General features: G+C 32.0%; 13 protein-coding genes, 1 long non-coding RNA gene and 1 pseudogene across 22 annotated transcripts in view; 6 read left to right on the top strand and 9 right to left on the bottom strand.

Annotated features, from left to right (window-relative positions):
- The first annotated feature begins 15,873 nt into the window (after window positions 1-15,873).
- On the top strand, window positions 15,874-19,851 carry LOC137829928 (protein WVD2-like 3). Of its 4 annotated transcripts, none has more exons than XM_068636953.2 (8): window positions 15,874-16,118; window positions 16,784-16,923; window positions 17,279-17,750; window positions 18,314-18,399; window positions 18,613-18,703; window positions 18,790-18,861; window positions 19,060-19,170; window positions 19,316-19,851. In XM_068636953.2, the coding sequence occupies exons 3-8, from the start codon at window positions 17,283-17,285 to the stop codon at window positions 19,610-19,612; spliced, it is 1,125 nt and encodes a 374-aa protein (XP_068493054.1). In that variant the 5' UTR covers window positions 15,874-16,118; window positions 16,784-16,923; window positions 17,279-17,282; the 3' UTR covers window positions 19,613-19,851. The 4 variants fall into 4 exon arrangements, with proteins under 4 accessions (XP_068493054.1, XP_068493052.1, XP_068493056.1 ...); XM_068636955.2 differs by having other exon boundaries at window positions 16,108-16,388; XM_068636951.2 differs by lacking the exon at window positions 16,784-16,923.
- Window positions 19,852-20,790: 939 nt separating this feature from the next.
- Window positions 20,791-21,707, bottom strand: LOC137829927 (histone H1.2). The gene is made up of 2 exons (XM_068636950.2): window positions 21,540-21,707; window positions 20,791-21,449 (listed from the first exon to the last, which is right to left on the bottom strand). Exons 1-2 carry the CDS (start codon window positions 21,615-21,617, stop codon window positions 20,955-20,957), a joined length of 573 nt encoding a protein of 190 aa, XP_068493051.1. The 5' UTR covers window positions 21,618-21,707; the 3' UTR covers window positions 20,791-20,954.
- A 7,378-nt stretch (window positions 21,708-29,085) lies between these two features.
- On the bottom strand, window positions 29,086-32,361 carry LOC137828151 (receptor-like protein kinase ANXUR2). Its single transcript, XM_068634603.1, has one exon. The coding sequence runs from the start codon at window positions 32,035-32,037 to the stop codon at window positions 29,449-29,451; it is 2,589 nt and encodes an 862-aa protein (XP_068490704.1). The 5' UTR covers window positions 32,038-32,361; the 3' UTR covers window positions 29,086-29,448.
- A 6,790-nt stretch (window positions 32,362-39,151) lies between these two features.
- Window positions 39,152-40,698, top strand: LOC137828526 (1-phosphatidylinositol-4,5-bisphosphate phosphodiesterase epsilon-1, putative (DUF1685)). The gene is made up of 2 exons (XM_068635143.2): window positions 39,152-39,928; window positions 40,111-40,698. The coding sequence occupies exons 1-2, from the start codon at window positions 39,214-39,216 to the stop codon at window positions 40,188-40,190; spliced, it is 795 nt and encodes a 264-aa protein (XP_068491244.2). The 5' UTR covers window positions 39,152-39,213; the 3' UTR covers window positions 40,191-40,698.
- A 3,420-nt stretch (window positions 40,699-44,118) lies between these two features.
- PRA1.E (prenylated RAB acceptor 1.E) lies at window positions 44,119-45,271 on the top strand. Its single transcript, XM_068636949.2, has one exon. It carries the CDS (start codon window positions 44,204-44,206, stop codon window positions 44,759-44,761), a length of 558 nt encoding a protein of 185 aa, XP_068493050.1. The 5' UTR covers window positions 44,119-44,203; the 3' UTR covers window positions 44,762-45,271.
- Window positions 45,272-49,300: 4,029 nt separating this feature from the next.
- Window positions 49,301-50,901, bottom strand: AIP3 (ABI3-interacting protein 3). 2 transcript variants are annotated; one of them, XM_068636948.1, is made up of 3 exons: window positions 50,762-50,901; window positions 50,554-50,664; window positions 49,301-49,689 (listed from the first exon to the last, which is right to left on the bottom strand). In XM_068636948.1, the coding sequence occupies exons 1-3, from the start codon at window positions 50,768-50,770 to the stop codon at window positions 49,429-49,431; spliced, it is 381 nt and encodes a 126-aa protein (XP_068493049.1). In that variant the 5' UTR covers window positions 50,771-50,901; the 3' UTR covers window positions 49,301-49,428. The 2 variants fall into 2 exon arrangements, with proteins under 2 accessions (XP_068493049.1, XP_090161384.1); XM_090305258.1 differs by having other exon boundaries at window positions 50,817-50,901.
- Window positions 50,902-52,530: 1,629 nt separating this feature from the next.
- On the bottom strand, window positions 52,531-57,975 carry LOC137829923 (E3 ubiquitin protein ligase DRIP2). Of its 2 annotated transcripts, none has more exons than XM_068636947.2 (7): window positions 57,298-57,975; window positions 56,542-56,641; window positions 55,505-55,784; window positions 54,747-55,249; window positions 54,612-54,662; window positions 53,701-53,773; window positions 52,531-52,974 (listed from the first exon to the last, which is right to left on the bottom strand). In XM_068636947.2, the coding sequence occupies exons 1-7, from the start codon at window positions 57,413-57,415 to the stop codon at window positions 52,801-52,803; spliced, it is 1,299 nt and encodes a 432-aa protein (XP_068493048.2). In that variant the 5' UTR covers window positions 57,416-57,975; the 3' UTR covers window positions 52,531-52,800. The 2 variants fall into 2 exon arrangements, with proteins under 2 accessions (XP_068493048.2, XP_090161127.1); XM_090305001.1 differs by lacking the exon at window positions 57,298-57,975 and adding an exon at window positions 56,791-57,043 and having other exon boundaries at window positions 56,542-56,658.
- A 9,648-nt stretch (window positions 57,976-67,623) lies between these two features.
- On the bottom strand, window positions 67,624-68,466 carry LOC137828539 (pathogenesis-related protein PR-4). Its single transcript, XM_068635156.2, has 2 exons — window positions 68,158-68,466; window positions 67,624-68,003 (listed from the first exon to the last, which is right to left on the bottom strand). The coding sequence occupies exons 1-2, from the start codon at window positions 68,434-68,436 to the stop codon at window positions 67,833-67,835; spliced, it is 450 nt and encodes a 149-aa protein (XP_068491257.2). The 5' UTR covers window positions 68,437-68,466; the 3' UTR covers window positions 67,624-67,832.
- An 8,565-nt stretch (window positions 68,467-77,031) lies between these two features.
- On the top strand, window positions 77,032-78,865 carry PNM1 (Pentatricopeptide repeat (PPR) superfamily protein). Its single transcript, XM_068636946.2, has one exon. It carries the CDS (start codon window positions 77,176-77,178, stop codon window positions 78,691-78,693), a length of 1,518 nt encoding a protein of 505 aa, XP_068493047.1. The 5' UTR covers window positions 77,032-77,175; the 3' UTR covers window positions 78,694-78,865.
- A 5,771-nt stretch (window positions 78,866-84,636) lies between these two features.
- LOC137830783 (small nucleolar RNA R71) lies at window positions 84,637-84,742 on the bottom strand (annotated as a pseudogene).
- A 10,899-nt stretch (window positions 84,743-95,641) lies between these two features.
- Window positions 95,642-100,305, bottom strand: LOC137829929 (uncharacterized). 2 transcript variants are annotated; one of them, XR_016523271.1, is made up of 7 exons: window positions 99,517-100,257; window positions 99,246-99,392; window positions 97,802-97,927; window positions 97,551-97,616; window positions 97,237-97,302; window positions 96,519-96,787; window positions 95,642-96,423 (listed from the first exon to the last, which is right to left on the bottom strand). XR_016523271.1 is itself a non-coding variant. In XM_068636956.2 (7 exons), the coding sequence occupies exons 1-7, from the start codon at window positions 99,874-99,876 to the stop codon at window positions 96,193-96,195; spliced, it is 1,074 nt and encodes a 357-aa protein (XP_068493057.1). In that variant the 5' UTR covers window positions 99,877-100,305; the 3' UTR covers window positions 95,642-96,192. The 2 variants fall into 2 exon arrangements, 1 of the variants encoding a protein (XP_068493057.1); XM_068636956.2 differs by having other exon boundaries at window positions 96,710-96,787; window positions 99,517-100,305.
- Window positions 100,306-107,194: 6,889 nt separating this feature from the next.
- LOC137829920 (light-inducible protein CPRF2) lies at window positions 107,195-114,386 on the bottom strand. 3 transcript variants are annotated; one of them, XM_068636945.1, is made up of 6 exons: window positions 113,819-114,386; window positions 111,966-112,062; window positions 111,476-111,692; window positions 108,258-108,333; window positions 108,016-108,141; window positions 107,195-107,801 (listed from the first exon to the last, which is right to left on the bottom strand). In XM_068636945.1, exons 1-6 carry the CDS (start codon window positions 114,266-114,268, stop codon window positions 107,406-107,408), a joined length of 1,362 nt encoding a protein of 453 aa, XP_068493046.1. In that variant the 5' UTR covers window positions 114,269-114,386; the 3' UTR covers window positions 107,195-107,405. The 3 variants fall into 3 exon arrangements, with proteins under 3 accessions (XP_068493046.1, XP_090160865.1, XP_090160864.1); XM_090304739.1 differs by lacking the exon at window positions 113,819-114,386 and adding an exon at window positions 112,159-112,254 and having other exon boundaries at window positions 111,956-112,062; XM_090304738.1 differs by lacking the exon at window positions 113,819-114,386 and adding an exon at window positions 112,159-112,254.
- A 9,982-nt stretch (window positions 114,387-124,368) lies between these two features.
- On the top strand, window positions 124,369-128,029 carry LOC137829918 (GDP-mannose 3,5-epimerase 2). Its single transcript, XM_068636943.2, has 7 exons — window positions 124,369-124,855; window positions 125,445-125,855; window positions 125,972-126,065; window positions 126,160-126,289; window positions 126,424-126,556; window positions 127,104-127,311; window positions 127,601-128,029. Exons 2-7 carry the CDS (start codon window positions 125,446-125,448, stop codon window positions 127,754-127,756), a joined length of 1,131 nt encoding a protein of 376 aa, XP_068493044.1. The 5' UTR covers window positions 124,369-124,855; window position 125,445; the 3' UTR covers window positions 127,757-128,029.
- A 5,075-nt stretch (window positions 128,030-133,104) lies between these two features.
- Window positions 133,105-134,267, top strand: LOC137829919 (calmodulin). Its single transcript, XM_068636944.2, has 4 exons — window positions 133,105-133,284; window positions 133,500-133,660; window positions 133,765-133,845; window positions 133,956-134,267. The coding sequence occupies exons 1-4, from the start codon at window positions 133,209-133,211 to the stop codon at window positions 134,085-134,087; spliced, it is 450 nt and encodes a 149-aa protein (XP_068493045.1). The 5' UTR covers window positions 133,105-133,208; the 3' UTR covers window positions 134,088-134,267.
- A 9,872-nt stretch (window positions 134,268-144,139) lies between these two features.
- The window catches only part of LOC137829913 (uncharacterized), a 2,611-nt gene continuing 2,571 nt past the window's right edge, over window positions 144,140-144,179 (bottom strand). Inside the window, exon 2 of the long non-coding RNA XR_011084110.1 lies at window positions 144,140-144,179. This exon is cut by the window's right edge and continues 242 nt beyond it. This is a non-coding gene — a long non-coding RNA (uncharacterized LOC137829913).

Genomic DNA, 144,179 nt, shown 5'->3' with positions numbered 1-144,179 from the left:
GGATGCCCCTATTCCCAACTTGCTGGTCGGGATTCTGAAACTATGGCTAAGAACTACTTCCATAATTTTTTTTTTCCTTTTTAAAAGTTGTGTTTTCAATACACAATTTTCTTTTTTTATATTATTTATTTTTAATAAAGTTGTACTTTATATACGGTTTATATTTTTCTAAACTTTTTTATTTTATTTTTTAAATTTATTTTCTTAGAATTTTTTTGTTTCAAAATGTTTCTACTAGGGAGATGAGACCTAAAGAACTATTGAAGTCTTCTTCTCCTTCCTTCGGTTGGGCAGATCGCTAGGTGATGAATTGGGGCTCCTCTCGTCCTCCTGCTTCTCCTTCGACACTCAGTCTCGGGTGAACACTGGATGGTGGGGTACCTGCAAAGGCACTCTGACGCTCAAGTCAGTAAAGTGGGTGGTCAACTCTCAGGTAGGTGAACAATAATAAATGACATACCTTACTCCTTGGGATGCGTGCTATTTATATTATTCTAATGGGCCTACCTTGTTGGGTCCGTTTATCGAAGTGGATACTGCTTAGGGTTGTATTACCTAATTCTTAATGATGGATTAACTTCACTGATCTTGGTTTGAGCGTTAACGGTAATAGGGGTCGGTCGTCGGCCAAGTTCCCCTAGTATGGGTCGGCCATCGGCCAAATTCCCATGGTCTCGGTCGTCTCGGCCAAGTGGGTCATCGATCTCGTCATCTAGGCCAAATCTCTCAAGTCTCCGCCAGGTTCCTCTGATCTCGGTCAGGTAGACTCGACCTCGGGCAGCCAGGTGGGTCTCGGCCTCGCCCATACCGGTACACAAAATATAATTTTAGAAACTGAATAATCAATTAAAAAATTTCAATATTAAAATATTATATTATTTTTAAAATATTTACATAGATATTTAAAAAAGTAAAATTTACATATATAATTCTAGTAATCAAATTATCAAAAAAATATTAAAATATAAATGATTTTTAATTCATTAGTCAAATTCTTAAAAAACATATCAAAATAAAAAATACATGATCATATTAAAATTAAAAAAACATAATTTTTTTTTAAAGAAAATCCCTTAATCAAATTATTAAACAATAATTTAAAATAAAAATATGTTTAAAAACATAAAAAATATGAAAAATAAAGAGGTAGTGAAGTATAACTTTTGAAAAAAAGAAGTAGTGTATCAAGAGAAGAACTTCTAAAAAAATAAAACCTAAAAGAAAGCATAAAAATTGAAAAAAAAAACTCGTTGATAAGTACAACTTCTATAAAAATAAAATAAAATTAAAGTTGTGTATTTAAAATATGACTTTTCTAAAAAGAATTAAAAATCATTATTTCAAAATATGATTTCATCTTATCTAGTCTAAAATCGTGTTTGGAAAATAAAACTTTTTCATTTTGAAGTCATTATTTTAAAATACGACATGTAATTTTTTAAAATTATATTTATATTGGTAAATCGCATTACAAAAATCTATTAAAAAAAATCCCTTCTAAACACATAAATACTTGCAAATTTGGGAAATAAGACATTCATGAGTATTGAAAGTGTTATTAAAATTACTCCTCCTTAATTTTGTAACATATGACCACATCAATTAAGAATGCCACATGTATCTTCCTTAATTATTTACTTAATTTTTGTTTTAGTCTCTTGTGTTACTCCAAATATGTAATTTTAGTAGAATAGTTGTTTTTTAGGTCATAATTATTACACTTAGGTTATAAATATTCTTCACTAAGAGAATGACATGGGAACATTCATGTGGTCACTATATGCTTTCTATTTGCACTTTAAACATTTATTTATGTACCTTATATGGTTTAGAGTTGTATTGGATTCAAGAAGATATAATTATAACTTTAATTAGACTTCTTTTCCTGTTTACACCATATCTTACTTGACCCAATACACGACTTATGAAAATTAACAAAAAATAAAATAAAATTAAACTTACGTTGTTCTTTACAAATGATAGAAAAATTTGTAGTGACTAGATGATTCTCCTTCACCATGTTTTATTTTATATTATCATTTTTTTTTATAAAAGTTCTCATGTTAGGCATCACAATGCAACTTGTCATCTCAGCAAGGCTGACACCTTAAGTAACAACAATCATCTGTCATCACATGAAAAAAAGTATTATTAAAAAAAAGAAAAAGAAAGAAAATACAAAAATATGGGGGGACTAGACCAAAACCCACATGTTAACAAAAACGATACATAGGTAGACTATACCTATTCATAAAGAATTCTAAAAACAGACTAGATGGAAGTCTATTATACCAATGAAATGATTCTCTATGAATGAACCCTAAATTAGCCAACTTATCAGCACATGCATTCCCCTCCCGAAAAATATGAGTAACCCTAAACCTGATTGTCCCACAGTAATTAAGACAAGAATTCCATCGATTACGAAGCATCCACGGAACATTAGTCCTAGCAGTAAACGCAACACAAACCAAGACCGAATCACATTCAAGCCAAACATTTGTAAGTCCCATCGTTTGAGCTTCCTCCATAGCATGTATAACTCCATAAAACTCAGCAACCAAAGCAGTCTGAACTTCAAGAAACCCTGAAAAAGCACCAATAAATTCTCCCATACTCCCACGAAAAATACCTCCACAAGAAGCAAGACCAGGATACCCCCTAGCAGCCCCATCCGTGTTAATTTTAACCCAACCTGGTGAAGGAAATTCCCATCTAACAGGAAGAGGACGAAGAACTTTCCCACTACGAGTCTTAATACCAAAAAACTTAATCACGTTGAAATCCAACATATCATTCTTCATTGAAGCTTTAGACGAATTTCCCACTAGACAAGTTAAATCTTTAATTACCGAAATAGCCTTAGAAACTTCAATCTTTTCCTGAAATCTAGCATAATTCCTCATACGCCATATCATCCATATAGAAAAGGTTGTCACAGCAAGCTTAATCAATTTAACCAAAGGACTACCATCACTCTTAATAAAAGAAAGAAGATCATCCTTATTAGAGAAATGAGAAGTAAGAAAAATCTGTCGAACCCAACTCCAAATATGTAATGCAGTAGAACATTCAAAAAATAGATGTTGAATAGATTCTTCATGCTTTTCACAAAGCGTACACATAGAACATATATACAGACCCTTATTCTGAATATGCTTATCCGTAGGAAGTCGCCCATGAAAAGTTTTCCAGAGTACTAGAGTTTTGGAAGGCGGAATAGATGAAGACCAAATGAACTTACCCCAATCACATGGAACTCCTGGTTCCAAGAAAAAAGTCCTAGCTATTTTATATTATCATTTAAAAAAATATTTTATGCTTAAATTTGGACATTATTTTAGTGATTATGATTCAAGCTATCTTAAAATCGTATAATTATTTATTTGATGAAATCAAGCACTAAATGAATTTAAATAACACTATATTTTTAATAAGCGAGAAATTATATAAATCAAAGTTTTTTTTTTATATTTTTTATATTTTAAAAATATTGTGTGTTTGAAGAACATAATATTTAAAATAGAATAAAAAATATAAAATTTTAAAAAATACTGTTTTTATTAATTTGTAAATTATTCTTATAATATATCTATTTTTTTCATTTTGATTTCTATAATTTTTTTTTTATTTAGTTATTATAATGTAAAATTTTATTAAGGTTCTCACATAACAATGTGTGTTTCGTGTGATTTATTATTCACGCATATAGAAAAGAAGCGAAAGTACGAAAAATAAAATAAAAAACAAAAAAAAAACAAAAAAAAAATGTTTATGAATAAACTTTCTGCCGTATATAACCATTAAACATAATAGACGCAAATATGTTTTCAACCTAATAGATTATATTCAAAAATATTTTATTATTATTTACGTTAACATATGAACTTTTATAATAATTATATTATTAATATTTTATCAACATATTATAATATTATATATTAAATATAAAAATATAAACCTTTTTTAATATAAAAAATAAAAATAAAAATAAAAATATTAAAATAAGAAATAAAATAAAATAAAATAATTTAAATTTTGATATTTTGTAATGTAATCTATTTTAGTATATCATTATTGCTTTAAAATAAAACTTTTTAAAATTTGGTAATAATTTTTTATTTTAATTTAAAATTTATTTTATCTATAATTTTTATTTTAAAAAGTAGTTTTATATGAAACTATTTAAAAAAATATATATTTTACAAATTACTTTTTAAATATATAAAAAAATGTATTTTATTACATCAAGTTAATTACAAGATTCTCACTTTTCACTTTTTTTTTATCATCCAAACAACCTTAATTCTAATTTTCAATTTTTTTTTAATCCAAACAAAGTGTAACAACTAAAACAATAAAGTATAACATTATAAGAGTTAAAATAAGAAAACAATTAAAAACAAAGTCAACAAAGCGAGGTTTATTCAAGCAAAAAGACAACAATAAAATTTTATCTCCTACATCTTCTTTCTGCTTTTAACTTTTTTTACTGTCGAAAAATAAAAAAAAAGTACTGTTTGATTGCTTTTTAATTATCCACGGTGCAAAGGCTAAACCTTGTCCTTATTATAAAGATTAACAAATTTATCAAACATTACAATAATATACTTTCACTATTTCAGATATTAACTCCTTTTCTTTTGAGTAAGGTTTTCCTTGATTTTTTGTGTTTAATTATCAGACGAAAATGTATTTATAATTTTTTTTACAATGTTTAAGTAAATACTTAATAGTCTAATGTTATTATAATTTTGTATTTTTATCTTAATTATAGTGTATATTTATAAGATTTTGTTGAACTTTTATTACTGCTGAATCATGGTTGATATGTATCATAAATAATATTGACATTACTAATTTTTTATACGATTTAACTTATGTTCATTTATATTTATCTTTTTTTTATAGTAGATGATGGTCGGTTTTAAGTTCCAATAAGTGGTACAATATACAACCAATTTTCTCTTTATTAAAATGTAAAAATAAAAAGATTTAATACTTTTGTTAGGTTGAAATAATAGGTAGAAAAAATTTAAAAATAAAGTCCAAGAGAATGGGTGTCTTAATAAGTTGGTTAATTTATGATTTACTCATAGAATTTTTTTTTCTTGGTATAATAAGTTATCATCTAGTCTATTCTTAATTTTTTTTTAAAATATGTATAGTCTGTTTATTATTTATGTATCGTTTTTGTTAACATATGAGTTTTGATCTAGTTTTTTCATATTTTTGTATTTATTTATTTTTTAATAATATTTTTTTTTATGTGATGACAAATGATTGTTGTTACTTGAGATGTCAAGTTGCATAATGATGTCTAACAACTTTTATTTTTAAAAAAATTAAAAATAAAGAAAAAATGATAATTGTGTTAGTAGAAAGAAGTGTAGGGATAGAGAGGGGGTCTATTTCCAAACGTGCACAAGTTATTCGATATGGGACCAATTAATTTGGTGGAAACTAAAAATCAAGGGAGCCCACACCCCCTTTTTGCACTTCTAGATCTGCTTTAGTCCTTTTCTTTATGAAAATACATCTCTCTAACAAACCATACTACACCACCATTGCCATGCCAACTACTATTTTCACCATACCATAATTAAACACAACAAACAACATATGAACCACAAAAGTCAAATGAAAATTTTGGCTGTGAACGATTACCAAATGTAGCTGTACAAATGCCTCTTGATTTCATTATACGAAATGATTCATATATCATCTTTATATATGAACTAAAACAAACCTATAGCCTTCCAACATACACCTAATTTATTATAGCCTTTACAATATATCACAATATTTTTAAATAATACATCAATTTAGAAAAACTACACCTGATGTTAATTTAAGTTTTTCTAATAAGTTAGTTAGAAACTATTTCTCTATGGCTCTCTATGGGATGTTTGATCGATCGGCTGAGACATCAGTGTTCATGATTGCTTCCATCTTACCATAAAACATATATATATATATATATATATATATATAATTATTTCCTGTGAATTATTTTTGTATAATTTTTCTCAACTGTATAATCATTCATCGGTTAAGCTTTCATGTCTCGAAATATGCATGTTTGGGGACATGAAGTGTATAATACATGTATCCTAAGTGTAATAGAAAAATACTATTTCTTGATTTCAAAATGTGTTATGACGAGGATTGATGATCCTCCAGAATAATGCTTACTATTTGCGTTTTTGTTTGTTTATTTGGAACATAAAAGGTCAACACAGCACAAAGGCAATGTGTACATAAAATATTGAGGTTTTTTATATGTAAAAGGAGACTTTAACCATCTAGAGAATATAAATTGGTTTAATTGAAATGATTAATCTATAACAAAAACAGTCTCTAATCTGAAACTAACATTATTTGGTGGAGGGTTAGGATACTGCACTAGCCTCTTAAGGCATACGAAATTGATTGAAAATTACACGTGTTGGGTGACACTTAAATGTCATTAATTATTAAATATATACAATCAAAACATAAACGCGTTCCGTATGTAATTAATGAATAATGATGCGTTTGTATGCACTTAATTATACTCAAAATAGTGAAAGAAGTCGGTTGCCTAAGAAATTCATTTTGGAAAGTGTTGTTGGTATATATTCAGTTCAATACTGAATGTTAATTAGGATTCTAGTTATATATAAAGGAAAAAAAAATGCTATTTAAAAATTAAAAAATGCCCATAAGTGGTTATTTAAAATTTAGTGATTATATTTTAGAAATTAAGAAAATGTGGAAGCTAATTTTTGTGTATTTAGGGTAAAGAAGTAACTAAGTTGAAGTTGTTTTAAATAACTTTAGCTCATAATAAACTTTATAGTTTGTTTTAATTTTAAATTACTTTTACAAGTTCTGAATGTTGAGACTCTTAGATTATCTCGGCATGTATGTTGGTCCATCATCATTTATACTGGGTGAGTTTTCTTTTTGAATCTGTTAATTTGTATTGGTTTGGTCGTCTAACTTGTCAATCCGGTAGAGAGTCCGTCTTTTTTATTTTTGACACTTTTATAGATGGATATCATGTTTTTGGAATAAAAATTGATGGGGATCAATGTTTTATAAAGAACTTTATTTACATTAATTTCTTTATACATCATTTGATTCATTAAAGTATTATTGATATTTACTTTATTTTGTTAAGTATTAAACATTCTTTCATTAGAATATTTAAAATTTGATTTAATTTTATTGTTCTTTCTTGTATTTTTATTGTCAAAAAAGTGATATCAACGGTTATAAACAAGTAAATAATTACAAAATAAAATAAAATTGAAAATTGGTAGGCCAACTCGCCCTATGACGGGCGGATTACTATTTTCAGCCCACACAACCTTGACGGGCCAGCCCATTGTTTTTTACGGATCAACAATGTGTCGGGTCCGACAAACTTGTTTTGTTAGTCCTAATTCACACAGTTATATGTTTTAAATGTCACGTATCTCGACACATGTGTGTTAATCACCACAAAACATTGTTCCAAGATTAGAACATTATTAACAAATATTGTATAGTTAAACATCGACAAATTACAATTAATTAACAACTAGCTTCCATTGAACCTAGATTAATCATATATATGAGACCAAGGTTCAACACAATCACTAGAAATAGGTGAAAACACTGATAGCAAAAGGTAATGGAACTCTAAATCCAAACTTTTACTCCTAATTTGAACTAATACTAATTTGAACGTCCGAGTATAATCGTAGATACTCTGTTGAGACCCTAAAAATACTTACAGTCTAAATACTTGAAAATCAAAAATTGAAAGACGTAAATTCTATCTCAGAAAGTCAAGAGTTAAAAAAAGACCGGTGAAAAATATTCTCCGTAAGAATACAATTATAACAAATACATTAAAAATAAAATATATTATTTTCTAAGAAAAAAAAGTATTCTTTCATAATAGACTCTTATAATATTGTTTTACTAATCTTTAATTACTATTTATAATAAAGGTATTAAATAAAATTAACATAACTTATAATAAAAAAATATAAAACATTTCGGTTATTTAAGTAAATCAGATATGTGCTTGAGTAAAATACATGTAGGTATTGGCCATGATATCTAAATGCATTAGATATTGGAATTGTCGTACGCAGATTTCAGATCTTAATTACTGATGTTTCAATTAAAACGATTACACAATTCAATTAAAATCAGTCCTTGTACCTCGGACACAACAAGTGGCTTTCAGCCTTCAGTTTATTAATAAAACAATTTAAAATGTGTTTATGCCTCACTTTTTGGAGCTGAGAGAATAAAGTGGTCATTTTTACTACACGTGATATAAATGGAAATATATTTAATAACATTATGATATTTACATAAAATTCGAATAAAGTGGATTGATTGACATAATTTGGATAGATAATTGATATTCAAATATTAAATAACTGACGGTATCTTTTTGTCACCAAAACTTAATTTCTAAAGATAAAAAATTGAGTAAATACTAATTGATTTATAAAAATTATTTGTTCAATTGTCTCATTCAATCTTATAAATTTTTTATATTTTATATTTTATAATTTTTAATTTTTATTGACTTAAATTCAAAGACTTTTCTGTAAATTTTTCTTAGTTTTCATTAGTTTTTTTTTATTTTATCGGCAATAAAAAATAATTGAATATGAACCACTTGAGAGATGATTTAACCATTATATCTAAACACAACCTTTAACCTCCCTTACTAGACAAACTCCTAAATATGCAGAATACTCCTAACTGAGCCCAGAGAGAATCACTTAAGGCGCTCAAGCCTACATCTAAAAAGAGTATATCATGATCATACAAACCAGAAGATCAAGACACCAATCAGAAAAGGAAAAAAGCGCAGAATGTGACTTGGATGCGACCCACGTCCAAGCCTTTAATTGAACCAAAACAAAAACTTTCACTACATCCCCTTTAAATATTACATTGTTTCTATGCTTCCAAACCTCGTTGACTACTGCCATCCAAATCACTCTCCAAACCTTATTTACCGAAGCAGACACATTACACATCCTAAACTGAGAGAAGTTTAGCAGTAGAACATTGTGAAATGCACTCTGCACCTCCAACCATACGTAGTAATGGTTCCACAACAACCATGCAAATCTACACTCGAAAAACAAATGAGTACTAGTCTCCTCCTTAACCTCGCAAAGACTACACATAGAGTTTACTATCGTTATCCCATGCTTTTTCAGATTAGTCTTAGTGGCTAACTTATCTTCCAACACCCTCCAAGTCGTAACTAGTGCATAAGATACATCTTTAACTTTCCAAAACTTCTTAAACATCGTAACATTCTTCCCTGCGTTGTCCCCCCTTAGATGGAGGGTTTTCATTAGTAGTTCGGTAATCAATTCTCAGATCTTCAAGCTCGACTTATAGAAATATCTCTTTTTTTTTCATTTTGGGAGAACCACACTCCTTATTGAGAAGAACATTTGTCACCCACTATGAGGTTTGTGTAAATTTATTTTCAGACACAAATTTTAGGGTACTTATTAGAAGTAGAATTTTCGAATCATCATCACCAAACTCTGAGATGGACTCCTGATGACTTTTTACGGCAAGTGCACCGCGTTTGTCAGAAGTAATAATTGTCCGTAAGGACGAATATCGATCCCACAAAGAACAGTGAATCATCGAGTACAATATTCGCTAAATATAACAACAGAACAATAAAAAAGAGTGTGAAGTGATTATGTTGGCACTGATCAATAAGAAAACAAACAAAGAATTAGTTGCTTCAATTGGAAAAATTGGGATTAAGTTTCATCTCTCTCACTCTCATGTATTTTGATTAGCATGTTAATATTAAGTTCTTTAATTGAAATTGATGCCCGTATAAAAATCATTTATATCGATTCCTCGCATATAAAATCCTTAAGAATGTTCCCTAACTATCGATCCCTCACATACTTATAAGAACAACTTAGAACGAAGCTCAGATGTTTAATAGCAATTAACATTTCAAGTCTATTCCTAGCACTCAAATATGTTAAGTATTGTTGTTTAGGTCCGAACCCTAAAAATACCTCCCGGTCAGATTTAAGATTCTCAATTTGTCACGGAGAATTAAAAGTAAAACAACAATACCAATAATCAATCAAGAACTGAATATTAATATATAAAATATCACCTCAATACATAAGAGTTTGAGCAGATTACTCCCAATCCCAAAGGGTAGAATTAGCCACGCATACTTCTATCACCTTCCATTCTCCCAATTGGGTTACAATTCACTCTATGGTGTTTTCCTCTCAATCTGGCACCCTAAGGTTGAGCCTCTAGCCCTCTATTTATCCTAGTTTTCTAGGGTTAGGTTGTTTATTGTGTCGCGCTAATGGGCTAAATGATAAAACATAAAAAAGGCCCAATCTTTCTTTGCATCTTTTCCATTCTGGGACCTTCTATCTTTATCTTTTTAGCTCAATTCATTCATCTTTAATCCAAATCTCCAATCTTCCTTAGAAATCTGCAATTAACACCAAATTTGGGAATAAAATACTCTTATTCAAATAAAGATCATAAAAAATGTAAAAAGGTATAAATTCATAAATTAGGGATTATTTTATATGTAAATTAGCAATAAATCCTCATAAGTGTCTATATTTTAATATGAAATATTACTGAAATTAGACACTTATCAACTCCTCAATTGTCGGTGTCCTAAAAGCACATATGGAGAGTTTCTTTCAAAAGAATGAAGATAGCATCCAAAACACAATAGCTGGCACATAGGGCAAATTTGACAAGGACTTGGAACTCATGTGAAACCAACATCGTGTTGAGTTTCAATGTCTCCATGAGCAACTCACAATACTCAACCAAGACCAGAATACATATTGATCCAAGCAGAACATGTAGGCCAACAACCAACACACTGAGCAAGTAGTTGAGTCTGGCCCAACACCAGTAGAAAAATGACTTGCTAAGGACATGAGACGACCAATGTGCGGTACCATGTCTTAGAGGGTAACGACAAGGATACGAGCATACCGACTTCAAATTGTCAACCAATTCCAAGTTGTAAACCAAACCAATGACGTATCGTGACTTCTAAATTGGGCTTAAGGATCCCATTGCGAAAGGAATATCAAGAATATAATCAGCAAAAGCCTTTTAAGGTTGTTCCAACGCCCTTGCTAAATGAGGCAAACCTCAGTGGTTTCCATCCTTTCACTCTAAAAGTTATGAAGACTCTACTTCCTAAAAATGGAAGTCACCATTGGAAAGTATGAAGGATTGTCAAATCCAGATGCACACCTCAAATCCTTTTCCCAATTACTCCCTCCATACATAATTTCGTACAAGAAGATACCAAATCACTTTGGCGATGCATGACTCAATATGGTAAAACATCCATCAATATTCTCGAACTACATTCGATGCGGTCATGCACATGTTTTTAGTGGGACTCTGTTCGTGAAATTCCTCGACATGCTATATGTAAACCCACTTACCAACATGAGGAAGATTCACACTCGAGCAATGCGATATATCAATATAGAGAAAAACTCGAACATAAGGAAAAAGAGTGCTGAAAGCTTTTGCTCATCCTTCCTTTGTCTTTGTCGGAATACCACACAGGTCTTTAAGAGAAGATATGTAAGTAAGTATGAAAATTGCACACTTCTAAATGCTAGTCGAGACACCATCATTTAGGAAACATTCAATCTTAAACTAGTGTGAGTCCCGCGACCCACATCATCCTCTTTACTTGCTTATCTAACCAAGATGTGTATTTGTCATCAAAACTAAAGTCACACTACCAAATAATACTATAAAATATGTAACATAGTAGAAGATTCATCCGGTCAAGAGCATTGAGACGTTTTATTAGGTTGGATGAGGTCGAAGACGTGAATGTTGAAAAGAAGATAAGAATTGAGGATTTCATGATGAATTCTAAGGTCAATGAAGAAAAAATTACTAAAAAGACCAGTGGACACCATAACTCGAATAATAACAAAAACAGAATCCTCAGCAAAATCTTAATGATATAAGAGAGAGCTCCGCGTCGATAACTTCTTTAGCCAAATTAAAGTGACCCACGTCAATTGAAAGAGTAAACAAGACACCTTAGAACATAGCCTTCTTCTTGAAACCTCATTTTAATTACATAGGTTCACCTTTTTTCAGGTTGTGGAAATATTAAAGGAGGAAAAAAATGGAATATTCAAGTGAGGCCCAAAAGTTGCCCACGATTGAAAATAGAGATTAAATATGGTCAATTCTTGTAAACTAGTTTAAAATATAGAACGATACTGCTTACTTTATTACATTAAGATATGTTGAGAAAGGATTTTAATTCAGAATTTAATTATTGAAATGTAATAGTATCAAACATTAAAATAATCGAGGAAACACAAAAGTAACATGACAAAGCATCTTTTTGAAGTCTTTCTTTTCCCCGTCGGTGCAAAACCAAAGAATAAGCAGCAAGATAAAGCAAAAATCTTGGCAAATCATAGTGTAGTAACAGTAGCATACTTTATGTTCAAAGGTCAAAGGTTGTACATTGCTGAAGACTTGGGAATTAGGAGGAGAATAGATTCCCGTAACTGATAGACAATAAAACACAAGTCTCCATAAATAGTGTTCACAAACCACAACAAAATGTAGCAATGCCAGAACGTACAAATGCAAAACCATATCATATATCAATAAAGAATGTCTAGAGACAAGTGACTGCGAAGAGTGTCTCATTGCCTCTTCCTACAGCCATTTCTGACAGAAAGTTATTCGGTCTTCACCACTAATTTTGACCCCTCTTGTTCAAAGATAATACACACATATACAATAACAAAGAAGCTACATATATATTGGTTTCAAATTTTTTGGTATACAACAATGTCAAAGTAGGCACGAAGTAAAAGCTCTCAGAACATAGGTGATGAATAATTTGGCCAATTAATTTAAGCCAGTGCAAGATACTATCTGTGATTAATAATATTTTCTACCAACATATGCCATTATTAAAACAAACAATTAATATATCGGATTCTCTTATTCTCCACTGCCAATAAAGAACCTCTTTTTTAAAGGCTTTTCTATCTACCTTCAAGTGTCGCAGTACTTTATTTAGTTACTAATCAACACGATCCATAAATTGATAATGAAGTTATTGCTAGTTTCTACTTACCAAACTACACCTTTTTTAATAGGGGAATTTGAAATGGAAGAGTTTCAGATTGAAACAGTTAGCTCCTTTGCACCTTCAAATTCAAAAGGAGAATGGCCGCCATAGAAGATGAGCAAAACGAGAAAAAAGAGAAAAGGTGTCCCTGCTACTGTACCTCGACTATATAAAGAAGGTGTGGGAACATGTTATGATGAAAAAAAGGAGTTAGTGAGTTACCTATCGAGTTAGCTCGTATTAAAAAATAAATATATATATATATATATATATATATATATATATAGCTTGCAACATAAGCTTCTTGGTTGGCATTTTTGTTACCCTATCTACTGATAGTGTATTAAAATAAAAAAACTCTTGGCAAGTAACATTCGTCTTGATGATGCTTTGTGAACAATCATGATACAAAAGAAAATGTTAGGAACTTCTGTTTACATGAATTTGGTAAAGATCTCTGAACGTTTAATCATCCGGAAGAAAACAAAATGGTGTGCATTTATCATTGATTGATTATACACCTACCTAACAAGAAAAAATACACTTTCAAGATGTTACTTTTTATCTTAAGAAAGAAGCTCGGGGTTTGTGACGAGAACAATTAATCAACCATATGCATACCTGCATATAATGGAATGAAGGTTAAACGTGCAGTTTTCTATCAAAAACAGAACTTTCACAATTTGTGTCACGATTCTATGCATAGCTTCTAAGTCTGGTACGTACGCATTTTTCAAGTGATAGCACTAAAATGAGAGCATGTTAATGACATGGAATTTATCTTGAGCATGATGGTTGCAAGTGGGTAGTATGTGTCAGACAAATTTGTGAAGCCTGAACCTTGTCCACACCCAGAGAAACATATGGGAAGAGATTTGATGCCATAATGATAATATTCACGAGTTAGAAATGAAAGTTACATTTAATCTGTAACGTGATTTTACGATGTGGTTCCACGGTAGCATCGAGGGGAAATATTGAGAGTGAATTGAGTGAAGATGGTTGTAGCGGTTGGGGTGATGAGTATGCATCATTCTTACTCACTAACTAGTAGTAGTTATTGGGTGACAGACCTAACCTTTATGTCTGGTCAAATGGCAGGCACGGTTATTAAATAAAGATGGAGAATAGAAATTTGGAAAGAGTGAAGAGGGAAGAAGAAGATCAAACAAAACCCCACAAAAGAGAGGGGAAAAGTGAAAAGAAGGATTTTTTTGTGGTGTTACTGTGCCCACTAGCTTCCGTTTTTTATCCCTTCCTAATCTTACTCCTCTAATTCCACTCAGATATTCTTGCTTAAACCTGTCCTTCATTGTGCTCACTTTTAATCATTACCATTGTACTATCAAATTGTCGCTTTACTTTCAAGAAAGAGGTAGAATACCCAATTTCATAAATGGAAACAAAAACATAAAAGTTAATAAAATAGAAAAACTATTCCGACTTATCGATATGTTCAATTATCACATCAAGTATTTCACATATTGTTCGTTTTAATCTCGAAATTTTTACGTTTTTGTTCTTAGAAGTACATATTTTTACAAGTTTATCTTTAGAATATCTTTTTGTCTGATGGATGGTGATTAAATTTATTGAAAATAGTATTGTTAACATCAATCACTATATTCGATATTGTTAGCTTTAGAGTTCAAAGTTTTTTCACAATTTTAATTTTAAAAATATCTCGATAAATTAAAAAAAATGTGTATATAAATTGTCATTATTCATCTACCTCTAAACGACTATTGAACTAATAAAATAAATAAAAAATCTAATAAATATGATTTAGGATAATTGATTATAGTTTATTATTACATGGGAGATTAACACGTCTAAATAGTTTTGTTACTTTTGGGACGAATAGAAGAACTAATTAACATTACCCGAATGAGATCTTTATTTAAGTTTCTTAACAAGGTTGGATTATGATCGAAATCATGTAAAGTAACTTCACACTTTAATGAATGATATATGATATAAAACTGGATTGAAGTTGATGTAAATTAAATGCTTTATTCTGATGAAAACAAACAATTCTCTCATATATTAAAGTGCAGTACGTATACTTGTTTTTTTAAAAAACACATTCTAGATTAGTTATTCAACAACTTTATAACAGAAAATGCATTTCTTCTTTTCCACTACTTTTTTCTTTGCTTACAATTAATATCCTATAATCACGCTCATTCCTCCTGATGTTGATACAACATCATTATTAACACTGTGTAAAAACACAAACAACTAATGTTAATCAAATGTAAAATTGTGATTGTGTACCTTTTTCACTAATAAACACAATGTCTAATGATAAAGTGGACAGTAACCATATAAGTAATTAGGTGTTTGTTCCCAAGTAAAAAAAAATGATGAAGGTGATTAAGTGTGGAAAAATGCATTTTTGATGTAGGAAAAAAAAGGAAAGGGTTGTGTATTATTTGTGTGGAGAAATTGGTGTAGTAGTCTATAATTGTTTGGCTATATTTAGGCATATCTATAAGACCAAAGCATATACCTTATCTGTTGGATGACTGAATCATTCGTCTTCCTTTTACTCTACATTTTCATTTTCATTTGACTTTAACCACACTCTCACTTAAACGCCGTTAATGCTCGGTTCCTACAAGCAACGGAGAAAAGTGCCACGGTGAAAAATCGGCGTTAAAAACCAGAAAAGATCATCTATAAATAATCTTAAACCATGGAAGGAACATAAACACAAACAGGAGGAGAGTGAGAATAAAAAAGAGAAAGGAGGTTTTTGATAAAGCAAAAGAATATTATTGAAACATAAATTTTGGACTTTCTTTGTATTTGGCACCCACCCACAACGAAATAAAACAAAACAAGCACACAACCAGAGACACACACGCAAAGAGAGAGAGAGAAGAGAGAGAGGAAAGAAGGAAGAAAGAGGAAGAAGAAGTAGAAGGAGATCTCGTGAGATCAGGCCACAACTGTAAGCTACATTTCTCTCATTCTTTGCTGACTCTGTTCCCGTTCTACGGTTTTTTTTTGCTTTACAATGTGGGTGTCGATCTCTGTTGCACCTAACTCTGCTTCGCGCTACTGTGGACAGATTTATCTGCCATTTCCACTCTCCTCTGCTTGTTTTTTTGATTTGTGATGTGGGCTTTTCCTTTCTTTGATCTTTCGTCTGATTCGTTGATTTTGATACTCCCCAGTGCTAGCTAGCTCCTGAGAACCTCATCTTCTTTCACCGCCAACTGTGAGCCTTTTCCTTTTCAAAATGGGGATGTGAATATTGGGTCAAAAGTGGAATTAGATTTCCTTTTTTCCTTTTCTATTTATTTCTTTATTTTAACTGTTGTTATTTCTTCGGTTGATTCCTTCACTTGCTGGGTTTATGTAATTTCTTTTTCTTTTCCAAAAGCTTTAATTTTCTGGTTTCTCTACTGACTCATCACACATGTTACTGGTGAATTTACTTGTTCGAATTAGTCCTTTTGCGACTTTGTTTCTGTTCTTCCAGACAAAGGGAAACGTTGTTTTTTTTTTTATCTTTCATTCACTTTATTTTGAAGATCATATTGGAGTAGCTTTCTAATTTTCATTTTAGCTTCTTATATGAAATTTTAGTGCGTACTTCTGAAAACTATGCAGTTATGCCGGAGAATCATACCTTGAAAAGGCTCCTCTTGCCGTTTTCTCTCGTTCTACGTCAAAGCGCGTTGAGGATGAGAAGTTTTTTTCTTTTCTAAAATGGAAAATAATTAGCTCAGAATTTGGAGGTTACAGAGCGGGTGATGAAATTTTCAAAATTGCTAATTCTAATGAATCTATTCATGTGAACCTTTTATTTTTGAACTGGGTGCTCTACTGGATCTGTTTATAACAGAAGAAGTAGCTTTTGTTTACTATTTCTTTAATCTGTATAAGGATATTTAACTAATCCCTTAATCTTTTAACTTCATTTACAGGACAGTGTTCTAAACTCACCTTAAACATATGAAGTAACTTTTTGTTTGGTTTATGGGGTGGCTTAACTCTGTTTTCATTGTGTAGTATTTCTTCAATTTTTAGTGCTGATAGATGAAATTTCTACATTAATCTTTGTCTGAGTCTTGTGTTACTCATCCTGTAAATTATATCCTGCAGCACCATGGGGAGAGAAGTTACAGGAATGCAAGTTGTGGACAAGAAGCCAAATGGTGTACTACCAGCTTCCTATGGTAGTTCTAATGATAATGTATGCATTTCTCCTAAAATGGCAGCAGCTAAGGCTCAGGCAAAGGACCATGAGGTAAAGGATACCAAAGGTAATTCTTTTGTGGAGAAAGGCAATGAGAAGATGGCTGTTTTGAGTGCCAAAACAACGAACTGTAATACTGACTTGCCAGAGGAGGAGATTGAGAATTCTGAAGTGCTCAAAATGGGTGACAGTATTGAGTTTAGCCCGCCTGCTGGAAAAGAGCATACTAGTCACTTTGTTACACATCCAACTGATCTGGTTACTGAAAAGCATGAATCTCACACACAGAATGTTGATACTGAACCTGATGCAACTAGTCTGAATTTGTCACCGAACACTGATAACATGCACTCACCTATCTCATCAAAGAATTCACAGGTAATTGATGGTCCTTGTTGTTATGCCATCACACGTTGATGTTGAAGCATGAACCACTTCAATTCATACGTACTCATATAACTTAACCAAGGACGTGTGATAAACCTAGTGAATGTTATGCATATATGTTATTAATAGGTTGTTTCCAGTTTTACTTAGAATTACAGAACTAGGATCTTCATTTTGTTTTTAAGGCATGCTTTGTTTGTGCGAGTATGTTTCTTAGACAGGTTTAGTTTCTCAACCCTCTGTCATTTAAACAAGAAAGCTTGCCAAAGGAATTTTTAAAGCATGAAATGAAGATAATTTATGGGATTAAAAATTTGAGACATACAAAAGTATCAGATCAATTTCAAATCTGTTCGATCTTGGAAGCTCAAAATACCATGGCAAAGAAATACATGAATGGTTTATTCTGTAAGCATTGCTAATTTGTTAAGGTTTTTTGTTAATAGTCTTCCTATCTATATGTTTTGACGTTGGCCGCGATGCTTTGCAGTTGCACATGTGTATTCGTTTGTTTCTTTGTTTGAGTAACTAACAAAAAAAATCCATTTTTTCAGCCAAACTCACCTTTTTCATCAAGCAAGCCGTTGCAACGTGATAAGAAGAACTTTGATGATGAGGACAATTGGTCTGTTGCTTCCTCGTATCCTCTAAACATGGAATTTTTTATGGTTTATTGTTAACAGAGCAAGTTTTACCTACAGTAGAAGAATCTTTTGGCTTGTCACACTTCATACTTGTAGAGTCTAAAACATTTATAACATTATGGATTTTAGTGAGATTATTTTCTTATTTTGAAACCATCCAAACAATACTGGTGTTACTTTATCAAATGTTCCTTGACCAAAAATACTAGTGCTATGTCTATGCGCACAGCCAGATCTAAGGTAACTCTCGGTTCAGCCCCTACATTTAGATGCTCCGAACGTGCAGAGAAACGGAGGGAGGTATTGATTTACTGACAAGTTGACTCTTGTATATATTTTAAAACACAGGATTGTTCCATGCTGATATTGTTATTTTATGCATCCAGTTTTATATGAAGTTGGAGGAGAAGCATCGAGCTCTCCGAGAAGAGAAAAACGAGTATGAGGCAAGGATAAAGGTACTGCTTTTATCTTGTAGTTGCATGACACACTGTTATTTAAACATTCTTATCTTTCTGTTCCTCTTCGGACTAGAAACATCACCCTCATACCTTTTACCAAAGCTTGTTTTATAAGCTTGTTTTATGTTTATCCTCCCATGTTGCGTTTTGCGAATTGAATTGGTAAAATAACTTGTCATTAATTATTAATGATAGGAAGAGCAAGAAGCAGCCATCAAGCAGTTGAGAAGGAATTTGGTAATCAAAGCAAATCCAGTACCAAGTTTCTACTATGAAGGGCCTCCCCCTAAGACTGAATTAAAGAAGGTAATTTGACCTCTAATCTATTAATTTTAAACTAGAATAAGAATTTCTGAAATAAAGGGATGGATAACAGTATTTTTGTTTCTTTGAATTTGGAGCCTTTTTGTTGGAAAAATGTTTGAATTGGGTTTGGTTTGGTGAGTTACAGCTGCCACTGACTCGACCAAAATCACCAAAACTAAGTCGGAGAAGGAGCTTTGGGGATACTGTGAACGCATCTCCTGAAGCTTGTAGTCGTGCGCGTCACAGCACAGGAGGTGGAGGTCACATCAAGAGTGGTTCCAATGCCCCTTTCCCTCACAAAAACAACATTCGACGCAATAGCAACAGCAACAACAACGGCGTTTGCAAACCCAAAGAACGATCCAAAGTGGATAAGGAAACAAAAACGGCTCCTCCCAACATCACAGATCGCGCAAATCCAGACATTTCAGTTCAATCATGACCGCTGAGACCAAAAAAGGCTTAATTTTCTTTTCACCCGGACTGACTCTTGTGACTTGCGGTGTATATGTTTTGTAACTTATATTGCTACACCTTATTATGTCTTCCTATATACTGATGAGAGTTATTGATGTAATATGTTTTGTACCAATGTATGAATTTTCCCCACAGACTGGTCCACCCGTTTTAAATATAATTAGCTTTCTCAAGGACTACCATCAGGGGTGCCTCAGTGTTTCACATTTTGTTTTCTTCTTCTTCACTTCTTATGTGTTCTACTCTGTTACTTTTGTAGTTTCAAACAGAGACTACGTACTATTTGGAAGAAAAATTAAACAAAAATACGTGTTTGAATTTAGATAAGTATTACTATTCCAAGTTATTAGAGAGAATATCCTTAAAAAAGGTGAATAACTAATAACTTCACTCTTTTTTATTTGCACAAATTTAAGCTTTCATGATACTACATATTGTAAATTTGTCACACTTAAATTAATATAGGATCATTGCTTATTCTATAAAATTATGGCTCTGATTAGAATTCTTTTGTGAACACATCAAGTTTCAAATTAGAAATCGATATTAGACTATTAAAAAAAGTAGTTAATATGGATTATAGATAAAAAAAACATTAAAACAAATAAGTTTACAGAAAAAACATACTTCCAGACAGTGATACATTAAGAATTAAAAAAACTAAGTAACTTGTATTCTTTATCAAAATTATAAAGATTTGATTTTCAAAACTGCTAAGTAAACAGGATAGGCTACAAATTCAATAGCCCACTTGTCTGTAAATCATACTATTGCTCAGTCCTTGCACTCAGAAGGTCATGCGTCTCTCACCAGATTAATCAATTTAGCCACTTTCAATAGAAACCACAGAAGCTCATGCACTTCTCACCAGATTAATTTCCTACCACAACAAAACACCTTAAATCAAAGGTGATCACATTTAATAATAAAAATAACAACTGCAGCAAATTGCTATAGATATAGTAGAGTTTTCAAACTACTCTTTCAATTGATGTTCACAGTATAAGATGAATTGAGAGAATTCTTTCAATTCACAAACATTTTCTTATCACAACACAATTTACCTCTAGAAACTCTATAAGGAGCAACGGCAATGACAATAAAATGAAAATTTGAATCCAATTTATAAAAGAAACTAAGAAGTGAATAATCAAGAACTGTATTCAATGCAAACAAGAACTCTTTCTAACAAAGGAATTTACATCAAATACTCTTTCTTCCTAACAATATATCCACCTATACTAGGAATCCATCTGAAATAGATAACACTATAACATCAAATCAAAATCCACCCCACTCTGCTTCCTTCACTTCTTGGCCTTCTTGGCCGGAGATTTCACACTCTTGGGTTTCTTTACCACACTCTTGGCCTTCTTCACGGCTTTTACAGGAGTCTTCTTGGCAGACTTGGCAACAACCTTCTTGGCTGCTGCCTTAGCAGGCTTGGCAGCTGCGGCAGCAGTCTTAGATTTGGGCTTAGCAACAGCCTTCTTCTTAGGAGCAGCCTTGGACTTGGTGGCGGCCTTGGCGGTGGGTTTGGCAACAGACTTAGGCTTTTTAGGAACAGCAATAGTAGCCTTAACCGGGGCAGGTTTGGTGGGTGCAGATTTGGTGGGTGCAAGTTTGAAGGAGTTTTTGACCTTGACAAGCTTGCCAGCAGCAACAGACTTCTTGAGATGAAGGAGAACAAGTTTCTTGTAGGTAGGAGGCAACTCCTTGTGCTTTCCTTCAATGAATTTCGTTATCGCATATTGGCTGGACCCAGTTCTCTCCTTCAGACTCGCAATGGCCTCCGTTATCATCTTCAACACACAAATGCAAACAAACAATTAAGAAAACTAGAATAGAACAAGAGCGCAATGAATTGAATTGAAAAAGTCATCGGAAAATACCACGGCAAAGGTAGGATGGGAGAGGGGCTTCTTGGTGGCCGCTGTTTTCTTGACTCTGGTTTGCGCGGCGGTGGACATGGCTGCACTGATTCTAGAAGTAGCAAATAACGGTTGTGAAAAGAGATAGCTAGAATATGGATGAGGGAAGATTGGGTGTGGAAAGACATTTATATAGAGTGGTGAGAGAGGAAAATCGTAAACTCTGATTGGTGGAAAGGAGGTTCACACGGATCCCCTCTGTTTTGCTTTGTTTAAATCTACACCTTTGGATTCGTTACTATTCTACGGTTATTATTTTAAGTCAGCGGAGGCACATGGATCCGCAGCGCTTAACCTATTGGCTTTTAGTTTTTGGGGAGTGCGTGTGTTTTTCTGTGATTTTCATTGTCAAATAACATGTGATTTTTACATGGATTTTAGTAACATTTTTTCATTTTTTGTTTTCTCCTACCCTTAGCTTTGCAACTATCACCTATTTCTGATTCTTAATTCAATTTCTTAATTCAAAACAGTGTTATTATTTAGCAACCCGTTTAATTGTGCACACACATTTTTAAGATTCAACTTCATTGGTTCGGTGAAATCCCTATTTTGGATTACAATGGGTTAGAGGTACAGGTTTTCTGTAAAAAATACTTTAATTTCTTTTTGTATTTTTGAGTATATATATTCATATCAATAGATATTTTCTATATTTCTTTTTAAAAAGTTTCATAGCTATTTAAAAATAATTTTTAAATTATAAAATTAAGTAAAAATTTCATCTTATCCTTAAATTTAAATAAAACTACATAATGAAATATTAATACAAATAATTTTAGTTTTAAAAAAAAAATTTAAATTAATTGCAATGAGAAATATAAGTTTTTTAAAAAATAACTTTAATTTCACTAATTTAAATAAAAACATATTAAAAAAAGGAAAAAGTCCAAGGACTCCTTGCATAAAAATTTGATGTTCCAAATAATATACATGTGTCTTTCCGAAACTACATTTCTTTTTATTCAAAAATAAAACATGATTGTGTAATATGGTCAAAGTTATGTCAATGCATGTAATATAGTTTGTCCAAGTCTTAGTATAAATTAATATATCATCAAAGAAAATCAATATGAATTTCCTTAAATAAGGTCGAAAATATCATTCATAAGATTTTGAAATATAGCAGGGGCGTTACTAAGCCCAAAAGGCAAAATTACCCACTCATACAAACCACTATGAGTCCTAAAAGTTATTTTATAAATATCTGATGGATGCATTCTAACCCGATTGTATCCACTTCTTACGTCTAACTTTGAAAAATAAGTAGCCCCATACAATTCATCCAAGAGATCATCAATCAAGGGTGTAGGAAACTTATTTTTAATAGTCATAGCATTCAGTTTTCTGAAATAAGTCCAACAACACCAAGAACCATCTTTCTTTTTAACCAAAATCAAGGGAGAAACATAACAACGAGAACTCTCTCTAATAAATCCAGTTGATAACAATTGTTTTATTTGTCTTTCAAATTCATTTTTTCTGGTTATGAGGATTCCTATAAGGTTTCAAAGAAATAGGAACTATAAGAAAATGATAAAAAAAAAAAAAAAGATGTTTCTTACTTTCCAAATTACAATCTAATTAGGTAGGAATACTAATCATGAGATTCTATCATTATTAAATTAATTGCATATAATTGGGTACAATATCGTACAATATTGCATACAATAATTGCATATAATTTGATAATTGATAATTATTATTTCCTTAATACTTCCCCTCAAGTTGGTAGGTGAAGATCGTGAACCCCCAACTTGTGTCGTAGCGTCAAAAACCGTTCCTTGCCCAATGCCTTTGTAAAAATATATTTGCGAGCTGATACTGTGTCGGTACACATGAAGGACTGATTATCTCAGCTTGTAATTTTTCTCGCAGAAGGTGACAGTCTATCTCAATGTGTTTTGTGCGTTCATGAAATACTGGGTTTGCTACTATATGTAATGTCGCTTGATTATCACATAAAAGTTGAGTTGGCAAGTTACATGACACCTTTAAATCCTGCAAGAGATATTGCAACCAAACTATCTCCAAACAAATATTGGTCATCACGCGGTATTCTGCTTCCGCTGATGATCTTGATACGTTTGTTTGTTTTTTTGACTTCCATGAGATAATAGAAGAACCAAGAAAAATGCAATACCCAGATACTGATCTCCGAGTTGTCTGACAACCTCCCCAGTCTGAGTCGCAATAAGCTGTCAATGTCAGATTGTTTTCGGATGGCAATAACAATCCTTGTCCTGATGATCCTTTGATGTACTTTAGAACTCGAATTGCGGCATGGATCCTCCTGTATATATTGACTTAGGGTCCGAACCGAAAATGTTATGTCAGGCCAAGTAACTGTGAGGTATATCAGGCGACTCACTCTCCATCGTCTGGTGTGAGTTTTAGGTATTGTTCCATTGGAAATTTGTAGGGGTGGCAAAACGGGGCGGGCCGCGCGGGCCGGCCCGCAGCCCGCACCAAAAAACGCGGGGTGGGTTCCCTTTTCTGACCCGCCAACCCACTTAAGCCCGCCCCGCATAACCCGCGGCCCGTGCGGGCTTACGACGGGGCGGGGCGGGCTGACCTGCCAACCCGCTTACGAAGTTCTGTGTGCATTAGGGGTCCGCATGTGTTGAGTTGATGCTGCTGTGCTGGTGCCTTTTTTTCCCCCAAATCACATTCAATTGAAACCCTAAAATACCAACAACATATGCGACTACCACGAGCGGCACCTGCGATCGACTACCACTGCGAAGCAAACGACACCGTTTCCGCCGTCCTCCACCGCCAACCGCTGTCATTCTTCCTCTCGATTCCTTCTCTCCATCGCAAACACCACCATACTGCGACCATCGTCGTCCACCGCCAACACCACCATCTGCGACCGTCGCCCTCCACCGCCGTCTTCCTCCAGATTTAATCCCTTCCTCCTTAAACTTCCACCATTCTCATATTACATCTATATATAATTTTTATTTTTTTTTATTTGTAAAAGTTATGCGGGTCAGCCCGCACGCGGGGCGAGTCACGAAAACTGGCCCGCATTATTTTTGCGGGGCGGGCCAACCCGGCCCGCATTTTGCGGCCAAAGCGGGGCGGGTCAAAGCGGGGCGGGCCAACCCGCTTTGCCACCCCTAGAAATTTGTCTGGACGAGCATCTGTGAGTCCCGTATCCTGCAAAATATCAAACGCATATTTTCTTTCGGACATGTAAATACCAGTTTTGGAACCGGAAAATTCAATCCCTAGAAAATATTTTAGGTCTCCAAGATCTTTAATGTGAAATTGTTGTAATAGACAATCTTTAACACGCTAAATTTCTGTCAAATCATTTCCTTTCAAAAGAATATCATCCACATAAATCAAAAGGGCAATAAATGATGAGTTATTCTCTCTTGTGAATAGAGAGTAATCTGTCTTGGACGGTTGAAATCCTACAGATTTAATCACATGAGAAAATGTTGAAAACCATGTTCGAGATGCTTGTTTGAGACCATAAAGGGATTTGTTGAGTCGACATACAATGTTCTCCCCTGTCGATGATGCCCGGGTGGCAAGTCCATGTAAATAATTTCATGCATTGTGTCATGTAAGAAGGCATTTTTCACATCTAGCTCATGAATAAACCAATTTCTGACGGCTGCAATGGTGAGGAGACACCTCAAAGTTGTTAATTTTGCTGTTGGTGAAAAAGTTTCAGAATAGTCGACACCTTCAATCTAAGTGTACCCCTTTGCGACAAGGCGTGCCTTATATCTGTCGACGCTACTATCTGAGTTGTACTTTATTTTATAGACCCATTTGCATCCGATGGGTTTCTGCCCAGTGGGTTTCTCTCTTCGTCCATTGCTTTTTGCTAATTTGGATAAAGGATAGCTTGAGCATAAGTGTCAGGTTCTTTGGTGGCTCTGATGTTAGCAAGATATGCACTATGTGCAGAAGAAAACCGTGAATTAGAAAGAAAATGATGCATAGGATACCTGGTTCCATTCGGTCGGTCTTGGGCAGTGGTCGAATGATTGGCTTGGGATCCCGTTACGTAGTCTTGAAGCCAAGAAGGTGGGGTTGATGTGCGACTGGATCGTCGAACAGGAAGGTCGGTTGGAGAAGGTTTGGTAATGGGTGCATTGTGATGAGTAAGAGAAGAAGGTTGATCGAGTGAATGTTGGACAGGAGTGGGTAAGTCAATGTCAATAGTGGGCAAAATACCTTGTAATGGAGGTGAGGATTCTGTCTGAGACTGTTGGCAGAATGGGAAAACACTTTCATGGAAGATGACATCCCGACTTGTAAAAAAAGTGTCTGCATCTATATCAAATAATTTGTATGCTTTTTGACTGTGAGGATAACCAACGAAGATGCATTGTCGGGCGCGCGGATCAAATTTTTGCTTAGGTGAAACAACAGTTGCGTAACAGAGGCAACCAAAAGTTTTTAGGTGAGAAAGTGAAGGTGGTTGATTATATAGTAGCTCAAAAGGTGATTTATTTTTCAGTAAAGGTGAGGGCAAGCGATTAATGATATATGTGACGGTTAAAACGCATTCTCCCCAAAATTCTAATGGTAAATTGGACTGAAATATGAGGGCTCGTGCTGTGTTTAAAACATGTCTATGTTTGTGTTCTACTACTCCATTTTGTTGAGGAGTGTAGACGCAAGTGCGTTGACATTCAATACCTTTTTTGAGAAAAAAATCATACATTGAAATAAATTTCAGTCCGTTGTCAACGCGTATGGTATGGTTTTAATAGATGCCAAAAATTGATTTTGTGCAAATGTAATGAATGACTCTAAGAGGTGTTGGGTTTCAGATTTGTGATTCATAAGAAATAGCCAAGTACATCTAGTATAGTCATCGACTATAGTGAGAAAAAAACGTTTTCCAAAATGAGTTGGGGTTTTATGAGGACCCCAAATGTCACAATGCAATAGATTAAATGGAGAATGAGATTTTATTGTACTTAAAGGAAAGGGTAGCCTTGTCTGTTTAGCTTTGGGACAAATACTACAATTATTATGAATGAGAATGAGATTTTTACTGATAGGGATAGGTAGTAAGGAAGATACAAGTTGTAGACACGCCGGAGAAGGATGTCCGAGGCGCTTGTGCCATAAATCAGGGTCGGTCGATATTTGACATGCGTGAGTTTGGTTTGGAAGAGGTGTAGTATAAGCTTGCGTGTTGGAAATCCCACATCGACTAGAGATTAGAGTCTTTCATAGTATATAAGTGGGTGCAAACCCACCTCATTGAGCCGGTTTTATGAGGTTGAGTTAGGCATAAAGCGCACTTCTTAACATGGTATCTGAGCCATTTCGAGCCTATCCTAGCGAGTATTTGTTGGGTTTATCAGGCCACCCGCCATCGGGTCGTTATCGAACCACCCATAACATATATCTCCACGCATGAGTTGGTAGGCTCGGCGTGAGGGGGTGTGTTGGAAATCCCACATCGACTAGAAATTAGAGCCTTTCATAGTATATAAGTGGGTGCAAACCTCATCTCATTGAGCCAGTTTTATGAGGTTGAGTTAGGCTTAAAGCCCACTTCTTAACAGGAAATCAAAAGTCTTAATGTAATGACGTTGTCATGCAAAAGCCTTGCCCTCCATGGAAAGCAACAATAATCTTGCTCTTTACTGTAGTGGGGTGTTCTACAATTTGAAAAATTGCTCCACTTTGGCCCTCTAATATCGAAAATCGGATCCATCAAATGATGGAAAATGGAATTGGGTTCTATCAAACATCGAAAAAGAATTCTTGACAAGTTCTTAATTTGTACAAGAAGAAGACGGAAGTTGCTGTAAAATGCCCTAGCAGACATGGAAGAAATTAAACCTTAAACAACCTGTTGTAAACATTGTAAAGATTTTTGGATTGCTTCTTGGGAATCTGCCACCAGTTTCTCCAAAGAGTCCACCCTTGATTCTTATTCTTTATTGGTCACCATCTCACCTAGCAAAAATAATAACACTGTTAAGGTTGATTCCAATAATAATCCCATTTTTCCTCTAGATCACTCTAACTCACACTGTTTTCACTTTGGTGTTCACTCTCTCACACAAATGTATGTTTTCACAACACAAATATTGGTAGAATAGAAGTAAAACTATTATGTTTTATTCAAACACCCTTGAAGGCTTATCCACTTTTTGTTACAACACATCTGTTTTGTTTTGAAAATAGAACCAAAACTAACTACTAAATTTGTTTTAAAAGAGTTATATAACAAATTTTCACATGTTGATCCTTGTCGGTAGGAGAATCACTTTACAATCATCTGGAGAAAATTATGTTAAGTAGTCGATAAGAACATTAGTGCTCCTCGTGGAGCCTAGTAAAACTTGATCCTACTATTATGTTTATGCGATGTCTTGTTTCTTTCACAAGAGATATTGAGACCATGAACAATACAAAACAAACATCGCAACTTGAGGATGAAGGCGACGTGCCTTTGCTACAACAAATTATGCAAAACATGCGGGAGCCTCAACGAGATAAATACACTAATAATACATTTTTTGATAAACATTTTAAATTCTCTTACTAACTTGAGCGTCATAGTATCTCCGGTAAGTGGATTCTCACTCAAACGATTTTCACACCTTTTCTTGTTAGAAGAGAAATTACTTTACATCTTGGGAGAATTCGGTGAGATAGCCTATAGGAACAATTACTAATTATATTTTGCTTATTTAATTTAAAAAATATTTAAATAAAAACCACTCATATATTTGAGAATTGGATACCATCATATTCCTATTCACCTCTTTAATAAGTTGATCATACTTATTATTGGCTTGTATTTATTAAAAATAGAAATTTAGTTTCTGTGAACTTTACCCGCAAATAATCAGTTTAGATTTTTTTGGTCATCTTTATGAAACTTTTGGATTAGGCCGCATTACCTTAGCCTTCACAGGGCCTATATGGTTACTGTCACGAGTTGCTGTTTGCTGTTTGCAACTCTTTCACCCGATTTTAAATTAAATCAAAAATATATGTGAATTAAAAATTTAAACCTTAAAATTGCATTCCATTCTTGATTATGATTTAAACAAATCAAAATATGAGTAAATCAGTTCACTGCTTCTAGAGAAAATTCAGACAAAATAAGTCATCTCATCTAGTCTATCAATAGTGTACGATTTAATTGAGCATGTTATTAAGGAATAAATTATTTTGTCAAAAAAACATTAGATCGTTAACATCCTTAAAATATATGTTATTACTGCACAAAAGTAAATAAAAAATGTGTATCAAGAAACCAGAGCATGAGAAACAGGATTTCTTTATTATGATCTTTGTGGAAAAATATAAAAATCAAGCATTCATAGCACAATCAGAGTCTTATGTATCCTCATCTCTACATTTACATAGCACATTAAATATTAAATTATACAATTCAGAGAAACAATGCTGCATGAACCATGTTGAACTTAGGCAAAGCAAAATAGAATAAATGAAAACGTAACGTTACCTATGATCCTACCACAATTTACAGCATGGAGTGATATAGATAAAGAAGGAATTCCAAGTTCTTTCTATGCAGAATCATACTTCACATTACATAGTCTAAATCCTGACACTGCTGACTTCGCAGACACAATACTGATTCAGATGAACTATAAACAATATTATACATATTCAGCTATATATTACACCTAACAAGCAGGGTGACCTTGCTTTTTCTGTCTTTTTATACAACAACGGGTTGCTATTGGGCTATAGACAATCAGACTTAGTGAGCTATTTAACGTGACAACTGTAGAAGAAACGAAAGAAGTAGAAAATCCAAGGAATGGAAGAAGAAATGAAACTGTGTACTCTAAAACTTGGTTATGTAATCTTGACCCTGGCTTCCATTTGTGGTTTATGTTCATCGTCCTGTTGGATTGCCAATTTGCGAGAAGACGACAGCAGGATTATCATTAATGGAGTCTTGTCTAAGCCCTTTCTCATTTTCAATGCTAAGGTTTTTGTAATGAGCTGCCATGCCATTGTTTTCCAAGGTTACTTCTGAGAACTCACTTTCGTCCTGACTTGGCGCAGTTGAACTATCGGACTTTAGTTCCAAGTTGAGAGCGAATTCGAGATTCCACAAGAGGTCATTCATGGAGGGTCGTTCGAATCCAAGATCAGATACACACTTCTCAGCCGCATCAGCAAACTTGGTCAAGCTTCCAGGGTTGATCTTCCCTTTGATGCTGGGGTCAATGATGTCCTCAAGTGTTCCTCTTCTTTTGTTGTACATTGCCCATTCCGCAAGGCTTACCTGTTCCTTCGGAAGGGTAGGATTGAGAGCAGGCCTTGCACAAAGGGCCTCAAACAGCACAACTCCAAACGAGTACACATCAGATTTCTCAGTCAACTGTTGCCTCCTGAAGTATTCGGGATCCAAGTACCCAAAGCTACCCTTCACCACAGTACTAACATGACCTTGATTCATGTTTGGACCTGTTTTGGACAGTCCAAAATCTGAAACCTTGGCAACCCAGTTTTCATCAAGGAGAATGTTGGTTGTTTTGACATCTCTATGAATGATGGTGTATTTTGCTCCCGTGTGAAGGTAGTGAAGGCCTCTTGCGGCTCCTATGCAGATCTCCAATCTTTGCTTCCATGTTAGCATGTCCAATGGCTTGCTTCCCTTGTAAAGATGTTCCCTCATGGTGCCAAGAGCCATGTAGTCATAAACCAGACACATCTCATTCTCCTCCTCGCAAAAGCCAATCAAGGACACCAAATGCTTGTGTCTCAACTTGGACAGCATCTCAATCTCGGTCTGAAACTCGTTCACTCCTTGTTCTGATTGCGGGTTCGATCTTTTAACTGCCACTTTGAACCCATTATCAATAACACCCTTATAAACCTTTCCGAACCCTCCCACCCCTATCACGTTAGACTCGTCGAAACTCTTAGTTGCGTGCTTCATCTCTTGTAAGGAGAAATAGCGGCACAGTCCTTGAGCCATGGCAGATAGGTTGGAAGTGCCCACACTCTTCCCTGATCTTGAGGATTTGGTGCCTGCTGTGTGGGAATGGCCATAAAGAGGCAGCCAGCTGGACGAGGGGGTGTATGATCCCGGAACTCTCTTTCTGTTATGGTGAGCAACACCAATTATTGCAGCCACCAAGGCAAAACCTGCAGCACCCCCAGCAGCACTGCTAATAAAAAAAGTCCTACTAATCCCATGTTTGCTTTGGAAAGCCTTTTCCTTGCGCTCATGATTAACCAGCATGTCAGAAGGCTGAGGATTAGCACCAGAGAGATCTGTGTCATTGACCTTGAACACCTCCACCCCATTGAGTAACGCATCATAAAATTCTGGCTTTGTTTCAGGTGCAGGGTGCAAAGCAAGCCAGAGTTTATCATCACCTGGCTCATCTTTCACATATATTACATAATCCTTGTAAGTTGGCACTCCTTTACCTCCTGACCACCCAAGCACATCAGCACTAGTCTCCGCTGTGAGGTTGTTGATGTAGATTTTGAAAGCAATCTGATTCAATCTGGAATAGTGATATTCGCAGAAATGCAACCGGGCAAGATACATAGAATCCGGATCAACTTGGAATATCCACGTAAGATTATAGCCCATGTTGACATTCTTATCGCCTCCCATGGATCGAGAACTGGAGTAGACATTGAGAGGAGCAATGGACTTTGGCAGGGTTTTGTAGTCAATTTTTTCTTCCTTGGTAGCTTGGTTGGTGACACCAGTGGCAGAACCATAAATATAAGGCCTGTCATCGTACCACATTCTGGTCAGACCAGAATCTTCATTTGGAGGTATGTATTGTCCTCCAACGTTTAACCTGAACATGGTCTGAAAATGCATAGTCTTGGTATCCATGGTTTGGTCATCGAAACCCACCAAGGGAGCCTCGTCAAAGAAGTCAGGCATTTGGATGAGCTGAATCCCATTAAGAAAAGCAAAAGCTCCATCGTGCTTGTCAGAGGGCGTGAAGGTGACGGTGAGAGTGTCGGAATCCAAAGGCGCAAGGGAATACTCGCGGTCGAGATAGGCTTGTGAGAGAGCTTGGCACGTGATGGAGGCGCTGAAGTTGGAGAGAAGCTTGAGGCCGTTTGCCGTGACGGAGAAGTAAGAGTTAACGGGGTCGTAGGTGTTGTAAACGGAGGGGTAGAAATGGAGCCTGAGCCAGTAACGTTTGTCGCCTTGAATGGGGAACTTGTAGGATGCTTCGGCTGTGAAAATTCGTGCTGTCATGTATGGAACCTCGGACAAAAGCGAAGGGTCTTGGAAAGAGGCTTTGAACGTGAGGGAATTGGTCTCTGAGAGGTACTTATCGTCGGGGGTCCATTGTCTTCCGTCGCTGTCTTTGCCACCTTCTTTGGCCAACCCACATCCCAGCAAGAAGGAGTCGCCGGCAGCATTGTCGGAGGAGGGTGCGGCGTTTAACAAAACGGGGAAACAAAAGAGCAGCAAGAGACTGGCACGGGTGTGCATGGTTGAAGCAGGGAATCGAATGAGAAGTGGAAGATAACAGGATGGGGCGTACAGGAAAAGATTTTGAGTTGTGGTGTGATGATCGAGGAGCCAAAAAGGTGAATAAAAGGTTTGCTTTCTTCCGTTTTCCTGTACGCCAGAAACTAACAACAAACGGTTTTGGATTGGTGTTTGTGCTATGTGATGGAAACGATGGTTGCAACTCTATTCCATCATCGGCGTGGATCGTTCATGCAGGTGTAAACGTTAAACCTGGATTGGTGGAACCGGACCAAACCAGGCAAGAAACACGACACCACCCTGAATTTTATTTTTATGAGGAGTTAGTTTAGTTTGGTTTGGTTTGCTCCCCAATTCGGATTTCGGATTTTTTTTTTGTTGCCCTCTTAGGAACTGACGATAGAGAGCGAGAATCGTAATTGAGCTTTTAGGGGTTGCCACATTAACATCAGCTATTTTTACTCTTAAAGTGCTTACTTTTATATAATTTAATTATATACAAATGTTTTGTTTAGAAAAGTGTTGTAAGAAATTTAAAAGATGTAAATAATGTAATTTACTAAGAGCTAGTAGTGTAATTTTTTATACAATGGGACTCCTACATGTTGTGAGAGTTTTTTTAATACAAAACTGGAAGACACGTCACGTTAAGAAAAAACTCTCACCAAGTTTGATATTTATTGGATAATCAATTTAGGATAATAACTAATTACTTTTTTTTCCTTTCTGAAAAGTGTTTAAATATGAAAAATCATAACCATTACTAGCTAAAATCATGCACAATGAAATCTAAGAGTGTTTAAATCCAAATTGATCTGAAAAAAAATCTAAATAAATGATTTTTTTTTGTAAAACAATATATATATATAGTAATTAATATGGTTTATTTATTAATTCCATTATATTTTCAAGTAAGACTTGTTTTTACTAACCTACTTGCATTGTCATAAATAAAATGAATGGATATTTCGTGACGGTCAAATCTTTTAAGCCATATTTGTAAAAACATACATATTTTAATAGACTAAAATAAATTATGCATTTGATCTTGTTACACAATCATATGCTGATTAAAAAAACAATTATAATATGAAGCAAAATTTTCCAAGCAAGATAATACATGTACGCAAAGTATGAATCTAAAACCTTTTGAGAGTTTAAAAAGATAATTTTTCTTGTGGTTGTTCTTGTTTATATTAAACTTTTTTTAACAAAATAAATTCAAACTTTTAGTTAAATTCATTGAATAATAAGTCAATCTTGAACCATCAACTTATTTGTAAGTTAATTACAAGTTACAGGACCCTCATCAACTTAGTTCCACTGCTTATGTAAGGTTTGAAAACTTATTTCAGTATTTATTGCATCAATAGAAAAATTAAATAAAAAACGTGTCGATAAAATTCGAATCATTCAATCAGAGCAATAATGAGTTACATCAGATTTTTTAGGCATCCAATGATAAGTTCTTTTGATATTTAAATTGCATAAAATTTTAACTAAAAAATCGATGGCAAAGTACTCATCCTGAAATCCCCCAAGTGATTGTTAAAAACAAAGTGTTGGTTCAAATTAATTTAAGGGCATTCGCGACGAACAGTGTAAATTTTTTTGGGTGTATAAGCTAACAGGCATAAATAAATAATTTTTTTATCCTTTATTCATTCTAGTTTTCTTTTACTTATTGATAGGCCTAGGTTTCATTTCGATCTTTATTTTTTTTTTTTAATGAAAATTTTCATGTTAGGCATCACTATGCAACTTGACATCTCAGCTAGGCTGACATCTCAAGTAACAACAATCATCTGCCATCACATGAAAAAAGTATTATTAAAAAAAGGAAAAAGAAAGAAAATACAAAAATATGGGGGGACTAGACCAAAACCCACATGTTAACAAAAACGATACATAGGTAGACTATACCTATTCATAAAGAATTCTAAGAACAGACTAGATGGAAGTCTATTATACCAATGAAATGATTGTCTATGAATGAACCCTAAATTAGCCAACTTATCAGCACATGCATTTCCCTCACGAAAAATATGAGTAACCCTAAACCTGATTGTCCTACAGAAATTAAGACAAGTATTCCATCGATTACGAAGCATCCACGGAACAGTAGTCCTAGCAGTAAACGCAGCACAAACCAAGACAGAATCACATTCAAGCCAAACATTAGTAAGTCCCATCTTTTGAGCTTCCTCCATAGCATGTATAACTCCATAAAACTCAGCAACCAAAGCAGTTTGAACTTCAAGAAACCCTGAAAAAGCACCAATAAATTCTCCCATACTCCCACGAAAAATACCTCCACAAGTAGCAAGACCAGGATACCCCCTAGCAGCCCCATCAGTGTTAATTTTAACCCAGCCTGGTGAAGGAAATTCCCATCTAACTGGAAGAGGATGAAGAACTTTCCCACTACGAGTCTTAATACCAAAAAACTTAATCACGTTGAAATCCAACATATCATTCTTCATTGAAGCTTTAGACGAATTTCCCACTAGACGAGTTAAATCTTTAATTACCGAAATAGCCTTAGAAACCTCAATCTTATCCTGAAATCTAGCATAATTCCTCATACGCCATATCATCCATATAGAAAAGGTTGTCACAGCAAGCTTAATCAATTTAACCAAAGGACTACCATCACTCTTAATAAAAGAAAGAAGATCATCCTTATTAGAGAAATGAGAAGTAAGAAAAATCTGTCGAACCCAACTCCAAATATGTAATGCATTAGAAAATTCAAAAAATAGATGTTGAATAGATTCTTCATGCTTTTCACAAAGCGTACACATAGAACATATATGCAAACCCTTATTCTGAATATGCAGATCTGTAGGAAGTCTCCCATGAAAAATTTTCCAGAGTACTAAAGTTTTGGAAGGTGGAATAGATGAAGACCAAATGAACTTACCCCAACCACCTGGAACTCCTGGTTCCAAGAAAAAAGTCCTAGCCGATTTAAGAGTGAAACGACCAGACTCATCTAGAATCCAATTAGGAATATCTTGTTCCTCTATAACCATGATATGATTAAAAAAATGCGGCATCTGCTGTAAAGATAAAGGAATATTCCAATCATAACCTGACCAAAATTGAGAGACTGTATCCGGAATGTTAGCCCCATCAGATAACCCTGCAATATTTGCTAAAGAAGTAGTAGAACACCATTTATCATTCCAGAAATTAATAAAAGAACCTGTACCAACAGTCCAAGAAGTATAATCAAGTATGATAGAATAAAATTGTTTAATTCCAAGCCAAAGAGAGGAGGATCTATAAACCATTCTAAACTCGTATTTTGATTTAAGAACTCTGGCTTTCAAGAGTAAAGACCAAGGTTTGTTGCTATAAGCGAAGTTCCAAGCAAGCTTAAGAAGATATGAATTATTTTCATGATGAAGATTAATAATATTCAAGCCTCCATCCTCAAGAGGTGAACAAATTTTCGCCCAATTAACAGTAGCGATACCTTTTTTCATAATATCACCAGTCCAAATAAAATTCCGGCACCAACTTGCTTAATAAGAGAAACTGGCCATTTATACATATTAAAACTATAAGCTAGAAATCCAGTAATCACTGTATTGACCAGCTGGATCCGACCCATCATGCTAAGAGATTTACCTTTCCAAGATGCTAGCTTCAATTTGACTTTATCAGCCAAAGGTTGAAGAAATCGACACTTTGGAGCACCAACAAAGATAGGCACTCCTAAATAATTGAAAGGCAAACAACCATGACTACAAGAAAGATTATTTTGAATTTTGGTGACAAATCTTGGAGAATTATCCATGGTGAAGAAACTAATTTTAGAGTTATTAATATATTGACCAGAAAAATCACCATATGTTTTAAGAAAAGTACTCAAATTTCGAAGAGACTTAATATCCCCCCTACAGAAAATAAAAATGTCATCAGCATACAAAATATGAGAGGGAGTGAGATAACCTTTCGGACTAGCCATATTTAAAATCTTCTTATCATTCACAAGTTTAGAAATACCTCTACTAAGAACTTCCTCTGCAAGACAAAAAAGTAAAGGAGACAATGGATCACCTTGTCTTACACCTCGACTGCAGGGAAAAAAACCCACCAAACTACCACTTATTCTGATAGAAAGCATAGCTGAACGGAGAATTGTACTAATCCAACTGACAAACGAGGGGTGAAAACCAAAGCGTTTCAAAACTAATAATAAGAACTTCCAACTCAGAGTGTCAAAAGTTTTATGAATATCAACTTTGTAAGCCACATTACCTCCTCTAACCTTTTTAGAAAGCATATTAATAGCCTCAGAAGCAATACCAATGCAATCCTGAATCTGTCTACCCTGCACAAACCCATATTGATTAGGAGAAATGATTCTAGCAGCCACAAGAGCAAGCCTATCCGCCAGTATCTTGGAAATAATTTTAAATTTGAAATTAGCAACAGCAATTGGCCTGTAATCTTTAATGGAATCAGCACCCTGAATCTTAGGAATAAGAGATACCACATTACTGTTCATTCCAGGGACATCTTTATTTATTTATTATGATTTTGTTGTAATTATACGCCTAGGTTTTTCTGATTTTCACACTGGGATTGGTCTCCCCTTAGCTTCAGTCAGAGTCAGAATGACACAGAAAGTAACGTTGAAATTAGAAAATAAATTAAAATTTATTTTTAAATTATAATTCTTCGTGGTAATACATTGATGTATCTGTATGTTTAAGGTAGTTGGATATAAAATTGCATTTTTTTGTCCGAGTATGTGAAATAAATAAAATTATACATATTCATTCTCATCGTAATGTTCAATTTAAAATGTTCAATATTAGTCAATTCAATCTCTAGATATGGATTCAAATAATATGCATGTTTATGATTCCTGTTCACATAATTCAATCTTTATTCAAGTTGAATCTAAGCGGAGATAATTACTATTGTGTATACTATAATTTTTTTAGAGTGGTCACTTCTATCATAGAGCAAGCAAGAAAACAAAGAATTATGCAAACTAAATAATAGAGTTGTAAACCCTGATAAAACTCAATGTTTTTGTTTTAATTGCTATCTTAAAAACAATCTTGAAGCTAAAACGTGCGTAGCAAAATGGGTAAGAAAATTCGTATGTAGCAAAAGGTTGTACAACAAACAACAGAGATAGCTTTCAAATTCCTATGGGTGACTATCACCAAAGCTTATTCTGGCTGATGGTGTATTGTAGTAAGTCTTCATCTCTATGCTATTTTTGCCTTAAACCTTGTCTTTGCTTTAGATGGTTGGGAAAGGTATGTTTAGTGCTTGCAGGGAACATGAAAACGAGTAAAGGAAAGCATAAAATCAGAAGAGGTTGCAACAGTTTTGGAGGTCCTTGACGCTTGAGGATGTGTAACAGCAGACACCAATGTGCTCAAAGTGGAGGGCATCACAACAGAGTCTCAACACTCAGGTGGTATGCAGAAGAAGGATAGATAGCAAAACATGCATATGCTTTGTTTCTGCATCAAATGCTTATAATGACAGAGATAGAATGGCAACAGAACCATAAAAGGAATAACTTCGGCTTTTGAAGTTAAGAAGAAGCAATATAATTGCTGGTAAGGAAAGTTGAACCATGGGATCTTTGCTGGAGCACTCTCAATCATCGTACACATAAGACTTTTTTCTGATACATAATTGTAGTGATGTTTTTGAATTGCTAACACTCTCTTCTTCTAGGACAACACTTCAAGAGTAGGAAGTTGCATTTGTGTATTTGGTTATCACTGTAATTACAGGTTCTATGTATAAGGTTATAAATGAGTTAGGTGGTAGTGATTTGTAAGGTCTTTTTTTTATGATGATTTAGATAAGCCTTTAACCTTTCTATATATGCGTTGGAGTATGCTCAATATATTTTTATTTTTCAAAATCAATTCCACGTACATTCTTACGTATATAACTTTCATCACTTTGACTTGCCATTGATGAATAGCCTTTATGCTCAATCCAATTTTTGATTAATTTATTCAATAAAAAAGTAATGGAAATGAAAGTTAAAATAAATTGTTATTTATCAAAAATATGTATTCAATTTTGCTTCTTCTCTGCTTTCCAACCAAATATATAATCATTTACATTTTCTGTTCATTTACTTTCTCATTTAACTTCGATCAAACGATTTCATTTTTCCCTCATTTTTTACGCATTCATTTTCTCTTCCACCTTTTCAATTTCTTTCATTGTGACCAACAAAGGCTAAGGGCTATGTTATAAAATTCTTTTCATTTAATGATGATTTTTTCAAATCATAAATATTTTAGAAATATTTATATACATTACTTAGAAATTAAATAATGTTACAATTAGTTTGAATATAATTTAATGATTTTTTTTTAATTATTTATCATACTAAATAAATCAAACGATATAATATTATATATTTTTTCATTATCTCATGAGATAAATACAATACTCTTACAATATTAAAACTTTTTTTCTAGTTAAAAAAACATTTTTTTTTTTACTTTTACCAGAGTAAAATGTCGTTAATAATGAATCATTATTGGAATGGCCTTTTAAATAATTATTCTAAAATTTTAAAAAATTATGTCTTAAATTTTGTAATTAGCTGATAAAATAAAATTAATTTACTCAAATTCTTTTAATAAAAAATAAATATTCTAAAAAATTCAGATTGATGGAAAACTAAAATACTTTTATATATCAAACACTCAACTTAATCTCTAATGTATAGAACTATTATAGTGGTTTATTTTGTGGTTGATTTTGTAATATAATTCTACACACCAGGCCTAACAGAGAATTTGAAAACAGTGAGGTGCATTCGAATTCTGAAACCTAAGCAATAACTAGAAACAAGATTACTTCATTTGATGCGTGAAATGGGGTATATGTTCCTTTATTTTCGAGGCTTAACGAGGAATTTTTTGCATGAATTTAGGTAGTGATGGTTTAAAATGCAGAAGTGAAAAGAAGATTGAAGTGGACACGTCACAGGGAAGTGAATGAGTTGTGATGGCAATATTAAGCAAAGCAAAACCTTCTTAGTTGAATTATTGTTACGTATGATCCCAAAGATTTCACCAGAATGTAGCAACGCCCTTGAATAAAGGCGAAGATGCAACATATTGTACTAAATATTGCTCCTAAAATGTTGGTGCTGACAGTTACAAATGGATGGTGGAATCTCAAAGCCCCACCCAAAACCTGCCAATATTAGAACACTCTATCCTCTCCCTTTTCCCTATCGCACTCCACCAACAATTCATTAATTTATCCGCCATAATCCGTTTTCCCTTCACGGCGAGGACACGCAGGGTGCTTCCCCCTTGCTGCCTCCGCCGTCACAACATCAATTTTAAGTCCTTCATAACCACCCTTTGCCTTCCAACTATGCGCGAGGCAAAGCAGAAGGAGCATTATCATCATCATGATATGACGGCCTTTTCCTCCTCTTCTTCTTCTTCTTCTTCTTCATCGCCCAGCGAGTCAGACGAGGAGTTGCAACACATGTTGTTGGCACCGCCGTTGTGGTCGAACAATAAGAAGTTGTCGAAGCAGTTATCTATGTGCGAGAAGCCAAGAGACATTGCATGGGAAAGAAGGCGAATGCAGGAGCGGAGGAGAAGTTCGACGGTATGTGATGATTTGACGGACGAGGATCTGCATGAGCTTAAAGGGTGTATAGAACTAGGGTTCGGATTCAACGAGGAAGATGGCCAGAGACTGTGTAACACCTTGCCTGCACTCGACCTTTATTTCGCTGTCAACCGCAGGTTGTCTCCCAGCCCTGTCTCCACCCCTCAGAGCCGTGCCTCTTCCCTCGGAGGTCGTTCTTCGTCGTTTGGAAGCCCTAGAAGTGACGCTGACTCTTGGAAGATTTGTAGCCCAGGTCTCTTTATCTTCTTCATTCAATCCTCTTATAAACTTTTTCTTATATCAAATATGCATGTAGTTTCTCAGTTACTTTTCATTCTTATACTCTTTCTTAACTTACATGTTCTGCAATGTTAATTGGCATAATAATGATTTGGTAATTTGAAGGCATGGTAAAAGTAAAAGTATTTTTTGCAGGGGATGACCCTGAACACGTGAAGACCAAGTTAAGGCATTGGGCTCAAGCCGTAGCCTGTTCTGTGATGCAATCTTCTTGAGAAAATAATTTGTGGGATGTTCTATATACAGTGAGGGGACGAAAGAAAAGCAGAAAACATAGAAAAAAGGAAGAAACTGGGAGAAAAGAAAGAGTATGCTTAAAGTTTGATATGATTAATCTTTGAGAAGGGATTTTTTGTTGCAGACTAAGAAATTGAGTTTGTTGGATTGAATTTGGAAGTTGGTTAGAGCAGAAAATTGTCTTGACGTATTCTCTTCTTGCTGTTCTAATCCCAAACTGTCTCTGGCAGGGCGTATAAGAATTGGTATAGCTACTTTTGGGTGGCAATGGTAAAAAATACAATAACAATAGCAAACTGGGTTTAGGATAAGACCTCTCCTTAACATGCACTGTCAAGACACTCAAGAGATTTCACACCAATCATGAGTATATATGTATTAAGTAGATTATCAGTTATGCCCTTCCTTAGCTTAGGACATCCTTTGATTTGTTGTGACTTGATTGTAAAACATACACTTGCAAAATGTAATTGTTGATTATGCCATATTGCTTTTCTTTCCCTTCTCACTATCCTTTTCTTTTATTTTCTGGATTCTTGCTAGTAAAAACAAAAATTGCCCTATTATTTTTTATTTGAAATACAAATATATTCATACATGACTAATTCTTTTACAAAGAAGGAAAGAAATGTTTATTATTTACCTGTCAAAATATTTATTAAATGTAAAAATCAAAACAAAGAAATTTTTTCTCTTGAAACTTTTAATGTAAAAATATTCATATATTTTCTTCTCTACTACTAATAACATAGAAGAAATTATAATTTTATAAATTTTTAAATAAAATATAAATAAACTAAGAGTGTTTTAATAATTTAAAGCATAGATAAACAAGTATATATATCAACATGATAAATATCTTTATGCCCATTCATGTATTTTATTTGAGAAGTTAGGTACTTATATCATACACAATAAATTTAGGTATTTCATGCTAACATCAAGACAAAATTTAGGTATTTTTGAATATGAAATTTTTGGATTGTACTATCATAATACATATATTATAATAAGTGGGTGTTACGAATTTTATAATTCGGTATGCACGAAAAAAAGGGAAAAAAATTAGTAACAGGAAATTCCAACATATTCATAAGGGTAAGGTTGAAATTAAAAAAATATATGAAGGTGTAAGGAGAGGTATGGAGGTGTAAGAAGAATTTATCCTTCCTCAACTTTAGAAGTAATAGCCCAAAAGATATCTCCACTATGAAAGTAGGATCACAATCTTTTGTTTCTCTCACTCTATGAGGATAACAATGAATCTCACCCAACTAAGATGAAATACAATGTCTTTCTAGCCATTCACTAGACTTTCTAATCTCACACTATGCTGAATATCAATTCTCTCATTTACTCACTATGTTGTTCTTCTCACGTGCTTGTCTTTGTCTTCCTCACAAATACTCTTTTATATAGATAAGAACAAAAATATTTATTCATAAAGAGATAATGCACAATTAATGTTTGTCACATTTTCAAGATACTTTGAAAAAACTATCTTCAACTATTTAGACCGAACTTCATAGTCTTCAAGAGTTAAGATATAATTTCAAGATTTTGGAATGGTCATCACTGAATATATTCAGTGGATTATTTATCAAGATTCCTAACAAACATCCTCTTTCCTGATTTAATTAAGGGATATCATTAATCCAAGTCCTAAAAAATAGTCGATTAACTTTTTAACTAAAATTGTCTTGGTCAACATGTCAGACCAGTTGTCCTTTATATGAATATTCTCTAGCTACAACTTAACATATTCAATGATAACAATAATCAATGTACTTTGTCCAAAAATGAAATGTAGGATTCTTAATTAAGTGGATTGCACTTTGGTTTTCATGGTGAAGAACATTTGAGCATGACCCAATTAATGGTTTTTTAGATATTTTACCTCTTTCCTAGCTTCAAATGTGGCAATGTGCTCTGCTTTAGTTATTGATAAAGCAACACACCTTTGGAGTTTGGATTTCCAAGAGTAGTTAGATACCCTGATGTGGATTTTCTAAAATCTACATTTCCAACCATGTTTGCATTTGTATATCCTACCAACACAAGATCTTTATTACCAAAACATAAACATATTTTGGTAGTTCTCCTAAAATATCTCAATATCCACTTCACTACATTTCAGTACTCTTTGACAAGATTGGACAAGAACCAACTCAGAACAACAACTACATGGACAATATCTCGTCTTGTGCAAATCATGACTTACATTAGAGTTCATATCACAAAAGAATAAGACACTATGCTCATTTCTTTCTTTTCTTCTTCATTGTTGGACATTGCATTGTGCTTAGCTTGAAATGTTCAAAAAGTGGAACACTAACACATTTTGCCTTATCCATGTTGAATCTCTTGAGAAATTTCTCAATGCACTTCTCTAGTGATATCCATATCAACTTCTTGAAATGATCACTGGTCACCTACTCTTTTTCAGGACCTAAGTCTTTGATGGCAAAAGATTTGCTTAAAAAGTTATTCAAACCAACAATTTTGATTTTATTTTGTCCAATGATCAACACATCATCGACATATAATAGTAGGATAATAAAGTTCTCATGTTCATACATATTGATGAACACACAATGGTCACCAATTATCTTCTTGAAATTGTGCTTAGTCATGAAGGATTCAAACTTCTTATACCAATGTATGAGTGTTTGCTTTATACCATACAAACTTTTTTTCATACGACACATTAAGTGTTCCTTGCCTAGTTCTTCATAGCCTATTGACTACTCCATATAAATTTCTTCTTTTATGCCTCCATGTAAGAAAGTTGTTTTAACACCAAGTTGTTCAACTTTTAAGTCTAAATTAGCTGCTAGACCTATTTAAGAGAACCAACATGTTAAAGAGACTAACTCAATTAACAAGTGTCGACTAACTTAATTGTAATTTATCTATGAATTTTCTTAACAATAAAAAATCAACGTACATAAAATAATTTTTAAAACAAGTTTTATCGAAGTCATTCTCTTTCGATTTTAATGTAGTTATTTGAATTTAATATCCATAATTAGACGCGTAAAATAAGTAAATTTTAGTTATTCATAATAAAACCAATGAATGATATTTAAAAAATGACACGTGTATATTATTTTTTTATTATGATTTGATCAGTAGCAAGTTTAGTAACTTCAAAAAATTGAATCTATGATATCTACGGCTCTTACATGAATAAATTAAACTGATGTTTGATATGTCGCATTAAATTAACTTTTAATGCTCATTTTCAACTTAAGTTTTAGCAAAAAGAGTTTATAATCTGAGTTTTAACACTACTTTTTGAAATTTAATAGATATGCAGTAAAAGATGGTGGAAATGTCATCCTAAGGTGTTAGTTTTTAATAGGATTCTTCAAAATTTCTTTGGAGGAGCATTACCTTTCAAGTACCACGATATTGGAACTTGTGTTGTGTACATGAGGCCAGAGTTTATTATTAGTTCCAGAAAGAAATGTAAAACTTTTATTTTAAAATCAGTTATACCACAAAATAAAACTTCGGCACAAAGAAATTTTAAAAAATTGCGTTAATACTAATAAATAACGTATATATATATATATAAAAATTGGAGGGTGTCATAGTTTTGTTAATTAATATTATCATTATTAATAAAAATAAGTAATGATGAAATACTATTTATTATTATTTTACTTTATTTTTGTTGCATTTCTTTCACTCTATATTTTTCATTATTTTTATTTTCATTCTGTAAAAAAAATTAAAATGTGTGCTTTGTGCTGGTGGGCGTTAATTTTTATTCTGCATTTTTTTAATTTATTTTGCTCAAATAATATAGTAATAAAGTGGAAAATAAGATATTATTTTGTGGAAAGTGAAATGGGGAGAAAGCAAAAGAAAAGGAAATCAAAGGGCTTAAAGAGAGGGAAAAGGAAATAAAAAAAACTCAAATCAATTCCCAATTAAATCGTATATACAGACATGCCACACTTCCAGATCTAATCTACACTCACAAATGTCCAACATTTCCACCGCCGGCTACGGCACCCTCGCCGGCGCCACCGCTACCACTCCACCGACCACCACCTCCCTCGTCACACCCCCGCCATGGCGCGAGTTCCTGGACTTCTCAGCCCTCTCTCGCCCCTCCTCCTACGACGATGCCATGATCCGACTCCGAAGAAACCTCAGCTACTTCCGCTACAACTACGCCGCCGTAACACTTCTCATCGTGTTCCTCAGCCTGCTCTGGCATCCCATCTCCATGATCGTCTTCCTCCTCGTCCTTGTTGCCTGGTTCTACTTCTACTTCTCTCGCCACGGCCCCATCGTCGTGTTCAACCAAACCCTCGACGACCGAACCGTGCTCTGCGTTTTGGCCGTTATCACTGTAATCGCGCTCGTCTCCACTCACGTTGGCCTCAACGTCTTGCTGTCGTTGATCGTCGCCGTGGTGTTCGTTGGCCTGCACGCTGCGTTTAGGGTTACTGAAGATTTGTTTCTTGACGAGGAAAGTAGATTGCTTTCCGTAGTGGGAACTCAGCCTCTCAGAACTAATTATACCCCCATTTGATTAAATCCAATTCCGCCACCACCATCGGTTTTTTGAGTTTTTTTTTTCTTTCAAAGTTTGAGAAGCATAAATGTGCAATTGAGAAGGCAGGGCTCAAATTTCGAAACCAGGTCCTTGGTTTTGAAGACTGCTCCGAATTGCATGTATGTTGATTTCCAGAGAGGGGATGGGTTTGTTACTGTGTTTGTGGGGAGGCATTGATCAGCATTGAGTATTGGAATTAGGTGTTGTTTTTATCGATTTCTGTCATAGAGGCACGAGGATTTTCCGAGGAACAAGATTCGATCACCGTGGAGCTATTTTGCTTATTTATCAGTGTTCCTTGTTTAGATTCTATTTGATAAGTTTGGGTCTATTTCTGCATAACCCCATTTTTTTTCCATCGCAAATCTGTAGTCTAGTTAAGGCGTCTTACTGATGACGGTTCTGTTTCTGTTGGCTGCTGTGTTACTCGTGGTAATTTTGACCATTTGCTCAACCTTAAACTGAATGTTGTGTATTTTGTTTGTAGTCTTCGAATTGTTCGTTTTCTCAAGTCTTTTACAGGGGCCCTATCATATTTTATTTTGGCTTGCTCTTTATTTTGTCAATTTTCTGTAACAATTTTTTGGGGGGTTTCTCTTGATTCTTTAAGCTAAAAGAAAGAAGAAGTCTAGTTCTGAATGTTGGTGGGAATAAGGTAAAGCACACTGAAATGGTGAAAGAGGGGATTTTGGGAAGAAAGGTATTGCAAGATTGTAGTGAAGCGTGGGTGAATATTATATGCAATGATGAGCAGCCCCCATGTCTGGCTTGAATTAGTAACCAGCTTTTGCTCCCTCTGGTTTTTATAATGTTTATGTGTGGAGAGAGGATGAATGCAATCATGAATGCTGGTGTGACAATGTCATTTGTCTTGAATATTTTAATTTTTGGTGATTTCCAAATATGATTCTTGATTTGTATGCCACTATTATTAAAATGAGAGTAATTTTATTGTTGATGTTTAGTTGTTTTGGAGGATGCTAGTCATGAAGCTTATTCTTTGGACGACATGCAAGATGTCTCCCCATTGTTTATGGCCCTGTCCATTTTGATGGTTATTAACGTGTACAGGAACTAAGAAGCCATAAGGTATGAAATATTGGAGGTGTGTTTTGAAAGTTGCATCAATAATTTTCAAGAAAAAAACCCAAATATTTTAACTTTTTTCTATTGCAAAGTACAAGTCGATTTCTAAAGAATGTATTAATTGTATTTAATCTAGAATTGAAAAACATAAATTAAATAAAAAAAATCAATTTACAAATTCAATACCCAAATAATTCTCTTATAAGTTTTGACAATTAAGCAATTTCAATTCAATTAATCAATTAAATGAGTTATAAGAACCAAAGTAACATCCAATATAATTTGTAGCTAATTATTCTAAATTCTAAACTCTAAATTCAATCTGATTTGTTTTGATTGTCAAGATTAGTTCTCCATTAATGAAAAAATTGAAAACGAAGTTGAGAGAAGAAGACAAAAAGTCAAAGCAAAAATTGAAAAGAAGAAGAAGAAGAAAGGACACGAAGATATAATTTCTAAAATTGAAAATTACACAAAATAAGTTTAGTATATATATGTGATTAAATTTCAAAAATCATAGAAAATAATAAAAAAATCCAAATATAATAAATTATATATTCATTTGAAGTCCTAAAAATATAAAATCCAAAAACAATAGCTACATAGACATTGACAATGAACTGAGGTGAGATGAACCGAAAATAAAAAAAATTAAAACAAATATATTGAACTTAATTTATTATTATTAAAAGAAAATGAACTAAAACTTAAAAAATTAAAACAGAGAATAATTTTAATGTATAAAAAATTATAAATGTGTGTAAAAAATCTGTGATGAATAACTTATTTTATGTCATTTAAAGTTTTTTGTCTGCTAGATCTACTCTTAATTTAAAATGTAGGGCTTCCCTTTTCAAATTCTCATATATTTGGAGAATACATTTCATGGTGTGGCATTAATGGTGACTTTGTAATTCATGTAAACTTTGTGAATTGTGGACGACTGCTTTTCTATACCTCATGACATATTAGAAGTCACAATTTGAGACGGTAACGAACATTGTTAGTTTAAATGAAAATACTATATTTACAAAAAATATTTGCATTAATATTCACTATTTGGATCAAGTAGTTTGGGTGGAAGTGTGGGAAAGTATATTTACATGAACAATGAAAATCATGTTTTTCCTGTATACAAAGATTATCGTGAAAAGATATGTCAACATTGATGATTTTCTCAATTTATCCTAGGTTTTGTTTTGACATGCCGAAAACAAAAAAAAAATAAACAGGACAAAGAAAAATAAAATAAAAATAAATATAAAATCGTATTACAAAACAAAAATATTAAGTATATTTATAATAAAAATAAAATTATTATATATAATTATAATAAAATATATAATCGATTATGTATATAAATTTTATAACATAATCGATTATATTAAATATTTGATACATTCCCAAAATACTGTGTCTACTAGAATCATTTCTCCAAATTAATATGAGTTTGTGTCGGGTAGACAAATTCGTGATTGTATTGGTATTACTTCTGAAGTTATTAACATGTTTTCTAAAAATGTTAGAGGAGGTAATGTGGCTTACAGATTATATATTCATAAAGCATTTGACACTTTGAGTTGGAAGTTCTTATTGTTAGTTTTGACACACTTTGGTTTTCATTCCTTTTTTGTCAATTGGATTAGTACAATCCTTCGTTCAACTATGTTTTGTATCAGGATAAATGACAGTATGGTGAAATTTTTTTTTCCTTGTAGTAGAGGTGTGAGACAAGGTAATCATTTATCTCCCTTGCTTTTTTGCCTCGCATAGGAGGTTCTAAGTAGAGACATCTCTAAGCTTGTGAATGATAAGAAGATTCCGCATATGGCTAGTCCTATCGGTTACATCACTCCCTCTCATATTTTATACACTAATGACATCTTTGTTTTCTAAGGGCAGATAATAAGTCTCTTAGAAATTTGAGTATCTTTCTTAAAACATATGGTGATTTTTCTGATCAATGTGTTAATAATTCTAAAAGTAATTTTTTCACCATGGATACTTCTGTAAGATTTGTTACCAAAGTTCAACGTCTTCTTTTTTGCAGTCATGGGGCATTACCTTTTAATTATTTAGGGGTGCCTATCTTTGTTGGTGCTCCAAAGTGTCAAGTAAAGTCAAATTGAAGCTAGCATCTTGGAAAGAGAAATCTCTTAGCATGATGGGTTAAATCCAGTTGGTTAATACGGTCATTACTGGCTTTCTAGCTTATACTTTTAACATATATAAATGGTCGGTTTCTATTCTTAAGCACGTTGAGCAGTGGAACATAAATTTTATTTGTACGGGTGATATTATGAAAAAAAAGACAATTATAGTTAATTGGGTTAAGATTTGTTTTCCTCTTGAAAATAGAGGATTAAAGATTATTAATCTCCATCATAAAAATAATGTGTATCTTCTTAAGCTTACTTGAAATTTTGCTTATAGTAACAAGTCTTGGTCTCTATCAAAGTACCAAGTTAGAATGGTTTGTAGATCCTCCTTTATTTGGACTCTAAAATCGGATATACTTTCTCAATTTAGACTAATAGTGATTGGAGTATTCCCTTCATTATGGAAAATGGTTCATTTTTTTGAAATCTTATAATTAGACAGGGATGAGATATTCCTAATTGGATATTAAAACTCTTTCTTTTTTGAAATTATATATTATTATTTTTATTTGATAACCATCTGTAAATAAACATGTTCAATTACCTTGGCGAATTTCAATCCAAACTAAAACTAATAGATATTTAAAACCTGTAAGTTTTTTTTATTGTACTAAAAATTAAAAAGGAATAATAAAATAAAATAACAAATATTTTTATGCAAAATCAGAAACTTAACGAAAAACATTTTGAAATTTGCAAAGATAAAAGGGTCGAGTTATGTAATTGCAACGACAACTGTAACCATAACTGCAACAACAACTGTAACCAGTAAACGATGCAGTTTGAAATAACATTTTTTTTCTGTTAATACTCCTCCCTAGAGGAAATTTGTTCAGTAAAATGTTTTCGATATCTTAGAAATTTTAAAGATAAGTTTTGGTCTCTCTTAATATTGTATTCCTTCCAAGTCTTTCTAATTTTAAAATGCACCACTTTTAGTTGACAAAATATTTTAGATAACCCTTTAGAAAAGAAATAAAAGTATTTGAAATAATGGTTTAGAATACTAAAAGCACTGTTTTTCAAAAACAGTTTAGAGAAACTAAAATCAAACTTCAATTTTTCTTAAAGAGATTAAAAATTTACTTCATCTTTGATTACTCGAGCTTGACTACAAAAACTTAATACAACTATACTTAGAACTTAATCTCAAAACTATTAGTTAAACTAAGACAACCTTGGACAATAAGAGGCACACCCCACCCTGAGGATAAATTAAGGGAACATGAAATGCAAGAAGCCAAAGAAAGCAGAAACCTAGGGCCAACGATTGAAAGAAGTTCAAGCAAGACAACAAACATTCTAAAATTGAAAGAGACAAAATGAGTCAAATTCCAGAGGTCCAACAGGTCATATTAACAAAAAAGTAACAAGTACATATCTATCAACAAGAACTCACTAATCCTCCTCAAGATTGATTGAGTCATTGAACTTTGCATACAAGATTTTCTTCAGTTCAGCCATCTGAGCAACTATAGATGCTTTCTCCTCTTCAAGTTTTTCTAATTTTTGAGTTGTCACCTCTTTCACCTGTTCAATCCTGTTCTCAACTTCATCCTTTGGCACATGAGCAAACACTTCCCCTATTTGAAACCGAACCACCTCTTCATCTGTGAGAATCAACTCATTGCTTGCATCCTCCAAATTATCATTTGTTTCCTGTAAAAAATACCTTGTTGTATTTGCATCATATGAAAAACAAAAGCCATAATAAATTTACCAAGGCAAAATGCTTGGATGGCAGTGTAATTAAATCCATAGCAGGACAAGCAGAACAGACACTTCACCAACAAGACAACAACTAAATTTCATTATTTCTTTGTGCGTTTGTCTAAATATATTGAAACAGAGTAAAGCAGATGAATTAATAAAACCAAAATCTAAACCTTTTGTGCCTGTGTTGAGGATATTACTTGAGAAGGTTACTCAATCAAAATTAGAACTAGTTAGTCCACATACATAATTTAGGAGGATATAATCATGTAATTGTCTTCTCTCTTTCCTCTGATTTAGTTTAGAATTGAAACACAATTTTCTTAACTTCGCACAGTATGTATGTGTTCTTCTTAGTTCGCTGCTAAAGAGTGTAGGCAAGATTTTTTACATGAATATCCTGATCCAATTCACAGGGATCCAGGAAAACTTTTGATATTGATGCAAAGAAATTATTCACTTACATCCAGTCTCTACAAAAGACATCCACCACGGATAGATAGATATATTGATATTGTTCTTGACCAATGAAAACCTAAAAAATATCAGGATTTACATACAGTAATTCAAGACTACTTTTGGATTACCCTTTTTCCACTTTCAATTTACATGAATCCCAGTAAACTCAATCTGGTGATGTTCTCAGTTTGCAAAATGAAATTCATTACATTAACTCTTGGAGCTCGTCCTAAATTCTTAATCTTAAGCATAGATGGATTTCGAGAAATATAAAAATGTGCTGCACATACACTAAACAGAAGGGCAGATAGTGTAGAAATTGACTGCGAATTAAGCAGTTGCACAAAATACCTTGGCGATTTTGATCTCATCTTCAAGTTCATGAAAGCGATTATTCAACCTTCCAAATTTGTTGATGTTCTGTTGGTCCTCCCATGTCACTTCCGTCTCAGATCCTCCCCCCTTTTCGGATTAAAAAAAAGTGATAAGCTTTTACATGAAATCGGAAGAAATAACACAGGGCAGTGCAATCTCAAGAGCTATCAGGGTTTTACATTACCTGCTGCATCTTGTGATTCGAATTCAAATTAGGGTTTCGATGACAACAACTATACCTGGTTTACTAATGACTCTCTCCTTGTTAGGTAATAGGATTTGGTAGACTTAGAATGAAGAGACATGCAAAACGATTCGTTTTCATATTTTATTTTGTTTTAAAATATACTTCATTATACATGAAACAGTACAAAATAATATTTTTATAATTTTCTTTAAAAATAAAGTAAAAAATCAGAAAACACTTTAAGACTAAATTAATTTCGCAGTTTTATAATAAATATTTTAAAACAAACATTTATATTTAAATAAATTATTAATTAAATCATAAATATTTTAATAATACTAGAAAGAACATATGTATTCACATTTTTATTATATTATAATATAAATAATTTTATAATTTTTATAATTTTATAAATTTAATATTTATAATTTTTATGAATAATCAATTAAAAATAATACAATTTTAAATATATATAATTTTATAAAAATAATATTAACAAAATTACATAGCTATGTATTTCATAATTGATCGATTTAAAAACAATAACTAATCAAATTAAAAAAAAGTAATTTATTATAATATATTTTTTTATAACAATAAAAATAATTATAAAAAAAATAATTTGACCTACCAATCCATTCAAGACAACACCACCTATAGTCGAGGTACCAACCCACCTGACTATAAACTTGACACATTCAATTTCTACTTTCACAAACTCATTCGAGTTCAAGAGTGTGAAAACATTTTTTTTAAGGATTTAAAGATTGAGAATAGGAAAGGATTATAAATTACTTTTCTTATTTTTAAAATCATTTTTATGAAATGTCAACAAATTTGTAATATCTTATAATCACACCAAATGCTTTGATATTATAACATTTAGTCATATGATTGCCAAATTAAATTAAATTTAAGAAATAAAAAAATGACATGCAATTAGTTAAGGACAAAGATTGATAAGAAAAATTGTTGACAGACTAAAATTAATTAACAAAATTTTGAGCAATTAAGATATAAATCAAGTTTACAGTTCACCTGAGAAGCCAGATTACACTCAACACAAAAATATCCAGTTATTGTTTAACAAAAAAAAAAACTAAAAACACTAACTGATAAAATTTTAAAATTTCTAAAATTCAAGAAACTAAAAACATATTTTGCTAAACATAAAATAAGTGTTCATGAAATAAATAATTTTTAAAATATCACTTGAGTAAATAAAACGTATGGGAATTGTTTCTTAAAATAAGAGAAAAATAATTTATATTTGTATTTTACTAATTTGTTTTCTTACTATTATTCAGTGTCTCCTAACTAAATCCTTGCTTTCCCATTCCAGAGATAACTTAAATGCATAATATTAAAAACAGTACTACCTTTAAAAAAAACATGGAACTTCAACTCTTTTTTTAAAAATTTATTTTGGTATCAAACAACACTATTTTTTTTCCAATCAAACAACACTACTTTGATTTCATAAATAATCTCATAATAATACTAGGTACGTGGTCGGATAAGACAGGTAAACACTAGCTCTGGTTCCACCATCCAACTTATGATAACCATTTTATGTTGAAAACGTTGAATCTTGGGTTAGAGAATTTTGGAAGAGTACTGGTGAACATTGGAAACATCCACATCCACAATTCATTAAAAAAAAAAGCGTTTTCCAGAGAGCTGGACGGAAAATCTACTGAACTAACAGTGTGAAGAAAGTTGGCATTCAAACAAAAGTATAAAAAATGCAACTAACACAGTTGAAGTGGGCGTAACATTGTTTCTGACTTATAAGTTATAACCACTCTCATTTGATGCTTACAAAGGGGGAAACATGATTTGACAAAAGGGAAATATTAAATGTTAGATGATGGAAAGAATAACAGTAAATGAAACAGAAATAATAAAAATGGTGGCTGCACATACTCAGTCACTAGCAAAACAAAATGGTACAGATTCCTCGCCAAAATGAACAAATCTCTAGGCAGTAATATGTTATCGAAACAGTTGAATAAGGAGGAAAATAATATACATAGTCAAGAGGACAAGGCCTTTCGACAATACGATAAAACCATCACAAAATCTTTGGCTGAGGACCCTACTGATGCTGGTATCCTCTTTGAGGTTGAGGCTGTCCGGAACCATAGATCTACTAAATTATGCAGTTGTAATGATGGGAGCACTGTCTGACCCCGACACATTATTTCCACCTGTGCAAATTACAAACACTAACAATATATAGCACCCAGATTTTGCTTACGTAAAACTTCAATTATTTCTTTTGCTCTGAAAACTAAATTTGTTAATAAGTTCAATCTTATGACAACTGAAGGTTCAATAACATGCAAATCATAAGGCTATTAAAATTCACATAGATCTTCCCATTATAATGTGGTGGTTTATCTATAGCTATATCTGATGCAACTGGACCTTAGGAACAGAGATGCATAGGAGACAACAAAACTTGAGATCAATATATGCGAATTTCAGGTATTGTCCTATTTTCAGTATCTTCAATGTTAATTCAGTTCTTAGTGCCTACTTGGTAACTTTAACCCAAGAAATTTGTTTCCAATAGTTTCACTCTCTCTACATGTGGGTGCATGGACTCGTGTCAGCAGTTGTGTGCATTTGTAATATTTACTGTCTTTTACTATCTAGAAGCATACAAAGCTTAGTAAAATTCTCAGACAGCCCATAAATTCTAGGCTTCATAGTTGTACTCTACTCTTGTAATAGCCTCAGCCAATGCCAACAAGGACAGCGCTGTGCTCTTGGTTTCCTATAATTTCTCTAGACAACCTTATTCAGCAAATAATTTAGGACCACAAACTTTCTGTATAATTACATCCTTAAACCAAAATTAATTAGAAAAAAAGAGAGGAGAGAGAACGTGCGGGAAATTCCTTTTTAGATAGTGATTATAATTTACTAACCTCTGCTTCACTGGAAAGATTAAGTTTCTTCACAAGGTACTTTTGAATAAATGAGACGGGCACAGTACCATCCCTGTGATGAGCTCAGAAACAAAGAATTACATAATCATCACTAATAAATTCTTATCATAAAAAAGGGAATATATTTAAGAAAACTAGGAAAGAAAAAGAAAGGGATAAAACAACAATACAATGAAAGCCAGAAAAGTCAAAGCATTTCAAATTATTCAAAATGGAAGTTAAGTTTTCCTTCCCTAAAACTGTGATTCAGACAATAATCACCAATCTGTGCATCTGCTACCTAGAATAGCACAGCAAAATGAAATTGACATATGACTTATAGCTTGTTTGATTTTGCGTCACAAAAGTGTCACGTTTGATTCCCACAAAAAGCCACAAAAAGGGAGAAGCTAAACAGATTAGCTTTGGATTTCCGAGTCCCTTATGTGTTCCTGTGCGGAGTGAAACCAAACAAGCTGTAAAACAATTATCACTAATTTGCTTATTTTTGAATCTATGGTTGTTCTGAGGAAATGAGTAAGTCTAAAACTAAGTTATAAAATTTGAAACATTAATTTTTTACTATTTGCATCCTGAACTTTCATAGAATACAAGATGGGAGTGTTTGCCTGAACATCTGTCAGTCATATCTTTGATTGCAGTAACATATTTTTTTCTTGGGTTCCAATATAATCCTTAAAGCTTGTGAACTCATGATAGAGCGTATAAAACGCACTTTTTATATCTTATTATTCTCTGTTAGCTTAATTTTGACACCAAAATGAGAAGAAGTTATATTCTATTCAATTCACAGGCCAAAGTCATAGTCCTAGCCAAAGAAAAACTTTAAATTCAAAATAAATAAATAAAATAATTAGACAAACAAAATGGCATGAGATCAGAAGAATTACTTTATTCTTAAATAACATGCTGAGATCTGTGGCAAGGGAACATCTCCTTTCCTGAACAATAAAATCAATTCTTTAATGACCACAGAAGCTCAACATTGTGTAAGTAATATGATTGTTGTATATAAAAAGACTTACTGGTCCTCTGAAGCAACCAATGAAAACCAAATAGGACTGTTTTTTCTATTGCTTTTGCTCCCTGTTGCATTTAGTGGAGCTGGGGATGAGGCAGACATCTCAGATGCTGCAACTCTTTTCTGACCAGCAGGACGCAACCTTCTTCTCTTCACTGGTCCTGAAGGCAAGCTGTTTGCATCCTTGTCGTCCCCAAATAATGTTTTATGTCCAGTATCCTTATTTTTGGATTTTGGAATGTTTAGTTCACTCTGGACAGAAGCAGGTAGGTCTGTTTTGGTTGTAATTTCAGGTATATTTTGTCCACCATGAGGAGTAACTAGGGACTCTAATTTGGCAACAGCAGTTGCTTGTGAATTTGACCTGGAGGACTTTGTTCTGTTGGCAGCTTCAACAAGACAGTTCAGTGGTGTCCAGAGATCAACCTTCCCTTCTGCATGTTCCACACTGTTCTCTTTATCTTCATTAGGCTTATGCTTTTTAGAAGGCTCAGCCATGAAAGAATCCTACAACCATATAAGGAACCAATGATTATACATGACCATGATCACATTGTGCATGACTTACATAACCATGATCACATTGTGCATGACTTACATAACCATTATCACTTAAAACTGAGACTTAATTAATGCCACATAAAAACCAGAAGAAGTCCAAAACACAAATAGAAAACTTAACACCAGTTCCTGTTGCCCCAACAGCCCGCATCTTACTTACATTTTAAAAAAGGTTCACGAATCCAGTAAAATTGAGCTTACCGTATTATCTTCACCATTTGTTTCTTCCTTCTTTATGGATTCTTCAAGAAGAAAACTGCATCCACGTAAAGCAGCAGCCTTTCTTGTACTGGTTTTAGTTCTCTTTCCTGTAAAGCCGGGTTGCATTGAAACTTTGGGGGCACTGACTACCAATGATGAAAGTGATCTTTCCTTCCTTTTAGTTGGCAATGATATTGAAGACAAAGGTTCCTGGGCCTTGATCTTTTTTCTTCTAAACGGGAAAATTTTTGCCCTTATATCTTGCAAATTATGGTCTGACCTGTATATAATCAATAGGAATCCATGATTATTTTGCAAACTTCCAACAAATTTACTAAACTGCGTTTTTATATAAATCTACAGAAATAATTTATTCATGCAGCCTCTAAGAATAACTCATTCAAATCTAAAATGCTTGAAGATGTGGGAAGACGTCAATCTGAGTTTCATATTGAAGATCTATTATATTAAAATATCAGTCTTCACCAAATGTCACGAGCTGCAAATGAAATTCACATATAAGATTCAATCTCAGTTGAAAATGTTAAGCTATTGGCAGTCTTTAGACTTTAGGATGAAGGGTGTCTTCTACAATATAATAGATACTATTTTTATTATACAGAATTCTGTATCTGAATTCTTTAGGTCAACAGTTAAACAATTATCTGTGACAAAATTCAAGACAGGTGCAACTTATATATATATGTGATTAACATATCTTAAAGTAGGGAAGAGAAAAGTATAGATCCTACTTAAAGAAAGAGAATAAGTTCAGTGATGACAATTTGCAAGACACAGTGAGAGATATTCCAGACCACAACCTTCATTCGCTCACACCAGATAAATAGGTTTTATAATAAGAAAGAAAAAGGTAGAGATTGATCACGAGGAGAAGACGAAACAGAATAGACAAAGTTAACAGATATTAATGCATCCCCAACGAGAAATTCCAGCAGAATGTTAGTTCAGTCCAGTTCAAAAGAAATCATAAATTGCACAAAATGCAATATTAAGTTGCCAAATAAAGACCAACCGACCTGAGCTTTTCCACCGGAAGGCAGCCTAAATCAATGTTGCACACAGGACAGCAATCCATCTCCTCATCCGATAGTTTATCATATATGCACTTCCTGCAAACTGGTGTTCGAGTGATACTTCAGTGAATTGCACAGAAGATCCTTGCAAGAGTCCACAAATGAACTCAAAACATGTGCAAGCAAGAAGACGTAAGTGTGTGATTCAGGAATGTCATAAACATCACACGGTGCTCGAATTACCAAACAAACATATCATGAAAGTCCATCGTATCCTCAAAAAACTTCACAACAGTACGCCACCTCAAAACACAATTAGGACGATTCCATTCCTTACCCGTGAAATCACAGAAATCCAAACAACCAATAAACCACATACAGAAAAGTTAGCCGTGTAAGCCCAGCTATCATGTCAATCTTATTGCTCTACCAAAGCCACAAAACAATTATTTAACGTTCTCTTCACGCTACAGCAGTAATCTAAGACGAAGGTTTCGTAGGAAACCAGATCATCGAAATCACCAATCACAAGTATCAAACAAGCGCATTGAAAACCCAAATCATGAAAATCCAGGCAATTGGATATAAATTAGAGAACAAGAACAAGGATGAGCAAGAACCCAGAGGGATTAAAGAAAGAGCAATGCATTGCAGATTGCGGGGTAGGTAAACTTGAGCAACGTCAAAATCCGGAAAAAAAAATCATGAGCAGCATAGAAATCAAAAGAGCACAGAAATCGAAGGGTAAGAGAGACGAACAGGTGTGAAGGCAGAGAGAGATGGTGGTGGCATCTTTGTATAAGTTATGGCAGAGAGGGCATGTCATGCATGGTCGTAGCGTATTTCTCTTCACTTTCACTACCTGGCTCGACACCATCGCTACGATAACGAATAAATTAATTAACTTTGCATTCCAATCCTGCCAAGTAAATCACAGCACACCACGGTGGTTTTGTCCCTGTTGGATTCGACGTGGAACCGATATGGATCTGGGCAGGGAATTCAAGTGGCGGCTTTTGGGGGCCAAATCCCCAGATGGGGTTCGATTGTTGGCACAAAAACTACGTAAAGATGAACCGGGCACCGTCCAATGTTGTTGTCGTTGTTGGTTTTGGGTGTTGTTGGTGTTAGAGCGAGACAAGGAAAAGAGAGCATGAAGAGAAAGAGAAGGAGAAGCAAAGCAATACACACGCCATACACACACTACTAACAAACCAACGCTTCTTGTGCCGTGTGTGTGCTTGTGTGTCATTCACATATTTGACTTCAAGTCTCCCAGATTATTACTGTTTACTTTGGTAATAACATGTATCACTATTCCTTAACTGTTTATTCCAACCTCCTCCTTTTTTCATTCTATCTTCTCCCCTTCTAGTTACCATTTCCCCCAAAATAGCAAAATATTCTGTTACTAACACCACCCAAACACACATACACAACTTCTTATGTTTTCCCAACTTCTCATATAGCATGTGACTTTCCTCCTCCTATTAAATTACGTAAACAAAATTAAATCTTATGGCTGAATACGAATTAATTAACATTGTAACTAATTTTGTTTTTTCACTCTTGCATTTATCATATGTAGTTCGTATAAATTTGGACGTGTGTAATTAAGGTGTCCTTGATATCTGTGGCAAATAGTGTGTAACTCTACTTAATGGACAGAAGCAGGAATATTAAATATATAGGTTGCCATTTGATAAAAGAAAATATACAGGTTGGGAGGCTTCAGATTTGGTAGAAACATTGATATTTAAGAATCTCTTATGAGAGCTAGATCCTATCTAGGTTTTTGCATCAAATGGTGCAACTTTTCCCAGAATTTATCACAATGGGCAAAACAAATTTTAATTACGTATAATGGGCAAATCAAATTTTACTTAGGGTAAGTTGTGTTTGAGTTGAACAACTTCAAACAAAGAAGTTATGTTTAATTTCCACAATTTCTAATCTTGAATTTTTTTTAAGTGAAATTAAGGTTTAACAACACGACTTTGGTATAGTATGTATCAATGAGAAATTCATACCTCTAAGCATGAGTTTAATTAAGAAAAAAGTTGTCAGTGACGGTTACATATTTACTGTAAAGTGCGAGCACACATAAATCGTGTTCTGCATGAACACGCAAAATCTAAGTACACATAAGTCATGTTCTGCATGAGCACGCAAAATCAAAGTACACATAAGTCGTGTTCTGCATGAACACAAATAAGTCGTGTTCTGCATGAACACAAAATGGAAGTACACATAAGTCGTATTTTGCATGTACAATTTATTTGTAAGTATTTTTGGTTTTCAATTATTTAATAATTTTGATTTAATAAAAATAATAATTAATATATGTGGTGAATGAATTTTTTAATAAGATTTATATAGAAAACTATATAATTTTAAAAATTGATTTTATATAATTAACAAAATTTGTAAGGAATAATTATTTGATTAATTTAATAATTAATAAAAAAAAGTAATTAAAAATAAATTTGGTACAAAAATTATTTAGCAAATTATTTAATTGAGTAATGTATTTTTTTTAAATTGTAATAATTTTTTTTGACAAATTATATAATACGTACTAAATTATTATTTTTAATTATTTAATTAATTTATTATTAATATATATGTGAATGAATTTTTAAGATTTGTTGGTTTTATAAATTATTTAATACTAAAATAGTTTTTTTTATTAAATGTTAATATGTGTTATGGTTAAGTTTGAGTACGTCTAATTTGATTTATATTAATGTGTCGTATATGTATTTTATTTAATTGTGTAAAAAAAGTATTAGTAAATAAAAGAAATAAGACTATTAGATTAAGTAAAGGAATTCAACATGAAATTATTTTATTTTTTTTTGTCTTGAATGTCATCTTGTGGGTCTTGCTCGATAGATGTATTAGGACATGAGGGAGGTGGGTTATCATGTAGTGTAAAAATTATACAACTAAAGTCTTCACCTCCATACATGACTTCACTTGTATAATTTTTAACTAAAGTTGTGATCTTCATGCATAATTGTTGTGTACTTACACTTTGTACTGAACTTGTTATTCTCATTGAATACTTTCTTCTTAATCAAATCCGTTCTTAGGATGCACGACTTTTCTTAAAATGTGAATTTTAAATATAAATCAACCTTATAAAATTAGTTTGTAAGATGAGGTTTGTGTCCACTTGTATAGTATGAATCAACCTTATTATCTCTAATCAATAAGGGATCTCCAACACACCCTATCACGTCGAGGCTGTCAAGTCGTGCATGAAATTAGATATTTACAAATGGTCTGATAGCAGGTGACACAATAGTCCCAACATAAATTCTCGCTAAGATAAACTTTAAATAAATCTAATAACATTTTAAAAAGTTGACTTTAAGTCTAACTCAATTTTATAAAATTGGCTTGTAAAGTGAGGTTTGCACCCACTTGTCTATTATGAATCAATCTTATCTCTATATCTCTAGTTGATATAGGATAATTGATAAGATATATGTTTTTTTTTTATATTTCATATGGGTTTAGTTTAAAACTATTTTTGCTTTGTACATGGGTTGATGTTTAAGACCCATTTTTTTTTGCACCTTCCTTTTCATTTTATCAACTTTTATATTGTAAACTCTCTTTCTCGAGATTGTGACATAGTGTAATGATATGCAATTACTTTTCTTATTCTTTATCGCTCACTTTGTTATGTGATGTACTAAGGTTTATTTTGCCCCCTCTGCGTTTTAACTAGCGGTTTTGTGTTCGTGGTTCTTTGTTTTCACACAGGAAGCATTATGTACCTTTATCTTCTTTCCAATATGGTATCAAAGCTCTTCATCTGAAGAGCTCTACTGTGTACTCTGATATATTTTATCTTCCTTTTTTATTGTTTTAGGTCTTTTGTATTGATCTAACTTTTTATTTGGGGCTTTCTTTCTTTTTCAAGTATGGAAAGTAACAATATGATCAAACCTATCTTTCCTTACACCCTAACGAAAATTCAGCAACATCGTTGGTCTCACCGATTCCTGACCCATCCAACTACCACCCATGGAGGAGATCAGTGATGATATCTCTAAGAGCGAAAAAATAAAATAAAGTTTATTCTTGACACACATTCTTGTTGAGCCAAGAATCATCCTACTTTTTTTTTGCGTGAAATCGTTGCAAAAACATGATTGTATCTTGGGTTGTACACTTTGTCTTTGTCTCCAATAGGGAGAGTATTATATAGATGGATTTAGGTTGCATGAAAAATTGTTGTGTTTTAGTTTCAAGAGCCACCCATCATGTTTGTGTTTTCTTAACTAATTTGGTCTCTCATAAAGGCATTAAACATGTACTTATAAATCTTCCCAATGATCATCATGTGTTTGCAATGCGTAACTGTTGTCTTGAATTATAACTTCTATTTCATTAAAGTTCTTCATGTCCCACAATTTTCTTTCAATTTAATTTCTATTTAAAAAATTTCTTCCAATTTTGGTTGCAGGTTAATCTTTTCTTCAAATAAATGTCTCTGTTCTTGTTTTGTACACGAGTAAGTGTTTAAGGCTCATTTATTTTTGTACCTTCCTTTTTTTTCTTTTATCAGCTTTTATATTGTAAACTCTCTTTCACGATATTGTGATACAGTATGCACTGATATGCAATTACTTTTATTCTTCTTTCTCGTTCACTCTGTTCTTCTTTCTCACTCACTCTGTTCTGTGTTGTGTTAGGGTTTAATTTTTCCTCTTTTACTTTGCGTTTCAATTGACAATTTCGTGCTCGCAATTTTTCTTTTTCACACAGGAAACATTTTCTACCTTTATCTTCTTTCCAATAATAACAACTTCCTCGTTAATGCATCATACACCAAAATCGTACTGCTCAAACAAGATTTTAACTAAAATTTTCTTAAAATTAAAAGTTGCTCAAACAAGATTTTAGGTCTGATTCAACTAAGTGGGTCAGATTGAGAAAATGAATACTTAATTTGTGTTATCTAAAGTATTTGAAGGTGAATTTGTTAAAAACGTGGATATGAAAAGCCAATCCAAATACAATGTTAATTTATTAACATAAGTTATTTCATATTTATCTTTTGGGATAGATTGTTGTGTCTCCAAATAAAACAATATACTAATAAGTTAATGAAAACAGTGTTAAATAGATTATAGAATATTTTATGCTGTGTGTGTATATATAGATAAATAGATTACGTTTATACTTGTTAAATACAACTTATTTTATATATTAACATGTTTTAAAAATTAAACCTAATTGCCATGGTTTTATTCAAAAGTTCATTTATTTTACTATAAGTCTTTCACTTAAGACACCGATTTATCATTTAATAAGTTTATAATATTAGCATAATTAATCTACGTGTAGGTTAATCTGTCTATAAAAAAGTCTTACATAGTTTGGCTCGATGTATGTTAATTAGGTGGTTGTCGAGAAACCTAAACCTATTTCAATCCATAAAGTTAACGAATTAAATTATTTACTTAACTATATTTTAGTTTATTTAAATTAAATTATTGAATTTTCTCGTTTCAAAATATTATCATCCAATTATATATCTTTATTTTGAAAATTAAATAAGTTTGATTGTATCATTTAATAAATCATTCATTTGGTTCTTATGGTTAAAAAATATCTTTTAATTTATATTCTTTAACATATTATTCTAGTCCTCACATATATCGATTTTATTTTCTTTTTGTCCTCGTTCTATTGATTAAAAAAATATTAATATCATATGTATAATAACTAAAGTGATTAAATGTGTAGGATTTCTTAAAAAAGTTTAAAGATCAAATGAGCAATTAAATTTACTGCATTTGACTCAAAACACTTAAATAATTAATTTCATCCAAATTTTTCCAGGTTTACGATGAACTTGAATTATGAATTAGTTTAGGTGAGAGTATAATCTGTAGAATTATGAATTAGTTGAATTATGAAAATATAAAAATTTATAACTAAAGTTTATATTGATTAAAAAAATATTAATATCATATGTATAATAACTAAAGTGATTAAATGTGTAGGATTTCTTAAAAAAATTTAAAGGTCAAATGAGCAATTAAATTTACTGCATTTGACTCAAAACACTTAAATAATTAATTTCATCCAAATTTTTCCAGGTTTACGATGAACTTGAATTATGAATTAGTTTAGGTGAGAGCATAATCTGTAGAATTATGAATTAGTTGAATTATGAAAATATAAAAAATTATGGGATTAGGTAAACTAAGGTGGTAAGATTCAAGAGACTTTCTTGTAGTGAATAATAATATTTTCCAAAACTATTTTTAAATAATTAATGTACGGAAATAATAAAACCAGACTTTTAATTAAAAGTAAAATCTTGGGCATTCTAATCTTTTAAAAATCATATCATTCATTATTTATAGAGAAAACAATAAAATAAATGTTTATAAAAAAACATTTTGGTAGAAGGTGTTATAAGATGAGAAGAGGAAGTATTATGAGCATGTGTGAGAATATGTGGAAAATGAGGGTTTGGTCCTTGGCAGGTAGCAAATAGTAAAGAAGAACACGTGCAAGAACCCCTGTTTCACTCCTCAACTAATCTATTTATTCTTGTTTTATCCAACCACGTTGTTTAGGAGCTGTGTGGCTGAAATGGGGACTAATAAAAAAAGACCAATTTGGTCTGTTGTCTGTTTGTAAATGGTTTTATCTTTTCTTACTATAAATCGTTTGAGGCAACACCAGAAATTGATTACAAAAAAACAAAGTAAGCCTCTTAATGATAAGATGAGAATCATAGCGATAGAAGATGGGTCAGAATCATCATGCATCATTGTTCTGTCTATATATATATATATACTGACAAAATAAAATGGTTGGGACTTCCAACGAATAAGCCCATTTTTAAGTTCTGGCCGCCTCACCTCAATTTTGTTATTGGTGGACTGTGTATGAAACTCGAACACTTCTATTAAATAGTGTGTCGGTGTTAGATACTTATATCGGATATCGATACTCGTAGGATACGTATTCGTAAAATATCTAATTTAAAAAGTATTTATTAGATTTCTGATAATTCTAGTACGATTATAACATAATTTTTTTTAAAAAAATACATTAATTTTCTAAAAACTTAAACTTATTGTATAAATTTATATTATGATTATAAAAATAAGAAACAAATCATTTTGAACCAGTTATGAAAAACATCTTTATGCTCCAAAAAATAATCTGGAACATACTTGTGCACATAAATCTTTATTATTAATTTATATAATTCATAATTATATAATATATATATTCGTATCCCCATGTCCTACATTTTAGAGATTATATGTATCTTCGTGTCTGTGTCTGTGTCGTATCAGTGTCTGTATCAATGTCAGTGCTACATAGTCAAGTAACTCATAAATATGCACTTATTTTTTATTATTTAATAAAAAGTTATTGTTAGAATAAATTTTTACATATTGTGGTAATACTTGTTAATATTTCCAGTATTGTTTTAAGACTTAAAGAAATCCATGTCCGACTTTTATTTATCATGAAAACTGAAACCAAATAAAGCAACAAATCGCAACTTATACAATTTCATACATTTGTAACTACTTAGAATAAAAATAAAGAAAACCATTTGATACGGTATCAAGGGAACGTTCCCATATATATCCACAAAAACCAGTTCTGTTGGTTTGGTATAGATAATAGAAGAAACATATATAAAACGGTAACTGATGCCATTTAGCAACAGCAAATGTCACAGAAAGAAGATTGTTTACTGCAAGCAACATTATATAACATACATATTTGCATAATAAGATGAACAATTTTAGCATAAACCAGCCCAAACCGTGCATGCCACAATTCAAAGGGAAAGAGGTTTCAATGTAGTATTATAAGCAGAAGAGTTACTTTGTTGAAAATATGGAAAAATATAGATACCATCTTTAAGTTTTCTTGAAGAATTATCTGCTTGATATCCTGAGATTTTTAACAAAATAATGGTTAGCATTGAATTCAAAAAATACATAGTTATCTAAATTTGTAAACTTTGAAAACACTTATCATATTTTTGGTTATTTTTGAAAAAATACACAGTTATCATAGTTATCTAAATTTGGCATACTTAATTCACTACTTTTGACAACATCATTTTCATGATTTACAAATGTTTTTTATATTTATATCGTTGTTAACATTAAAAAAATCATAATGATAAAAAAATACTACAAGAAAATCATTAATAAAAACAAATTTAATAAACTAAAAAAAATTAGTTACTATATTGACTAGATTATATACTATTTTATAGACTAATTTTTCTTTTGTATCTAAAATAGTTTTTGTTATTAATAAAATTTATAAACTAGTTTTTAAGTTGATATCTAATTAGCTATCAAGGTTTTAACTACCAACTTTAGAATCTAAATTAATTGGTAGCTAAAACATTGATAGTTAATTAAATACTAATTTAGAGCCTAATTTATAAACAAAAACTATTTTTTATACCAATAATTTTTTAATCTTTAAAATAATATTTAATTTATTTAATATAGCAACTAATAAATTTTGGTCTCTTAAATTAGTTTAACCTTTTTTTTATAGTGTAATATGATGAAAAAACTGGTTATGGGATACTATAGAGGATTAGGATTAGAAAGAGTGGATGGTGTTTTGAGCAAAGATGGCTCGTTGCAAACAAGGCTAGTTGCCTTCATTTGTTGAAGAAAAAAACTAAGATGCATGATCAGTAATATTAGAATTGGTCGTGACTGGTAAAAAAGGTTAAAAACAACGACTATTTTCACTACAACAGCGACGGAGCGAATAGGGCATAGTGAAAACCCAAACACCAACGTTGAAGACAATAAAACAGTAGTGACTTTCGAGCAATGACAGAAAAGAAACAAATAAGAGAAACCAAAAAAATACAAAAACCAATGGTAAAGAAGAAGTACAGAACTCGAAACGAACTTACCAATAGCACGAAGAAGACAATGCAAGCTCGAGGAAGATGAAGAAGAAGCATTAGAACAGAAGAGAAAACAAAGCGCTAGAGAAAGGAAGTATGAAAACGTAAGTGACACGCTCTGAATTGGGATAAAAAATAGTATAAGAGGATGACTATTTGTTATAGTCGCCTTCTTAAACAAAGTGTTTTGTTTTAGGAAGACAGTTATACCAAATAGTCATCCTCTTATAGAAAGTTAATTTAAAAAAGTCACCGCATTTTGAATGACAACGTCTAAACTGGAAAAACGTCTCAAATATAATGTTGAAATAAGTATTTTTTGCACTGAAGTACCAACAATCAATAGTTGTTACATATTTAACATTGAATATGGTGATTTTGGAAAGAAAAGGAAGGCGCAAAAATCTAGGGAGTTTTGTTAGAAATCTTGGAGCCGAAAGACCGCTTTTGAAAATCATTATTTTGAAAATGACCACAACCACCTCTGTTATTATTGCCAGAAAATCCATTTCCATTTCTTGTTTGATTGTTTGATTGCACGGTCCATATCCGAGGTTGGCTTGAAGGATATGTTGGTTTAGAGGATCAATAAAATGTTCTTCTTAAGCTAACATAATCTCAATATCTTCAACATTATAAGGATCAATTCGTAACACACGATGTAAAACTGTCATATTGATTAGACAGTCCATATAAAATAACTTCAATATGTTCATCCGATGTTAAAGGTGAACAAATGGCAGCAGAGTGTCAACAATTTTCTTTATTTCAAGAAGATATGTTGTAGTTTGACCTATTTTTCTTTTGTAGTACATAGTATGTGTGGAGCTTTATCTAAATTTGAAAAGAAAAATCAAAACCCACCATCATGGTGAGAGCTAGAAGTTATGCAACAAGAAATTGATCTTGTTGTTCATATTCAGAAACACAAGACTAATGGTATTGGTGGCAACATCTTCAGTAGTGATGAACTTCGGTGGTATTGAAGAATCCTCCAAGAAATGCATGAGATTAAGCCCTTTAACCGTGGCAATGCCTGTTATCAAATGAGAAAATTGTCATCATCATTTTAAGGCTAATGAGGGTGTTGAATGTATGAACGGTGAAGGAAAAGATCTTCTTGAGGTAAGAAAGTAGTGATAGACATGATAATAGAGAAAAAGAAAACTCTAAATACTATGTGATAATAGCATAGAAGATGAGAAAGAGAAGGAGAATATTACTTATTGGAAAAAATACATAAAGGATTCTCTCACCTAAAGAGAGGAACCACGGGAAATAGGAAATATATAACAAGCACAAATATCCCATGCATGATACAGAGAGATGCATGACGTATGTTCAATGCAATCTGCGACTTCATCTAAACATTCACTGGTTCCACTTGCTGTTTATAATTATACACGTTACACAGTCTTTAACGCAATTAATTTCGTGCCTCACATCTTAATCATCTTAATTGCATGATAACATAATAAATTTAACTAAAATCGATTTGTTAAACGTATCCCTGATTAGTTATCTTAGCTGAGATTCGATAACATCATAAAAGTTTTACTCAACGAATAAAAATAAATTAAAAAAATACTGCTAGATCGCAATGATAAAATTGACAAACATTAGTATTAGTATTTTGACTGTATTTCTTAATTCTGATCATTTTAATATTAAGTGCTGTTCAAGTAAGATTTTTTACACTATTGGTTGAGTTTGTTTCTATTTTATTTATATACCTAGAGTTTGTTTTACACTATTATGTCACTGATAAATTCATAGTCTTGATTTAAGGTCAATCCCTTTCTCTCCCGTTTTTACCTTGCAATAATCTTCAACATCATTAACATTTACAAAGCCATGCTGACTTTTTTTGTTTAATGAGCAAACTACATAACTATTTTAGTCACACAAAAATCTGTAGAAGTTAAAACCCAGTCCTAAGTACATTACATCTATACGTTTTCTAAAACAAAAACGTTTGAATTTTGCATGTTAAACTTAATTTAATATATAATATTAATTATTTTTAACTAACGATATCAAACCAAATCCATGAACTCGCGAATCAATGTTAACAACATACACTTTATATATATGCATACTGCAACTTTGATATTAAACTCAAAAAGGAAAAATAAAAGAAAACACTTCATCAAAATCCACTAAGACTTTTATTGTGAAAAAATGAAACTGAATAAAACAACAAATACACAATATTTTTGCTTCCAACATGCATTGCAATAGGTAACTAACAATAACTTGTTTATTATCTTGAACTTCTGTAATTGAATATAATAAGAATGAGTAATCCTCTTGGATCTGCTAGCCCTTCTGCTGAATTACAAAGACATGTTTAGTCACCACAGTCCACAAATTCATAGTGGACGATAAGATGGCCTTGAGCATTCCCATTTCCGTCCGAGTCAAGTCTTTGGAACACACTAACGTCCAAGTCCAGACCCCCGTTTTGGCATTGATCCACAATTCTAGCCATTTGCTCATCTCCTGTTCGAGTGTTTGTCACCTACAGCACAACCCATCAACAATAAACTATTACTGTCATCAATCAAAAGCGAAAGTATGCATATATGTGCATGTTAAGGAGGTTGCTTGATTAATTTGTTTTGCAAGAATATCGAGGGAGTGGTGCAAAGCATAACATAAGCATGCATACGTACCCTCAAGCACTTGCCACAAGAAGCTTCGCCTTGAGGCCCTTCAGGTCCACAGAAGGCTGTCCATCCATATTTGCTCCGCCATGAGAAGGGCTGGTTTGCATCCCAAGTGGCGCAATACGCACTCACTGCGAGCAAATCCCAGTTATGCTGCTCAGGTTGGTATAAATGATACGTAGACTCCACAACTGCACTTTGCGCAGAGGCCAGGCCCAGTACACAAACCATCGACAACACGAATAGGGTAAGCTTTGCCATTATTGTTATGATCTTAAGCTTCATTAATTCTCTGGTTAGCTAGTTTGCGTTGCAGTTTATTGAATTAGATGTGCTGGATTTATAGATTCTTTGGGCCGGCACAGCTATGATATATAGTGAAAATCAAAGCTCTTGCAAACTCATTGTGTTCCCTCGTGTTAAGTTGGAGTTGCATTACAATGCTTTACATAGTCTTTAACGTAGTTCGTCACTCACATATTCTTACTTTTACAACGAATATCCATTTTTCGGATAGAAAATGAATGGTTTTTTTTATCAAATGATGGCGTTATTTTTTTTTTTTTTACTAAAACAGGGTCTGATTAAAAAAAAATTACAAATTTAGGCAAGTCGTGTCAATTCGGTACGACTTCATATGCAGAAGTCATCCCAATTAGGTACGACTTCGGTCCCGTCATATAGAAGTCGTGCCAACTTGGCACGACTCTTCTGCCCTGTCATACAGAAGTCGTGCCAACTTGGCACGACTTCTGCCACATCATAATTTTTTTTTTAATTTTATTGTTTATATATTGGGTAGTAAGTTATGTAATGTTAAAAATTAATTTGATACATAATTCTAAGAGTGTTAGTTTTAAGGAACAAAAAAATTGGATAATCGTGTATGAATCATGTTTGACGGTAATGTAATACAATAACTTGATTATTTTATTAACTAAAAAATGAAGAAAATTGTTATTGAATTTGGAAATAAATACATAAATGAAAATTTATTGTATTTGGAAAATAAATAGAGAATTATTGTTGTGAATTTGCAAAATAAATAGCTTGAGAAGTAATGATTTTACAGAACACGTAATAATGAGAAAAGATTAATTAGAACTAAACAAATTAGTAAGATTCATTACAAGATATAAAATAAAACTATAAAGTTGAACTAGAAGTAAATTATTTATGGGAAGACGTGACACAATGTGGTCTTTGTATTTGTCGTCGAGGTCTTCATGGAAGAGGATCATCAACGACATGTTCATCATCGTTGTTATTGGCTTCATTATGAGATGCTGGTGAGGGCATTGTGGGTCGATAGTGCATGGATGATGTTGGATTATATGCAGAAAGAGGGGAGAATGCCGAAATTCCATATATATTTGGTGGAGTGAAAAAAGCACCTGAAGGAGAAGATAAAAAGTTATACGTGTAAGGAATCTGATGGTGTGGAGAATGAAGTGACAGGGCAGAAATCGTGCCAGTATGACATGACAGAAGTCGTGCCTAATTGGGACGACTTCTGCATATGAAGTCGTGCCGAATTGGTACGACTTGTCTAAATTTATAATTTTTTTTAAACGGATCCCATTTTGGTAAAAAAAAAAAAAAATAATCCCATCATAGTAAAAAAACCAAATGAATGCGGTAATTGATCATTCTAGACAAAGTATATAGAAGAAAGAAAAACTAAGAGTAAGAAATATTTCTAATATGAAAAATGAATTAAATTCATATCAAAGATTACAACTTTAATCTGCTTGAAATAACGAGTTTATAAGCTTTTATGTATGTTTTTTTTAATTAATATAAGATTTAAGCTCATATTCTTAATAATATTCTACCAAAAATGTTTAATACTCCCACATTCCAATAAATATTAATATTTTAATAATTTTTAATTTTTATCACCCATATTCTATACTCCTTCAATAATTGACATCCTTCTTCCTTTTCACTCCGTTACATATTTTATTATTATTATTTTAATAATTTTTTATAATATTTAATTACAAATCTACGTTTTGTTATATTTTTTATTGTTAAAATTAAATAGTCAAAATCAAGAATTAGAGTTGTATAGAACTCTTTTAGATGTCAAAGTATATTTTTGCTATATATATTACGAGGCTAAACTATTATAACACTAAATTATGATATAAAATATTGGCATTATATCTCTCGTTCTGATATATAATAAAATTTCTAATCTTGATATTTTTACACTCTTCATATTCCATATACAACTATTACTATATAACCCATATATAACTGTTTTTGATAATATTTTATTTCTTATCAGATTATTCATTTAAATATAATATTTTTATTGTATTATGGTTATTTTAAAAAATGGTTGTGAAAAGATTTTTTATTTTTTTCCTAATTTAGCTTCACTCTAGATTTAGATAGGACAAAAGGTTCGGAGACAAAAAATTGAGGTGGCCGCAAATTGCGCCTTTCTTGTCATTAAAACGAAAAAAGGAATTGACAGAAAGAGACATTGTCTTGTCCGGACATGTTCACGGGATCTCTTAATACCCCTAACATTAAAAACATATACTTAACATCTTAATAAATTAATTTTTTATTATTTTTATTTTATTTTTTAATTTAAAAATATTATTATATTATTATAAAGAGTTATGTATGTTATTCACTATTCAAAGTGTTAACAAAAATTTTCTCAGAAAATAATATAATGTTGTTTAGATTTGTTACGTTAGAAAGGGAATGTGTGAGAAAAATTGATGGGAGTTTGTGAGTGATGTGATAACTGTGAGGGAAATTTGAATTTTTATTAAATGTGTAAGTATTACTTTACAATTTATTCTTATTTATTAAAAAAAATTATAATGAAATGAGTTTTTTTTTAAACATTCATAAATTTAAAAATTATAATTAAAAACTATAAATATGTATTAATTGTAAATAGGTATAATTTAAAAAATATAATTAAAAAAATATGTATTTAACAAATTAAATAATTTCTCTAAATCTAAACGAAAAACAAAATTTGAGTAGAAAAAATAGAAAATAAAAGTATTTATGAAATAAAATTTGAAACAAAAATTTTCTGACACAAAGTTCGATAAACTTGAAACAAATATGAAAATTCTAAAAAGTTAGAAACTGAGAAAATGTAAACAAAATTTGAACTATAATATTTTTCTTAAATCTTTGGATAAGAAAAGCATATAAAAATATAGAAGTTTTAAAGAAAAATATCAGTTTCAGAACTTATATAATGCGTTCGAAAATCAAAGTATCATAGATCTTCTTAGTTTTTATTGTTTTTTCTTTTGGGATAATTTTATTGTATTTTCACAATAAATTCTAGAATTCTGCAATTAAAGTATGTTCTTCGATATCTTATACTCAAAATAAATATGATATTTTCTAAGTTCAAATGTTGTATTAAGAATTGTTCTTTAACACACGTGGATAATTCAATTTTATTTTTAATTAAAGTCTTGTTTAATTTTCTTAACAATATCTAAGTATGGTATAAAATAAAAAATCTTATAAGTAAAAATATGAATAGACACTAAATAAATTAATGGATATATGTTTTTTTTCATTAATAAAATTGAATTGTTTTTTATGATACAAATTTGGTCATTGTTTAGATGATTGAAATATATTTATTAAATGATGAAAAATTTATTACTTGTCAGTATTATTATTTGTATATAGTGTTCAATAGTGTCTTAACTAGTTTTACTATTATATTTGTTAGACGAATTATTCAACCACAAATGTACTATACTATAATTTATCTGGTGGTAGAACATTACACTAAAATTATTTTAATTTAACTTTTGACATTATCAATTATATATGTTATATATTTTTACTGATCAAGGTGTTAAAATGTATTACAAACGACTTTTTGTTTTTTACTTTGGATTATAAATATCTCCTCAACACTTTTAGTAAAGACAAAATATTTATGAACCATTTAATGCTACAAAGATAATATTTGTAACCACTCGTTTCGTTTTTTTCAAACAACATTTTTTGCTTATTGTTTTTATTTCTTTTTCTTTTCTTTTCCTTCTACCTGTAGCAGTAAGATCTCATTATTAGCAGTTTTACAAACAAATTTAAGCAATAATTTAAAATTCCTGTTTATTGTCTAATATATTTAATTTTTAAAGAAATATCTTGTATACTATATACATGTTAATATTTGTATTTTGACATTAGTAGACGTGTGTCTCTTCTCTTGTTATGTTACATCATATTCATTAATCCTTAAGTACAGTTAACAGAAGTTCTATATAAAAAAAATAGTGAGGCGTACCAAACTAATTTAATTTTCATCTACCATATTTATTTCGCCCATTAAACATTAAATATCACAAAGAACATAAAATTCTTGTCATTTCATTTTCGAACAGTTATGATGGCCCCAAAGTGTGAAACATACATAGACGTGCGTGGTCATTTATTGGGATTTTTTGTTCGTAATTTCTGCAGTAGGTTGAATATATATTAAGTCATGTAAAATATATAATTTTTTATGTGAGTTCTAAAATAATAGATATAATAAATAATAAATTGGAAAATGTTACAGTGTAATATTAAAATTGGTCGATCTCTTAAGTAGGATCCACATTTTAATTAAAAATTACTTATCTTATGGATTGTAATGTGGTGTAGGAATTTCAATATATTGGAATCTAACAAAAAAAATTGATGTCCTTATTTTACTAATTAACATTAACACTTATTTGGACAAATCCTGCAAATTTGACTTATTTGGACAAATCCTGCAAATTTGGCACGACTTCATATCTGTACGACTTCATATCTAGAAGTCGTGCCAAGTTGACACGATTTTGTCACGTCAGTCTGAAGTCATGCCAAGTTGACACAACTTCTACCACGTCAATCCTGACACGACTTTGTCCACGTCATATATATATATATATATATTAATTTTCTTGTAAAATTTTCTTATTTAGATATTAAGTAGTAAGTTATGTAATATTTAAAATTAATTTGATACATAATTTTCTAAGGGTGTTAATTTTAAGCAATAAAAAAAATGAATAATTGTGTATGGATCATGTTTGAGGGTAATGTAATATATTAATTTGGTTATTAGATTAATAAAAAATGTTCATATTGCAGAACCGAAGGTTACAATAGAAGCAATTGTCCGCATAAACAAGTTTGATAATAAAATTCAATTTCAAGTTTGATTATTAATTTCCTCATTTTCTTTACCTAAGTATTTATTCCTTCATAAAAAATTATTTATCAAATTAATTTCAAATATTACCTAACTTATAATTTTAATTATAATTAAATAATTATAATATATTTATTTATTTAAAAACAATAAAATTTTAAAAAAATGATGTGGACAGACACGACTTCAGGTTGACGTGACAGAAGTCGTGTTAAATTGACACAACTTCAGGTGGCAAAGTCATGCCAACTTGGCACGACTTATCCCAGATTTGTAATTTTTTTATAATGACCCCATTTTCATAAAAAAAAAAAAAAAAAGTAATCATGATGGTCAAGAAAACCTCCTCAGTCTCGTAGTCACCATCCACAGCGGCATGTTCAAATTCTCACTCAGTCTGTTCTACACAAGTGAAGGTGGTGGTGCTCCCGTTGCATTGACACTTGATACAGGGTGGTTCATGTCGCGTGGTCAATATGGTGGCGAGGTCAACCTAGTCGCAGCATTTGCATGGTTATGACAAAGAAGAAGGAGGTGTGGTGGCAGAGAAGGAAGAGATACGGTATCGGATAAAAGAAGATAAAAAAAAAAAAGCGATATCGTGATTAAACATGGATAAAAAAATTATTATTCCTCACCTCAACCACTAACAGTATATGCCAACATTAAATCACGTCTATTAATGTGTTTGGTATGCTAATGAAAATTAAGCAATATATCTAGTAGCTTGACTCTCTTAGTTTAGACTTGTTGAAGAAAACTGAGTGTGATGCAACATGTTGAAGAAGATAATTTATCGACTGAATTTCGGAAGTGATGCCAGAGCATGTACTCAGCCTCCAAGGATGAACGCGAAACAATGCCATGTCTCTTGGTCTTCCATGAAATAAGGGAAGCTCCAAGGAAAACACAAAATGTGGTGATGGATCACCGAGTATTTGGAAATGAAGTTCAATCAAAATCACTGAAGGCTTCAATTTTAATGAGTATCAGCAAGAAAAGAAAATACATTGTCACGGAGAACCTTTAATGTAACAAAAAATTTCTGTGAACAACTTGATAATGTAGTTTGGTTGGAGACTCTAAAGATTGATTGGGGAACTAGACAACGAAACATATATCCAGTATGGTATTGGTTAAGTAAAGAAGACATGCTATGATCCTTTGATAACCTTGTAAATCATGGACATGGTTATTTTGTTCAAACAGACTTTTGTATCCCTTTCAATGGGTGTAGATGATGGCCTTATACCACACATCCCAGTATCTGAAGGAATAGCAAAACAATATTTTATTTGCCACACGTGTATACCTTTGCAAGATCTTTGATATTTCAAGAACTAAGAAGTAATTCAACTATTCAATGTCGTTAAATCTAAAGAATTTGTTTCGTACGGAGTTGGATCCAAAGAACTATTGAAACTGCTCATCTATTTTTTTGTCTTAGTCGGTCAGTTTACTCTTACATTTCTCTTTAAACAAACTCTTTCCTCTCTACTTGCTCCACTCTTCGACCTTCACGTAGTCCTGACCCGGATGGTACCTGCAGAAGGCACTCTGATGCTCAAGTCAGATTTAGTATTCGACACTCGGTATTTTGAGTGTTGTGTAAGAACGTACCTGATTCTTGGAATCTGTGTTATTTATATTATTTTGGTGGACCTTTCTTATTGGGCCATAAGGGAGTTGAGTCATGTTTAGAAGTGTATTACCTAGCTCTTGATTGCTGATTAGCCTCACTAACTCTGCTTAAGCGTATTTGGATTTGTGGTGTCGGTCGGCGTAACGAGCGAGTTCGAGACATGATCTCGATCGTGCAGACTCTATCAGGACACTTGCCCCTAGGCTCAAGGATGATTAATCCGAAGAGTCTTTGTCCAAGACCGATGTGACGATTGGGCTTCCCGAGGTCTGAAGTGACATTGGGCGGCACCTGGTCGAGTGATGTGATGTGCATTAATGAGGGATTTTTTGGCGCCATTTGATGAGGGTCATTGGATCAAGGGAAATCTAACAATTGAGATGGATGTGACGCTTCATCTCCCGATTCTCTCTAAGGTTATAAATATAGTGGTACCGTACAGTGTTGAGACACTGCTCTTGCTTACTTAGACATCCGAAACCCTCACTCATTCTAGCACTTTGCTTACCGTACGACCCAAAAGATTACTCATGTCTTCCTCGTTGTCCTCCTGTTCTTCTTCACCTTCACCTTCGTCTTCTTCTTCTCCCAATTCCTCTATGACTGAGCCCTTGTCGGTCGAGGCAATTCAGACATTGTCCCCTTTGGAGGATGTTGTCCGGGGGAACTATCCGGAAGGTGTTGCCGACTAGTCGGATTCCCCCGAACAGTCGTCTCCTGTCTTAGAGCTTGACTGGGTAGACCCCAAGGTGATTGGGTTTACTTCCACCTTTTTTTACGAGTCCTTCGTTTCTTCTTTTTTGGGGAGGGTCCTGATTTTGAAGTCAGATGTCAACGGTGGTATTTTGACCGTTAAACCCTGTCAACCGACCGATACCATATGTATGGGTCGGTCTCCTTCCGAGGGTCCCTTTTTCTTTTTTGTACTCTTGTTTTTTTTTTCTGATTTATACGTTTCCTTTCCGTTTGATGATTTCACGATGGGCGTCCTTCAGGCGCTCAACGTGGCTCCTTCCCAAATCCACCCGAATACATGGGCATCTCTTCAAACCTTTCGTTTGATATGTGATGTTTACCGTTTGTCCCCCACTCCTGCCACCTTTCTCAGTTATTATACCTCCCACCCGGTCGAACCTGCTATCTCACATTCAAATCTTCTGTGAATATCCAACCGGAATGGAACATGCACGACCCGATCCCGTTCTCCACGTTCTCTAAGCTCTCCTTCACCGTTCCCGAGCCTGAAAACCTTCTCCTCTGCGATGCTCTCGAATACTACGATCGTTCATGTGATCGCATCACCCCCAAAAATGAATGCCGCCTCAAATGTCTCAAGAATTAGAACTTCTTCAAAGTCACCATCACCGACAACCCTGTTATATGCAGACTCACGAACGAGGACAAAGCCACGTTGAAGGAGAAGTGGATCCGGCTGCTAGTGGCAGAACGAGCTTGAAGGCAAGGTTGAAAGAGAAAGAGAAACTCACATCTCTCTGTCTCTCTGCCACATAAGCCCCTCTCTCTGCCACATAAGCAACACTTAACACCATAAACGGAGACTTAATGGAAAGAACAATTTTGGATACATTTTAAAAAATATAGGGAACAAATTGATTTTTTTTAAAATCATTATACTAAATTGAATATTGGTCATAAATATAAAGACGAATAAGTTAATTAATTTTTTTTATCATGTATAGTTTGGACAAAAATAGTGAATGTTTGAAATATTTTTTTTTAATTTTTTTAAGAAACTAATAAAGAATATTTTTATTTAAAATAAATTTGAATCAAATACCATTAAATATCTATTTTGTTCTAATATGTGATAAAGGAGAAACTGCCCTGGAACAAATACATAACTACAAAAACTACTGTAACTCCCAAAATTAGGGTAAGAGAAAAGAGAAAATGAAGATTATAATCAGTACTGAAATTTTATTTATTTATTTATTTTAAAGAGAAATATATTTATATAAATAAAAAGTATAATTTGTAATATACATTAATATATTAATTAATACTATCCCATATTTTAGATGACTTAATTTTGTTTTGGGCTAAAATCTTATACGAAAATCCAAAGTTGAAGTGGGCTAACTTCTTCTTGCCAGGTTTACCTTGTATGTTGTGGTTGCTCCTCCTTCCTCACGGTGTTCTCTTCTCTTCTCACACATTCTAAACCCTAAACATGTCTCTGCAATTTCGGAGGCTCTTACTCCGTTCTGGTTCCTTTTCTTTGAGATCTCTCTCTCCGATTCATCCGCCTCCTCCTCTCATTCCCGGAGATTCCACTACCCATTTCCATTCCAGAACTCTCTTCTCTCCTTCGCTCTTCTTAAACAGACATTTCTCGTCGGAAACCCAAACAGATCCAATTGCGAATTCTCTCTCCTCGGAGCTTCTCAAAGAACTAGACTCCGATCCTCTCTCAGTGTCGCAGCGCCTGCACCTAAGTTTCTCCCACATTACTCCAACCCCCAATTTGATTCTCCAAACCCTAAACCTCTCCCCTCAAGCTGGCCGCACTGTATTAGGCTTCCACCAATGGCTCTCTTCCAATCCCCAATTCACACACACTGACCACACACTCTCCTATTTCGTCGACTACTTTGGTCGCCGCAAGGACTTCAAAGCCACGCATGACCTCCTCTCCGCTGCTGCTGCCGCTTCCGGACCTAAGACGCTGGAGTCAGCAATCGACCGCCTCGTCCGCGCGGGCCGGCCCAGCCAGGCGGTTCAGTTCTTCGAGCGAATGGAGAGAGATTACGGGTTGAAGCGCGATCGCTGTTCGCTGAAGGTAGTCGTGGAGAAGCTGTGTTCTAAGGGCTTCGCGAGTTACGCGGAGAAGATGGTGAAGGAATTGGCGAGGGAGTTTTTCCCCGATGAAGCTACGTGTGATTTATTGATCAGAGGCTGGTGCGTTGATGGGAAGCTAGAGGAAGCTCAGAGGCTCGCCGGTGAGATGTATCGTGGAGGATTTGAGCTTGGTGTAGGGGCTTACAATGCCATGCTTGATTGCGTGTGTAAGCTTTGTCGCGAGAAGGATCTGTTTCGGCTTGATTCGGAGGCAGAGAAGGTGCTGGTGGAGATGGAGTACCGTGGGGTTCCCAGGAATGTGGAGACTTTCAATGTGTTGATAACGAATTTGTGTAAGATTAGGAAGACTGAGGATGCGTTGAACTTGTTTAGTAGTATGGGAGAGTGGGGGTGTTCTCCTAATGAGTCTACTTTTCTTGTTCTGATTAGGAGTTTGTATCAGGCTGCTAGGTTGGAGGAGGGGGATGAAATGATTGATAGGATGAGATCTGCTGGGTATGGTGAGTTTCTTGACAAGAAGGCTTACTATCAGTTCCTCAAGATTTTGTGTGGCATTGAGAGGATTGATCATGCTCTGAGTGTGTTTGCTATGATGAAGGCTGATGGGTGTGTACCCGGGGTACAAACTTATGATTTATTGATGGGGAAATTGGGTGCCCACAATCGTATTGATAGGGCTAATGCTTTGTTCAATGAAGCAAAGACTAGAGGATTGCCTGTGATTCTTAAAGATTATGCTGTTGACCCAAGGTACCAGAAGAAGAAGAGGGTTGTCAAGGCTGTGAAGAAGAGGGAAACCTTGCCTGAGAAAATGGCTAGGAAGAGAAGACGTCTGAACCAGATTCGATTGAGCTTTGTGAAGAAGCCCCAACGTGCAATGGGTCGTTAATGATCATATTTTTTGTACTTCAAAGATTTTGGAATAGATTTCCCTATTTAACCATCGTTTTCTTTGTCTCCTGGTTAGCGTTGCCTATTCAGAGGTAAGTTTTTGTATGGAAATGGTTCCTTTGTAGGAGTATGCGACATATTTAGAAATAATTTTTTTTGTACTGGTTTTACGTTGGTTCATCTGCGGGGGATGCATGCAGAATCAGTATAACGGGTTTATAATCAGTTATTGATATGGACACATGAACGTAACAATAATGTGACTACTGAACTTTAGAAGGTCCTAGATTCACAGAAGGGCAACACGTTAATTGAATGATAAAATGTTGTCAATTTAATTTTGTTTTATTTAGTTGTCTCTTTTCATTATTTATCCCATTCATAAGCCAATATCCAATGCTTCTGTTGAAGGTTTATTGCCGAATTTTCAGTTTTGGAAACTAGAAAGGCTAGCATAAAGTTTGAGCACCAATCAGATTGTAATAGCTAACTCTGTAGTTTATGGAGCAGGAAAAGAAGTTCGATTATACCTAGAATTATTCAGCACCAAATGTTCAAAGAAGAATCTAGCTGTAGAATTGGCTGCTGGAGCTCAGGCCACTGGCTGGCATCATTGTTGTTGTCATCTAAATCTCTTGCGAAGAACTATCGGATTGTGCTGCTACAATATTTTTCAGTTCTGAGCCAACTAGATCCCTTTGATTGGACAGAGAAGAGAGTATTGTTGTGCATTAAGTGAAAGGCATAATTGAGAATCGGAGGGGGGAAAACCAAACCTAGTAAAGATACACCGGAAAACATTATCATTAGCTTCCAATAAACAAAGTCAAAATTTTCTAACAAAAATGGGATCATATAAACATCTATAGTATTTCTTCTCCCTATCCAATTTCCAACTATCTTCTCCATATAATAATACACATAACAAATTTATAAAGATGACAAAGACATAATAATAATAATAATAATAATAATAATAATAATAATAATAATAATAATAATAATAATCTTATTATTCATATATTAGACTCAATCTTGCTGGAGTCAATTTGGTTCCTTGTGCGTTGTGACTGATGCCGATGAACAACCAAGTCGATTGTTGTTGCTGATTCCTAAAATGAGTTCAGATTCTGTTCTTGCACTTCTCCACGGCTCTTGGCGCTGTGAAGTTGGAATAAACAATGTATGTAAGATAATATTTTGAATGTTGTTTTTATTTGTACTCTAAAGTTGTTAGGATATGAATTGTGAGGAAGATGATGATGACTAACCAAGGCCAATTGCCTCATAACCTTTCATTATGCAGAGGCGCTTGCATGATTGAACGAACATTCTGTGAAATTTGTCAGAAATAGTAAGATGGAAGTAATTAACGTAAAAGAAAGAAAGGGAAGTGAATGAATGAATGACACTGACTCCCAGGGAACATCACCGGCGAGCATCCAGTCTCCGTCCTTGTCTCCATATGTGGGCACATAATCGGAGCCATTCAAAAGATTTATCAATACCTTGTATGTAGTCTATATGATAACAAACAAAAATGGATGGAATGATGTGAACAATAAATTATCAAAAAAAATTGAATGACTGATAATTTGGACCCATATGGGATTTGGTAAGGTGATTTTTGTTGATTAAAAAAGTTTTAATCGTTTGAAAAAAAAAATTATAGTGTTAGCATTCTTAGAATTGTGAGTAAAAAATATCAAAGTAAAAACCAATGTAAGAAAAAAAAATGTTTGATCTCAGGAGTAAGCTTACCATAGGGTCCCAAATGTCATAATGTTGAGTGAATTCGTGAATAATATTCTAAACTAAGCAAGATGACAAGTTTAGCAATTAGAATAAGTAAAATTATTTGGAATATAAAAAAGAGTTTTGTTCCTAAAAAATTAAAGACTTTCCTAGATACCCATGACCAAATCTAAACGACAAACAGATGTATTCTTAAATGAAAAAACAGGTTTACAATTATTCTTTCTTTGGGCGAAGAGATAACATTATAATCCTTCAATAAGATTAATCGTGCTAAACTTCTTGGAATGAAGTCTTTCCTGAATAAAAAATTATTTTTTAAAAATGTGATGGAAAAATCACTATGATCCAATAAAATATTGAGAGACAACAAATTAAAATTGAATTGAGGAAATAAAAACACTATTAAGTATTAATGTAAAAGAAAGTTGAACAATGTAAATAGTTACTACAATAATAACAAATGGATTTGGTAATAGAAAGATTTTATTATTAACAAATATGTAAGATTAAAATTATAACAAGGAATTAGTTACATGAGTACTCATACATGAATAAATGATTCAATTACCTTTAATTAAACAAAGGTTTAATAGACATAAAAAAAATAAACCATTAAAAAAATGATTAACTTCTAGAGTAGAGAGTTGTTCCAGTCGTTTGACCAGAGCGTGTTTCGTGCGTAGCTGCGACTTCGCGTAACAGAGACACCTTCGTCTTGGTTCCAGATCTTCACCCTACTCCGTCGTGAGTACCTGAAACAGAGAGAACAAAGGGTGCCCTCGCGGCCGTTTGCACTCCGACGATATCAACAAGCAGAAAACACCAAACACCTCCGTATCGGAGCACCGTAACTGAATGCTCTAAATGTGTATATTATAGTAAATGAAGATGAATATTCCTTGTCTGATGTGATGCTTTAATGTAGCGTACGTAATCGCACGTAATCGTAATGAAGAAAGAGAGGTTTTGATGAACCCTAATTGTAGAGAAAAATAAATATAAAAGAAACTTTTATTCACTTGTATATTAGAGAGTAAAATACATGGTGTATATATAAGAAAAAGATTAAGACCTAGCTGAAACAGAAAAGGAAAGTTGGGTTAAACAAACAAAACCCAATAATTTAAAATAGAAAATTAAATATATTAACACCCTTCAAGCTGGGGAGTAGATATTTGTCAGGCCCAGCTTGGATTTGAGAGTAGAGAATTGTGCGGAAACAAGGGGCTTGGTGAATATGTCAGCAACTTGCATTGCAGAAGTAATGGGTAGTAGTTTGAGGAGACCAGAGTTAAGTTTTTCACAAACTAGGTGACAATCAATTTCGATATGCTTGGTTCGTTCATGAAAAACTTGATTGGAAGCTATTTGAAGGGCAGATTTGTTGTCACAGTACAGGGTTGCAGGCTGGGAGAGAGAAAGATGTAAATCCTGAAGGAGGTAAGACAACCATTGTAACTCACATGTGGTGGTGGCAAGGGCTCTATACTCGGCTTCAGAGGAGCTGCGGGAGATAGTTGACTGCTTCTTTGATTTCCATGATATTAGGGAGTCTCCTAAGTAGATGGAATATCCAGTGACAGATTTGCGTGTGGTAGGACATGTTGCCCAGTCAGAGTCACTAAAACCACAAAGATGAAGTGAACTAGTGTGAGAAAAATATAGTCCTTCACCAGGGGTGCCCTTGAGGTAACGCAAAAGACGTGAGACAGCTTGCTGATGATGAGTTGTGGGTGCAGATATGAATTGGCTTAAATTGTGGACAGCGAAGGCGATGTCTTGTCGCGTGTTGGTTAAGTAAATTAGACGTCCAAGGAGTCTTCTGTATTGAGAAGTGGCATCAACATCGAGAGGTGAGCCTTGGTCGGGAGAGAGACGGGAGGTGTGAGTCATAGGAGTGGCCACAAGTGCAGAGTCAAACATGCCAGTTTCTTGAAAGAGATCAAGAGTATACTGATAAGTGTCTAATTTCAGTAATATTTCATATTAAAATATAGGCACTTATGAGGATTTATTGCTAATTTACATATAAAATAATCCCTAATTTATGAATTTATACCTTTTTACATTTTTTATGATCTTTATTTGAATAAGAGTATTTTATTCCCAAATTTGGTGTTAATTGCAGATTTCTAAGGAAGATTGGAGATTTGGATTAAAGATGAATGATTTGAGCTAAAAAGATAAAGATAGAAGGTCCCAGAATGGAAAAAGATGCAAAGGAAGAATGGGCCTTTTTTTTATGTTTTATCATTTAGCCCATTAGTGCGACACAATAAACAACCTAACCCTAGAAAACTAGGATAAATAGAGGGCTAGAGGCTCAACCTTAGTGTGCCAGATTGAGAGGAAAACACCATAGAGTGAGTTGTAACCCAATTGGGAGAATGGAAGGTGATAGAAGTATGCGTGGCTAATTTTACCCTTTGGGATTGGGAGTAATCTACTCAAACTCTTATGTATTTAGGTGATATTTTATATATTAGTATTCAGTTCTTGATTGATTATTGGTATTGTTGTTTTACTTTTAATTTTCCGTGACAAATTGAGAATCTTAAATCTGACCGGGAGGTATTTTTAGGGTTCGGACCTAAACAACAATACTTAACATATTTGAGTGCTAGGAATAAACTTGAAATGGTAATTGCTATTAAACGTCTGAGCTTCGTTCTAAGTTGTTCTTATAATTATGCGAGGGATCGATAGTTAGGGGACATTCTTAAGGATTTTATATGCGAAGAATCGATATAAATGATTTTTATACGGGCATCAATTTCAATCAAAGAACTTAATATTAACATGCTAATCAAAATACTTGAGAGTGAGAGAGATGAAACTAATCCTTATTTTTCCAATTGAAACAACTAATTCTTTGTTTGTTTTCTTATTGATCAGTGCCAACACAATTAATTCAAAACTCTTTTAATTGTTCTGTTTTTATATTTAGCGATTATTGTACTCGATAATTCACTGTTCCTTGTGGGATCGATATCCGTCCTTAGGGACAATTATTACTTTTGACAAACATGGTACACTTGCCGTAAAAAGTCATCAAGTTTTTGGCGCCGTTGCCGGGGACCAGATTTGATTTGTTGAGTATAATTTCCTAAATATTGTAAATATTTTTTTTTATTTGTTTTGATTTTGTTTATTTTATTAAAATTAGATTTGATTTGATTTTAGTATAGATTTGCTGTTTAAAAAAAAAAAAGTTGTTGATTTTATATTATTTTTTTTTCTTTTCTTTACGTTATTTAATTTAGTTTATTTTTATTTTGTTTTGTTTTGATTTTGATTTTGATTTTGTTTTATTATATTTTATTTTAGTTTTTTTAGGATTAGTTTAGGTAGTTTTATTTATGTTTACGTAACTGTTATTTATTTATTTTAATTATATTTTATTATTAGTTTTAGTTTTTATTTTTACGTAAGCTAGTTAGTTAGAATATTAGTTGTTTACAATTATAGTTTTCAATTTTTTTTTAACTTTATTTTATTTTATTTTATTTCTAGTTTTTTTTAGTACGTTATTTTTTGTTTTTAGAGTTTTCTTTTATTCTGTTTTTAGTTTTTATTTTATCTATATTTTTTTTTTTGAATATTTTTGTTAATTTTCTCTTAACGTCATTTTAGTGTTTTATTTTTGTTTTTTGGTTTTATTTATTTATTTATTTTATTTTACATATTTTGTTTTTATTTTTATCTTCAAATTTATTTTATTTTATTCTTTTTAAAGAAAATAAAAAAGTTCTCTGTTTTTTTCTCTCCACTAATATGTTTTAGGAAGAAAGCAACATGACAGAACAACAAGCACCACCTACTAAGAAGACACTTGGAGATTATGTCATGTACCAAGGACCAAGTCATTTTTCTAGTATTGCAATACCTACTACCAAGGCCTTGGAAATAAATCTCGATTTTCTCACTCTCATCCGTGCCTATCAATTTACAGCAATAGAACATGAGGATCCATATTCACATTTGGATACATTTTATGAATTGGTAGGAACAATGGGTTTTCAATCAAGTGATCTTGAAAATGTTTATATGCGCTTGTTTTCTTTTTCATTGGCAGGAAAGGCTAAGGAATGGCTCAAATCACTTCCAAATCAGAGCCTCACTAGCTGGAAGGATGTAGAGGAAAAAATTTTGCAAAGATTTTTTCCAATTTCTCGCTACATCAAAGCAAAGTCTGAAATCTCTATGTTCAGACAAGGAGCAAATGAAGTCTTTTGTGATACATGGGAAAGATTTAAGATGATATTGAGAAAATGCCCAAATCATGGGTTTGAAGATATTTCTCAACTGAGCATATTCCTGAATGGTCTCAGATCTGACATAAAGATGCTCCTAGATGCTGCAGCTGGTGGCACAATGATGGCCCTTGATGTAGAACAAGCGACAATAACTATTGATGCATTGGCATCAACTGATTATAAAGCCCAACATGATGGACAAGATCTTCAGAATAAAGGGTTGTTAGAAAATGCACTCTTGGCTAAAAATAAGATTCTGACACAGCATATTGAGCAACTAACTGCACAAATGGCTAAATTGCCCCAACAATTATATGTTGTTCATTCATCTCAAAGCCAAAGTTAGTCAATCAGGTGTGATTTTTGTGGAGGTGTTCATCCTAATGGTCACTGTTTTTATCAGAACAATTCACCTGAAGTTGAGGATCCATCCATGCTTGAAAGAATGATTAAAGTTGAAGACGCTCTGACAAAGATTGTGAGCGCGCAGGACAATAGCATGGCCATGATTAGGAGTATAGAGATCCAGATGAGACAGCTGACCAAACAAATTTCACAAATTGTGGAGGAACAAAGTGGCCAGTTTTCAGTCAATAGGCAAACCAATTCAAAAGAGCATTGCGATAATGTAGTGGCTGAAAAAGAAGAAAAAGATGAGATAGAGGGGAAGAGAGATGAGAAAGAGAGAGGTGAGGAGGAAAAAATAAAGAAGAAAAGTGAAAATAAGGAGAGAGGAGTTTTTGAAAAAGATTTATCATATCCTCATTCTCCTTCAAAAAGCGAGAAGGAAAGAAAATTCTTTGATAAATTGCTCCCTAAAAATTATTTTGCAGGAAATTTGAAGCAAGATTCAACATTTGAAAGATTTCGAAAGAATAGGAGCTATATTGAAGAAAAAAATATAGAGCTGGAGGATAGATACAGTGTCATTATTCAAAAAGGCTTGCCTAAAAAATTCAAGGACCCAGGGAGTTTTAACCTTCCCGTGTCTATAGGTGCTTTATTAGTAGCCAATGCTTTATTGGATTTGGGAGCAAGCGTAAATATAATTCCTTTGGCAATGTTGAAGAAAATAGGTGATTTGGAGATTAAACCCACCAAGATGACTTTAAAGTTAGCTGATCAAGTAACCAAGTATCCATATGATGTGGTTGAAGATGTTCTCGTCAAGGTGGATAAATTCATATTTCCTGTGGATTTTGTTGTGATGGACATGAAAGAAGATGAGGAGGTTTCCTTGATACTTGGAAGACCCTTTATGAAGACTGCTAGAATCATAGTTGATGTCGACAAAGGAGAGAAACAAGATGAGGAGGTAACTTAAGATAATCCCTAATTTATGAATTTATACCTTTTTACATTTTTTATGATCTTTATTTGAATAAGAGTATTTTATTCCCAAATTTAGTGTTAATTGCCAATTTCTAAGGAAGATTGGAGATTTGGATTAAAGATGAATGATTTGAGCTAAAAAGATAAAGATAGAAGGTCCCAGAATGGAAAAAGATGCAAAGGAAGATTGGGCCTTTTTTATGTTTTATCATTTAGCCCATTAGTGCGACACAATAAACAACCTAACCCTAGAAAACTAGGATAAATAGAGGGCTAGAGGCTCAACCTTAGTGTGCCAGATTGAGAGGAAAACACCATAGAGTGAGTTGTAACCCAATTGAGAGAATGGAAGGTGATAGAAGTATGCGTGGCTAATTCTACCCTTTGGGATTGGGAGTAATCTACTCAAACTCTTATGTATTGAGGTGATATTTTATATATTAATATTCAGTTCTTGATTGATTATTGGTATTGTTGTTTTACTTTTAATTTTCCGTGACAAATTGAGAATCTTAAATCTGACCGGGAGGTATTTTTAGGGTTCGGACCTAAACAACAATACTTAACATATTTGAGTGCTAGGAATAGACTTGAAATGTTAATTGCTATTAAACGTCTGAGCTTCGTTCTAAGTTGTTCTTATAATTATGCGAGGGATCGATAGTTAGGGGACATTCTTAAGGATTTTATATGCGAGGAATCGATATAAATGATTTTTATACGGGCATCAATTTCAATCAAAGAACTTAATATTGACATGCTAATCAAAATACTTGAGAGTGAGAGAGATGAAACTAATCCTTATTTTTCCAATTGAAACAACTAATTCTTTGTTTGTTTTCTTATTGATCAGTGCCAACACAATTAATTCAAAACTCTTTTAATTGTTCTGTTTTTATATTTAGCGATTATTGTACTCAATAATTCATTGTTCCTTGTGGGATCGATATCCGTCCTTAGGGACAATTATTACTTTTGACAAACACGGTGCACTTGCCGTAAAAAGTCATCATATACTTGCGTTGACTTAAATGAAGACCAGTACTGTTGCGAGCAATTTCCAGTCCCAAAAAGTAAGTGAGATTACCTAAATTTTTTATCTTGAAGTGATGGTGAAGGGATGCAGTAATTGTATTGATTTCTTCCGTGTCATCACCAGTTAAGAGCAAGTCATCAACATAAACAAGAATAACAGTGAGTTTATCATTATTATATTTAAGAAAAAGAGAGTGATCAGCAACAGAAATAGAGTAATTATTTGATAAAAGAAAAGTAGAAAGTTTGGCGTACCATTGGCGACTAGCTTGACAAAGGCCATACAAAGATCGTTGAAGCTTGCAAACATGTTGGGGAGAAGGAAGAGAGAGGCCAGGTGGATGGGTCATGTATATCTTGTTGAAGATGGTTGCTGCCCCTTCAAGATTGTGTTTGATGAAGACTTATATGTACATTTCATTTGTACTTTGCTTTGCTTTAAGTATGTCTTAGGTAGTGCTTAGAGGTTGTCTAAGAGTGGGCTTTTTGCTGAGTAACTCACCTCATAACCACTGGCCATGTGATAAGAACAAGCATAAGTTTTCTTAAACTGTTTTTCACATGTTTTACAAAAAACACATTTACTGCATAAAATAAATATGTTCTTTTCTAAATAAACAGATTCATTTTTACACTGATGCCTTGGCTAAGTCTTGTGAAAATTAGATTTTGTGCATCAGGTATTTTGACTAAGTCTTCTACCTTTCAAAACGACTGAGTTTTAAACAGTTAAACTTTCTCTGTTTTCGTTTTGAAAAATAAATCTGTTCATCTGTAAATGAATAGATTCTTTTTGTCTCTGGTGCCATGTCAAACTTAAACGATTTTCAGTTTTATCTCAACACCAGAATGGTTGACTAAAGTCTCCTCACTTAACAAATTCTCTAACTGTTTTTTGAAAATAAATCTGTTCATTTTATTTTCAATCTGTTCATTTTATAACAGCTTTAACTGTTTTTCAAAAATCTGTTATAAGTTGGTTTTCTATAAAATGCAAACTTGTTTCTGAGTTTAATAAGAGTTCATACATTTGCAAAAACGAGTTTTACAGCAGAGAATCAAAAGTTTACAAAGGATTAGCATTTGTTCTTCAAAGATTTCAAAAATCACAAAGTGCTTGTTCTTGGTTTGGTTCCAAAAGCTTGGTGTGAGGTGCTGCTACTGTTCTAGCAATCTTGCCTACTGGTTTAAGGCAGATCTTTGTATCCTCAATCAGGTGTAGTCGTTTCACTTCTCATTTCTTGTAATAGTTTGGTTGAACACTCTTCTTGATAGGTGTTCTTGAAGAGTGGGTGTGTGTGTGCTGAAATAGGTTTTTTCAGCAAGAGTACCTAAGTTCTTGTAGGTTTCAAGAACAGTGGGAATTGTACTTGGTTGTACTGTGTTTTAGTGATTTCCACCTGTTGTTGGTGAAGACTGGATGTAGCTCAGTTGAGTGAACCAGTATAACTGCTTGTGTTCATTCTCTCTCACTCACTGCAATTTCGTTTCTGCATAATTGACAAAACAGTAAAGAAATAAATCTGTTCAATTGAAAATAAATCTGTTCTTTCTGGGCACTGTGCATACTGTTCTTAATTTCTGAAAAAGTTGTTTGAATCTGATAAGAACATATAAAATCTGCTAAAAGCCACTGGAACAAATTGACTGTGATAGGTTGCTCAAGAAATTGTCAAAGCTATTAATTGAACCTTAAACAATTGCTTAAAGTTGAAGCTTGTTGTTCTGTGATTCATTGTTCTTAATTTCTGGAAAACTGTCTGGTTTCAATAAGAACACTGATAATCTGTTAAAGACTAATAAAACAGGTTGTATGTGATAGATTGTCTCACAAATTGTCAAGCCCTTAACTGAACCTAAATCACATTAATTGGAATTAAGGTTTGCTGTTTTCTGTGTTTCACTGTTTTTCAATCTGATATCTGTGTGTGTGCATCTGGAAAATCTATCTGCATAATCTTGTGATTAACCTTGCTGTATTAAAAGCTTTTCAAACAAAAACAGTGCTAAAATAAATCTGTTCATTTTTACATAAATCGATTTATTTTCTGTAAAACTGTGTTAAACACTGTTTCTGCGAGAAAGTTTTAAAAGGTCAATTCACCCCCCCCCCCCCTCTTGAACTTTGGCACTATTAAACCCAACATATCTCTTCATGGAGATCACCATGAAGAAATGCATTATTGACATCAAGTTGTTTTAAAATCCAATTTTTGGTAGTGGCAATAGCAAGCAGAAGGCGGAGGGTAGTGAGTTTAGCAACAGGTGCAAAAGTGTCTAAGAAATCAAGTTCTTCAAGTTGGGTAAACCCTTTGGCAACAACTCTAGCTTTGTGGCGCTCAACAGTGCCATCAGAATGGTATTTGATTTTATATACCCGTTTACAACCAATAGTTTTCTTTCCTGGAGGGAGAGGGGTAAGTTGCCAAGTATTGTTAGCAGCAAGAGCTTGAAGCTCATCTTGCATGGCAGATTGCCAAGAAGCATGTTTGGAGGCTTCGTTATATGTCCGAGGTTCAGGATGAGAATTGATAGAGGAAATAACATTTCTAAAATTGGAAGATAAGAAATTGTAAGACAAGTAATTATGAATAGGATATCTACTACTTACAGTGTTGGTTGCAGTGTGGAAATCTGCAAGATAGGCAGGTTGTCGGTGAGGACGAGCTGATCTTCTTGGAAATTGGGGTGAGATGCTTCCTGGAGATGCAGGCGGTGATAATTCTGATGGAGGTACAATGTTGGATGCAGGATCAGAGGCACTATTTGTTGGAAGATCATAGGATAATGAGGCTGGTGGAGGAACAGTATTGGGTGCAGGAGTAGAGGCACATGGCTCGACAGGAGGTGCAGTATCAGAAAAAAAAAAATCAAAAGCAGAATTATATGCATTAGAAATATGGAGAGATAAAGTGTTAGGGTCCTTAGGCAAGCCACTGTCCAATTTATATGGAAAGTGGTTTTCATGAAACTTTAAATTTAAGATAATATAACCTTTTGTATTTTGCGGGAAGCCAAGAAAAATACCTTTGATAGATCTATCATCTAATTTTTTCTTATGTGCAGTAATGGTACTAGCATAACAGAGACAACCAAACACTTTTAGAAAGGAAATGTCATATGGTTTTCCAAACAACTTTTCATGAGGAGTGATGTTATCAAGTAATGGAGTAGGAATATCATTTATTAAGAAAACAACATGATTTACATCAAATTCCCAAAAAATAGGAGGAAGATTTGCTTGAAAAAGTAAAGCCCGGGTTACATTTAGTATGTGTTGATGTTTACGTTTTACAATGCCATTTTGTTGTGGTGTTTCGACACAAGATTTTTTATGTATAATTCCATTTGAAGCATAAAAATTTGACATAGCAAACTCAACACCATTGTCAGTACGAATCGTTTTGATATTAGTTTTGAAATGATTTTGAACGAAAACAGTGAAGTTAATGATGTGTTGACGCACTTCAGATTTGTTATGCAGCAGAATAACCCAAGTATAACGCGAGTAATCATCAACAATAGTCAAGAAATAACGAAAACCTTGCATAGAAATTATGGAACATGGTCCCCAAATATCAAAGTGTACAAGATCAAAAATAGCAGAGGTAACAGTATTACTTAAAGTGAAAGGAAGTTTTCTCTGTTTTGCACAACTACAAGTGTCACATACATGGTGAGTATCAACAGTAATAAAAGAGTATTGTTTGCTTAAGACATGTAATCTTTCATGTGAAGGGTGTCCTAGTCTATAATGCCATAGTGTTTTGTTTGTGATATTACAATTAATAAAAGGAGCAAAACAATGCGGTTTAGAATGACTAGAAGCAGGCAAGGTAGTGACAAGGTACAAGCCAGCGGTGGCTTTAACTGTACCAATCCTCTCTTGAGTGAGATTGTCTTGTATAATGCAGTGGGTTGAAGTGAAAGTTAAAGTGCATTTAAGTTGGTGTGTGAGTTTAGAAACAAATATTAAGTTTAATTGAAAATGAGGCACGTATAACACATCAGACAAATAAAACTTATCAGAAAAACGTACTAAACCAGAATATGTGGCATAAACAATTTGGCCATTTGGAAGACTAATTAAGACAGGTTTAATTTTAGTATAAGTAGTAAAAACGTTCAAATTGTGACAAACATGATCAGTGGCACCAGAATCAATAATCCAAGATTCTTTTATAGAAGATAGTGAAGAGAGAAACTTACCTGTTGAAGAATGCTCCGTATTGGGGATTTCATCCATAGAGATGGTGCCGACTTGATTAATTTGAGTGTGAGGGGCAGGATCCTCAAGGTTTTGCTTACGCAAAATGTTGGTAAGGAATTGGCACTGTTGTGATGTAAGTTGAATCCCCTTTACATCCTGTTCTTTAGGAAAAAGCTCAGAAAAAGTGTCAGTAGTAATCATATTATTGGCTTGGGATGTCCAATTGGTGAATTTGTAGCCAGGAGGGAACTCATGCTTTTTATAACAGGTGTCAACAGTGTGGCCAAGACGATTACAAAAAGTGCAGACTTTTCTAGTAAAAGAAAACTTTGAGGTTTTAACATTACCAGAAGGAAAACCCACTTTGCGAAAACAAACAGCCTCAGTATGACCATATTTACCACAAAAATTGCATGTAATAGTGTGACTACTATTAAGACTATGAAGACTAGGGTTTTCATTAAACATTGCCTAAAAGATTTTTAAAACCAATCAAGATTTTGAAAGAGAACAGAAAAAAAAATAAAAAAATAACCAAGAACAGCAAAGAGGGAAATAAAAATCAGAGAGAAGCGCAGCAGAACTCTTCATTCGAAGAGCTCTGATACCATATTACAGTAAATGAAGATGAATATTCCTTGTCTGATGTGATGCTTTAATTAGCGTACGTAATCGCACGTAATCGTAATGAAGAAAGAGAGGTTTTGATGAACCCTAATTGTAGAGAAAAATAAATATAAAAGAAACTTTTATTCACTTGTATATTAGAGAGTAAAATACATGGTGTATATATAAGAAAAAGATTAAGACCTAGCTGAAACAGAAAAGGAAAGTTGGGTCAAACAAACAAAGCCCAATAATTTAAAATAGAAAATTAAATATATTAACAGTGTGTAACTGAATTGTAACTAACTTCTCTCTCTCTCCAGTCACTCGTGCGTATAGTGAGTAAGCAAGCAAATGATCAGAGTGTGTGAGAAATGAGTAAAACGTACCTCACTAAGCTTTCAGAGAAGCTTATATACCTTGGGTTTCAATGCTTACTGCCACGTGGCCTTTCTGACTTAATCGCAACTCCATGTGGAAGGCCTTACGACGCTGTAACCCAACCTAGGGAAATCCCAGCATGTAAGTCTTCCTTCCTCGAAGTGCATCTGGCGCAAGGGGTGACTACCTGGGTGCCAACTCATGCGCCCCAGGTTCTAGTCACTCACCCTGTGAGTGTATCGGCCTTCCTCTCACACTATGCACATGGATCATCCCCCGGGCGTGGCCCTCTCCCGGATCGTATCTGTCCCAGGGATTCTTCAGAGGTGGCATGGGTACTTCATGAGTCAGGTTACTCCCTACTGGTACTGGGGATATGGCCTTGAAGTCACCTTTCTCTTTTCTTGATTACTGCTCTGAGGTACCGGGGCCCAAGGCCTCCTCGCCCGTACCGTGGCCTCTGATTGTGTCGTCCCCTCCATGATCTTCCCTTCTCGTAGGTATCGGGGGATGACAGCATCGACGCCTGAGTCTTGGCGACGCCCACACCTTGCGACGCCTATACCTGGCGACGCCCCAACCGGTCAACTCTGACTTTCCTCCTTGGAGCCCCCTTGGTGGGTCCCACCATATGTTTGACTTTGACTTTGGTCAACGCACGGGAACGGGTTGATACAAAAGTAGACATGATGATACCACTAGAGCAGTTAATTGTGACATTTAATGTTGGACCCTAAATGAAGTTCAATTGTATTGTTGTGATGTAAGTTGAAAAGAGGAAAAACCCTTATAGTCTGACTAAAACCTTGACCATTCTTGTTTTTAAAATTAAAAGAATGGATGTAGAAAGGACTGAATTTATCCATGAGAGAAAAACAAAAAATTATGGAAATAAATGTGAAAAAAATAATAATAACATATTAAAGAGAAAAATATAAAATAATTTATTGAATTAAATATATCGTTTATAAAAATATGAAAGTTATATGTAATCAATGTTTAAGGGCATATAACATCATAGATTATTATGTTTAAAGGCATAAGACAATTATTATGTTTAAAAACATAATCTATTGTGATCCAAATAAATAAATATTTAATTCAAGAATAATGTGGAGTTTGTCAAATACATTTTGCCTGCTTCAGTTTAAAATTTAAGAAATTCATCGGGATTACGTTATATGTATCATAATTAGTAGTATAAAATGCAGATATTTAATCATGATATATGTAATTCAATTCATACAAAATTAGTCAATTTAATTCATTTTTAATTCAAATTTAAAAATATAAAATTAAATATATATAACAAATTAATAACATTATTTCTAATCCAACAATATATCCTCAAATTTTATGCACTAAAGGATTTCCATATGGTTAGTTAATAATTTTTATGATAAATAATTTGTATGTTATCAATTAAAATTGATTAAAAATAAAATATATTGATAAACTCTACTTTTCTTTTAAATTATGAAAAACTTACTGAATAAGTGAAATGTGACTAATATTCATAAATTAAATTTATATAAATGTATTTAATTAAAAAGTTAAAGTATTTTTTCTTAATATTTTTTACATCACATAAATATTTTTTTTTAAAACTATTCATTATTCAAATTTAATTTATAATTATTTTCAAATATAACAAAAATACATTAGTATTCTTACCAAAAACGTGTTTTGAGGGATGAAAATCTTTGTATTGTTTCACGAGTATGTCTTCACATAAAGGAAAATATTCACCTAAAAAAGACTATTTGATACTTATTTCAAGAGCACAATAACAACATGTGCGTAAAATATATAAGTGTAAGAGTATTGAATAAGATAAATGGTACTTACTAAAAATTTGTATTATAAATTTATTTTATGATAGCTTTGTGTTGAGGGTATGATAATCATTTATAACTCAAAACGTTCAATTGTATAGACTATTCTCCTCACAATTTGTCAATAAAAATATAATTATAATTTGATTATGCATAATCATACGTATAGTCCCATTTTATAATGGATAAATACAATTAATAATGAATTATATAACACAATTATTTTAAAAAAATCAGTCAGATCAATACTATTTATTATAAACTTTGCACTTAAATTTATTTTTTTTATCAGTCAAAATAATTTTCTTTTTTTCTTTCTTTTCCACTCCAACCGGTACCCAGTCCAAATAAAAGCATTAGGAACTTGATAGATTTACAAAATTATGTAAAACACTTATCATTTCCATTTCGAAAGAAGATTTGCATTTAGCTTTTCGAGGTGATGTCAAATCACGCTCATATTCTTTTGAATTTTAAAATAAATATTTTCTCCCTTATCATTTTAGTAAAAGAAACATTCACATCTTCTTTAAGTTTTAAATATGCATCCACTTTTCTTATATATTTAATAAATAAGATTCATTTTTTATTTTACTTAAATATATTATATTGGCTCAAATTTTTAATAATTTTCTATAAATAAATATGTAAAGTGATTACTATATTAAAAACATAAGAGATAATACTATCATCTCTTAAAAATATGAGAAAAAGTAAATATTTATTTAAAAATTTGTAAATGTCATTTTCTTAAAAAAAAGTATCTAGTTTAATAATAAAACGGAAATGAGTATCATTTAATATAATATCTGGGAAAATTCATCGATAAAACTTATCTTCCTAATACTATTGTTTTCTACATTCTTTTGTGACAAATATAAAATTTCTAACTAGAACATAATTCATAAGGGTTTTTTGGTAAAATTTTATTGTCATAGTATATACAGTATTTTTTTCATAAATATTTTTTATGACACGTGAACAAAGTGAAATTAGTAATTCACATATATATTATTAGTACTTTTTGAAATATGTTTAGTTTTTTATATTTGAATTATTTTTTCTAGTATATTGTCTTCTATCTTTTATAAAATTAAAACCATAATTAAGAGCACAATTAATTGGGTTTAAAATTTATTTTAAAATGATATGATTTATATGTACATATTGTTATTATTAAAGCAAGTAAACAACGAATTTTAGTGTTACATTTTAATCCAACATAAAGACCATTTTAAATCAAAAGTAATTCTAAACGCAATTAATCTCTTCTAATATGAAATGAAAGATATCATTTTTTTTTCTATAAAGCCAAGTTAATTGATATTTGACAGGACTCTAAGATGTTGAGCTTGAAATGAAACACACGGTAATAAATAATAAATAGCAATTCTATTATAGCATTATGAATATTGTATTAGTAAGAAGATAAGATTTTGAAGAGTAAATTATAGGAAAGTTGTCATTTTCCACTTTCTGAGGAAGCAGTGGGTTGAGTAATCTCGCACCTAATTTGATGGTGGAATTCACTTGTTTTAGAAGCAAACAAAACTCAATATGTCTTTATTGTTTTAAAATACCTTTAGCTTTTGCAATTGTCAGATGCTTCCAAACAGCTTTACAAGGTAACTAACCATATTTTAATTCAACTTGTATTAAAGTTTTCTCCACATAAATCATGCCTACCCATCCTTTCCTTTTAAATGGCCCCACTCCCCACTCACTCAAATTTAAAAAAACTAAGAAAAGAGCTTCCACTACAAATATTTAGTCATCCACCACCAACCCCACCACAGATATTTGGAAGAAAAACATCAATAAGGCCATTGAAAATGTTGATCTTCACTGTCACAAGGACATGCTGCGCTCTTCCGGTTTTACTCATTTGGAAAAGCAATTACTCCTTCTTTGACAAAACTTGAGAAGAGTGAACAGCTGCACCGACTACATATCTTTCTCCATCCAATCAGAAAATTATATAAGAAAGTAGAATACCCTTGTCATAAAGGAGGAGGAGTGGGAGCATTTTTTTTGGCTACACAAAATTATGTAAAAGTCTGTCACAACACTTTTTTACGGTTCTATCAGTGGCTGTTTGATTCAGGCTTGATGACTGTTGATGATTCTGATTGAGGCATACGAAAAATGGCTGAGGCTAGAGATATGGGCATGATACAAAGTGCCTTGGACTGAAGAAATTGCATAGCCGCACCCACATCTTCTTCCATAAGTTTAGCAACTTGTTGTTCTGTACCGTCATTGGACCACTTGTCCCAGGCTTGCTCATTGGCGCCACCTTCTATGTCCTCCCCTTGCTGATAGAATCAATAAAACTATTGTAAGAACCAGAATAGAAAGATGTATATAAAGTTAACACAATAAAAAAACAAAAAAACTAACATAAATTTACATGTGTAGTGCGCAGTGCTATGATTGCTATGATGTTATCTCTTATCCCGGTTTAGATACGTACCGTGGTACAAAATTTTGCAAGTAGTGCTTGACGAAAATAAAGTAAAAGTAGATTGAAATGATAAAAAAGGTATGAAACTAAAGAAAGATGAAGAAAAGTAGCATAAACTTCTTTCGAGTATTCATCACCTCCACTGCAGAAAGGGGAACATCAGCCACAAGTTGAGCAACTGCACCAGCTCCCCCCAGTCTACTCATGCTCAGGACCTGTTTGAAAATATCAATAAAATTAAATGATATGAAAAGGACAGAAGCTTTATTAATATATTTTGTTTAGACAATTGGTACCAAGAAATTAGGCAGCTTAACAAAATCTGGTAGACATCTCTTGTTCAATTGAGTGGGAAGATCACACACGACAAAATGTGTCTACCATTCACAAACACTCCATATAGATGAGTATGGATATTTCAGTATTAAGCTTTAAGCCTAACATGTACACTTGTACGGAGGCTCAGAAATTTGAAACAAGTTTCTCAAAAATAAAAACAATAGATTCAGTAAAGCTCTATCATGTGCCCGGGACTGATTTCAAAAGAAATCAATGGAAGTTCAACGTAACTTTTCTATAGGAAGAAATTTTTAATATAGATTAAGCCGTTCATGGAAAGGAAGAAAGTTTTATTGGAATACACATTCTTTAAGAGCTTACATACCTTAACCTGGAGCCTTAGGAACTTCACATAATCCACAATTTCATCAAGCATCGCTGCTCTGTCCGTCTGCAACCACAAATGGATTCACATTTGAACTGTAGAGAATCTATAAAGTACAAAACCGTATATTTTACTTTCTCAACGTACTCCATTATTTTGAAGGCTTTATAAGCATTCATCCATGTGTACGCTATTCTAAAGTTTTAACAAAATGGTTATTTATAAAATGGAAGTTTCTTAGGAAATGACTTTCTAAATGAAGAGAAAATATAAATGGTATGTTTATCATTGCATAGCAAATTAAAAGCACAAACCTTATTAATGCTGGGAACCAACTCTTGCAGTGCCTTCATTCTTTCAGCAATTCTTTCGCGACGCAACTACATCCAATACAAAGAATAAAGACATCATTGTTATAGGACAAAGGAATCCAGTAAGCAATATACTAATATCACTGATAAAACAATCTAGTCTGCAGTGAATTGGTCCATTTTGGTTGTTATATTATGTCAATATTGAAGCATGTGAGTTCTAAGAATAAGTGTGTCCTTAATTAATCAATTACCCGTTCAGCAATACTGTGTGGATCTGTGGCTTGCCCTCTTCTTGCTCTCACACGAGGGCGAATGATAGGTGCTTGTGGGGTACAACTCATTAACGCTGGACCTCCACCTCCCTGGCCCTGAAACGCCTGCAATATGCATGGGATCATAACCTAAATAACATCACAAATAACTCATAGTATAGTACATAACCAAACTCTATATATTACGTTCATTATCTCCATTACCATATACAGGAATATTAATAGTCATTGAGTCAATATATTGTTATTTCAAAAACTTATGTTATGCCATTGCAACTTGTGGCATAGTATATTCATCCAATCCAGATTATATTTTGCATGGACATATAAAATATAAGTAGACAGCGAATATTGATGCGTGCGAAAATCCACAATAATAGGACCCTTCAACATTAAAAAATGCAAATCATTTTTATTAATTTTGTCTGTCCTTTTACAATTTCTCAGTGCAGATATATTCGTTAAAATGTTGAATTTGAGGTTTTAAAGTCAAGACGGAGGATCCACAGCCTGAATATTAATGTCAAATGTCAAAAATCTCATGCCCTAACAAAATAGAAATATATGTCAAAACGGGTCCCACCCAGTACGAGGGCGTTGAAATTGAAACAAAGTCACTTGTTGCGAGCCTAGCTATTGGCTCTGCGTTGGAGCCAGAGCGATTGAGAAGTTGTATTCACCATTTTTGTATCAATACTAATTAATTTATTAACAAAACGTAAAATTTGACACGCCTATTAAACTCTAGAAGAAAAACGCGTGGTGAAAAAGTATACAATCTACTAATGAAAACAAGCACAGAAAACGCGTTGGCGGAAAGTAGTACCAATAAGTGCTCGTGCATAGCTGAAAGCAAAACCTCAAAAAAGAAGTTGGAATAAAGAACAAAAATGCTCCCGAAAATCGCAAAACACATCCAACAAACTTCGTAGTGAAAAAAAAATGTAAATAACATAATAAAAAAATTGAGCATAAAACAAAATCTGGGAATTTTTTAAACACGAATGCAATAAAGGCAATGATTCTTGGAATGCGAATACTGTGGTAGAGGGAGTGAAATTAGCGGAAGCGCATCCACAGGGAAAGGGTAAAATTGTAAAGTATGGGTCTGAAGCCATGAAATTTGGGTACTTAGGAAAAAGAAAACAAAGGGAAGGCATATAGAATGCAGAATGATTTCATAAGATGTTAGGATTAGTTAAATAAGTATTTTATTTGTGATAAAGAAATGAATGAATGGTGAAGGATGAAGCACTAACTAAACTTCCACAGGCATCTCTTCTTTATGCATTGTAAAGTGATCCAACTTTAAGGTTAATATACTATAATAGTTTGTCTCTATATAGGTTAGAGGTGAATTATTGGGTGAGGGATGGAATTATTATTATTATTAAGGTATAATAATAATTAATAATAATGTTACCTGTTGGTTATGGTGGTGGTGGAGGTGGAGCTGGGGCTGAGGAGGCGGCGGCGATGACAGCGTGGGGCGGACAGAGGGAACAAGCGTAGGACTGTGCAACTGTCCAAACGCTGAAAACAAACCTCTCACATGCATCGAATCGCGATCCTGCACGACTCACAAAAATTAACAAACAATAAGAGAATAAAATAAATAAAACCAGTCTCTAATCTGCATGCGCACTAGTATTGTTATGAGAAGATGTAGGATGGTAAAGGTGATGGGTGCATACGGTGATTGGTGCAGTAGAAGAGGGTGATGAGTTGTTATTGTGGAGAGTGAGGTGTTGATGGTGGTGGTGGTGGTGGTGGTGGTGGTGATTATTGTGAACGCTGGGATCAACATTAACAACGTCGTCAACTAAGTTTCTGGAATCATGGTGGCTTAGAAAAGCAGATTGCTCCAAATTCATGCCCAGAGGCATCATTCCACCACCTCTGAGAGCAGCGGCAGTTGAATTTGAGGACCCTAATTGCAGCATTCCAACGTCAGTGGCTACGGTTCTGCCATATCCCACCGGAGCTTCAGGCACTGCTAAGATCTGTTCGAAGAAATCATCTCCTAACCCCTCCGAGCTACTATTACCTGCCATCTCTAACAAACAACCACCGAGCGAGTGTCTGAGATTATGAAGCTACCTTTTTCTTATTCAGGCATTTGGGGTTTGAAAAACAGCAAGAGCGGAAAACAAGGAAGGTTGTTGCGTTGTCTTGTTGCGGTCTGTGAAAATGGCGGATGGTCCGAAGCTCGATGAGCCGGGAATGGAATTTGGGTTACGGTTTCCGAGAATGTTTTGCGTTTGTGTGTTCTGTGTGGAATTTGAGAAGAAAGAGAGTGGGAGGATTGGATTTGGTAGTGGTTTGCTTTGGATGGTTCTTTAAATTTCAGAGTTTAAGCTTTTCAGCTTTTGCGTCTTCTGAGTGCTTCTCACCTGACCACACACGGAGTAGAGAAGACAATATTAGTGCGCTCTGCCTTTATTTACACTAACCCATACATATATTTACAAACAATTTTCATCAATTCTCTTTCTAAACTTTTTTTATATTATTAATCATCAACTAATCATGTATTTACATAAAACTACAAAAAAAAATATTATATATCATGATATGTGATAATACAAAAATAAATTTCTCATATATTTTAATTACATTTTTTCAATAACTTTTATTTCATTTATCATACATTAATACTCTATATTTATCTCTTTTATCTATTTCCTTGTTAAATTATTTTGTAGGGTTTTACCATTTAAATTAAATTTTTACTTTTTTTTCTCAAAGACAAAACAAAAGAAGATATGTACTTGAAAAAAAGGAAAACTTCTTCATGCACATTCATAGCTTCCCCTGCATTTCATATTTTTCTTTATTTTACGATACTTTTCACAGATAGGAAATGTAGTGTATTTTTATTTTCAAGTGGTAATAGTTGTTTATGATAATTGATAATGAATAGGAATGATTAAGACAAGTTTTATAATATTTTTATATTTAGTGATTATTTTTTGTTATTTTTTTAAAGTCGTAAAAAAAAAAACCAACAAAGTATAAGAATAAAGTAAAAAAATTTAAAAAAAAAAATATTCACATTGAAAAATATCAAATACAATAAATTTCCTTATCAAATGTCTTACCCACATTCAAATAATAAAATTGTTTTTTTCAAACACTATAACCATAGAAAAAAATAAAAGTGTTAAAGACAAGTATACAACAGATGTATACGCCTAGAACAGTAATATAAAAGTACATAGATGTATAGCTTAAATTATTTAGAAAAAATAATTTATATTTCATTTAAGTTATTTAAATTTTTTAAAAAGGTTTTTTATAATTAATATTAAAAGAAGAAAGTATGAAGGTGGAGTAAGAATTTATAAAAAAAAATCCTATTAGAGAGACCAGCCTACCCATAAAACATAAATGTAAGAAAGAATGATAAGCACTGCATACAAGATCCAACAGCCTGATTAGTGAGAGCAATTTATTTTAAAATAATTATATTATTATCGTATAATATATTAATTTATATATTTTTATGAATATATGATATTATAATTTAATACTGAAATTAATATATAAATTTAAAAGATGCAAAATATGAAAGTATCATGTATTTATTTATGACTTTAAAAAATTGAGGAGTGCAAATAACATGGGTTCGCCCGGCGACACTGTTTCTAATAATACTTTTGTTTATTAAAATTTATAAATTAAAAGAGAAAACTATTAAATAAAAAATTACGTTTTTTTTTTCTCGAAAAGTATACTAAAAAAATATATTGTAATGCTTTTCTTGAAAAGAAAACACAAACGATAATGGTGCTTGTTACGTGCACGATCACGGAGGCTCTTTCGTTTTGTTTTCTTTTCCTTTATTGGATAGAGATTTTGAACCAAACTTATGTTTTTGTAGGAATTAGCATGAGATGATTAAAACTGTGAGGTTTAACTCAAAATTAATGGAAAATATTGAAATTTACTTTAGTATTTACAGAAAATAATTGTTTACATGAGTTTAATTATACCTATTATTTAAGTATAATTATGTACAGAAATAGATCTTAGGTGAAAATGAATGTTTGTTGAAAAAGGGTGATATAAAAAAGATATGAAATGAAAGTGGTGTACAACGTAACATACTTTTAAAAGAAAGCAGGTCCAATTCTTCATTGGCTTAACCTGCTACCATTTAAGGATAGGTTATTAATGAAATTTGAAGTTGGGGCCAAACAAACGCTTTGCTCAAATTTTACTTCAAAAATTATTTATCACCATAATTTTTTTAATCTATGTAAATGAATAAGTCATATTTAAAATGATAATTGTTTAAAAATTATATTTCAAGGCATAACTTTGTTTTTAGTTTTTATTTTTGTATTTAAGTCGTGTTTTGTGATGTGATTTTAATTTTTTTTTAATTTATGTGCACAGTGTGTTTAGAAATAGAAGTTTATTTTTAAAAAAATAAGATAAAGTCGTGTACTCAAACATAATTTCAATAATTTATAGTTTAAACGCCATTATAAATTTTAATGTTTGTTTTAGATAAATTTGAAATTGATTTTTCTAAATTAGGTTGAGTTTGATTAATATTATTTTTTACGTAAACTAAAACTGTAAAAAGAATTAAAATATTTTTTAATAATTAAAAGTAATTGTATATTTAAAGGAAGTAAAATATTATAGTGTATGATTTTATTAAGAAACGGACATTAAGTCTAATTCATCTTTATAAAATAAATTGAGATCTCAAATATCTTTCACGCTATCAACTTGTGTGTACGACTATATGTTATAAGTTATCATTATTTATATTCTTAATCATGATATTAATACGAATAAAAATTATTTATTTATTTATTTATTTAAATTTAATTCATTATACTTTAAATTATTTTAAATAATCTGAAACACACGTTAATGATATTGTATTATAAGTTTATAATAATTATAATTTTATTTAATTAATATATGATGTAAAATTTATACATGTCATTACAAATTTTACTATATAATATAAACTAAAACACTAATTTAGAGTATGATAATCTTATAATATTGTAACAATAAATTCTTTCTTAATGGGAACGACAAAAATTAAAATTAGTGTTTATGGGTCTATTTGAGTTTACCTACCATCCTTATTTGAGTTTACCTACCATTTATAACAAGTAAATCTTTTTTAATAAATTTACTTATTAAATTATAACAATCGAGTATATTCTTTTTAAAGGATAAATTATATATTTTAAAAGGTATAAATTATTATAAATATGTAACATTTATTTCTAAAAAAATAATTTAATTATTTTGAAATAAAAATAATAATTTTTTTTAAAAATAAATAAATTAATTTTTTAAAAGATAAATAATTAAACTTTTTTCTTTTGACAAAAAATATTATTATTATAATAACTAATGAAATAAAAAAATATATTATTAAATTATAAAAAGGTTTCTATTAAAAATAATAACTCCAAATAAAATAATAATATTATTGGAAATAATAAATTTTTTACTTGAGGTGATGTCAAGTTGCATAGTGATGCCTAACACGAAAATATTATAAAAATAAATATTTTTTTTTATTTTGTTGTATGTAATTTTTTTTATTGTGTATGTTATTTTTTATTGAGAAGAATTATTTGAATTTAGAGAAAGTATTTATTTAAAGGATAAATTATAAGAAATTAATTTCTTTTCTTTTTTTAATTCAAAATTCTCTAAATTTTGAAAATTCAAATTTTTAATTTAAAATAAATAAATATTAAATTTATTATATTTCAATATTATAAAAGATAAAATTGGAAAAGATTTATGTACCATAATCACTTTATATATTATTATAGATGTCAGTAATATCTTCATGAGTGTTGCCATTGCATATTGGGGTTATAAATAAAATTTTAATCTTAAAGGACTAATGATTTTGTTAAATTTTGTGAAAAGTTTCGTAAACTGTTTTTCAATTTGCAGTACATCAACCCAACAAATGTGTATGTTTGTAAACTATAAGAAGAACAAACTAAAATGAGAGCAAAGAAGTTACAAAGTGTGAATTTCTCTACAATTACATCACCAACCATTTCAACCATTTTATTTAAATATGTTGTTCATTTCTCGTAAACCATGTTTGGGATTTGTTAGCCATTAGACATTAAACTTACCCTTTTCTTTTTACAATATACCTCTAAAAATTATACATCTATGCATGTTGTTAACTTCCCTCATTAAATATGTGCTCCAATTTTTATGTCTTCTTCAACAAGTCAAGATTTAGTTCTTTTAAATGTGATTTTCACAAGAACACATATGGTTATGACTCATGTTCCTTTAGGGAAAAAAAAGCATGCACTCAAAGAGATTGATTTTCATATATTGATATCTCTTACCTCAATTATTGATTTGAGTGCACTTTTTCAATCCAAAGCAAAGTCATGCACCTGCCATACAATTTATGTGTTTCGGATTTTGAACGAAAGTTATATTGTGTGCCGATTTTGATCTCATTGAATGACAGATAAAATGGTCCTGGAGGTAAACGACTTCACGACTTGTCCATTTTAACAAATAAATAAAAAAAATTGCTTCTTTCTTATAATAATTAGAAAAAACTAATTTAAAATAAGTAATTAAAAATGTTGATATAAAATTTTAATTACTTTTGAGTGAAGAAACAAAACAAAAAAAAATAGTAATTTAAGCATGAATAAATTTTGATTTTGTAACATCCCTATTTTACTCATATCTAATAACATAATATGCAACTATATCTAATAACATGTAATAACCCATTAACATATAAACATATATTATTATTTCATAATGTATCTCAAAATATATTCTTTCTAGAAATTTTAATATATACACAAATGATTAAAAACAAAACATTAAAATAAAAACAACAATTTCTCTAGTTGAGGAGCTCTACCACTTGCAACTTCATCTGCTCTCGTGTAATTTAACACGATCACTACATATTAAAGAAAACAAATACAAAAGCAAAGCTATTTTTAAGAATTCTAATATAGATTTGACTTTTAATAACAAATATAATTTATCAAATTTTTACAATTTACACAAAATAATTAAGTGTCTATCAAATTCATCATCCACATTACTTCGGTGAGATCTCTACTTACATGTGCATATTTCATTTAAAACATCAATACAACATTAAATCACATTAAATTTTAAACTTTCTAAACACTCCAAACATATCTTAAAATTCACTTAACAATAATAAACAATAATAAACTAGACTTTTAAAAGAAATAATTATTTAAAATAAATAAATGGCTTGAGCGAAAAAAAAAAATTGTTTTAACAAAAATGAACCAACATGTACCCAAAATTTCCCCATTTTCGCTTGAACGAAATCTCATCTCATTTAAGCAAAAATGGACTTGAGAGTACCTCATATTTTTATTCAAATTTTTATTTTATCAAATATACTAAACCAAAATAACAAATTCCCTGCTAGAGTTGGATAATTACTCTAAATCAACATCAAAACAATCGATACTAAGCAACATTATCCTTTAAGTGATTCATCAAACTATTTAATTACATTCATTTACTTACTCAAATCAAAACAATATAATTTGATAACATCTATCATATATAAAATTTCACATTCTAATTTCAATCAAACTCTATTATACTCAAAACAAACAATCCTACAAGAAATTTTGATATTGGTGACCACGTAGCCCCCACATCCAAATAGCCTAAGGTTTTGTTGGAAATTTAAAACTAGTTTTCCTTACCTGAACTTGAGAAGATGCTTACTAAGAGCTCCCAATCTATCAAAAAGCTCAAGATAGCTTAACATGCACCACAGAGTCCTGATAAAAAATCTAATTATATCACTATGATCCTCAGTTAACAGAGATGAACCCTAAAGCTAAAAGAGTCATATGCAAAGCCTAGACAAAAAGAAACCTAATAAGTTCAGAACTTACTCTATCAAAGATTTTGACCGGACAATCTTGTAATATTCACTGTCAGGAGTCTAATGACAAACTCCGATAATCAAAAGAGAAATTTTTAAAGAGATAGTGGTTCTTTTAAAATGCAACCTGAATAACTGAATTTTCTATTTATAATTTTTTATTTATTTTGATAATAAAATATCCAGGTGTCATTTAAATTATATCACTTTTACTCTAAAATTTATTTAATAGATCTTTATCGATATTGTAATATAATTTAAAATTAAATTTATTATTATTGATTTTTGAAAAATTAAAAAATATATTTTTAATTTTAAACTTTTGAATTAAAAAATAAATATTGTGGTTGTAATAAAAAAAATATTATTAAAGTGAGATTTAATCCCCTTTAAAAAAACAAAAAAGAAAACCGAGAAAACTCCCAAACTTCAGGTACTGAATTCTTTCTGACACCGGAGATAAAAAATCAGTTAAGAATTCAGTTCTTTCTCAACTACTACAGTAAACAACTTCATTTTAGAGAAATATTAACTGGGTTCGTTCGAGAAATATTTCTTGAAAAAAGTACTATTTTAGAAAAATAAATCAGTAATAAAATTTATCCCATGAAATTTACTCTCAGGAGTATATAATGTGCAAATGATTAGAATGAACAAGAACTTATAAATTCTGGAGTATATATATACACACACTGACTGTTGTAATCGATACCTTCTTCTCCCACTTCCATAAATTTTTCAAATTTCCAAAAATACTCCTTTATAATATTTTGGATTACCAAATTTGAAAGTCATTTTTTAAATTTATAATTAGTTATCTCTGAAAATCATTTTTCAGATGCATGATTATTCTCCATATTACATAATCCGGAAGTCTTATTTAACTTCCGAATTTTGTAATTCAAAAGTCTTTTTTCAAATGAGTTTGCAAATTACATAATAAAAAAACAAAAAGTCTATGAAATGACACAAAAAGACAAAAATGTATTTTCAGGTTGTGTATAGAATTGACAGTATAGAGATTGTGTATAGAATTTACAGAAGAAGATATGGAGGTGCAGAATACACACCCACATGTCTGTTTCTCGTTTATATTGTGTTTTACAAGTAACATTAAAAAAAATAACGTTTCCCGAAAAAATTTTGACACAAAAGAGGTAAGACACAAAATTATTAAGTTGAAAAAAACAGTACAGTAAAAGCGTCACCTTACTCTTACTAAAGAACTTAGTGTAATAAATATTCTCAAAATATTTAAAGTTAACCAAACAGATTTTTGTAATTTCTTAAACCGTAACTGTCAAATATATGATTGCCAGGAATCATAATTTTCAAATATGAAAAGACTTACTTTGCATAGAACCCCCTTGACTGTTACACTCAATTTATTTAGAGTCCCCGTTTTCTGTAACACAAAATCCGATGGGGTAAATCGTAGACATTAAGAATTGTTAAAACTTGGCGGCTGTAAAATTTATTTCATCTTTCTTTTTCTGGAAAAGAACAAATTGCGGGGCGCACTAATTGAATCCAGACTCATGTGATCCATCAAATTGATGAACAGTGTGTATTCCAGATGAATATGCCTTTAGTTATAAATAATAACTGAAATAACTGTTTTATAACTTTTCGGCGAAGCATCCAAGAGAATTTGGCTACCTACTGCTTCCCATTAGAGGGAGGGCCACAGGAATCCACACCACCACGAATCCGCTTCTGAAGATGTTCCAAGCTAGCTACCCGCTGCAGGGAAGTAGTTTGACCCATCTTGTTCCCACCTACCACTTCTGTAGAGTTCTGCTGCACATTTTCAATTGAAGATATGCCCCCCAATCCATCGTTCACTATTGGATCATGATTGGGAATAGGATTATTAGATGTGGGTTGATAGAACTGATGATGATCATCTTGCACAGGAACAGCTGCATCAGCTGAAGTGTCTGAAGGGCTTCTTCCATCAAATAATGGCATGCCCAATGATGACATGTCAGCCATGGCATGAACCATTGGGTTCAACCCAGTAATTCTTTTGACAGTCTCTTCAGCCATCTTCACCTAAAAATGAAAATAGCATGGCAGGCAATGACAAACATGTCAGATCTTTGTCAATACAGGTGAAGCAATTGGCAATGTAACTTTTAATATAGTTTCTCTTCACTGAAAAATATGATTGGACACCATTCTTCATCCAACTCATGGAATTTGTAAGAAAGAGCCGGTAGGTTTGCTCCTAATAGATTTTAGACCAAGTATAAAGTAGGACCATTACCTTTGCTCTTAATGTTTCAACATCAGCTTTTAAAACTCTGTTGTCAACAGCAGATTCACTGTATTTCTGACTTACATCAGTAAGGCGCTTCAACAAGGTAGAATTTTCACCTCTTAATTGAGAAACCTAAGATGATAGAATAAAATGTCATAAAGCATCAATGTTTTCATGCGAAGACTAATCATCTAACACACAAAAGGGAGCGGAGAAACAATTCAATTCTATAAATAGAATACACAAACCTGTGTTTCTAGGTCAGTTAAATGAGCCTGCTTTCTTCTTCTAGAGCGCCGGGCAGACTCTCTATTGGATAACATCCTGAGATATAAATGTTATTAGATATTGACCGAAATAGAATTTGTCCCCCAGTAGAACAAATCAATATCAATATCACTATAAAAGGGTAAAACTGGAATCCTATCTTTGAAAAAAATTGCTTCAGTAAAACTTGCAACCAATATGAAATTTGTTTAATCTAACTGTATGAACTAGAAAGTACATAATCCCTCACATCTTACGTTTGATAGACAAAATGTTCTGACATTTTTTTTTCATACCGATTATACACTGTTCGTAGGGAAAAAAATCGAGAAAACAGCATCAATCTTGCTTCAAAACTCTAATGTAATACTCGATGAAAATTTTCCAGCATGCCAATCACTTAGTGTACAGGGCAGGAGCTGGCAAATCTTATGAGTAAACAAAACATCTAAATCAATATGAACAAAGGTAGTTGAATCAGAATTCAAATTATGACTTGAAAGAACCATTTTCCGAAACATTAATAGATTCATGATGAATAACAAAAGATAGCATATGCAAACAAAGACATTAAAAAAATCATATTCATGATCAATAGCTGAAAAACATAACTCTGCACAAGTATGAGATGCATGAGTTCAATTATATTGGTTATATTAGAATAATATTGAAATTTATAATAAATATTCTGCTATTAAATATATTATATAAAGTATTTTTATTTGAAAAACTATAACATAAGGATATTTTACAAGTATCATCAAAACCAGTAAAAGTAGTTCAGATTTGTTTATATTGATTAACAAAGTTTTTTTTCCTTATAAATCATAATGGAGAGAGTATTTTACTATGTTTCATAATAGATTTTAGGTTTAACGACTTTTTGTGTCAAAATTTATTAATTTTGTTTCAATTTCGTCCTATAATTATTAAAAGTTTCAATTTGGTCCACTTTCGGAATTTGACTCAATGCTTTTTCCCTCCACTAACACCAAGTAATTGCCTGAAGGAAGAATACAATGTGATCTTATTAAGGTGGATATTCATTAGTTAAAATAATGAATTAATTAATAATTTATTTTAATACTTAAATTGGAAATTATCAAAATCCCATGGTCTGCATGTACAAAGAAAGCCCATTGCAACTTCAAACTTAGAACATCTCCATTGGAGGGATTATACACGAGGTCAAAAATTTAAGACATAGGTCTTAAAATGCCTCTCTTGAAAAGTGCTGATATGACATTAAATTTAAGAATATGGATCTTAAACAAGACTCTGGGTCATTAGAATAAAAAATCATTTTTTTTCTTAAAAGCAACTTTTTCCCAATAAGTTCAGTGAAAAATATTATTAAAGTGAGATCTTATACGAACCTTGCATTGAAACAAGTTACCATGCGATCTTAAAACTAACGTGAGATAGGGGATCCACAAAAAGTAAGTTAAAACCTAATAATATGACTCTTACAATGGAGATGACCTTTAAGAAATGGTGGGTTAAAGTTGACAATCAGCTATTGGGAAGAAAACAGCATATTCCCATTACATTCTGATAGTGCCATGTGCTCCAAACAACAGATAAATGAACTCAATTCAAGTAAAATCAGCAAACACCCCATCATTGAAAACCACAAGATCTATCAGAAACACCAAAATCAATCACTCCACCAAAGAACTCAAACACAGATTCAAAATCCCATAAATTTCTCAACACCCATTAGTCACCCTAAAAAAAGAAGGAAACCCCAAAATCAAAATCACAAAATATCAATGAACACACAATCTTTGAATTGGGAAACAAGGAATCTAACATGTGGGAACGGCATAGAGAGCAGAAAAAGGGTTTTGTGATTTAAGAAAGAGAAAATGGAGGAAAAAGAGATAAACAACCAATTACACAAGAAAGGAAAGGGAACATTCTTCTCAAGTCATCTCCATTGCAAAAGTCATCACATGAAGTCTTAATTTACTTTTTATGAATCTCAATGTGTCACAACATTTTTAAAACCTCCTTGTAAATTTTACTCCAATATAAGGGTCTTATAAGACCTACATTTTAATAATTTTTTATTTGGTTGTTGACAAAAACAGATGTCTTTTTAAGGCAGAAAACTTTTTTTTATTCTTATAGTCCAGGGTCTTAAATTGTATATCATGTTAGCATACTTAAATGAGGAGATCTTACAAGACCCAAATTTTAAACTTATGACCCTAGGCATGACCCCTGCAATGGAGATGACCTCATAAACCAAATAACCATGCAACCCTAAGCCCGAAGAAGAGCACCTCCCCAAACCCCATGAATGCCAACAGTTTTTTGAGACCTCATTTAATTCTTAATTTACACATCAACAACAACAGCAACATGTTCGCATTGCTTAAGCACAGTTTCCATCAGTTTAACAGAAGGGCAAACATTGACCTATTTTTGAAAAAAAGTGGGACCAAATTGAGGCTTTCAATAATTGTGGAACGAAATTTAAAAATAAAAATTGTGGGACTAAATAAGTCATTGAACCTAGATTTTATGACAAAAGATAATAACCAGTAATTGACACAAAAATATTTATCGTATTAATTAATTTCTTTTTATTTGATATTAGAAAAAACATTAATATCATGTCAATAGTTAAAAGATAAAATTGATGGTCCAAAGTCAGTTAAAACACTGTATATCAAGCTACTAAATGCTAAAGTAATACACTATTATTTAGGGTTATAGGTCAGTTAAGGTTGGGAACCAAGTCATTTCTTTACCCGGGCACAGCCATGAGCGAAACAGAAGTTATAACTGCAGCACAACATGATTTGTCCACCCAGGCCACCGTCCGCTCTGGCTGCTGTTTACTTTTATTTCAGCAGCAAAAAAGTCGCTCATGGCAAGAGTGACAGCCTTAGAAAAGTAGTGGAATGTAACAACTCCTTCTGAGGCCTAACAGAACTTAGGCATGAATAGTGTTATTCTTGTCCAGATCGCAATTACTGCGATTCACTGAATCATTGTGTGATTCAAGCATGAAAATTATTCGCTCACTGATTTTTATCACCCGTTGCTTAAATCATATGGAATCGCACTAATCATGCAATACTATGACTGTGCTATGAGCACAATTACATGATATTACATTTAACTCCTGCGTATAAAAGAAGTAACCAGCATTTTCTATAAAATCAAGCAATTTTTAGAATATTGTTACCTCCTTACTCTTTTTGCATCAGCAGGGTCCATATCATTCATAGATGTCTCTCCCTCAGCATCCTCATCATCTGACAGTTCTCTTGATGATCCACTTGTTGATGGCCTAACTGCAACAACAGGTTTCTTTTGCATGGAAGGTATGGAAGGCATCCCAACTGGTACGTTCGTATCTTTGTCTTGTAAGTTAGATGGATCATTTCCAGAAGGGATAGATGCTACATAGACATATAAGTTTGACATAATTCAATAGGTATTATCCATACAAAAAGAGATAGAATCAACCTATAAAGCTGCTCAAAAAAATACTAAACAGGTCAATGAAAGAAGGCAATAGTGTTCAGATAAAAAATAAAATTGTAAATACAGATTATGCATTTAACTCACTCATGCAACTGCTACTCAGCATTCCGGAAACTCTAATTTATCAACCCTGTTTTTTCATTTAACCCTTTTAATACATGTATGCATAAATATTTGCCAATTCAAACCTTTAGAAGTAGTCTGAGATCCAACTTGAGAAGGATCGATAGGCTGTGATCCACCATCAACAAAAGGGATTGGCTCTTGAGATTTAGCCAAAGATGCCTATTGCAGAGAGTAGAGAAAAAGATTAGATACTGGTTCAATTCTCAGTTGGGAAAGATGAGAGTAGATACAAATATAAAGCTCTTCATGGAATACATTGAAGATCTTCTATTCGGATGCTTCCTCCTAATCTTTTCTGGCTATTTGTTGAAAACACATGCTTTTGAACTGAATTTCAGAAGGCTAATTAATATTGCTTTGTACCCCAGGAAGAACAAAAACAAGTAATATATCAGTATCACTCTGAAATGCATAAACAGGTAATAAACCACCAGTTTCGTACACAAACTATTATTTTGTCTCCTGAATAGTTCTTAAAGTAATAAAGCAACGCTATCCAATCAAAATTTGGATCATGAATAGCTGATTGATTATTTGAATTTTAAATCATAATTTGTATGAATCGTAAGATTTAGAGACAAATTACTTCAAAACTGCTTCCAGAAAGCAACTAAAGCCAGATGAATATGAAGCCTTTCAAGATGAGTACAAGGGCAGAAAGTGGAACAAATCTCATGTAGACAATACATAGTGTTCAATGTAAACAGTTTAAGCTATAAATAGATAAAACAACTTAAGTAAAAGTCATATAAAACAAAAATATTAGTTATATATGAGTTTGTGAAACCCTTATTTTAGAAGACTGGAAATGAAGCAATTACATGTCTAACTACAGTACGAGCATTGAATGAATGAGTGATTAATAAAGTAGTAGAATAATCATATAGGAAAAGTTCACAAGTATTATTTCAATTCCTTTTCATTCGAAAATTGAACCTCAAATGAGTTTTTAATTTTTTCACGAGAATTGGTGAAAAGGTAAAAAATATACATACATAGATACACATATATATAAATTGTTGATTCGTCCCGGTGTTGAGAAATTACACAAGTTTGAATAGTAAATAGTAAGACTCGGATAACTAAAATTAAAACTATTTAAGAGATTTACTAAGATAAACCCACTTGTCTTTTAGTAAGAGTACGTTAAAAAGATGCACCCATATGTTCTTCAAACTTTATCGTGTAGTTATAATTTGCTAATGTACTCAAATAATAAGTGGATCTATGTTAGCAAATCGTATGAACAATTGCTAGTATCTTCCCACTTGGTTTATAAGGAGAAGTATGCTTCTTTAGTAGGGGTATGTTAGGAAGCTACACCAAGACGTATTTCAAGATTAATAATAGATATAATTTGGCAACGCACTCCGTCCAAACGACAAATGGGTTTACATTATCAAATCCCTCTAAGTAATACTTAAATACTGAATCAGTATTTTGATCCCAAAGTCGAATTTGATAAGTTTTTAAATATTTTAGAGACTATTATGTAATTTGTTCGACTTAAAGGATCATTTAGGAGAGAAGGTAACACTTAAAGAATGAATGAAATTAGTGGTTCACTTGTAACATAATAGTTGCACCTGAATATGATATGTATCGTCTTCAAATTTTTGCATTCAGAATTGAAATGGCTTAATGACTTTAAGAACAACCCTACAGTGTGGTGCGATTCAACGTTTCCCTGTTTAATTTAAAAATATGATATGGTCGCGTTGGCTCCTAAATGAATAAGCAGACCCCAGAGTGCAAATAAATAAACAAAAAATGCATGCAAAACAATTAACCGAAGACGAAGAAAAGTTAAAACGCAAAACAGATCCAAATCAGAACTAATGGAATCGTTTGATTCGCACAGGCGAAGCGGAGCAGACATTGGACGAGGAAGAAAGGTGAGGAAGAAAATAATTACCCTAGTCATGGCGACAGCTGCGCATGCAAGGTTGAGCTTGCTCTTGAGGAAGGCCTGGTACTCATCGGAGTCAAGGGGCACGGGAGCAGGGGTATTGGGCAAAACGGCAGCGTTTAGGGGAGGAGCCGGGGCAGGTTTGGGATGATCATCGATCTCGACCAAGACGACGTCGGAGGGGGCGGCAGGAGCGGCGGTGGCGGCGGAGGAAGGAGAGGGGGGAGAGGGTGCGGAAGCTTCCTGGAGGAAGCGTTGGAAGGCCCACTCGGAAGCGCTGCGGCTCATCTTGGAGGCCTCATCGGCGGCGGAGACGGGGATCGGCGGCGATGGCCAGAAGTGATCGGAGATTTCGTCAACTGAGAAGACCCTATCCATATCGTTTGATTGTGTGTGATGTGATGCGAAGGAAGGGGAGGAGGGTCGCGGCTGTACAAAACGAGAGCCCCGGGGCATATAGGTCAAAATTAGACACCACTGGGGGACGACATCCAATCTTTTCTTTTTTCAATTTTTCTCTCCTGTCATCAACCACTCATATTATATAACCCATCCATCATGCAAACACAAACACGAGCTAGTTTTTACTAAAATAATATTTTATATGCATATATTTCTAAATCATGGAAAACAAAAGGACTACAAATAAACTTACATCGTAAAACAAATTATACTTTCTTTGGTGGTTCAGAAACATGCAAGAAAATAAAGGAAGAGAGATGATGGTGTATCAACTTCTTTCATTCATTAGTGAAGATTTTATTGTTGCGGAAGATTGGAATAAAAAATTAATGAAAGTATGTAAATGTGTGAAAGTTGTTCAAGTTGTGTGTCACTAAAGTGATGTAGTGTTGAACAAAGTGATCTTGCATTGTGTTGATTTGTATAAATGTATTTTTGTGTATTTATGATATTAATGATATTAATGATGATGATAAAATGAATGCATTCTGGATATCTAATTCTCGGACACATTTAGTGTTGTATATTGTGTGTTATTATTCATGTGGTTGGTGACATTTTTTATCGTTTTGTGAGTCTTTTATGGATGTTATGATTCTTTATGAGTGAATTGTGGTTCTTTTATAAATGTGTGGTAAGAGACATTGAGATGGTATCATTTTGAGTACATGAATCTATTAATAAAAAAAATATTAGATTAATGTAAACTACAACGCATAAATTAAGATATCAGATAGTGAGACATTGGTGAATTGCAATATTATGATGATAGTGTTTATATAATAAACTAGTCTGACACCATTGAGTTGATGTTTGCAAAACATAATGTTTAGAATGGATAAAATGTTATTTTTTGGTAAGATAGGCTCAATACAAATATTTCAGAAGATATTGAGTATCATGAATTATTCTAGATCAATAAAATGCAATTGATGATTTCTCTATATTATTTTGTAAAAGTATATATATATATATATATAAAAAAAAATTGTTATGACATTCTCTAGTATGAAAATGTGATTTGACATCATCTAATGCGTTTGGAACATTACATCTAATGATTTCGGTCAATTAATATTAAATCAATATATGTAATTTAACATCATCAACTAATTAAAGAGGTTCAAATAATGTAAAACACAGAAAATACATAATGTACAAAAGAAAATACTTATTAAATATATTTTTAAAATAAATAACAAAAAAATAAATTCTTTTTATTACTAATTTAATATTTTTAAAATTTCATTTTCTCTATGACTAAAATATAACCACAAAGTATTATTTTATACAACCTTGAGAAAACAACAACGTGACAATTAAGACATGTCAAATATATTATTCTAATATATATATATATATATATATATTATATAATCGATTATCGAATAATATTTTATTATATATATATATATATATTTATAGTCGTCGACCTTTTTTTGTAAATTTTTACAATTATACTAAGAAAGAATGTCAAAATATTTGTACTTATTTTTTTATTTTAAAATTAGAATAAAATGTTGATATTTTCAATTCTACTTACCAGTATAAGGAAGGGGAGGGAGGGTTTGTGTACTTGTGTTATGTCATTCATTGTGGAGTGTGGTCAATTCTCACTCCAACTTCATGAACCGTAAAAAGCTGTCGTACTCGCATCACATGATAACTTTACAAAGATCATTCAAACCTTTTTTTTTATGGAATCAACAAAAGCTTTTCCATTTTAGGAAAAATAACAATACCTTTTCATGTTTTGGGAAAAATAAGATCAAAATACGAAAATGTCCACAAACTTTACTTTATTCATCCACATTTTTAAAACATTACATTATTAATAATTTCAATAAAATGAAATAAATAATTTATATAAAGATCACAACAAGTGCATACTGTTGGAGATCTTATATCGACTAGAGATGATGATATTTCATTGTATATAAGTGGGTGCAAACCTCACCCCATGAGCCGGTTTTATGGGGTTGAGTTAGACTTAAATTTCACTTCGTTATATAGTATCAGAGTCATTTAAAGTCTATTTTAGCGAGTGTTTGTTGGGCTTATTGTACCACCCGCTATTAGGCTGTTATGACCACCCATAATATGTTGTTTCACGCACGAGCTGTCACTCTCGGTATGAGGAGGTACATTGGAGATCCCTATAAGTTGGTGCAAACCTCACCCCATGAACCAGTTTTATGGAGTTGAATTAGGTTTAAAGCTCACTTCATAATACATACTTCTTAGAAAAGTCTTGAACCATTTGTACTAATACTTTTTTTCTTATCTGCCTATTTTTTTATTTAAATTTAAAATTATTTTATAAAAAAAAGATTTAAATGTTGGAGTCATCAATGGGTGAAATCTTCAATGTTTAGGAGTAAGTTGTGAGTAGTTTCGAAAACAATGATGAACAATAATATTATGTGTTTGTCTAGGGTGGTCTAATCTTTATTGTGATGTATGGGCATAGAAATACATTTGTATTTGTAGTAGTTTATTTAGGTTGTGTTTGGAAAAGAAAGAAAAATATTTGAGGAATTCAACGTGTGAGGATTCGAGAAGAAAGTATGAAGAAATTGAGTATTTTGTGAGAAAAATTTATTAAAATTTGTGAGTGATGTGATGGTTATGAGGGTATTTTGATTTTTTTTAAAGATGTAAAATATAAGATTAAAAATTTACCTTTGTCTTAAACATCTATTACATCACTCACAAACTCCCATAAGTTTTCATCATACATCCACTCTAACATAAATCAATCTAAACAACCTCATTTTCTTCTCACATCCTCACACATCATCTTCCAAATCCAAACCACCTTCCTCACTTCCGTCTTCAGAAATAGTGTACCCCGTAATCCAAAGAGGCACTTAGAGTGATTAAGCTCCATTTATTTCTGGACAAGGAAAAAAGAAACATTTAGTGTACTTAAGAAAAACTGTAATAAAAACAAAAAAAAATACGGAAATCAATCGATTTTTTTTTGCATTCAAAACTTTTTTCACAACTGTAAAACCATCGTTTTCTGATATTCAATATGAATGCTACGTACTTATCTTTACCTCGAATTACAACTTGTTTGAGTTTGAAAGGAAATCTTAAATATGGAAAAAGACCTCACAAAAAATATCATTTATTGATTAGTCTTTTATGTGTGTGTATATATTCTTTAAAGAATGAGAAAAAGAAGGAAGCATGAATAAAAGGATTTGGGGATTGATTACAAGTGGAGTGCTCACAGCTACTCACAGAGACAGATACATTTGAATTAGGACATGACAAATACAATGCAATTTGGACTTCGTCATTGTGAAGTGCTGTGTTAGAGACAAGAGAATCAAAACTCAAATATAAGCAACTCTCCAAGGACACTCGCTTTCTCCTTTTATCGACTTCACTTTTCTCAAAATCAAACCTTCTTTCTCATCTTTATTTTGTTTTACATGCACTCATTTCACATCACAGTTTTTAATTACAAATCACAATTTTAATTAAATTGTAATAACAACATCATGCTAGTGCACCATTCATTGAAATTACATCTTTGCTCATAAAAAAAAATGGTTTTGAATGATTGACTGAATCTTAAACTGCACTTGATTAGTGTTATCAATGGGACATGGTGCTTTATTTTGGTCTGTGACATCACTTTCCAATTGTGATAACCGTAATATATAAAGATAATATTGACTATGAGCATGAAAAGCAAGTTAAGTAGCCCCATCCTTGTCTCTATAAGGAAGGCATATCTCCAAAACACCAATGGCAGACAAAGAGAGGTTGTTTGATGCCTTTCAAATGATAAATCATCTTTGGATTTGATTGTTGTTATCGGGTAAGGGTTGGAACCTGAAAAATTATTGAGAGAATGCGTCTTCTTCCTTTTTGTGGTCGATCGCGTTGCTTTCCAATCTTCTCTGCTCGTTATTCACCTTCCTTCCGTAGTAGCATTGATCCTGAGTCTTCTCGCAAACATCAAATGATAGTACTTGCAGAAAACACTCTGACGCTTAAGTTAGCAAAAAGGTTTGACACTTTGTGAGTACTATAGATAATGAAATACATGTTGTTTTGGAATGTGCGTTATTTATTTTATATTATCTATGGTGAACTTTTCTTATTGGGTCAGGTTAAGGGGTTGAACTGTGTTTAGGATTGAGTTACTTAATTCCTAATCACGAATTAACATTCATGACCTCAATTGACGTAGTTAGACTTGAGCTATCGGTCGGCACAACCAACAACATGCTTTGACTACGTTCGATCGACCCGACATTGAGGTCCAGTCTAGACATTACATCGGTTGTGTGACGCTCGCCGATACAACTACTCAGGTAAACCACAAATATCTCAACTCTCACTACATTCTTAACTTCTTCTAAAGAATATATGTCTAAGACAAACTAGAATATGTTGGGTAAATAAAATTTGTCGTTGTCAAAATAAAAAAATGGTTCTAATTTTTTAACTCATACTTTCTACTTAAACAATGAAATTTGGTCTCTCCTTTGCGTTAACGTTGCTTAAACCTGTTTGTGTAGGTTTATTTTTTTAAAATAATTAAAACAAGATCAATAACAAAATTGAAAAGTCCTGGTTTCAAAATGTAAATTGGGGTGCCAATAGGTGGGCCCAAATAGGAAATACGGACATTTGGCCCAAATTACCAAAAGGAAACTGAAGCCAGCGGAATAAGCAAGCTGTCACCGGAAACATGAGATGTTTAGATAGTCAAACAAATTTAAATTGTTAAATTGATCTAATTCTTTTACAATATCTACCGAAAAAGACTACTCTTTGTATATATTTTTTAAAAATTAAAAAGACACATATCTATAAACTTCTGAAAATAAAAATAAAAAATATTTTCTAATCCAGTATTATACAAATTTATCATTTGTTAAATTAATCAAATCATCTATAAATATATATTCTTATATAAGAGTTGTTAAATCTGATATATTCCTTTATATTCAAAATTTGTAAATCTTTACAAAATTTCATAAGAATGAGTTGTCCTTAAAATTTACTCTTAATAACTTTATTTATTAAAATAATAAAATAATATAAAAAAAGAAAATTAACGTGAATAAGATATCATCGTACGAATTTATATTTAAAGAAAACTATAAATTCAATTGAAATAATTGTGTGTTGTTGATCCACTTGTTTAATAATCATAAAATTATTAACTTAATTACTTTTAAATTTGAACATAGAGCATTACCATTTTTTTAACCTAGACAGCTTGCAATACTTATTTTATTTGCAATGACACAAATAAAAGTCTAACATACTCTATATTGAAATTTATCTTTTTCAACAAATTTATGTTTTGACAACTAAATACAGATTACAATTGCGATGATTATTTAATACAGAGATTTGAGAATTTTCAGATGCGACAGTGAAGAAAATTATTTTACAATTTCAAAATTTACTTAAGGAGCAAATTATAGTTTATCCTAATTAAGGTGTTAATAATTTGTTATTGGTTAAAATTGTTTTATCTTATGTTTGGATTAGGAGGAAATGTGTAAAGATTTGAGTGAATAAATTTAGAATGATCTGAGTGTAAAATAAATAAAATTGTTTGAATTGAATTATGTTAAATAAATTTGTGAGAAAAAATTTAATCGGATGATTGTAGATTTTTTTTTTTAAAATTTGATAAAAAATGTAAAATATAAGTTTACAAATTTATTTAATTCTTTAAAAATATTTAATAATAATAAAATTAATTAATTTATATTTTTTAATAATAATAATAATATTTTCATAATTAATTGTATTCTATACATAATCGATCGATTGTGTATAGAATTATATACATAGTTGATTATATATTACGGTTATGTATATAAATTTTATAATATAATTAATTTTATTTATTTATTTATTAATATATAGTATTTTTATTTTATTATAAATATATAAAATATATAATATTTTTATTTTTATTATAAATATATTTAATATTTTTTTTTTATAATATAATTAATTTATATTTTTTTTGGCAGAGTAATACAATGGTAATAATGTAAAAACTTATATTATTTATGTGATTTTTTTCATAAATCACTGAATACATACAAGGAAGGATAAATTATTTTTTATTTTTACACTTCTAAATCTAATATAATTAGTGAATACAAAATCGGTGTCATCTCATCCGGATAAATAGTATTCATCCGGATAAATGCCCATACGCAATGCTTTGTCTATTGATCTTTTAATAGAATTTTGAAGCAGTTTAGCTTTTAGTAAAATCAATATTAAAATTTTGATATTGGTATTCATACAATATATAATTTTTAATTGATATAATTATCTTATTCGTTCTTACCTCTAGAGAGTTACTATTCAATTTAGTATAGTGGTTTTAAAAAAATCAATTTAGTCCCTATGTTTTTTTAAAATGTATTTAAAATGGTCATTTCTATTAAGTTGCACCAAATTATGTCAAATGTTGTTTATGTGGCAGAGAGAAGTGAAATTGGATGTTGTGTGAGGTGTGAGGTGTCAAGTGACATGAATGGAGAGATTAGTTTAGTAAAAAATGAATTGGGGATTAGAAATTTTTAATTGGAAGCAGGGTTTAGGGTTTCTAAGGTGTGATCCCATGGTGCAATCCTGAGCCCATTATGAGGTGCGATACCGAGTCCGTGAAGTGCGATTGTGTGGGCCAGTGATTGTGAAACCCGAAAGCATTGTTGAACGTGGTGTAGTTTCATGCTCGGTCGTTTCTAAGATTAGGACTTTTTCACTTGCTTTGAGAGTGATTCTGTTTGTGATTAGTTTGAGAGAACATTTAAAGAGTAGTTTATGATGTAGGGTCCACCATGTGCAAGATTTTTCTGTGTGTGGTCCAACATTTGGTATCTGACATAACTAAATGAAGGATTGCTTTATAATTTGTTTGTTATCTGTGGTCATATGTAGGGGTGACAATGCGGGTTGACCCGCCCCACGTTAAGTGCAGACTCATTTTACTGGGTCGTCTCGTATAAGAAGTAACTCCCGGGCTTGCGGACCAGCCTGTATAATTTTTTTAAAAAAATAAAAATAAAATTTCATTAATGATAAAAAAACTTATTCCTACTACTGAAAAATTAAAATTTTATTTGTGTTTCAATTCATTTAACTATGATAAAAATTTAAATACAAGTATGAGGGTTGTTAGAAGGCTTGATTAAAAATAATTAAAATTTTGCTTTGCATCTATTTTTTCCTATATATGTGTGTAAATGTATACGTGTATTTTGCTACAAAATATTTTAATGAAGATGACTAATTTTTTAACTATCCTATTGAAATATGTTCATTATATTATTTTTTTATTAACAAATTTTAAATATAAGACTTTACTTGAAACTAAATCCACTGTCACTATTAATATTAACTCCTTCATATGATTAAAATAAAACATTCATATTTTTAGTACATTAAATTCAATTTTTTTAAAATAAAATAAAATGAATGTCACATTGCAATAATAGGTGAATGAGGTATGTTTTTTTTACAAAAAAAAAAACCATGTTTTTCTAAGCTACAAATCTTGTTTCTTTGTCTAGCAATAGTTCGATCTTTGTCATCCCCAATGTTTTCAATGCACCATCTGAAAAAATTGCATCTCATGCTTATGCCACTCCTACTTTGTATTAGGCAAAACGATAACCAAAACAATCAATACCAATGCATTTTTTTTTTCATAAACCACAGTTCAATACAACTCACCTTGTACTTTGGACACCCCCAAAATTGTCTCCCTTCATTTTTGACAGTGGTTGTTGTTCTCAGAATCGCAAAAAGTCCTCACAGTCGCAAATGGGAGCAACAAAAGTTGTCCTGCTCCCACCACCATGGCTAGAATTAGATAAATGTTGTTACACTTCCATTCGATTACAACTGCATGATAATACAAATGCACCACAAAAGAAGCTACGAACGAATCACAAATGCTATTTACTCCTCCCCCACCAACAAATCCACAACACCGGACTCTACTACAAACGACCATCGTATCTATCAACACCCTTGTATCTGTGAAGAAGTCACCATCCAAAAATGTTTACGCTAAAAGAAAAACCCTAACCAACACAATTTATTAATCTCTGCAAATTCAATCTCATGCCCCCAAACCCTAAACATCCAATCTGATGTATCTTTTAATTGACTATCTACATAACTCATTCTCTTTGCTACATAAGCAACACTTGACGCCTTCTGGTGCTTTTTTAAGAACTACGGTACTAAATTGAATATCATCCTTAAATGTAGGGACAAATAAGGTAATTATATTTTTTTTATATAGAACATGCTTTTTTTTAGAACATTATTAGTAATATAAGTATATTTTGATAAAGTTATTTCATTTTCCATTTAATAAATAATATTTTCCTAAAACAAAATCTCAAATAACCAAGTTCTTGTATTAAAAAAATGATTATAGAGTATGAACATGGAGATGAGTTTCCTGAAAGAAACAAAACAAATTTGAATAAACTTAAAAAATATATTTGGTAAACTTGGTGAGAAGTATTTGCATCCACTTGTAGTGTGTGGTAGTTGCAGTGCAGGTTCCAAGTAGCTTCGAAGTGCGTTTGGAAGGTATATGGGGAAATAATAATGGCTTCAACTTTACTCTTGTGTCCTATTGGATACCATAAAATGCCCCGCCAAACATGGGCCTTAATCGACCCAGCCCCTACGTCACGGACAAACTCTCTCACTTCACCTTCTCTACCCACCAAATATAATATTCACACTTTTATATTATTATTATTATTATTAGTTAGATAATTATTCACTTTTATTTCCTTCTCTCCTCTTAGTAAACCAAACAACAACAACATATTTTTTCATATAATATAGGGTATTCAAAATCAAATCAATAAAAAATAACCCAAAAAGTTTATATTAGATTAAAATCATTTTTTTTAATCGAGCTTAATTTTCGAGTGATTCAAATCCATTTGTATTGAGTATTTAACTTCTTATTTTTTTTTAATTTACTTTTATGACCACAGGTCACAGAAACCATGATCACTCGTAACTTTCTATCAAAATTGAAATACATCTTCTAACTAGAATTCAAACTTTTACTTGTCATTTTAACTTTTACTATCACATTTAAAGAAATTAGGTTTAAGATTTAGATTTATGATTTTAATTCATATTTAATAATCAAATAATATAAACTACCTTCAGATAAAATATCTTTTATTAATAGAAGATTTTCTAATAGATAAGAGATATCCTAATAAAAGAAGATTTTTCAAATAGATAAGAGATATATCCTAATAAAAGAATATTTTTCTAATAGATAAGAGATATCTCTCTAAGATAGTTAACAGACATATTGAACTTTATATTTATAAATATAAGTTTAGAGAGTCCTTCTAATTGAATTTATATTTTTATACTCACTTATTATTCTGAGACATTATACTCTTATTAACTTAAGCGTGGGAGAGTGTTTTTTTTTAATTGACTTTCTCTCAATTTTGATATTAAAGCTTCAATTCATCATCAAGGAAGAGATTGGACTTCACCCACAACTTTGATTCAACACTTTGAAACTTGGATTCAACACTTCCGAAAGATTCAAACACCCAATCTAGTAAGAACATTAACATTTAATGCTTTTCAATTTGTTTTGAAAAAAATAAACATTTAGCTACAATAATCATAAAGACTATATATGTTAATTTCAATTTGAAGAATTTTAATAATCGTTTATTTAATTTTATTATCAGTATAATTTATTATTTTCAACAAATTAAAACATCCTTCATTCTATCTATCTTTTATTTTTAAATTTGTATTTTAAATATAAATTTACCGGTGGAAAGCGCCATAAATTGGTGATTGTTACTGATAAACATTTTATTTTATGGTATTAAAAGAAATCTACGAGATGAAGCTTTTAAAATAAAAATCAATCAGTAAATTCTAAAAATGAATTATTTGCATAATATATATTTAATAGTTTTTTTTTTCAATATATTTTACCACACTTTAAATTTAAACATTTAACAGTAAATGAGCTAGTTTTCTTTAATTTAAGGTGGTATTTTGATATTTTAAATGGCAGTTGGTTATGTGCTTATGTGCAGCAGCAAATGAAGGAGCATAAGAACATCCTTAATTTTAGTTTGTGGTGGTGGTAAGAGTTTAAAACGGTAAATTTTGACGTATCTACTTGCACTTATTCAGTTAAAACATCTTCCTGATTTCGGATGGATATGCAACGTGTTAAATGCGTTTAGGGTACCATGTTTCTTTTCGTACGACAGATTCGGTGAAGGATTCCCAGCACTAAAGAATTCAGAAGAACAGAGTTAAGGAAAATTGAAACATTGTGTGTGTGTGGTGTGGTGTGGTGTGGTGGGTGGTTGCTGGCTGGTACTTAGCCAATTATTGCGAGGAAAGCAAATAACATATAACTAATGAGTGACTTTCCCTTCTCATCCTATATATAGCATTCCACCACTCTCAAATCACTTCCTATCTCCTTCTCTCCTCAACGTTATCTCAATCCCTTCTCCTCTTCAACCTCTCTCTTTTCCCTCTACACAGGTTTGTTCCTCAATTCCCCCATAATTTTCTTTTTATCTTTCAAAATTTACCATCCATGCTTAGGGTTTAAACTTCCAAGACTAATGGGTTTCTCATCTCACGCCTTTGCCGTGTCTTCTCTATCCACCAATTCCGTCATTCTCTGCTTATCATTCCTTTTTGTTTTACTGTCACCCATTATGCGTCTTCGTATGTATACCTATATATTTTCCCCCTTTTTATTGGGAAACCTGGGTAGCAGATTTTTTTAAACCTAAACACTTATATTTTTTAAAGTTTTATTTTTAGTAGTGCCAACTATAATGAGTTAAGTGTTTTCGTTATGCTTCTATTGATTAATTGCATTCTAGTACCCCTCATGTGACAGCATGTGTTGTATGTCGTTCTTTTCGCCCCGACACTCCGCCGTGTTTTTCAGCCTGGTTTGTTATTCCTTGAAAGGAGGAAATTTCATCAATTTCACTTCTCTTCTTCCTTGGTTCTCACATTACCCTTGCCTCACATAAACTGTTTTTGTTTATACTTATGTATTGGACTTAATTTTCTTAACCATTTTCTTTTTGCCCTCCAATCCATGTTGTGTTTGCAGAATGGGAAGTGCTGGAAAAACTGACTATGGTGAGTACACTTATGAGAATCTTGAGAGAGAGCCTTACTGGCCATCAGAGAAGCTTAAGATTTCCATCACTGGGGCTGGGGGTTTTATTGCATCACACATAGCTCGGCGCCTCAAGAGGGAGGGACATTACATTATTGCTTCTGACTGGAAGAAAAATGAGCACATGACTGAGGACATGTTCTGTGATGAATTCCATCTTGTTGATCTCCGGGTCATGGATAACTGCCTGAAGGTTACCAAGGGGGTTGATCATGTTTTCAATCTTGCTGCAGACATGGGTGGGATGGGCTTTATTCAGTCTAATCACTCTGTCATTATGTACAACAACACGATGATTAGCTTCAACATGATTGAGGCTGCCAGGATTAACGGCATTAAGAGGTCAGTTATCAAGCTTATTATTTCAGTTATATGTTTTCGGACCAAACATTTATGAAGTGGTGTTGGTTTTAATTATATGATGATGTGCTTTACGCGATCCAAAAAATATTGTCCAGGTTTTTTTATGCCTCTAGTGCTTGTATCTACCCAGAGTTTAAACAGTTGGAAACCAATGTGAGCTTGAAGGAGTCTGATGCATGGCCAGCTGAGGTTTGTTGGTTATTTTACAATTGTTCAATTTATGTTGGTTCTTGATTTTCACATTGGGACTGGGAGTAATGTGTTTAATTTACGAATTTTTTAGCCACAAGATGCATATGGGCTGGAGAAGCTTGCAACTGAGGAGTTATGCAAGCACTATAACAAGGATTTTGGAATTGAGTGCCGTATTGGGAGGTTCCATAACATTTATGGCCCTTTTGGAACTTGGAAAGGCATGTTTTTTCACTGAATTTAAAGCTTTTATAGTTTTTGTTTTTACCAAATGGGTAAATTGGTAGACAATTTTATATTTTGGTATCCTTTTGGATTTACTAAGTTTGTGTTGTGTTTTGTTGTTATATAATAGGTGGAAGGGAGAAGGCTCCTGCTGCTTTTTGTCGGAAGGTAATCACTTCCACTGATAGATTTGAGATGTGGGGAGATGGATTGCAAACACGATCATTTACCTTCATTGATGAGTGTGTTGAAGGTGTGCTAAGGTATGTCTTGGCTGATTCTTTTGACTTCTAGCTAAATTGTTGGTGTATGTTTTATATTAAAATTCTGAATTTTTTGTTTTCATGATTATGAAAACAGAGTCAGTAGAGTAACTTTTGTGAAGTTATTTTGAGGACTTGTATATTTGTTTCTGCATCTTTTGTGCTCCGTGATGTGTGTCCAATTGACACTATTCGAGCTTGCCAGTGCTTAATTTTTATGTTTTGACATGAATTTGAAAGCAACATGGATAACAGACACTGATCCAAACACACAATTAGTAGCTTTCTTTGCAAAATCCATTTATTTAAAATTGGGGCTTACTGAAAGAAAAATAATCATTAGCTCATTCAAAAATGTTGGATTAAATGGCCACAATATCAATTTCTGCTATACATGATTTAGGATTTGCCTTTTTTGGTTGAATAAAGGAAAGTCAATATAGTGTTTTTGAGTATATCAATAAATTGTGGAGATGTTTCATCTTTTTCTTCAGTTAGTTCATAATCTTTGATAAAATTTGAGTTTGGGTTTTATTATTGTGTCTAGATTGACAAAATCTGACTTCCGTGAGCCGGTAAATATTGGAAGTGATGAGATGGTTAGCATGAATGAGATGGCTCAGATTATTCTTGGCTTTGAGAGCAAGAATATACCTATTCATCACATTCCTGGTCCCGAGGGTGTTCGAGGTCGTAATTCAGAAAATACACTGATAAAAGAAAAACTTGGCTGGGCTCCAACTATGAAGTTGAAGGTATTAATATCTTGTTATTTCCATTCTATAATTTATTGCATGTTCATATCAAGTTATGTGCCTTGAGTCAATTCCACTGTGCTTAGTTTATTCCTTATTGATATTAAGTTCTTGTAAGCGAATGTATCCAATTTGACCTCTGTATCTTCATCAAGAAAGAATGATGGAATCTTTATGTTTTCTTAATGAAAATCTTCGTATTTCACATTATCCTTTCCTACTTTTTGATCGTTTTAAACAACCACATGATTCTATGTATACTTACAGTATCTCAATTCTGATATTGTAGGATGGGCTGAGGATCACATACTTCTGGATCAAGGAGCAGATTGAGAAGGAGAAGACTCAAGGTATTGATATATCAGTGTATGGGTCATCCAAAGTAGTGCAGACTCAGGCCCCAGTTCAACTAGGCTCACTTCGGGCAGCAGATGGCAAAGAATGAAGTGGTCAACACATGGCTGTAGTAATCACCTAAATGTTTCAAGTGAAGAGCTGAATTATATATAAGCACTTAATAGCACAGTATCTGGTTATGTTTAATTAGCGGCCAAGGATTTGTTATGTCTATGCATGTTGTTCACGTGTATTTTATGTAGTTCTCTTAAACGCACTTCCTGGTGCTTAAGGTGGTTTACTACACTAGAAGCTTTAAATTATTTGTTTCATGTCTAAATAATTGATTTATAAAGTAAATTAAATTAATATTCCTTATGTATTTGGTATCTCTGAATGTTCTATGTAGGATTGTACTGTGAGGTTAAGGTACTCTGAGCATGCATTTGACTTTATAACGGTTGAAAGGTAAATAGATGTGGGAGAATAGTTTCATTTTCAGCGAGTAGTTAGTTTTGTCAGTTGAATTGAGCAGATTTTTTATGGTAAAAGTTGATGCAATAAACGAAACATGTAAGATTCTTTCACCTTCTCTTTTTCTTGTGAACTATACGTAGCTATAGTATGTGAGTGGAGCAATTTTTGCAAAAATGGCTAAATTTGTGTGTAGTAAACTCACATCAGATATGAGTGGAGTCCATTCATAAAAAAACAAAAGAAGATCTGAATGGAGCCCATAACAATCGATTCCTTTTAGGGTTAATTTGTTTTTATCACGTGGGGCTATGTCGGTCTTTTTAATCCCTTTCTTTGTCATTTGGAGGCAATGATGTAACAAGGCTATGTTTGTGGTCATATCCTCGTACATGACAGCGTATTTCTGCTTTTAACCTGTTATGCAATTTCACGTGTGTATTTCGAATACATGTGTGTCCAAGAAGGAAAAGGGAACTATTCCTAACTTTTTTGTGACCACCCTCGTTGGAAAAGGGTAATGGGCTGAGCTGTGTAAAAGTTATCCTTTTCTCTTTGGGCAATTGCTTCCTGCACCCGATCAATTGTGACTGGCACCCGACACACTTTTAAAAATCCTAAAATGCCCTTGTCTTCTTCATTTACGGATAAAAATATCCAGAACTGCTCGTTGCTTACGGATAAAAATATCCGGAACTGATCGTTGCTTACGGATAAAAATATCCGGAAGCCACAGTTGTGCCTACGGATAAAAATATCCAGAAGCCAGCCACAGTTTTGCCTACGGATAAAAATATCCGGACCCAACTATATTCCGGATAAAAATATCCGTAAGTCAAAACAAACTTACGGATAAAAATATCCGGACCCCAAACTCCCTTACGGATAAAAATATCTGCACCTCTCAAAAGTCACTTGCGGATAAAAATATCCACAACTCTCACTCACTTATGGAAAAAAATATCCGGAAGCATGACGTACCTTCGAATCTGGTGCTCTGCCTGCGATAATGGAGGTCACGGGGGTGCAGAAGAATGGAGAAGAACGTCGCTCATGGTGGTTGGACAACAAGCTTGCTCACGGTGGCTGCACAACATGGTGGCTTACGGTGGCTCGATGGCTGCGGTGGCTGCGGCAGGCACAATGGAATGGAAGAACAGAAGAATAGGGTTGGTGCAGGTGATTGGGTGCATATCACAATTATAGTTTTCAGAATTTCATTAAGGGTATATTCGTCTTTTACTATTAAGTGATTGGGTGCCAATTAGAATGTGTTGGGTGCAGGGAGAATGTGCCTTCTCTTTGTACCCAATAAATATAAAATTACGATCATCTGTTTTCGGCTTTTGCTTCCTGCACCCCAATTTTGAACTTGCATCCCATCAAGGCACTGAAATAACAAAAATACCCTTCATAGTATATAATTAAAAACTACGCTTTTCAGTTTCTTCTTTCTCCCTAATGCGTTTTACTCTGTTCCGGTGGGTTGTGTTGTGTGATTCGATGTGTTTGCTGCATTTATAGGATCATTATTTTTAGTTGTTGATTTGCATTTATTTTTGTTTACATTTTGGTGGGTATTGACACCTCTTTGATATACAAATCGTCATTGATAGAATTGTTATTTGTTTTTTTAGAGAGATTGCATGTAAATATAAATTCATTTAATCTATTGGAGAATTGGCTATCACATTGAGTGATGTGTCAAATTTGTGACAACAATGTGAAATGTGATTGTCAATTCTCTAGTGTAATGGTCAATTTCGACAAGTCATTATCCAATGTGATGACTTAAAATGCAACCACCAATGTTATTTTAAGTCTCTTAATGACACACAAAGTTATTTTTATGTTTAGATACGAGTAACACAAATGCAACAAAAAAGGTCAATCCCCTTGAGGTATCATCAAGAGGCTCAAGTAAGAGCATCTTGTACTTGTTAGTTTGGTAGGTACTATCCACCATCAACACAATGTTAAACAAATTTAGTAGTTTCAATGAATGAATGTGTGTCGAAAATTTATTTTGCACCATATTCATATCCTCATTAAACCTACACCAATGAAGAAACATGTATCGCTTAAGTAACATTCTCAATTGTTACATTTCAATTTTGTGACTTCGTTTTGATCTTCGATACATAATCATGACATTATAAGTTTGCTTTACGGTGGTCACATTCTTATCATTATGCTCTTTAATTGTTAGAAAAATATCTCTAGACTTCATTGAAGTCTTTGTCATGTCAATGATAAGTGTCTAATTTCAGTAATATTTCATATTAAAATATAGGCACTTATGAGGATTTATTGCTAATTTACATATAAAATAATCCCTAATTTATGAATTTATACCTTTTTACATTTTTTATGATCTTTATTTGAATAAGAGTATTTTATTCCCATATTTGGTGTTAATTGCAGATTTCTAAGGAAGATTGGAGATTTGGATTAAAGATGAATGATTTGAGCTAAAAAGATAAAGATAGAAGGTCCCAGAAGGGAAAAGATGCAAAGAAAGATTGGGCCTTTTTTGTATGTTTTATCATTTAGCCCATTAGCGCGACACAATAAACAACCTAACCCTAGAAAACTAGGATAAATAGAGGGCTAGAGGCTCAAACTTAGGGTGCCAGATTGAGAGGAAAACACCATAGAGTGAATTGTAACCCAATTGGGAGAATGGAAGGTGATAGAAGTATGCGTGGCTAATTCTACCATTTGGGATTGGGAGTAATCTACTCAAACTCTTATGTATTGAGGTGATATCTTATATATTAATATTCAGTTTTTGATTGATTATTGGTATTGTTGTTTTACTTTTAATTTTCCGTGACAAATTGAGAATCTTAAATCTGACCGGGAGGTATTTTTAGGGTTCGGACCTAAACCACAATACTTAACATATTTGAGTGCTAGGAATAGACTTGAAATGTTAATTGCTATTAACGTCTGAGCTTCGTTCTAAGTTGTTCTTATAATTATGCGAGGGATCGATAGTTAGGGAACATTCTTAAGGATTTTATATGCGAGGAATCGATATAAATGATTTTTATACGGGCATCAATTTCAATTAAAGAACTTAATATTGACATGCTAATCAAAATACATGAGAGGGAGAGAGATGAAACCTAATCCCTATTTTTCCAATTGAAACAATTAATTCTTTGTCTGTTTTCTTATTGATCATCGCCAACACAACCACTTTCAATATACTTTTTATTGTTCTGTTGTTACATTTAGCGAATATTGTACTCGATAATTCACTGTTCTTTGTGGGATCGATATCCGTCTTTAGGGACAATTATTACTTCTGACAAACGCGGTGCACTTGCCGTAAAAAGTCATCAATCAACAAGCATGAATTTGTCATTAGTTGTTAACCTACCAACATATGAATAAACCACCAACGTATTTGCCAAGTCATGATTATGAGAGGTACAAAGTAATTTAACCATCAATCATTCAATACCCTTTACCAATTTTTCTTGCAATCTAAAATGACAGACATCTCCTCCTCCACTTTCTGTAACCTCTAAATTATTTTTCTATCCTTTGTATTTACCTTTTCTCTCACAACTTAATAATATATACTTCTTCCTTCCTCGTTGATCATTTGATATATTCGACCTTAATATAACAATAACAAACCTAAAATCATAAGAAACTTTTCTTGCCTACTTCAAGAGGTCCCCAAATAACAAATACTTACAAAAATTTATGACAACTTTAGATTTCATTTAATAAATACGCCTCATACATACACAATATGTAAATAGTTTTGAGATTGTGACATTTACCTCTTCAATCATAAACACGTCACTACACATATACCCTACATTTAATATCTAATGCATTATAAAATATTGACGGTTTCATATCAACATCTAACATCCTGTACATCAATCTCATCTTATATCTCTATAAAATTCTAGGATATACTCTTAATTATGTGGTCCCTTTCTATTAAGTTACTTTTCATGATATTTTTCTATGTTTTGGTAAAATAACAGTCTTAAAAAATATAAAATAATTAAAACACAAAGTACTTTTTAAATAAATACATCAAAATTAAAAATAATGTGTTAAAATATTTCATTATCTACCAAAGTATGTTTAAAATATTGCATTAACCAAAACTTGATACTCTCCATCTCAACAAGATAATTGTTGGTGAGTAGAGACCACGCTCTTGGAACATGGTAATGCCGTCATAAACATGTCCATTTACAAATCACACCATCTAAACACAGCTTCATATGGAATGTGAAAGATCACGTTACTCATTTTCAACTGAAAAAAGAAGACAAATTAATGTCACCTACTTGGTAAGATAAAATTAGAAAAAATGTTATATTAAGACCAAATAGACTATTAAATTAATTGAAAAGGACACAAATTAAGGTTAAAAAATTAACAGCAAAAGGAAGAGTTAGCTAAATATAGTGAAAATGCAGTTCTCGAAAGCTATATATTTTTCAAACCTTGTAACCCCAAAATCACATCCTACATATCTCACTCGTGGATCAAAAAACGTTGAAAAAGAAAAACTCCTAAAGAATTTTTTTTATATAAATTTTTAATTTTAACTTATATATAAATTAGTTTTAATTTACAAAAACACTCGTTTAAAGAATATTTGAATACTTGTAATTAATTACTTTGAAAAATTTGCATTTTTCTGACAGAACTTTCTTTCTACCTAAAACATTTTTTTTTTTTTTATATTTTGCAATAATTGTGTTAGCAATTACGAAATATGAATGTTATTATTGGAGTCATATTTTGTGGTGTGTACACGTAAGTGTTCCAAGGGGCCACTTTTGTTATTTTCCAAGGTTGTCACTGTATATTTTTCCTATTTCTTCCTCTGTACAGTATGATTTTATTTTCAAAAATTAGTTGGTGGGGCTTTTCCTTGGGCGGTTGGTGCATTCATATCTAAAGTTCACTTGGACGGTTGATAAATATGAATCAGGACTTTATCTTTATTTTGGTATTCCATTGCTCTATCTTTCTGTTTTTCATCTTCTTCTTTCCCTCTCTAAATTTTGTGCTTAGACGTGGATCTGTGCCAGTTCATCAACATGAAGGAAGTGCTAAGTGAAAATCTGATTGGCGATTTTCTAGAAGCCTTCTGTCTTTTTGACAGAGATGGAGATGGTGTGTATCCTTTCTGAACCTCTCTTTTCAGAACTTGATTAATTTGGTATTTCATACATAATTGGATTATAGTTTTCTGTGATTGTTTCTCGTCTCTGGTGTTTGCATGCTTTGTCCTTCAATTTGTTCTCCTTTTGAGTCTTTTCTTCTGATTTTTAATGTAATGTGTATTTCATTTGTAATATATACTACACAATGTAAATTGGAAAAAAAAGGCTGCATAACCATGGAAGAATTAGCTAGTGCAATTAGAGTACTGAATCAGAATAATCCTAGGAAGGAAGAACTGCAAGTCATGATGAGTGAAGTGGATATGAATGGCAACGGAATGATAGATTTTGGGCAGTTCTTGAATCTCATGGCCAGAAAAATGAAGGTGCGTGTAGATCAAGAAATTTAATTTAATTTGTTCATAAATGAGAGTAATGCTGAAAACGTACGCTAATTATGTACTATGCATGCATGTGTTGGATGGAGAAGCAAAGTGAAACAGAAGAGGAATTGAAAGAAGCTTTCAGACTGTTTGACCAGGATCAAGATGGTTACATATCACCCACAGAGGTTCACTTAACTCCTTAAGGAAGCATGCATATATCTCAATTGATTTGTTTCACCATATACGATCAAGTTATTTATAACCTTGTATAAATATGGTTGATATTTATGTACAGTTGTTATCTGTGATGAGAAATATTGGAGAGAAGATCACAGAAAAAGAGCTGGAGGAGATGATCAGAGTGGCTGATTTGGATGGTGATGGTCGACTTAATTATGAAGAATTCGTGAGGATGATGACTGTTTAATCCCTTGTTATATACTATATAGAACAAATGATAAATAACAGCAACGCTTTTAATTTATTTTTTTCCATGAAACAAATGCAAATGACATTCTGGTTTGTTATTTGCGAATTCAAAGGAAGCTTAAAGTGAAGCAAGTGAAATGAAATTTGATAATAAAAGTCAGATGCTATTATGATACAATTTTTTTTGTAAAACTTTTCTATCTTATTTTTTGTTTTTAACTTTTTTTTTATTTCGTTAACTAATTAGATATCATTGTAAAATTATTTATTAATAATAAAAATTATTTATATATTTTAAAACACCATTTAGATGTTATTCATATAAAAAAGAATATATTTAAAAATGTATTCCATATTTATGGACAACAAAGAGAAAATTAAAGACAATGAGAATGCACAATTGGACTTGGAAATGTATTGCCTGATGAAGGAGATATTCTTAAAACTCCTAATGAAAAAGGTATAAAACTTAAAACCAAATTTTGCTTATCAAATGAACAAAAGAATAATGTGTGAATGGATGAAGGAGTTGAAGATTAGTGATAATTATGCTTCCAATATTGCCAAATGTGTAAATACAAAATATGAAAGATTGTATGGGATGAAAAGTTACAATGATCACATTTTTTAGAAATATCTTCTCCCAATAGCTTTAAAAGCTCCTCTTAAACCCATATGAAAATCTTTAACTGAACTTAGTCAGTTCTTTAAAGATTTGTGGTCAACCATGCTACATGAAGATCATTTGTTGGAAATGAAATAAAACATTCGTACAATATTGTGTAAGTTGGAACATATATTTCCACCAATATTTTTTTATTCTATGGAGTACTTACCGATTCATTTGCGCTCTAAAATCTTCTAATAAGTGTACTCATCATTTAATATTTATGTAACCATATAAAAGGTGATAATCATTTATACCATTTATTTGGAATTTTTTGTACTCAGGTTTCTAAATAAGATTAAAAAAGATTGAATAATAAAATAAGTGTAGAAAGGTATATTTATGAAGCATATTTACTACAAAAGACGTCCTATTTTATTTCTCACTTTTTTGTGATAAAGAAAGGCCAGTTGCTCAATTGCATGTTCTCTTTGAATTGTAACGAGGTTAAACCATTTAATGAGTAAGTACCACTATATATATGTTAATTTTAATTCATTTAACAATGGTTATATATAATTTTAATATTATTTTTTGTAGAAACACATGTACATGAAGGATATCTATGAGAATCTCAACAATGATATCATTGACAAACAAATAGAAGCTGATTTCTCACGGTGGTTTCAAGAATATGTAAGCATTGATTTACACACAAACAAATTGATGCTACTTTTTTTTATATTATATCTTTCATTATAATAATTTTTATTTGAATAGGTCAAACAAAATTACCAACTTAGGTTACAAAATCCTAAACCTTTATGACTTGTGGCAAGGGGACCTTTCGACTAGCAAGTCATTGTCAATTTATTTTCTGAATGAATACAAATTTCATATGATAGGATATGAGGGGTAACGGCAAAACAACATAGTTGGGGCATGTGTTAGCAGAATTGGACATGGTGAAACTTATTACAGTGTTCATACAGAGATTCAAGAATTGGAATGACCAAGTGAATCAGAAGAAAAAAATAGTTTTCTTTTATTGCGATTGGTTTTATCCTTCAATTTAGGGGATGAAAACACATAAGCAATATAAGATTGTACAAGTTAGGAAAAAGGAGAAAATATGAAAATTTTAATCCTTTATGTTTCCAAAAATGGCAACTCAAGTTACTACTCATATTATATTTTGCAAAAAAAGGACAAGGTTGATTAGTTGGTAGTTATCAAGGCAAAGCTAAAAGGCATTGTTAATTATAGAAACATTTTGGAAGTTGCTTATCAAGACAAAGCCAAAAGGATATAATGCATGCAAATTATTTCATGGACAGTGAATACGAAGAGGAAGAAGAAGATTGCAAGCAAGAAGAAGCGAAAAATTAAGACATTTTTTTACAATTTAATATATATGTTTGTACCCGTTTTTTCATAAAGATCTTTAAAAGAAAAAAAAACTTTGTATAAATTAAAAATAATTTGTAATTTTTTACAATTTTCTAAATTGTTAAATTCTAAATTGTGCAAAAAAATGTTTTTTTAGTTAGGCTGAAACCTCAAGTAATAACAATCATTTGTCATCACATGAAAAAAATATTATTAAAAAATAAAAATACAAAAAATACAAAAATATATTATCTATGAATAAATCCTAAATTAGCCAACTTATCCGTAAATATGAGTAACCCTAAATCTGATTTTTCTACCGTAATTAAGACAAGTATTTCATCAATTACGAAACATCTAAGGAACATTTGTCCTAATAGTAAACGCAACACAAACCAAGACAGAGTCACATTCCAACCAGATATTAGTAAGTGCCAACTGTTGAGGTTCCTCCAAAGCATATATAACTTCATAAAATTCAGCAACAAAAACAGTTTGAATGTCAAGAAACGCATAGATAACTCCAATAAACTCTTTCATATTCTCACGGAAAATACTTTCACAAGTGGCAAGATCTGGATAACCCCTATTACTATTTTGTTACTATTTGATACATTCATTTTAATACACTTTTTATTACTACGCTAAAAGTTAAAAAAGATATAAATTAAGTTTGTTATATAAATAGTGAGAAATATAAATTTTTCTAATTTCTATTAGACTTTAGTAAATAATATAAGATGTGTTAAAGAATTAACATTTTGTCTTTAATACGTTTTCATATGTGTTGCTAAGAAGGATGGAGCTTGGTAGAAGCAATGGTTGAGTTAAGTGAAACCTCAATAATAGAAGCAAGCAAGGACGCATCATCTTTCTCCATGATACCGTATAAACAGGCTACAATATTCATAATTTAAGTATATACCTACACATAATACCTATTTATGATATTTTAAATAAAATTTTCATAATTTATTTTTCTAAGTATTAATATTAATAAAATATTTTTTTTTAAATAATATGATTTTTTTTATTTTCTTATTTAAATATTCTTGTGAATATTTAATAATATGATTAGAGCTCTGGTTGCTACATTTATCTATGAGTGAAGTTGTTGATCCCTCATAAGATCTTTGTTCACCTTCCCATGTTAGTTCATCAGATAATTCATCTTTGAATAGAGTTTACTCTCTCATTACACAACAGATAGACAAGTTTTTGGTGATCAATCCAAGGCAATGATTGCTACTAGCAAAGGAGGTTATAATAACAATGCTACGACCTATGACATGGGTGGTGGATATGGAAGAGGAAGCTATGAAGGAGGATATACTTCCAAAATTTGCAGTTATTGTGGAAAGACAGGGCATACCATTGATACATGCTATAAAAAGCGTGGTTTTCCACCTCATTTCAAATTTAAAAATCAGAACCATCATCAGAGTCATGCAGCCTTTCACAATACAAATTTTAACAATAATGAGCAGAATCATGAAGGTTCAAAGTCAGAAGTGGAGTCTTAACAAATTGGTTTTACTCATGAGCAGTATCAAACAAGTATCAAACGTTGTTAGCTCTTTTACAACAGGTCAAATCCCGTGACAATGTTTTTAGTCAAGTCTTTGTTATTCCTTCCAACATGACAACACAAACTGGTAATAACTTTATTTCTTCTTTTAGTTCCTAGATTATTGATAGTGGTGTTACTGATCACATTTGTTCATCCTTAACTTACTTCACTTCGTATCATCAAATTGATCCTATTTATGTCAAATTACCAAATGGAAATCAAGTCATTGCCAATTATTCTGGAAGTGTTTTTCTCAAACAAAATCATGTCATAAACCATGTTTTGTATATTCTTTGCTTCACTTTTAATCTTCTTTTAGTAACAAAATTGACTGATAGACTATCTTGTGTTCTTACCTTTGATTCTAATGGTTGTCACATTCAAGACAAAAACTCCTTGAAAGTAATTGTTTCTGCTAAGATGCAAGATAGAATTTATATACTCAGGATCCCATCTTACCAGAAATTTCAAATTAAACCCCTTGAATCTACACACATCATCAATTCAATACTGTTAATGTCAGTGCTAGTAATCTAGAAACCCTTTGGCATTTTCGATTAGGTCATATTTCAAATAAATATATTGATGTTATCAAGAATAAATTTCCTTATGTTAAATATAACAAATCTTTTGTTTGTGATGTTTGTCATTTTGCAAAGCAAAAAAGACTTTCTTTTCCTATTAGTACATCTATATCAAACAAATGTTTTGATTTGATTCATGTAGATATTTTGGGACCATACTCAATACCATCAATTCATGGTCATAAATATTTCTTGACCGTTGTTGATGACTATTCGAGGTACACATGAATTTTTCTTTTGAAACAAAAATCTGAAGTTGTTAAGGTTTTGGAACATTTTGTTATTTTTGTTCAAACACAGTTTGAGACAACAATAAAAATAATAAGAAGTGATAATGAAACTGAGTTTGTCATGACTAATGTTTTTGTCAGTAAAGGAATAATACATCAAACATCAAGGAAACATGATCATTTATTAGATGTAGCAAGAACTCTTATGATACAATCTCATTTACCCAAAATTTATTGGTCATATTCTATGATACATGTTGCTCATATTATAAACATGCTTCCCACACCTGTTTTAAACTATTCTTCTCCTCATGAAATGCTTTTCAAAACTGATGCAGATTTTAATGGATTAAAGGTATTAAAAGGATACGGATACCAGAGTTATAGAATTATCCTAATATTAATTACTGATTTTTTTCCTCTTTAGTTAAACCACTACTTATGTATTCAGACCATTTGTTTTGATTTCGATAACAAGAAAAGAGAGATATTTATTCGCATATCTTTTACCTTTCTTTTACTCTTTTGTTCATCTTTTGTTCTCTTTTATTCATCTCTGTTCTATTTCATAATATTCTTATTTAAATGTTCCTGTGAATTTTCTTGCAAAAATATTAGTATAAAACATACTTACAAACTCAATTCAATTTCATAAGAAAAAATAGTTTGGAATTTTCTTGCAAGAAATTACTGTGGATTTACAAATAGTATACAAATTGGTTATACAAATTGGTTACGAAATTTAAATTTACAGCAAAGTGTAGCTGCTGTTTCTAAATATATTTTTCGCAAGAAAAGTTTTAATTTTTTTTGCTAGAAATTTTATTGTGAATTTTTTTTTACAAGAAATTTTTGTGTGGATATTTTTCACAAGAAAATTTGCAGGAAGTTTCTTGCTTGCAAATTTTCCAATTCTATACAATAAATTGCTTACCAATCAAAATCTTTAAGAAAAATAGTAGAAAACTCTTTTCTTACAAATTTTTGTACCAAATCGGAAACTCACCAGAAAATATAAGAAATTCTAATAGTGTATATTTCTACACCCAGTACTTGTGAAGAACTATGTCCAAAACCTCAAGGTCATAACCCAAACAGAAGATATTATTTAAATACAACTTGCAGCCTGCCATACAAAATTACTGCCTACTGAATCATACACTCATTCACAAAAAATGCTCCCTAACTTTGCAGGACAAGCTGTCTAAGCCAAGGACCACTAGGTGAAGACAAAGGACATGCACAATCACTTAAAACCATGTAGAAATTGCAGATATTTTTAATGCTAAAGATAGAAGACAACAAAAATATTCACAATACAAGAAAGTGTGAAAGTAAAATTTTAACATTATGATGGAAAATTGGAAATTGGTGCTTCCCTAGGCATGCCTCAGTAGTCATACAACTACTAACCTAACATGAAGAGATGAAGTCAAGAAGGATAAAAAAGTGTTACACAAACTCTATTATCAATACATAATATCTTATATGTGCAAACTACATTTTAAAATAAACAAAACAAAAACCAATACATTTATCACATTAATGTTGTGAAGTCAAGAACTTTCTTACTTAGGGTTGTCATGGTTGCAGACTTTAATCAGCCCCAAACTTCATGTGTTTGCAACCTAACTCATTTTCAGCTCGCAATTCCAAATGGCGACTCCTAAACGCATTCAAAACATTAATCAATTTAAAAAAGCTGGTTAAAAAGTACAAAAAAAACTAAAACTTTTTAACTAGACAAGTATTTAATTACATCAGTATTGAGAAGAGTTGTCTTTCTAGAGTTCATCCATCAAAATTTAGGTAATGTACAATCTAATTTTTTCATTAGCATGATGAAATGATTATTATTTTTTCTCTCTTCCATATGCCAATTAACATGCATTAAAATTATTTTGGTCTAATATTTATATGAAAAGGTAACTTAACTAAAAATCAACAATAATTGCATTAAACATATCCTCTAACTAACAAAAACATTTTTTCCGTTTACATTTTAAATGATAAATTTTATTCTTTCCTTTAATTTTTCAAGACTCTTTTTACATCACTGTATAAAATAAAGGAATAGATAAGTACTCTTTAGTTGGTTTATTTTATAAGCATTATGATGGTAACATCACAGCTCTTGATTATATATATCTTCCACACTCTCATGTATAGCATCAATTATTTGAAGCCGTTGACTAAAGTTTCTACTTTTCTTTTACATCAACCTCGAAAGAGAGAATAACACAAACATATATATAAGACAAAACATTAAATAGCCCAATGTCAAGTTTCTATAAGCGTTCGTGAATGGATGTATCTGCATTATATATATATATATATATATATATATATATATATATTGCAACCCTAGAGTGAGAACTTTGAACTACCTAGGGCTTTTAAATTGACCCTTTGAAGGAAAAATAAAAAATTCTCCTCATACTACTTGTAAATAACTAATGTAGAGCATTGCCAAAAGGACAATGATATTTTTACACTCTATTAAGATTTTATAATTATTTTATATTTACTATTTTAACCTTTCATTTTTTTTAATTTTATTAACAACAAAAATATGACTTTTTTGATAATCACATAATGGTTAAAAGTAGGTTCTTGTATTATTTTTTAACTCTGCATCCTTATTAATTTACATTGATAATAATCTGCTAATCTAATTCACATTTAAACCAGTCCAATTTTTAACATATCAGACCCCTTCTTGTAAAACCTCTGGAAAATACAAATCAAATCACAAATTATAAAAGGAATTATTAATTAAAATGTAATTATTTGACATATTTTAAGTGTCCAAACAATTAAATTCAATTGCAACTAACATCTAAATGAAAAATAAAAAAATAAATTTAAATAAAAAAGTGCAATCAACACTTAATTATATAGCGATTTTTTTTTAAAAAAAAAACATCAAGTTGTTTTCATCAATAATGTTTGATCTTATTTTTATGAAGTTGACTAGTGTTTTTTCTTCTCCAACTACAACCTCATAATTAATGTGGAATAGTAATTATTGGACTAACATTATTATCCCTATAAATGTAAGATAATTGATTATTTAATAATCAAAATTAATAAATAAATACTTTATTATAAATCATACTATAATTAAATTTTATAATTTTTTTGAAGATATAAGCTTGCTTTTAAATTTACAATGAATACTTTATCACTACAAGAAAATCACTACATAAAAACTAATTTTAGAGATAAAAAAATTATAATGACTAAATTATATATCATTTTAGAAACTAAAAAAATATTGGTTTCTAAATTAGATGAATAGTTTCTAAATTAGTATCTAATTAGCAACCAAGGTTTTTGCTATCAAATTGAGAATCTAAATAATTAATAGTTAAAACCTTGATAGCTAATTAGATATCAATTTAGAAACTATCTATTAATATTAAAAACTAATTTAAAAACCAATAATTCTTTTAGTTTCTAAATCGGTCTCTAATTTAGTAACTATAATAACTAATTATTTTTTTTTCTTCTAAAATTGGTTTTTATTTAATAAGTTATATAGAGATATGCGGTTATATTATATTATATTATATTATATTATATTATATATATATATTATATTATGCATATAATAAATGTTACATGTAATATATAATGGATAGATATTGCGCATTAACCTAACGTATACTTTACAAGTATATTAAATTATGAACATTTTAATTATCTTGTTATTGTTCAATTTTAATAAAATTTGATATGAATATTCTTAAGATATAAAACTATAGTTTAATAGAAGATTCATAAAATTTACTTTTTATATAAATTTATTAACAATATAACATTTAGTAAATATGTACTGGTATAATTTGATACTTGTCATTATATATAATGTAATAAATTTTTTATAAAACGTTTTAATGTATAAATTCTGTTTTAGATTTATGATAAAACCTTATTTTAAAAATTAGTAAATTTCTCCTTTAACCTTGTCTGTTTTTCTATTTTTTTTTTCTATTTTTTTTCGTTTTATTATTATTTATTTTCCGTATATGGTCTATTTTATCAACTGTGACAGTAAAAAAATGTTGCAATTGATAAAATTGAAAATATAAGTTAAAAAAAATAGAATAAAATTTAAAATTTAGAAAACAAAAATATAAATTCAATTAAAAAATAAAATTACTATGTTTAGCTAAGGATTTTTATCTTGTTAATAAAATACATGAGAATGTATTATAAAAATTATAGTTAAATCAATTAAATCATGTAATTAATGACTATATATGATTACTCCTATTTTGTTCTCTTGTAATTTAACATTATCGCAAATATTTTTAATAATTTATATGAAAGGATCAAATTTCTCTAATCGATATAATAAAGTCTTGGCCCACCTCATCGGTGAGAGGAATGGGGATAATGAAAGCAAGATTTTTCCTTCACATGGAAGAAAATCAAGTCACCCAACAGGACCAAAGAAAGTATTTTGTTATACTTTTTTTTTCTTTGTAAAATCATCATATGTTCTCGCAATTTTGGTCCACATATGATTCATAAGATTCATATTTTTTATCAACACTATATATATAAAAGTATAATTACATGAAAGGTAAAGGGGTGATCAGAGAAATTTGAGCAAATATCTCAATATCAATTAAAGAAAGAAATAATAAATTAAACTTCTCATTAAAATTTAATTTAATTCTGTTTCTTAATTTTTCAGAAATTATTTCAACTGATTTTTCCATAAATAAATTTAATATAGTCAACATTTTAACTTTAAAAACTTTGAATAAGAGAGGAAAACTCTTTACGAATTAATCTAAAAAGCACGATTTGAAACTTGTCCTGCAAAAGCTGAAAGTACGTGCTCTTTGTTTTCAGCAATGAGAGTGTTTAGCAATCAAATTGACTTACATATCATGTATGCACATCTGAATATCCATATAGATAACCCGCATTTTGTGCAAGAATCTATGAAGTAAGGAAATTTCAAAGTGTTATGTCATAGATACAGATATATACTGATCTTCTTAGATATTCTCGTTGTGCCTTTTTATTTGACACTCTCAAGTACCCACTGAGTTTCTGTCAATTGTTGTTCACTTGTTGTTAATTAGCCTTCTTTTGAGAGAAAAAAAAATAACACACTGAGGTGAGAGACAATAGAGAGTGAAATAATTATGATTCATACATTTATTTAGTTTCCCAAAAAATCTTCACCCAGAAGGTTTTAGATGATTTTCATCAGATATTTTTACAGAGAAAAATATGTGAATGAAAAATATGAAGTGAAACTATATATAAGATACTAGCCCTCTCGATTAAGTGTTAGTTGGTCAAGTTCATTCCATTTATACATTACAAGATTGAATTTGCTTGATCTGTCAATAGAAAACACATGCAGTTTTCATCCCATTCTGCAGCATAATGGTTTTCACTATCTAATCAACTAGAGAGAAAAGCAACGCAATGAATTTAATTATCACCTTATTGACTGTGTAAGCACAAGCATCTATGGTTATGAAACAAGGATCTGAATTTATTGATGGACTGAAAGTGGGCAAGGTATAAGATGGTTTTATATTTGAGAGGGGGTTGGGGAAGAGAGAATCAAACAATTAATCCAATATCTAATTGTGCACATCTATATTCAGTTTTTGTAGATCTGGAAGTTGAGAACTCATATTTTAATCAAGCCAATATATATAGAACATAATACATACAG

Source organism: Phaseolus vulgaris, chromosome 7, assembly GCF_051622355.1.
Source record: "Phaseolus vulgaris cultivar YP4 chromosome 7, ASM5162235v1, whole genome shotgun sequence".
In the NCBI taxonomy this organism is placed as follows: domain Eukaryota; kingdom Viridiplantae; phylum Streptophyta; class Magnoliopsida; order Fabales; family Fabaceae; genus Phaseolus; species Phaseolus vulgaris.
This window is presented reverse-complemented; position numbering and strand designations above follow the sequence as displayed.

Coding starts and splice junctions, on each gene's coding strand:
- LOC137829918 (XM_068636943.2), top strand. CDS start 125,446: ATGGGAAGTGCTGGAAAAACTGACTATGGTGAGTACACTTATGAGAAT. Junction 126,066..126,159: donor CTGATGCATGGCCAGCTGAG/GTTTGTTGGTTA, acceptor CGAATTTTTTAG/CCACAAGATGCATATGGGCT. Junction 126,557..127,103: donor TGTGTTGAAGGTGTGCTAAG/GTATGTCTTGGC, acceptor TATTGTGTCTAG/ATTGACAAAATCTGACTTCC.
- LOC137829928 (XM_068636951.2), top strand. CDS start 17,283: ATGGGGAGAGAAGTTACAGGAATGCAAGTTGTGGACAAGAAGCCAAAT. Junction 17,751..18,313: donor TCTCATCAAAGAATTCACAG/GTAATTGATGGT, acceptor CCATTTTTTCAG/CCAAACTCACCTTTTTCATC. Junction 18,862..19,059: donor AGTATGAGGCAAGGATAAAG/GTACTGCTTTTA, acceptor TATTAATGATAG/GAAGAGCAAGAAGCAGCCAT.
- LOC137828539 (XM_068635156.2), bottom strand. CDS start 68,436: ATGAAGCTTAAGATCATAACAATAATGGCAAAGCTTACCCTATTCGTG. Junction 68,004..68,157: donor CTTGTGGCAAGTGCTTGAGG/GTACGTATGCAT, acceptor GTTGTGCTGTAG/GTGACAAACACTCGAACAGG.
- PRA1.E (XM_068636949.2), top strand. CDS start 44,204: ATGTCCAACATTTCCACCGCCGGCTACGGCACCCTCGCCGGCGCCACC.
- LOC137828151 (XM_068634603.1), bottom strand. CDS start 32,037: ATGCACACCCGTGCCAGTCTCTTGCTGCTCTTTTGTTTCCCCGTTTTG.
- LOC137829923 (XM_090305001.1), bottom strand. CDS start 56,915: ATGTGGTTTATTGGTTGTTTGGATTTCTGTGATTTCACGGGTAAGGAA. Junction 54,663..54,746: donor TTGGTTGCTTCAGAGGACCA/GTAAGTCTTTTT, acceptor TTTATTGTTCAG/GAAAGGAGATGTTCCCTTGC. Junction 52,975..53,700: donor ATCTTTCCAGTGAAGCAGAG/GTTAGTAAATTA, acceptor TAATTTGCACAG/GTGGAAATAATGTGTCGGGG.
- LOC137829920 (XM_068636945.1), bottom strand. CDS start 114,268: ATGCCCCGGGGCTCTCGTTTTGTACAGCCGCGACCCTCCTCCCCTTCC. Junction 108,334..111,475: donor GATGCAAAAAGAGTAAGGAG/GTAACAATATTC, acceptor TTTATATCTCAG/GATGTTATCCAATAGAGAGT. Junction 107,802..108,015: donor TTGAAACATTAAGAGCAAAG/GTAATGGTCCTA, acceptor TTTCATTTTTAG/GTGAAGATGGCTGAAGAGAC.
- PNM1 (XM_068636946.2), top strand. CDS start 77,176: ATGTCTCTGCAATTTCGGAGGCTCTTACTCCGTTCTGGTTCCTTTTCT.
- AIP3 (XM_090305258.1), bottom strand. CDS start 50,882: ATGTCTCTTCATTCTAAGTCTACCAAATCCTATTACCTAACAAGGAGA. Junction 50,665..50,816: donor GAGAGTCATTAGTAAACCAG/GTATAGTTGTTG, acceptor TAATCCGAAAAG/GGGGGAGGATCTGAGACGGA. Junction 49,690..50,553: donor ATGAGATCAAAATCGCCAAG/GTATTTTGTGCA, acceptor TATTTTTTACAG/GAAACAAATGATAATTTGGA.
- LOC137829929 (XM_068636956.2), bottom strand. CDS start 99,876: ATGGCAGGTAATAGTAGCTCGGAGGGGTTAGGAGATGATTTCTTCGAA. Junction 97,617..97,801: donor CACACAGTATTGCTGAACGG/GTAATTGATTAA, acceptor TATTGGATGTAG/TTGCGTCGCGAAAGAATTGC. Junction 97,303..97,550: donor TGGTTCCCAGCATTAATAAG/GTTTGTGCTTTT, acceptor TTGTGGTTGCAG/ACGGACAGAGCAGCGATGCT.
- LOC137829927 (XM_068636950.2), bottom strand. CDS start 21,617: ATGTCCACCGCCGCGCAAACCAGAGTCAAGAAAACAGCGGCCACCAAG. Junction 21,450..21,539: donor CCCATCCTACCTTTGCCGTG/GTATTTTCCGAT, acceptor TGTGTGTTGAAG/ATGATAACGGAGGCCATTGC.
- LOC137829919 (XM_068636944.2), top strand. CDS start 133,209: ATGAAGGAAGTGCTAAGTGAAAATCTGATTGGCGATTTTCTAGAAGCC. Junction 133,285..133,499: donor TTTTGACAGAGATGGAGATG/GTGTGTATCCTT, acceptor TGGAAAAAAAAG/GCTGCATAACCATGGAAGAA. Junction 133,846..133,955: donor GTTACATATCACCCACAGAG/GTTCACTTAACT, acceptor ATTTATGTACAG/TTGTTATCTGTGATGAGAAA.
- LOC137828526 (XM_068635143.2), top strand. CDS start 39,214: ATGGTGGAATCTCAAAGCCCCACCCAAAACCTGCCAATATTAGAACAC. Junction 39,929..40,110: donor TTGGAAGATTTGTAGCCCAG/GTCTCTTTATCT, acceptor TATTTTTTGCAG/GGGATGACCCTGAACACGTG.